Source organism: Labrus mixtus, chromosome 4 (genome assembly GCF_963584025.1).
Source record: "Labrus mixtus chromosome 4, fLabMix1.1, whole genome shotgun sequence".
Lineage (NCBI taxonomy): Eukaryota > Metazoa > Chordata > Actinopteri > Labriformes > Labridae > Labrus > Labrus mixtus.
In genome coordinates this window covers 3,868,454-3,977,309 of record NC_083615.1, presented here as the reverse complement: position 1 = coordinate 3,977,309, position 108,856 = coordinate 3,868,454, and the positions used below count along the sequence as shown (strand labels likewise).

Genomic DNA, 108,856 nt, shown 5'->3' with positions numbered 1-108,856 from the left:
TTACCTTTTCTCCTATACGTGCACGTTTTACTGGCAGCATTGTGTAATGACTTGTACAATTATAATCAAGGTTTATATTATTCAAGTAATACGCTATTTCATGAAAGGTAATGTTTCAACTTTTGAAGAAATTACTGACCTGCTTTTTATCTCGCTGAAAAATATTTTTTTGTTTATTATTTTTAAGGCTAGTTAGAGTTCCTATTGCTTCCACGTCCTCAAAGGATGATTTAACTGCAACTTAACCTCCACAGAGAGGCAAGAATAACAATTACTTTTTTTTTTTGTGCTTAGGAAAGTCCCCACAATCATAAAGATTTCTGTTGGAAAATTTGAGTTTCATTTGGCAGGATGTTTTAAAGTCACTGATCACCCTGTAGTTGTCGGGTTGCGGGTGCTTATTTATTTCCAACCCTGACGATTTTTGGCCTGCTCGACCCTGACTGGTGAGTGACCATGCCGGTCCTCACAGATATAGCAGTTTTTAACCAATGCCAGATCACCACACACAAGACATTTCATGGTGTGGGCACAGGGACACAAACACTAACGGATGGCCGCACATACAACAAGCTAACAACAACATGTAGATGTGTGTAGAGGTGAGGTGCCCATCAGCAGAGGAGAGAAAGGTTTGACATATTGGAGGATTAACAGACGGTTTCCCAGCACATGCTGCCTTAAAGTACCTCTCTCAGTCGCGGATCCACACGCCTGAGCTCCCTGGATGTCTCTCTGTCTTTTTTCCCCCCCCGTAGGCTGGGAGAGCGCAGAATATATATTAAAATATTATTTTAATTTCCTGTAATATTATTTTGTTACAGAGGGACACTTAAATGATAAAACCTCAGTGAGCAGGTTTTTAAAAAGATGGACTTTATTTGATTAGTATCACTTCTCAGGAAATATTAAATATTGATAATTAATGGATATAATTATGATGAAAAACCCTTGTCAACCACAAATAGCGTTCATAGAGGAAGTATAAAACAGAGGCAGACAGGCAAGAGTCTGTAACTGATCATTTCTTCAGCAGTCAGGGAGAATTCAGCTGAAGAAAAAGAAGCAGCAAACTCTTCCTTTAAAAACGTAAAGAGTAGTAAACATATCAAAGTGTTGTGAAGTTATGTTTTGGGGCTTTTATTGGATAGGACAGCTGTAGAGAGACAGGATACCAGGGGCAAGGAGCCAAGGTCGGATTCGAACCCACAGCTGCTCAATGAGTGCTATAGCCTCTGTACATGGTGCACACAATCATCGTGTTTTATTAATGCAGAGAATGCACTTCATGCATCATTTTAAAATATAATTAAACACGTTTTTTTGGCTTTATTTAAACATATATAAAGACATATATTCCACCATGAATTATGGCATTTAAATTAACAAGAATGCTAGTGATAAAGGGTTAGACACTCACATGTTTTATATCAGTTCTTAGTCAGAATAAGACGTGGTGCTTTACAAAAATAAAATCGTATCGCCAAAAAAAAAAAACATCATCGGCAGGTCAGACCCGGAATTGGCAAAGATCGGTGTATCTCTGTGCAGAAGTAGAATGCATTTCTTAAAACTTTGTCTGTACATTTGTGTTTAAATTGTTTATTAAACCTCGCAGACTTGTAATGAATCAGAATCAGAATCGGGTTTTTTTGCCAAGTACATTTACACATACAAGGAATTTGACTTGGTGTATTGGTGCTAAACAATTAACAAGGAAATAAAGCAGAACTAGCAACAACTTAAATAATACAGTATAAGAAGCTATTACAATATATAAAGTACAATTTAAAAATGTAAAATATAAAAATATGATAGATATAAAAGATGTACAGCTGTGTAGTGGACTATGAGAAGTCCAGTGGGCGTTAATGTAACGCATAAAGAACAGTTTCAGCATTCACATTGCTCTGATGTTTTTCTGACTGTGGGGGTGATGAGAGTCTGGGTTATGTGGGAAGAGGAGCGGGGAGGGCAGGGACATTGTTCATGAGGCTGACAGCAGAGGGGAAGAAGCTGTTCTTGGGGCGAGAGGTTTTGGTCTTGATGGACCGCAGAGGGGAGAGTCTCAAACAGTCCACGTGCGGGGGTGAGAGGGGGTCGGCCACAATCTCACCTGCACGCCTGCAGGGTCCTGAATTCCTACACGACTATAAAGACCTTACACTATGTACCATTTATGCCAAATCTTGATGCAGACATTTGTTTACATTTGGAAGTGATGATGGATGCAGTGGGAGTGTATCCCCTGTCTGTCTGTAGAGCTTGTTGGTTTCTGGGCTCTTATTTCTGTAAAAATACAGTCAGAGAATCCGGAGTCTGATGATGAAGATGTTAATGTTGATGATGAATCAACCTGCATACTAATCACAACAAGCTACATAAACTGAGGGATAGCTCTATTTTCAATATGATAAAGAAATGCTGACCACAGTTGGTCACAAGGAAATGAGTTTCTTCAGTAGCATCTACCAGTGTTAAGGGTCGTGTAATATGCTGAATATCTCCAGTTGTAATGAGAGCGATATGACTAGACCACAGCTCATAATGGCCCTGAGCCTCTGCTCTGAATGGAAATGTCTGTGTATGGCATCTCTGAACCCTGCCATTTTAAAGAAGTCAGAAAAGGACAAGAGCTGATCCATTTGTATTCAGAAATCATTCATTAACATTGTGTGAGCAGGAGGACGAGAAAATGAAGAGGTGGCGATTTAAAAGATCTCTGTTTAATGTGTTTATTCTCAATTTACAAGTATTATTATATATACTGCGAGACGAGACGTTGGGAAACAAATGCGGTAATCGTATTCATCAAATTAAAAACTTTATTAAATAAAGAAATGCAATCAATATGGTTAACAGAAAAGGAAAAGAAACGAGTGAGTCACCATCACTTTCAGACTTGTTTGCAGGGAAATTGTATTTAAAACCTTGCAGACTTATGAAATGCTTTTGCATTTGTTGCTCTTCTTTTCATACCACTCTACATTTGAATCATTTTGATAATCACCTCAAATGATGCTGTATAATATTTACTTCCTACATGCTAGATTAAATAAGATTGTAATCACTTCGGAACACTTCGGCTAAATATCTAAATACTAATTGCAAAACATATATATATATATATATATATATATATATATATACCAACAGTGCAAGAAATGTCTGGACAAAGTCTCGTCTAGTTTGAAATCTATCAAACAAACTTCAGAGTTGATTGGGTTGCAGATGGTTTATTGGAAGTAAAAGTTTTTAAACCGACGAGTGGGTCTTATAATGATATTAGATAACGATGCTATTTTCAGCTTGGCAATCCTGTGCTGGACATGATATCTTTTGAGTGTGCTAATTGGATCGCTAATTATGAACGCCATAACAACAGCATGAAATACAGCGTGTTGTCTTTTCTTGTCTTAACACTTCACTAACTGTCAAATACCCCAAGCTTTCAGCGCAATTATTCTGAGGGATCCACGAGATGAAATGTATTCATCATGGTGATTATCACCATCTACAGGAAAATAACTACACGACTGAACAGTTTCAGTTAATTTTATATGCACAAAAGAAAGAGCCCAATATGCCGCTACTCTTAATGAGTTGGAAATGTTTACATGTTAGTAATGCACCTACATTTCTCTCTAAGAAAGATCTATACCTTTTATTTCCATGAGAACATACTTGTAATGCTCCTGATAACTTTATCTCTTAGATGAATCATGACTGAACATCATCACAGCATGTTGGTCTTTAACCTTTAAACACTGCAAGAACATAAATAAAAACAAACTTAACTTTCAGAAATAACTTGAGCAGCACAAAGTAAAAACAAAGTCTTCTCATCTGAATTCCACCACTGTATTGCTTCCCATGTTTCACCCGGCAGCTGATGATTGCAATCACATAAAGATTGAAGTCTCACCATGCTGCTGGCTTTACTACAGCCACAGAACGGAAGAAGAGACTTGTGTTTTAAGGAAACAGAGCAGTCTGGAGATTAAGATTAAGTGAAGACTCAAAAGAGTCTTTGTTGATAAAGTCATGCACAAGGCAGCCACTTGTTTTCCCCCCTGTGGTTCACTAAAGAAGGTTCACTGTTGTTTGTACAGTAGGTTTCATTGTTAGAGGCAATGATGCATCACAAAGAATTCACCCTGAAGGATTATATAAAAAAAATGAAATAACTTTTCTTTACAGTAGATTAAAATCAGAGTCCAAGTGGTTCCTGAAGAATATCTATGTTTTACGACTTGTACTAAAGTAGTTGTATTTGTTGGAGGGATCAGAATGATAGGGGTTTGAAGGGCTTTAGCACAGTGAAGTATAATCCGCTATCTGTGTCGGGTCTATAACTCTATCCAGTCTATACAAACTGTATATGAAGCACTACTGACAAGAAGTACTCAATCTGTGTATAACAAGATAACTTCATCTTTTTCAAGCTCAAGTGTTTCTTCATTCCTCTCAGAGTTTTTTTTTGGCTCAGGGTTTTTTGTCTCTCTCTTGAAAAAAGAGATTTCCATAAAAATGACTCTACCCGATTAAATAGTTTGTAAAAAAAAAAGCGGTTACACCAGCGGAGGCTTCTGAGTGCTACAATAAAAAAGTGTGGTGGTGGCATTTTAAAAAAAATACTTTTGTGCACTTTTGTTATGCGCATAAGTATCTCCACACTTTGGCCTCACTGAGTAATCAGCTTCCATGAGACGAGTTACGATGAGCCTTTGAGTCTTTTGTTGGCGTCTGTGGACTCAGCTTATTTTAAAGGATGCTTTTGAGATGAGGTAAGAAAATTCATACAGTGTTAATTTGATCAGTTGAGCATGAATTTACACTAGATCATCTCAATAAATAAAAATAGATAAAAGCAATATTTTCAGCAAGAACAGCTCACAGTACAGATTATTTAAATATGCATTATATGATACAGTGTAGAACACAGTGTTGTGTTTCTCAGCTTTGAAGGACATCCAGAAAGTGATGACAATATTTTGTTATATTGTCTACATACTGTATGTCCTGTTTTGCTCTATTTTTATGTTTTCAATGTTTTTAAGTCATTTTCAATTGGGTAAATTTTATTTGTGATTGTAAATATTCTTACTTGTTTTTATATATTTTTAGTGTATTTTATTTTAACTTTGTTTAATCTCTTAAGGTGAGGTTTTGAGATAAGCCTTCATGGGTTTCTACCTCACCTGCACATGTGTTTTATTTTTTATTTGTTTTAATTTTCTGTTTGACTCTTCGTTCAAAAAATGTGCAAATAAACTAAAACCAAACTAACTATGATTAATGGCTGCTTACTTATGTAGAAAGAGTCCTTACTGTTGCTGTGCAGTGCACATTAAAACACTCACACAGTGGTACAAACACAGCCTTAAAAATCAGCAATAAAAAGTTGGACCAAGAAAAACTACAAGAGGAAAAAAAAAAAAATGGACAAAAAACTCCAGAGAATATAATCAAGAACATGCTCGCCTTCGCTGAAGTTTCTGCTCCATATCAACTTGAAGTCTCTCTTGCCTGAACATAATGCTTTGAGTGGTCTGGCTCCTGCTTACAATTCTAAACTCTAATACTCATACTAAATCCCCAGAACCCCCCCAGGTCCTCAAAATAGACCTCTTTTCTGAGCTAGAATTGTGGCTGAAGCTTGAGGGAGACTGAGTGTTTGAGGTTGTGACAACTGGATTATGGAACAGCCGCCCTCAATGTATCAATTCAGCTCCTATGATTGACACTTCAAAATATGGTCTCACATCACATCTTCCTCCCCTTTGGCCTTCAGCTGCACCTGACATGCCTATAAATACTGTGTTGTGTGTTTTTGTGTGTTCATATTTTGCAGTTGGGCTGGTCTTATCGATTATTTTTTATATCTCTCTGCAGCTATTCTTGCTTCTGCTCTTGCATATAATCTACTTATGGTGATACGTATGGTGTGTATCTCACATATAGTCTCTGACTCATATACGGACATATGTTAACAGCTATGAGTCAGTGCAAGCTGCTCTGCTGTTTTATGAAACGATTGCGAGTGCATTAAACACAACTCTGAAAATACCCTGAAAAGTGTGAATATAAACATGTGGCTACATGTCATGATTGAGCAAGAGGAAATGTTTGCTATATCATTTCAAAAAGAAACCATCATGAGTCAGTTGACTTTCATTGTTTGCACTATTACGGACTCAAACATTTCTCGCATTTGGACTCGGGAGACGGAGTGAAGGACTCTTACTTCTACTGATGAAGACTGTGTTTATGTTTTTTTTTTTTTAGAAAAATGGCCCCGAATGATTTCTTCAGTTTCAAGAAAAAGCTGGCATGTATATGCACCTTCACGTGCCATCTTGTTCAGCCACAGTTCATCCTACTGAGCATCGATTGGCTGATTGATAGAACTTAATTGTCAGCCAAAGTCTGAAATGTGTCTTGCATCACAGTTGCTCCATTTGAGTGATTTTTGGGTGGAAAGGTTCATAAAACAGGTTTCAGGTATTTATGAGTTTGTTAAGACACCTACGGGGATCCCACCGCCGCAGAATCGATCAGTGAGTCTCCCCTGGAGTAGCGCCGCGCACATTTTAATGCACGACGACGCACAGCGCTGTCACTTCATTCATTATTTATTCCTCCAGGCATGCCGACAGGATCGTTTGAAATCTTTATATCAACAAATAAATTGCATTTTCTATACACCAGTCAGCGGAGGGAAAACAGTGAAATAGTTCGGAGTGAATCAGTGCTCCTCCTTATAATCCTGACCTCCATCAGAGCTGTGTTCAACATATATTATTTTAGACTGCTGCAGTGACATTGAAACATTTCCAGTTGCTGTAAAAACCTTCAAAAGAGTTGAAGAGCTTCATACATCAATAAAACACAAAATCACCTGAAAGCTTGCACTGCTCAACTTAAGATATAATAATGTTATTGATAGTGTTTAAACAATATACTGCCCTCTTAAGACTTACTGTTCAGTACATGAAGACTGGAATTCACTGCCCACCACTATCAAAGATATACATAGATACTGCACCTATACAACACACCTTAAAACATGGCTGTCTGACAACTATAACTGCACACATTAATCCCTGTCAAATGGGATACGTGTGTTTGATGTGACATAGTCATTACTGCTGCCGCTGCTGTCAGCCTCCATGTTATGTCTTGTATGTGCTTTCAATGTGGCCTCTATGATTATTCTTTTCCCTTGTTGCTCCAGTATTGTCTTTATTGCATGAACTGCTTTGTTTGTGCCTGCTCCAATTGTGTGTGATATGTTGTATGTCTATTTTCCTTTTGCTTAGGCCTGTTGTAATTGCAAATGTAATGTATTTTAAATCTTAACAATTGCATTTTAGGTTGCCTACGGACAACTGGCCGGGGACTACAACTGGAAATTAGCCGTAAAAAGGCTAAAGCGGCTTCTTTTACTGTACAGTAAATTAAAGGGGACTGTCCACGAAACAATAAACAAACAAGACTGACAGATAAAAGAGATTTAAAGCTCAGCATGGAGCAGTTAAAAGGTGTTTTCTTCTGTAAATGACGGAGCGATATGAACACTGAGCAAGAAGATCAGCCCCCGCACCACTATAGCATTGACGTCCCCAGAGGAAAGCAAAACATTTTTCATATTTTAAACCAGACGTTTTATTCAGTATGCATGTTTTTTGTGGATTGCATGTGGATATTATGGATTCTACAGTAAGGAGGGTTTCAATAGGTCAACTATTCTTTCTTTTATTCTTTCTTTTTCCTGTGTTTTGTCACAGAGGTCAAACTAAGATTCAGTTATCTATTCTTCCGATCATCATACCCAGCATAGCAGTTTCAAATAATCAATTATTCCATTTATTTAAAAAAAAAAAACCCATAGATGAACACAAGTGGAGTGGGCTAAGTTTCCCACAGAGAAGTTGTTACAGTATGCCCCGGTGAAGGCCAGTGGGTCCCTTTCATATGCCAGACAGTTCATTCATCCATTCATTGGAGATTTCAATACGGCTGTACGACTGCATTTGTGTGATAAATGAGTCATTGATACTTTCTCTTGTTTTTTTGATTTTTTTGATCCAGCAGATGTCGCCCTTGAGCACCAGCACGAAACCAAAAACAACTCGCGGTGCATTGTTGTGTTAGCATGCTAATGCTAGCGATCTTTATTATGCTCGTATCTTCACACTGCATGTAAATTTACCTGAAATGAGCGTGATCTAGAAACACAGTTAAGCAGTGAGTACAGTATGTTATTCTTCTTTTCTCTAGTCCCTCAATTAAACAACTTTTATACACAAAGGGAGGAGTCAGCCGGCCGTCCTGGCGATGTAAACAAACTGAAGATAGGACTCGGAAAACTCGGAAAACATCACAGACAGTGGGACTCGGGTGTTACACCCATTGTAGACAGTCATGACTCACAGAGTTATTTTCAGACATACTTGATTTCTATTATATGAAAAATCGAATATAAAGCCTTTAAGTCACGTCTTACCTCAGGAGTAATAATTCGGGGTGATTTATTCATGCACACACTAAGGAGATAAATTAAAAGTACACGTTTTTTTCAGAACTGCATTTAAGGATTCATGAGTTTATTTTCATACCATGATAGGAAAATGGTCTAATGATTTGGAGAAAGCAATCAAACCCTTGTAAAATTAGATATTGAGCAAGCCCATATAAAGCTGGAATGACTCTCGTGTCTCTCGTGTTAGATTGGCAGTCAGCTGAGGCGCTTTAGTACGAATCGTCAAAGATTTTACCCTCACTGATAATTGTTATTTAGATTTTTCTAATTTTGCCCCTAGGATGTAATCCAGTGAACGCCCGTCTGAAAGGGATAGTCCCCCGCTGTGAGGTGCATATGTGAACAGCCAGGTCAGGAGAGTATCAGTCGCAGTCGTTCAGGAGTGCTTATGTGCAAACGGCTAAAGAAAGCCCTAAAACCAGTTGCCCTCAGTCAAGCTCCTCAACTCTGAACACATTTTTGACTCGACGTTCATTTTTGTGAAACTGTGGAAGTGGAAGTAAGAAAACTTGTGTGCCTCAAACGTTAGATGTCTGTTGGATGTAATGAACGGTGATTATCTTATCATTTGATTATCTGTAGTTTTCAATTCAAGTTTGTTCTTGCTTGATATTTTAATTCACATACTTCTTTTGCTTAATATTTTGATTCTATATTTCAAATCACATGCATTTTAATTACCTCCATTGTTAACGTCACTTTGTCACTTCCACACTTGAAGGCCCTTTCCTGAAATGATTCATGAGCATTTGTGTTGAGAATGATAAAAGATGAATGAAAGAAAATTTAAATATTTGAATAGGAGGCTATTTTCATCAAATCAATGATTTTGATGAAATTTACCTCAAAGCAATCAAATCACTTAATAATTTATCATTTAATTTTTCAATTCAGATGCATTTTAGCACTTTTTGAGTTTTCATCCTGTCTGCGTTTCTCTTTTAATTTTTGTTATTTTCACCCCTCGTTGGCTTCTGTTCGATACAAACAGAAAACACCAAGATGTTTTCCACAGTTCTCAAAGTTTTGTTGTGAGTAGAGTCTGAGTCAGACTCAGTTTCTCTCGGTGTCAGATTACACACACACACACGAGCGCTGTTCATTGGAAAGATGATAGTCTTTCGGCCATCACCAAAATCTGGACCCAAGAACCGTCCTATCCGGACCCGATCTTAATTTGATGAGTGCTTACATTTGAAACAGTGCACCCTCTGATGCTTTGACAGTAAATGAGGCAGCTTTTCTTGCCTTTAGAGTATCAGTTTCATCCGTATAATATCGGAGCCAGAAACGTCACAGACAAATGCATTCGTCCGGAATCGTCACACTTGAAGTGAATCAGCCAATCAAATCTTGAACTTGTACCAGGCATTGCGAGGGAACATGGCGAGTGTGAGAATACAGAAACCCACAGAGAACATTTCCATGGACTTGAGTATCCTGGTTATGAGTCTTATCCCGGTTCTTATATTCATTCATATTCAGGATACAGTGTTTACATGCACACTACCTATTTATATCCCTGTATACATGACACATACTAGAATCCTGGTTTCTGATTACTGGATGTGGAAAAAAAATCAGATTCTGAATCTATTCATAACGTCATTTATTTTTTTAAGACTGTCTTGCTGTCAAAAAATTTTTCACCAGCAGCCAGTTTGAGCACATCAAATTCACCGCTGACATTCTCTTCAGTGCACACCACTTACCAACTGGAGTTGAAATAAGTTCAACGACTCACTGCTGACCGATCCACATGACAATTCTTTACTGATCCGCACCCAATTCTAAACAGACAATTCAAATAACAACATCCAATCGTCTGTTTTAAATGACCTTCATCCCTACAGCGTAAACAACCATGTAAGATTAAGATTTATGATCTTTTCACATGTGTTGATTGTGTAAATGTTTTGGGTTTTCCTCTTGTGTATCTACATTATTACAAGCTAACACATGTCAAAAATATAAAAGCTTCATTATTTAGAAGACATTTTATTGATCTTTTAGATGTCCAATTATTATTTGACACTCAAATTGTAGAGTGCAAAGCAGACTGAAGTAGACTCTAAAATAAGAAGCACTTTGTAACGAATAGGGAATGAATTGTGGATCGGGAATCAGTTTGAATCAGAAATTGATTTTGAAACCTGACCACAATAATCTAAATCAAATCAAAGTGAGAAACTGAAAGATTACAACCTCTATCAGACACCCAAAAGAGGAGAAACTCTAGAAAAGTAGACATGGTGTGTTTTAAAATGAGAAGACTCTATATTCTCTCCATGGGCGGTTCAAACCCACTGCCTCGTATTTCTGAATACGCTCAGGATCATTAAAGACAGTTTTAACTATGAGACAAAGCACACATTTGTAACAGCAGTTGGACCAGCTCACATACTGTACGATCTGGAGACACTGAAGAAAGGAACTAAGAGCCCAAAATATGATCTACCCACCAGAATTCAAACACTGGCGGCCGTGACTTTCAAATCTGGCCTTTCCCCCTTACTCTCTACTCCTCACATTTCATGTTTCTCTTCAGAGAGAAATGAGCAAGTTAAAAAAGTAAGAAAACGGGAATCTCAAAGTACACATTTTAGTTAAGTTTTTCAAAAGCTGTCTGTATGTCTTTTGTTTTTAAATACAACCCTTTTACTCGAAGCAAGAAAACATTTATTCCATCGGGCACACACAAACTCTGAGTATAATTTTAAAAAAATGAAGGAAACACAACCTCAGTGGCTGGATTCATCAGAGGGCAGAGGAAGATGACTGGAGCTGCAGAGAAACAGGCAACCAAGAGCATGTTTGAATGAAGCGCATGACATAAAAATGTAGGCTACATAGTTTTCCGGTTCATAATGAGCATATTCATATAAAAAATAATATGTGTCCATCTCATTAACCTTGCCTTACCTAATTCAGATTCGGGCTTATCCTAGCAGAAACACGTCAGTCCTCTGTACCAGATAATCTTTTGATGACCCGGTGTATCCTTCTTGTTGCAGGGAAAGGTTTTCAGATTGTAGGAAACACTTTTTTTTGATTTCTTGTGCATCAGCGTGGTAGATAAGTACACTCTTAAGACTGTTGGAAACTTGTCATGAAACTGCATGGCGATTGCATTGTCATGTCCTCTTCAAAACACATTTTCAGCAGCCCTCTTCAGTGCCCCTTCCAATTCTATCTCGAGTGCCACTCCATGTGAAGTTGGAAAACAGTTACATGCTGCATTTAAACACCGATATCAGTGGAATGTGACAGAGAAGGAAGACATTTACTTGCCCGTTTTGGCACCTGAACCACTAAAGTATTTGCACTAGTTACATGCCGGTGTTATATCACAGTTGTCCTGCTCCGTGTGGTTTCCTCTTGTTTTGCATCTGAATGTGAAGAAAAGCTATTCTGCACCTCTACTCTGTGTGGAGATGAGCTCTCGTGCTGCCTGGGCCTAAAGATGATGAGCTTAGCAGGGGAGGGGGAAACTTATTCAGGGGTTTATTTTGATGCCAGACATGAAAAATGTAAAACGAGTTGCTGTTAAGAAAAAATGCTTCCCCTCTGAAAAGAGCAAGCAGGTCTCACGAAAAAAATAAATAAAACGACAGAAGTTATCATTAGCTAACATGCATGTACTGAACCTTCAATGTCTTATATTGATAAATACAATTCTAAATTTAAAATGCGTTGGGGCGTGGTCAGAAGTAGCAATAGAAGAGTATACAGCCGATTCCACATTAGAAAGCAGAACCCTATGTATGACATAATGATCAATGCGAAAGTAAACCTGGTGTACCTTTGAAAAGAAAGAGAATTATTTTGTGTCTTGTTGAATAAAGCATCACGGATCATTGCAACCTAATTGATCCGTAAGACATGACAACACCTTTGACATGGCAGAGGGTGTGAGTGTTTTTTGGACGGGAGTAGGTCGAGCTAAGGGTCAATTACCAAGTTTGGGCAACCCCCCCAAAAATATGAGATGATGAGTGTCCAGATTTGAATTACCTTCAGAAAGTGAGGTGATAAAATGAGGATTGTCCCAATTTGGGGGCATAGACACTAACCAATACAACTGGGGTCTGACACGGAATCCCACTAACTATGACACACCACCCTCCAGAGTCAGATTTAATCTCTGCAGGAGAAAATTGGAGGCACGTATTAATCAGAATGACGGTGCCTCTGGATTTGCTATTAAAAGCTGAATTAAATTTTTCTATCCAGGTTTATGCAACCTGTTCTCATAACTTATGTGCAGATGAGTCTCTTGAAGATAGGCAGTGTCTGTATCAATTCTACAATTCACTGAGCAGACGCTTTTATCCAAAGCGACGTACATCAGAGAGTAACAACAACACAAGCAAGGATCTAGAAAAAAAAGGGAACAATGTCAGTAAGAGCAAACGATCAGCTTTGAGTCTGATTGGACACACAGGTGCTGACAGGAAGTGACCAGAGGCAAAGCACAACATTGAGGGCAGTTCTTGAGAGCTCTAATCAGTATAGAAACCATCTTATAAGTCGTCGTTATCCAACAAAAACCATCGTCACAACCATCATCATCAATAATATGGAGACCATCATCATTAAGTTAGTAGGTATTCATGAAAGAGCTGGGTCTTTAGCTTTTTCTTAAAGATGTAGAGGGACTCTGAAGATCCAATTAAGACCTTTAAGATGTGAGAGAGGACACTATATCGCTTTGTAGGACCACCCAATCCAAGGACATTCCAACTAACTGGCCTCACTCATGGACCCAACTCTTCTCCTCTGGGATATAGTTGTACGATCCATTAACATAACAAAGGCATAGATATTCATGAAAAAATGTATGGAAGAAGCAAGAATCCTGATGGTGTTATAGCACAGAAAACATACTGGGCATGCATGATCCAAGCATGTCACAGAAATGCAAAAATAAAAATGACACAAACGCCGTCATTTACACTGAATTAACACAAAAACAAATAGGTTAAACGTCTCCTAAACTCGCCATAACAAACCGAGACGAGCTGTAGGAAGGAATTACATTCAACCGATTTACAGAGCACTTTGGACTCTACCTCCAAACGGAAGAAAATCTACGTCATACAAATGTTTACTATTTTATTAGAATCTTTTTGATAAAGTAATAGAAAATGTCATGTGACTTATTCTCATGAATATTACACAGGCATGTTTTGCGGTCAGAGGGTGGAGTAATGTTAAAGGGCCTTAGAGCACAAAAAGATGCTTTTCCCCCCCCGAGGTTTGTTTTTTGTTTAGAGATTAATATGATATTCCAAACTATTAGATCTTATGTAAAAGGCGATTTTTTGTTTTGTTTTTGGAACGCTCATCTACTAAAACAAGGTGAAAAAGAAGGGTCCTTTTAATTTAGGGATTTCTCAAGCCACTTCCACTAATCATTGTCTTAGTCACGGTGTGTTTTGAATTAATGACACATTTGTATGAATGCCTGCTGGTTTAATTTTTTTTTTTAATTGATCCCTCTATCTAGGCTGTTTCATTTCAGAAGACGTGATTTCTCTTAAGTCCCTTTTCTTACGTCTTGCCTGACCCTTTCACCTGCATGGGACTAACACCTTGCTCAAAGCCCTCAAGGAATGTTCTTTCTGATCTCTTGACCTCTTTGTTCTCCATGTTCTCCTTTTAGATCTCGTGTTTTTCTCTGTCATCTCTCCCTCTTGTTTTTTTGTTCCCATCCATAACCATTCTCTTCCTTTTTTGTCCTTCTGCCTTTCTGTAGGGCTGATTATTTATCTTCTCTTTCTCTAAAAATTCTTCACCTCTAATGACAGGCTGTGTTCAGCCATTTCTCCCTGAAACATTTTGAAGCAAAAAGCCTTCCCAGTCATTGATATGCATCCATTAAGCACTTCATTTCAGTAGCTTTATTGAAAATAAAGTACCAATTTCAAACACATTATTCAATTATCAAAGGGAATGAATTATGTTACCTCTGTCAGCGTGGATGTCAACTCTGTAAAATGGAATAACTTTTTACATTTTACAGCAATGGTTCTCAAATTGGGGGAGCGAGATGCCTTCAAGAAAAACTAATAAAAACCTAAAAAGAATTTAAATTGTATATCTTACCCATAATTGTAAAAATATATACCAAAGAGTTGTTCCATATCATTAAGTGAAATGAAAGTGTAAGTTTGCACATGACAGCAACAATGTGTCTGCTGCTCTTCACACATAGAGATGAACAGGCCTGTGTAGCTATTTATTAAGTTTTGTGTGCGTACACTGTGCTAACGTCTATACAATGAAATCACTTGTATTCTGATTCTGGCCTTTCTTACAATGAACAACTGTATATAATCATTTAAGGGTTTTTAGGCTGTTGTATTATTTTGTGTTAGCAGTTTTTTAACAGGCCTATTAGTGTGTGTGTCTGGCTGGATGTGTTCTACATATTATGCTTTAAACACCTCCATTAACGATGGGGGTAACCCCTGTCCCCCTTATTTTGTGGGGTGGCAAACTGAAAAGTTTGGGAACCTCCGTCAAAGCTGACTGTTGTGTTTTTGACTTAGTAATGGTGAGTAGCCCAAATGTTATCCATGTTGCTTAGTTTTCCAAAGCTAACCACAGCACAGATGTTTAAACTAGTAAACGTGTTTAGTTTTGATTAAAGGGTGACAGAGTCGACCTGTTATTGTTGAGACACCTTATAGCAATATTATTTATTGAATGTATCAAAAAATATCAAGCTTACCAGTCCATGAAGAGCTTTCCCTCCTTTTTTTGAAAACAGGAAGTGACACAGGGGTCCTTAGGATATATTTAACCCTTTTCATGCCTGATTAAAATAATGTATGTTTTTCTAGAAATCTGACGGAGTTGTCAAAAAAATGCGACTCAACTATTTAACTTACATTCTCTTGAATTAATAAAAAAAAAATGTAAACAAAGATGACTATTACAGTATTTTTTGTTTGAAGTTGTGACTTATTGTCTGGGACAAGGTGTTTTCTGACAGTGAGCAAGTTTTGAAAGTAAAAAATATATAAAGAAGTGCAACAATGTTACAAATCTTTTCAAAACACATTTTGAAATGAAAAATGTGTTGATAAGTGATGAGTCTGATTTTGTTGTTGGCAGGACATGATTTGTTCCAATTCTCAAGAATGGGTGTTAACATTTGGACCAAAATTGTGTTCAGGCCATATTTTAAATGTAGTTAAAATTGTGTTCAAAACACTTAACTTTGTCAGACATGAATCATACAGAAACTAAACGGCCATTTTCTCTGAAAGCACCATCACGTCTAAATATTATTTGCTTAAATTTCCGCTCCCCCCCCCCCCCCCCCCCCCCCCCCCCCATGTCTTGGTTACAGAAAGAAAGGCCCAACATGCGAACCAGTTATATTTTAAAGTATCTCAAATATGTTATTTCATTTTTTCTTTAAAAAATTGACACCAGCTAAATGTTTTAAGGACCCATAAAGAAGATATACCAGCATGTCTGAAGTCATGATTTAAAAATACAAACAGAAAGAAACTGGCCAACCTCAACGTCATGAAGCATGATTTAATGGAAACCAAGTAAAATAAATGTATTGATCAACAATCATCCAGAGACCTACTCTTAAGTTTGTTTCAGTTCAGTTATAAATGTTTTCTGTTCAAACTAAATGTGGATAGAAGATATTCTGCATATGAAAGATGTTTATTGAAAGTTGCCAGGCATATTGAATGCCCACAAGGTCATTGTTTCACCTCAGAGCAGCAATTCAATCACTTTATTCTTATGTTAATGTCTGCGGCTGATATTATAATACACATTGACCTTTTCCACAAAGAGCCCATGGGATTTGGAAACACAACCTTTGAGCCCAACTTTCAAACACATTCATAATACTGAAATCTACATCTGGGATAGTGGACAGATTTTTATAAGTGACAGGACAAATCATGTGTGCAGACATTTTTATTAGCGATCAATAATCTTATCATGATCAGGACAGACAGCTTTCCTGAAGTCATTCACAGACCCCCCCTCTCAGGGCGTGTTCCCCTTCACAGAGATTTGTTTCCCCCGGCTACAGCAGCTACATGACACATTTCAAGAGATCTGATAAAACTTCAAGATGACAGTTTTCCCCCAAAATTATTGTCAAAGCATCAAATGCTCAAAAACTTGGAGGAGAAACAAACTCATCTCACTCAGTTCCACTCGTCTGGAAATTTCCTTCACAGACATCCTTTTAATCTACTCCTGACCTTTGCCACCTTTCCTTCCCTACAAGTCACTCACTTCTTTTCCATGCATTTTAATATCACATCTCTTTTATTTTCCCTCCTTTATCATCTTCCCATTTTCTCCTTCCCTTACTTAATAGTGGCTGCCTCTCTCCGTCCTCTCTCTTCATTATATTCTTACTCCCCTCATTATCAATTCTCCCCTTTTCTGCCAACCTTTCATGCGCTCCACAGGTTTCCTCCCGTCCTTTCCTCTTAACCCTCAATCAGTCCTCCCCAACTTATTTTCAGACTTTTCTCATTAACATGTCTCTACATCTGGAATGTTCTAGCACACAGTAATCCGTCATGCGCTCAAGAGATAATGCAATCTTAATAAAGTTAGGATTACTCGGTTGTGAGACTGTTCTTTATGAAATGGGACTAGTTCAATTCAGTTTGACATTACGAGGCGTTAACAGCATGGACGTGTTTTAGTTGTGTTAGCATGCTTCCCTTTGTTTGCTGAGCAGACACAATTTGAACCCCATCACAACATTTAATTCTTTAGCCTGCTTCAGCATATTATCAACAAACAAAGTACAAGTAGCCAACTTGGCCATTACCATTTAAATTGAAGCTGATTTATGCTACTCTGCCATCTCATTACATGTCTGTGGTAAAATGAGCTCCTTGTTGGTAGAAATTGGTGTTGGGTATGTCAATGAAAAACTTAGTAGGGTGAGTCATTTGGCTTTTCTGCAGATGGTTTAATTTGAATGTTAGGTGAGTTTCTTTTTACAAGCCCTAGGGTTTCTTTTATCCTCCACATGAAGATTTTTTTATGTAGTCTACATTTCTAGTTCTCTTTCTTCCATCTTCTCACTTGCACATAAATAAATAACCAAAAGATGAGCTGGATCCTTCATTCAAATGCAACAGCTGGCTCATAAATTTCCATGTAATTTACTCCACCACTAATCTCTGTTGACTGATAGTATGCACCCGAGTGCATTTGATTTTTTCAAATGCACTATAAAGGGGGTGAGGGGGGCGTTAATCAAATGCATTAATTACAGTTATATTGAGATAACCAGAGACAATCTCGGATGTTTCAAATAGCCTATCTGTTTAGAGGATAGCCTATGACATTGTTAGGATTATGTCAAGAAGGCAAGGCGTGCAGCCTCATGTGAGACATGAAACCTTATAGTCCATGCATGAAACACCTTCATTAGTTTTAAAATAAGCCATTGGTTAGACTTTGTTTTCCTTGTCGGACCAGCTGTCTCGCTACTGCCCCCTAGCTGTCGTTTGAACGTGTATCACTATGGAGGACGAGATCTGACAGAAGTATAAATAAATAAATAAATAAATGTAGAAATAAATAAATATGGAAATAAATAAATGTAGAAATGAATAAATGTGGAAATAAATAAATATGGAAATAAATACATGTAGAAATGAATAAATGTGGAAATAAATAAATATGGAAATAAATAAATGTAGAAATGAATAAATGTGGAAATAAATACATGTAGAAATAAATAAATGTGGAAATAAATACATGTATAAATAAATAAATGTATAAATAAATAAATATGGAAATAAATAAATGTAGAAATGAATAAATGTGGAAATAAATACATGTATAAATAAATACATGTATAAATAAATAAATATGGAAATAAATAAATGTAGAAATAAATAAATGTAGAAATGAATAAATGTGGAAATAAATACATGTAGAAATAAATTGAAGACATTTAATTATTTATGTCCCATTTATTTACCAGTTTTTATTTATTTATTCACGCATTCATTTATTTATTCATTCTTTTATTTATTTATTCCAGTATTTATTTATACATTTATTTATTTATTTATACTTCTGTCAGATCTCGTCCTCCATACATCTCGGCTTTGTGTCAGTAAAAAACAAAAAACAAACATGAAGGCCTAAATGTCTTAAAACAATTAGGCTACTAACTTTTGTAGTGTTTATAAAGTGAGTTTACAGTAACAGTTGTTTGTCATTGTGTAAAGTGTGTCGTCATTTTCCCCCCTTTATCTGCACGGTGTGGTTGTGGGACTTTAGTTGCCCCGGTAACCAACAGTAACGCGGTGGTCCGTCACTGAAACTCGGTCGGCTTGCGGTCCGTTGGAAATGCTGTCCGTAGTGAAACAAGTAGAGTTTTCTCAGCTGCCATGCAAGAATTAACCCCACTAGAGAATTAGCTTGCTCCGACGGCTGAAGAAGTGAAAGACTTCCGATTATCTGCTTGACTTTGAATTGGCAACTTGAGGTGAAGCTACTTTTCTGACGATGAGGACAAGAAACTGGCTTTTTACGTCCACATAGGCTGTCTGCGGGTCGGGTGTTAAACACGGGTGAACTCTGCCTGAGTCGACTAGAACAACCTGTTCTTGTTCGATTCAACCATGGACGCAGTTGTACAATTCACAAGCCAAAGCCAGGGACGAGACCGTATATTCAGGTGAGTTTTAAAAAGTATCTGTAATCTAGTTTTAAGATATTGACGCTGAATTTAAAGTGCATAACTTTAACTTTCTCCCCTTTCCTCTTTCTGCTTTGTTTCTTTATTCCAGAGCAACCCAGTATGCATGTGTACTGTCGATATATCTACTTCGAAACAAAATCGAAAGAAAGGAGCTTTTGGCAAAACTGAAAAGTTTGGAAGCAGCAATGAGCGCAGGACGAAAATGTGAGTTTAACACACAGTTTAATATTGTGTGTGTGTGTGTGTGTGTGTGTGTGTGTGTGTGTGTGTGTGTGTGTGTGTGTGTGTGTGTGTGTGTGTGTGTGTGTGTGTGTGTGTGTGTGTGTGTGTGTGTGTGTGTGTGTGTGTGTGTGTGTGTGTGTGTGTGTGTGTGTGTGTGTGTGTGTGTGTGTGTGTGTGTGTGTGTGTGTGTGTGTGTGTGTGTGTGTGTGTGTGTGTGTACGTACCTGCACTGTTTATCACTTTTCTAAACTATTACATATTTATGGTTTTAGTAATTCACTTGGAATTAATGATTATTATCTATTATATGTTGTTATTTTGCTGCTGCATCAGAGCTCTGTGAAGTCCAAGACAAATTTCCCACTGGGCCAATAAAGTTAATCTTAATCTTAATGTTAACATTGAGGGCGGACACAGTCAGGGGCTGCAGCAGGCAGGGGGCTTGAGAGCTGGTTTCAGGACGTCTCCAACACATTGAACAACAGAAAAAACGTATTCTAACATTTGATTTGATCGTTGCTGTGGAGGCTGAGCACATGTCTTCTAATGCACAGTTTGTTCAGTTCTATCTTTAAGACGAGAAACGAGAACTCTCCCCACCGTTTGGCTGCGTATTTTGCAAGATAGTGTTACACCTTTAGCCTTTGCACCCGATGGTGACATCGCAGCACTCCTTTGTTTGTAACACATTAGCCTGTCTTCTCACTGCAAGTCCAGGTTTTCTTTCTTTATTGCTCTCAAAAGAACCTTTGGGTTTCAACAGATAGTTCATTTCAATATACATTCTTTGATTATTATTTTTAATAATGGTTTTTGTCCTAACTGCGCACAAAAAGTCCCCAAAACTTCCCTCAAATCCAAGGTCTCATTTTCAAATAGTATTTATTTTTATTAACAGTCCAAAGACTTTTACAATCATGGCAGTTCCAGCCCTCTCTGTGTTAACAGCGTTCAATCATAGCTTGCTCTTGTAACTTTCCTAGTTAATTTTCTTTCTGGGCCACAGTACTGCAATTCAATGAAGTCCATTTAGTTATCCTCCCACAGTTTAATGGCACACATGCACTAATGGATTGAAATAAAGCATACCTCCCTCTTCATTATTCCATCCCTTTTCCTTTTTTGAAGTAATAGCTCTCTCGTGTGCTGCATAATAATCTGAAATCAACTGAAGTGACTTGCATAAAAGTTATCCCGTTCTGTGCCCTTAAAGAACCCCGGTCATTTTCCTCTATAATACACAATGATGTCCCGTCGACCGTGTCAGAATGAGCTCTTGACTGCCAACTCTTTGAGGCCAAGAAGACTAGAGATGAGTCAACTGCAAATAACACCTTTGGTTGTTTCTTTCCCCGCCTTTTAGCAAAACCCAGAAAACGATCAATAATTCAATAATTTCCTTTTTTCTATGGAAACCTTTGTGATAGAATCTACAGTTCACTATTTAGAACAGATAAGAATATATTAAAATGGAGCTTGATTTGGGTCATTTCTGCCATGTGGCATTGATTATTTGCCACATAGTACAACCTATAAACCTTTACCTGATGTTTTAAAAAATGTGTAATAACAAACACGTCTTGTAAAATTCTGGCTTTCATGCTCATTTTTACAAGTGTAACATTTGCTGAGGGAATGATTTTGATATTTTATCATATCATGATAACATTGCATTTTAAATAACACTAAGGACGTACATGTATTTTGTAGCTAACTCAAAGAAAAATACCTTCCAATCTATTGCAGCCATAAAGGAGTTAACCTCAGGGAATGTTCAATAAAAGGTGTTAAAAAAAAGTCTCCACATTTAGTCTCGCGTTAGGTTTGACTTATTTTACGAGTAGATTAAAGTAAAACAGTTGCCACATTTCTGAAATAGATGGCATATTTCTCTGTGGAAGAACAATCTTCTCTTTCCCCCCTGAAGGTATACTTTGGTTTTTAATCTAAATTGTCTCGGCTTCAGGGGAGGAAGCCGTCCTCTGCTATCAAACACTGCAGGCAAACATTATGCTTCCGTCAAAATAAATCTGAGCAGTATTTAGACTAATCTAAATTGAAATGTTTAAAACGGCAACCATCTACATGCTGTCTTAGGGGAAAAGTACATGCACACCACACATACAACAAGTTTTATCAAAACAGAAGGTAGAGTCGATTAGATGCTCTATCTGAAAAAATGTAAGTCCTTCTCATCCGTTTGCCCCCCTAAGAGCACATCTAGTGTTGCTTCTTTTTGTGTTCCTCCCCCCCACTGTGAGCTGAGATGGACATTATGACGGTGACTGCACTTGGAGCTGACACACTTGTGATCTACCTGTGGCCGATGACCCCGATGACAGCTCAAACATATTTGTACTTTAGAACCAGGTAGTGGGTCAATCTTTGAACTTTTTGAAGTTTGACACTGGGGAATCCACATGAACATAACTGAAGTGCACAGCCGTGGACTGGGGGTCGGGGATTTAGACATTGTCCCTCCAGTGCTGTTGCAGTGGAGCTGTACTGGGGCCACAGCTTTTTTTACCATTTCATTATTTTGCTCCGCATCAGAAGTGCAGCATGTGCCATGTTGCTTCCCTCCTTTAAAGAACAGCTTGTAAGAGAGGAATTAACTTTTATTAGTGGCTTGTAAATGATGCAATTTTAACCCAAAAATGCAAGAAAGAGCCTCCGCTTGAATAGGTGCCTTCTCAGTATGTAAACACAGAGTACAAGAGACTATGACGTCTTCTTTTAGATTTAAAAGATAAAAAAAACTTAAGATTTAATGTAGCTTAACTGTCCATAGTGACTGCTACTATGAAAAGTTGACCTGACACTTCAAATCAAATGAATTTCAGCTCTAATCCTTCTTTTTTTTTTCTTCCCTCTTTGTCAGTGTTCAGGCTGGGAAACACAATAAATTCCATTGAGGCTGCTAAGCGAACCATGCAGCTCTCTGATCGAGTGCTGCGCCTGTGCCTCACCGCGGCCAACATGACCCGCGCCCTCTACTTTGTCTGTGACAATGCACTGTGGGCCAGAAATGTCGGCCTGATCCGCGATATCAACAAGGAACGCTGGAGCCTAAACGCCTCTCGCTGCTACTTCGCCTCGCTAGTGATGAGTCTGAGCCGAGATGTTTACGTGATCCTCCAGTTGATGTCGCAGAGAGCGAGGGACAGACACTTCAGAGAGAAAATGGACGCGCATCTCAACGAGAATCCCGAGGTAGCTGGTGTGGTCATCCCTCAGCTGGATGCGTTCCTCTTCCTGCTGCTGGAGATCATCAAATCCCAGCCGGCGGTTGCCTTGGACACGTTGAAGAACATATGTGATCTCTTCATTCCCTTAGACAGGCTGGGGATATACCGGTCCAATGCAGGAGTGGTTGGGTTCTGTGGACTGATATCCTCCCTGATTGGCATTGTAACCCTCGCACAGCCCAAGTTTAGACTCAAACCATGATAACCAGGATGAAGAGGACCAACTGCAGATAAAAAAAGGGCTTAGAGCTACAGCTTTTATAAAGGATTTGTAGCTTGACCTGTAAAGTTGAACCTAGGTCACCGTGGTCCACCGAGAGTCCCACATATGACCGACATATGATAGCAGAAAATCATGCTTTCTACAGATTGTAGGAGGCATAACAGAAAGTTACCAAAAGTACCAAAGTTTTCATGGTACAGATTTTTAATATGCTAATAAACTCATACACTTAAAAAAGAAACTACTTGACATTTAACAGTGACAAGTTTAAGTCTAAGGGCGCGATCACACTGGCAATCGGTACTTTTTCTAAGCTCATCCCTAAAGTCCAGTTCGCCCTGGCACGCTTCAGAGAGGTGTGCTGCCCCAAAGCACTGATTTTAAAAGGGAGCAGATCAACCTTTATATAATGGTTTTTTAAATATTTTTATTTAATGAGCCTTTTAGACTTCATCTTTGTGCATTCCAGTCTTCTCCAACACATCCCACACTACTGTAGTTTAAAAAAAAAAAAAGGATCCCTTACTGATGCTTTTGTACCCGTCTTTTCTGAAACATTCGACTTTAATCTGAGTCCTCTGTCTTTCTCTACTCTCTGTTTTATCAGATGCTGCTAAAGGATTTACCTCCTAGAATCTAGTGAAGAATAAGCTGCCTCTCAGCCTAAAAGGTTGCTTCCAGAGGGGAAAATCAGAGGTGAAATTTCAGGAGTTTACTATCTCACCTGCGATTCAGTTTTTTATTCTGCCATTCATAGGACGACCTGACTCTTTATGGTCAACAGATTGTATTTAATGTTAACTTAAAAGAACAAAATTGAGCCTGAAAAAACAAACAAATGAAGCTAAATGTTTTACTTCTTTGAAAATACACAAGAGATTTGTAATTATGTCGACAGTTAATATATGGGTTGGGAATTGTTTTTTTGTGTGTGGTTTTTTTTAATCTTTGTGACACAGACATTAAATATTTATTAGGATAAATCAGAAACATTAGACTTCCTCTAGTCCTCTAATAAATAAAGTCCTGAAAGCTGCAGGTGAACAGGTAATTAATAAGCACATGTAGTTAAAGTGAGAGATAAAATGACTAAATGTTTGAAATGTAATAAAACACTGTAAGGTGATTTGACACTGTTTGAAAGGTAAACCTCAAGTTTGTAAACACTGCTTCTAATCATTGACTGACTCTGAGTTGTAGTGTAAAAATGTAACACAGCCGTGGTTCATTCATAAACAGAGTAACATTGCTCTCCCAGGGAAACATGACACATTCATGAATTGAAAAGAGCTTTATTTGACCAATTATACTGAGACGACAATACACTTTAATTCTCTGAAAGCTTTTCTCAAGGGGATGTTGTTGTGATAAGCATCCACCAATAAAAATGGCAAAAATATGTTTCATTTCCCTTTCACCGAACGTTTGAGTTTTGCTGTGAAAAAAAAGTTCTCTTGACTATGTAAGGATGAATACCCAAAAAAAAAAAAAAGGACAAAGACATACAAAGCAATAAATAAAGAAATACGTTCTCCTGAATACATAAACTGCAGTGATTCATAATGGGTCAAATGTTAGATTTCACATTTCTATTTAGGCATCGTGTTCCCAGTACCAACAGACCAATTAAAACACACAGTCGGAAGTTCTGTTCAGAAGTTTCCTGGGCTGGAAACTGAAACTTAAAACAAAATTCCAGGTCATATTTTCATCATATAAACGTGAATGCAAAATGGCTTACGATAGGTGTAGTTTCATAACAGTCCATACAAACAAAGTATTTCTGGGAAAATGTATTTAAATATCATGCCATTGCCAAAACATATCATACATTTTCCCAGGCATCGATATCAACTCTGTTTGAGATAAAAATCCAATCAAAGCACTTTTAAAAAAAAAAAAAGTGGCAACAGTGTGAAACTACAGATTTAATACTGCTGGCCCAAGTTCTTCTCTCGTCCCTGTTACCAATGTTGATTACATGCAGAGTGGGCTCTGCTCTTGGAATGAAAAAGGCACCTTCAGTGGTTAGCTCCTTAAAAACATCACATTAAGCACTTGGGGGACCCTCTTTCTCCAATGGTCTGATGTGACAAATGAATGGTACACTTTTCTTCATTCATACCAAGTCTTATGTTTTGTTTGTCCAGGGAACGGCTCCTATGATATATTTTGTAGAACTACTCATGTTGTATTCATAAATGTCTCAGTACCTTTTATTTTTTCTTCTTCTGTGAAACAAAAATAAAACGATTGTAAATGTTGAACGGGCCCTGTACTATTGTCTTTCCATACAGTTGAACCCATGCCTCCATTCCAGATCCAGTACCAGAACAGGAAACACTGTTTTCATTGGTTCTGACTGAGATGTTTTCTCCTGTTGGTCGGAGCTATGAAGCACATTGACTAAGCTCATAAAAAGGCATTTTCACTAAAGAATCCAAAAATACTGTCAAAGTCCTGGTCCTGAGAAGAGATGAAAACAGACAGAATAATAGAAACATTTGTTTAAGTGGACCAGAACATTCTGAATCCACGGTTTTCAACTCTGAGATGAAATCCTCAAAATAATAATAAATCACAATCCTCCTAAATGTAGTGCTAATAAATATATAACTTTCTTGGAAACCTGCATATGTGCCAAGACAGACGACTATTCTTTGTCTCATCCTACAATACAAAAAAAAAGAACATGACTTTGTTGCATATGAGCTGCTGTGTATTTATGCTCACCTAGTGTTCATACACAGAAATAAGAAAAGCAGATTCCTGTAACCATTCTTTCTAGTGATATCGGTGCCTGACGGATCAGCACATTGGATGAAATATTTTTAGAGTTTATATTAATCTGACAGATTAAGAGACAACAACAAAGAAGCTAACACAAAAAAAAAAGTACTAAGACGTTCAGGAGGAAAAAAAACAACAACAACACAAAAACACAAATTAGACAACTGTCCAGTAACTAAGATTTCCTTCAAACTAAAAAAAAAAAAAACTTTACCAGAAGAAGAAACGCAACATCTGATTTGAATTGTGCAGTTTAAAAACCAAGAACATCATGTTGGAAATGTCTGATATACGTTAAGGCAAATATTAAGAACTTCATTCTCCCAGTTAAGGCCATCGTTAAGACAACAGTTGTGAGCACAGCTACATTGATGCAACTTTCTAGAGAACACTGAAATCTGAACACTAAAACGACTGAAGGCCACCGCTATTCAATGTGAAATCAAATTACAGGTCGAGGTTGTTGAGAGGAGTCTGCCTTTTTTTAGAGGATGAGTCTAAAAGACCTACTAGCACACTCTAGAGGTCAGCCTGTGAGTTACACACAACTGAACCAAACTGAAGGAGGCGACTGACCCACAATGCAACTCTCTCTGATTGACACATGTGGCTAACCTCTTCTTTTTTTTTTTTAAAGGCATTTCTTCCTCATCCAGCAGAATGATAACACAATATAATACTTGATTAATTAAGTGAATTATTGTTACTAAAGTCAATCCAGAATGAAACATGATTAAAGTCTTCAAGCAGAATACAGTCGATCAAACTGCTTGATTACCAATTACCCTGTAAGCTTTCAGAAGAGCATCTAGAGTGAGAAGTGTGAACTCGTGGTGGTTCACCTAAAGCGTGATAAAGCAGAACTGTTTACAGTAAACAGACATGTAACCACAAGGCTGGAGAGGGGGATGTTAGTTGTGATGAAAGGCAGTTCACGGCAGGCTACATGTGGGTGACACTGAAAACTAAACGTGCAATAAGCACCGTCTTGACAACAGCATTTTGGTACTGGGAGGAGGAGTGGTAATGTGGCATTCAGACATTTCCTAGAGTTGACACAGGACGTTGGCAGAAAAAAGCTACATGGTAAAATTCTTTATGATCCGGGCCTGAGAAAAGCCACAAATGATGTGTAAAAAATAGACTTTGCAACAACTCTGCATGTTGAATTTAAAATCTCCCATTGAGGTAAAAACTTTGTGGGGGTCTTAAACCTGCAACATTAAACGCTTGAATGGATGATAAGATACATTTTTGATGTTATTTGGTCTGAAGAGAGCTCATGGCACATTCATCTTATTGTACCCACGTTATCTTTCTTTCCCGTAACAATCAAATAAATGATGTGATTGAATGTGGCACGTCAACATTTGACTCGTCAGCCAGCAGTGATATACAGATTCCTCTGTATGTTCGATATAAAGACTGAAGTAGCATTTTTCTGTCCCCTAAGACTGATTGTACCATCAATTTAATACTTCATATAAATCAATGCTTTTTTTTTTTTTAAGATCGGACAACATGAAGGTAGATAAAAAAAAAAAACACACACAATTAGGCAGGAGAGATCACATCTGTTTTTGCATTTCCGAAGAAACGATTTGGCTTTCGATTGTGACCGTTTTACAGCAGAAGAAAAGTCCAGCCATTCCAGCGATAATCACCGTCCAAAAACCAAAAGTATTAAAGGGCAACATTTGATCACGAGTCGGTGGTCTCAGCCCCTAAAAACCTCGCTCCATGATTCCACACACTCGGAGGAGTAAAGTGAATAGTGTCTCACGCAACCCCCCCAGGACCCCCGCTGAGCAGTCTTTCGGGGTCCACAAGGAGTCCATTTGGTCCAGTCATAATCACACCCTGCTGAGGGATCAGGGCCGGGTACTAGGAGAGCTCCTGTGCCCGGTCGTAGTCTGTGATCAGGCCTTTGATATGTGACAGTTTCTGATGGAGGTACTGGCACCGCTTCTTCTCTTCCCGATACCCCGGAAACTTCTGAAAAAGAAAGACAATGAGCGCACGTCAGCTGTAAGTTACAGACGTCAACATTTGGTAAGATGGGACCCATGAAATGACTTTCTTTGTGTTTTTTGTAAATAGTAAACAGACTTTAGCTTGTATTGTGCTTCTCTAGTCTTCTGACTACACAAAGCACTTTTTACACCGCAGGTCACACCTACACATTCAGACACAGGTGGCAGAGGCTGCTCTGTAAAGTGACCATCAGAGTTACTAATCTGATTAATACACATCAGAAGTTCCCGTTGTGAGACGACCAACTCTACCACTGAGCCACAACCGCCCTAAAACAAATCCTTGTTTTTTTCTGAGCTTTACTTAAGTGCTTAAAGTCAACAAAAACTTAAAACTGTACAAACATGATGATAAATTGTTCATTTCATCCTGATAAATTACACTTGTTAGCTTTAGAGGAACCATTATTTGTTTGTTTTTTTAAAGGCAAATTTTTTAAGCTCCATTTGATTACAAATTGTGACGAGTGATCACATTTGTCGGCAGTAGCTCAGTCTGCAGGGACTTGGGTTGGGAACCGGAGGGTCGCCGGTTCAAGTCCCGGTGCGGACCAAATATGGAAGTTGGTCTGGTAGCTGAAGAGGTGCCAGATCACTTTCTGAGCACTGCCGAGGTGCCCTTGAGCAAGGCACCAAACCCCCACCCCACCATCGCAGCTCAGGAGCACCCGCAGTGGGCCGCTCCGTCACCCTGACATCTCTCCATTAGTGCATGTCCATAGGATCCTGTTTGTGCATGTGTGTGTATATTTCAGCCTGTGTTGCATGATTACAGAGTGTAAAAACAGAATTTCCCCTTGCAGGGATCAATAAAAGTAAATCTTAATCTTAAATCTAGATATGTCAGTAGGCATTTGATATCAGGATGGAACAAGTTGACATGAACTGTATTCTTTCATCGACTCACTATATGTTTAACTTCATGACTAAATTATGAGGTTGTCTGCGGGCACATGGCATGAAAGATAAGTTTAAACAGGTGATATTAAACTGTCAGCTGCTTTTAACAGGTTGTTCCTCTGAACTATTATATGCTTAAGACTGACGGACACTTTTCAAATATCAGAGGCACAACTATTTAAAATGATTGGAGATCCATGGTGCACATCACACTGATAAGGTCAACATTATGGTAAGGTTTTAATTAGGCTGGCTGTTGATTTCAGACACATCAGGGCCTTGATCACACATGAAACTAAATGATTGCAGGGAATCGGTAAATCTTTTTTTTGGGGCCATTTTTGCCTTTGTTGGATAGGACAGATGAAGAGAGACAGGAAATGGCGGGAGGAGAGAGTGGGGGAAGACATGAAGCAAAAGGGCAGAGGTCAGATTCAAACACACGGCTGCTGCTCTGTACACGGGTGCAGGACATAACCGCTTGGCTAACTGACACCCCTGGAATCAGCACATCTTCCTCTTGAATTCTTTAGATTTTAAGAGTTGAAATGTTTGCACGGCTCAGCTCGTGGTGCTTTGAGTCTTACATAACATACATTAACAATTTAAACAAATCTTACTTTCTTATACTTTCGGTACTTCTGTAGTATTTGGTACTCCATAAGCTGAAAAAAAAAAAAAAATAGAAGACACAAACAATTAGGGAGACATTCATGCATGTGCTGTTTAGTGTTTTATTATAAGTAGAGCTCGTCGTCCTCACAGTACCTTGTACTCTTGTGTCCCCGGGGAGAGAGTGTTGATCTTTGAGCCCAACTGAACAAACATCTCTGTGATAGCCCCGATCCGGTCATGAAGAGCTCTGTATTCGTCGTACTCGGCACAGAAGTCGTCCTTATACTGCTGACGCTGCTCCAGCCCTGTTATGCTGCTGTATTTTCTGAATGAAAAAAAAGAGGACAGATCGACACATTTAAATACCACAAAGCTGTTATTTCAAAAAAGCAGACGTAATCCCTTTTGAGCAAAGTCGTTCCTCTATAATTCCAGCAGGTGGCACTGGAGAGTGCTGGTAGAAATTGGTCTTGACACGTCACTGACTGAACATCATGATGTGTTGACCAGATGTATGAATGTGAGCCAGAAGATGATATGTTTGTGATGTCAGTCTCAGCGACAGCTTATTTAGACATTTGTTTTATTCCACCTTTATTTATGTGAACGTCAGGAAGCTCAACAAAACAGTTTCTCCTCTTAACAACAGTGAGTCAAGACTCTGAAACTCTCAACTCCTCAGTGACAGATGACATGGAACAGAATCTATCAATCACGTTTGATCTTGGAAATGTAACGTTTGTGTTTCTCTCACATTAGATAGTCGGGCAGTTCCTCTGCTGAGGTTCCATTGATGGTTGATTTCTTTCCCTCTTGGTCTGTAGTTAGGAAAGATAAACAAACAAAACGGTTAAAGTAATGCAAATGTGATCGTGTGCCCATCATATCAAGGCTAATGGATACATTTATCATCCATCTCAGATAAGAGATCTGATCCGAGGCAAGCGGTGACGTCCGCAGCGTGGAGCAGGAGGCGATGCCGCCCGCTGATTCGTTCGACCATAGGTCAGCCAGCTGTTTCTCAGTCAATCATCAACAGACCGGAGCGAGCGGGTGAGGACAGGAGGGCGAAGAAAGTGTAACAAGTCTCACAACACAACACATATGTGAGTTTCTCTTTGTGGACTTCCAGGTGCAGCAGCTATGAATTATTTTCTCTTTCAGCGAAATGAAAACTGACAATGTCACGGCCAGGTGGATTTTTATATAACATAGATCACTGAAGCACAATAGGATACATGCAAAACATGTGAGAGAAGACATTTACCTTTAAAATCTTCATGGTTCTGGTTCTTCAGGTCCGGACTGGTCTCAATCCAGACTGGTTTTAAGCGCTCTCGTTCCTTGTCTTTGTGCTTTTTGGACTTCTTCTTTTTATGGAGTCCATTGTTGATCTGTTGGTCGGTGCAGATGGTGTTGTTTGCGTGTGGGTGCTTGGTGGGGCTGGGCGCAGCGGGAGGCGGCTCTGGCCTCTCCAGTTTAGGAACAGTTAAAGGTGTGCTGATTTTGTGCGGCGAGTAAAGACGATTCGGGCTCCCCTGTAGGTGATTGTGGGTTTTGTCAAAATCCAGTTTGATGTGCGCACTAGAGTGTCCATGACCGGAAGAGCCACAGACCCCGTTGGTGCCGTAGTCTCCATGAGAAGGCGACTGCAGAGGCAAACTCTGGTCTAATATTCTTTGTTTTTTGGGGGTCTGGAAGTTGGATGGGTCTGAGAGCAACGGCCGTTTCTAGAGGGGATAAAAAAAAAAGAAGGAATAAAGTCATTGAGGCTTAAGTCGGGGATTTTAGAGAGAAAATGTATTTCTTCCTCTTTTGGATTGCACTTGTTCTTTGAAGTTTCATCATCTAAAGTCAGAAACCTTTTCCTGCATAGCTAATCAAAGTGTGAACACACAACTCAGCGGAGACTGACGACAGTACAGTACAGCTCCCACCTACTCCCTCTGGTGGACCAATCACCAGCAGCGTTTAAGAACAACAAAAGGCTGGGGCTAAGGTTTAAGGGTGATGATGCATTATTTATAAGATAGTAGTTAAAGGCTTTATATGCGATTTTTTGATCCAGCAGATGTCGCCCTTGAGCACCAGCATGAAACCAAAACAACTCGCGGTGCATTGTTGTGTTAGCATGCTAATGCTAGCTCGTATCTTCACACTGCATGTAAATTTACCTGAAATGAGCGTGATCTAGAAACACAGTTAAGCAGTGAGTACAGTATGTTATTCTTCTTTTCTCTAGCCCCTCAATTAAACAACTTTTATTTGCGACGGGATGATTCGGCCTGCCGTCCCGGCGATGTAAACAAAGTGAAGATAGGACTCTGAAAACTCTGAAAACATCACAGACAGTGGGACTCGGGTGTTACACCCATTGTAGACAGTCATGACTCACAGAGTTATTTTCAGAGGAGATACTTGATTTCTACATTTAAGTGTGAAAAATCACAGATAAAGCCTTTAAACAGAAATGTATGTATCTGAAAATTTTGAAAAAATACATTTAAAGAAACATGTCTATTACAAGAGTGTCTACATTTTCTTTGGAGGAGTTTTTTGATAAGACCAACACCCTTTGCATATATCTGCACATTTCATTCAAAACTACACAGGTCCTCAAAATGTCTTTCTTAATTATAAAGCTAGAAACTCCTCACAGGAGCTGAAAGTATAAAAAGATTTAGCAGGAAAAATACAAGTATTGTATTGTATTATAGTATTTGTATTGAGTAGCTGCAAAAAGAGAACATTTCCTATCTAGTTCAGTGTAAAAAAAATAAAAGAAGGGAAAAACTGGATTCATTGGAATTAAATAATTACCACAGAAAGACTCTTGGCAGGGCTGAGTTGTGAAGGAGAGTCCCCGGGAGTTTTGTGGATGGAATGATTGGACTGGGGACTTCTCAACTGGCTACTGTGGAGTGGCTGAAGTTTCCTAAAGAAGAAGGAAAAAAAAAAACACAGCACCTTCAGTTGGACAGTAATATCGAGGTAAATGGCCTGTAAAGCTAAACAGGAAGCGGCAGTATGTAGGTCATAAAGCTCGCCTTGGCAGATCTGTGAGCAATTATCATTTATCATGACACGCAGAGGGAAAAGACAGCAGTGGCAGCATAATCATTGACATTACAAATCTGTCAGTCTTTTTCAACCCCATCAAAGCTTCTTCTGGGGAAAGAAATGCATGCGGCGTGTTTGGTTTTTGTGTTTCTGGTGATACAATCGACAGGAGGCAACCACAAAGACCAAACACGGCCCGGTGAGTAAAACAATAGCAGCAGATTGAACCTCTGTTGGACCAAACCCTCTTCCCTGTTAATCTGCTTCCTACAGCTCCTTCCTCAAACAGACATTACAAGAAGTCACACCCCCAAGTTTATTCATGCATCCCCTTTTAATAATATGGTCCGTGTGCCTAATACAAAAGTAAGAAAGCCTGAAGAAGCACCCAATCCAACAAACAGATCTTGAGTTTACAGAACTTACAGGCGATCACAGTTTTGTATGATTTGGCAAACGAGGCCACGACTACCAATTGTGAGCTTCTTACACTTAGCAGGAGTGGTGAACAGAGGGGGGCAGTGCATTCAGCCAACAGGACTTGCACTTTTCTTTTCCAAAATGCTCGTGGAGCACATGGCCTGCATGTTTACTGGCAGGCAGAGGACACGTATGAGGGGAGGAAACTTACCCTGAAAAAGCACAGCCTTGCTCCTCTGAACTTTCAGAGCTAATGCCATTTGGCAACGCAGTGCAGGGGAATATTTTCCATCGCTTTGATGTGTCCATTTAGAGATTCATCAGAGCAAAGGGAGAAGTCATTTAGAAGCTCCCCCTTTTCAACATGATCACAGCAGACTGCTACGATAACTCTAAAGGTTCTTCTGTATTAACAACAGCGCTGTCAAAACGCATCCATCCTGGAGTCTTTTCTGTGTTATCTGCCCAAAAACAGCCACTTTAAGGTCTAAAAAGAACTGTGAAGCACACTTCTTTTCTTTCATGCTAAAAAGTTGGATGAACAATGGATACCACCACACTCAAATTTGCACAGTAATCATCATTATTTTTCAAAATGGAGTTCTGCTCTTTCAACCACGAAAAAAGCTGTTTGTGTCCATTTAAAACCAACAGTCAACATAATTAAAATACCAATACCCAAACATCTTTTTCTGAACCCAACCATGTAGTTTTTGTGTCTAGACCAAAGCCATTTGGTTTTTTCATTGTGATAGGTCAAGGTTTGTTTTTAGACACCAACACTAGTTTATGAAGGTTTAGGAAAAGATTGTGGTTTAGACGATGCTAAAAGTCAACATGAACCCTCAAAGCAGACACAAACTGCACCACCTTGAATACTTCGAGTGAAAACCTTCTTTGCAGGAGGCCCTAAAGTAAGACTTCTAGGCAAAAAGAACTAGCCAATAATAGCACAAAGAGTCAGATGAAGTGGAAATATATTGGGGTAAAACGACCTCCACAGTAGACCGCCTAATGAATATGTTACAATACAACATACAACAAGTAAACCTTGGCTGAATACTCTATGCCACAGTTAGTTTACTAGCTGCTGGTGATAGCTTTGGCACCTTTAAACGGCTTCTTGTTTAATTGGTTATCCACAATATTGTGAATTATGTATGACTCAATCCACTGATTAGTTAAACTTCTACAGTATCCGTTTAGCTAAATTCAAAACCCACCTGATTAGGAGCCTGTGGATGAGTTGCTTCTCCTCCTCCAGATATCCAGGCCAGTCTCTCTGGACGTGTTTGTAGAGCTCATCCTTCAGAGTGTAGCTGTGATCTTTTGGGTTCAGTTTAGCAACCTGCCAAAAAAACATTTTTAAAGAAATGATCAAAAAGAGGACAGAATGTAACAGGAAAAGAGGGCAGCTGAGGTCTTCAAATCACCAAACTGTGTTAACCTGGACTGCTTAACTCCACCTTATGCTTAAATAAAACACGACCTTTCTTCGGTGCGTCAGTATTGTATTTTTGGTAAACCCTTTAATCGTGCCCTTTCACAGTTTCATCCGTTTAAGCCAAATCTAGCCAAACCAACAACTTTCAGCTCTGACAGTAGTCAGATCCTAGCTGGAGAAATAAAAACCCCACCCCTCTCTTGTCAAAACACAATCTTCTCCTCCAAAGACAATTTAAACACAGCTCTAATTACAGCTAACAGCGGCGGCACATTCACCACTTGATGAATGCCTCGGGACACTCAAAAACTGTGAACGCAGGAAATACGCCTGAAGTAAACTTACTGACATCCCCTCTAAGAGTTAGATGGTGGAAGTCTTTTAGTATCATACAGTAAGAAAAAACAGATGATTATTTTAAAGTTTCAGTCCTTGAGATCAACTGATGCTAAAAATTAAATTTTTTTCATTTTTTTTTGCATCCGAGTATTTTTAATAATTAGCAACAATGTGTTTACACAGCACTATGCTAGGTCTCACCTCATCCAGCACTGAGGTCAGGTCGGACTTGTCCTTTTGACTTGCCCGCTCCCTCTCCAACCACAGTAGCAGCTCGGGTTTCTTGTAGGGCTTTAAGGCCAGGAGATGAATGATGCGATCCCTCAGGGGCCGGTGTGCCACAGGGCTGCTTACTAGGCTCCTCTTGTTGCTGGGGGAGTGCTTGTTGTTGCTATCCGAGCCTGATACCAGACCCTGCTTCCTCTGGACCTTCACATACTTACCTAAGATCAAAACAAAAAAGGCACACACAGCAGAGTTTTGAGAAAACATTTGTGTTAGATAAGAGCAGAGTCTCGGAGAAGTGAAAGTGAATCGGAAAGGTAGACTAGTAATAATCTAAAGCTGTATCTGAAGGGCCATGTGGTGACTTTCTTAAGCATATCGGACAAGTGCAGGGAGGTTATAACTGATCTGATAACAGGATTTACATGGGTTCAGAGTATCCTGTAATAGCACAGCCAACACATCATTCCTGATCCAGTCTTCAGGCCAGTGTTCCAATCATACCCTTATTTTAAAGAGAGGCAGTCTAAAACACTTTCTTTATTTTATCCCTGTACTGTCATGCAGTCTACACAACAGATACAGTGCATGTGCTGTGCACTTTTAGCCGAGTCAAAAAAAAGGCAATATATATACAAAGATACTCTGAGCACGTCAGTATTTGTTCTATTTTCATGTGCAGAGTCAGTGTTGTTGCAAGTGGAGAGCAGTGAAAGTGGCTGACAGAAGAGTTCGCTGACTGCTGAGTAAACAGAGGAGCATGGAAACTAAACCACCTAACATAGAGAGGCCCTTTCTTCCTGTCGCAGTACTAAATCTGTTGGGCCAGAGCAGGGAATGCTTATAGATATCTACCGTAATCTCATTACAACTTTAAGCCATACTTTGGAGGTTTCTATAGGACGAAGGCTAATGACACTTTCACAGGGACCTTACTGTAGAGGTGTCATATGTGTTTACAGGATGTGTTGCAACACAGCTTGACAGCTCATGTTTTAGATATTTAGACTTAAAACATGTTTTCGTGGGTTTCCAATGGATACAGTGTTCCTCTGAAGTTATAAATAGTCGTGTTGTATCACCTGTGCAAAAAAAAAATCATGCAAGTCTTGTTGGAGCTTGTTTCAACACCACAAAGATTTTCGGCAAATATCCCTCCTGCACTGAAACAACCTGTACTGCCACATTTCAGACAAGCAGCAACTAGAACCATTGTTTGACAGTGAAATAAAACAGCTTGAGGGAAGTTTTGAAGACTCTCAATGCAGTGTTTGTTGAAGATATTTCCTGAAGTGGCAGTGATGTCTCACTTACGAAAACTGTCATACTTTGAAGTTTTTCACAACATAAATTAGCAAAGATATGTGCAAAAACAAAGAAAACAAAACCCTTTAAGCTGTTATTTTACATCTTTAGCGGCATTTTATACAGGAAGATCATTTGATATTCATGAAAGGTGAAATGTTAATATTTTCAAAACCTAAAGAAATTATGTAGATGACCTTTTTCAAACTTGTCCAACACCTGGTTTAGACACGAATCAGTTGCCCATCTGTCATGCTTGTTTCCCCTGAACGCAGCATAACTGTAAAATCCCACATTATTATCTCAATTGTGAACATTTTTCTACTCTGCAACCTGCAATTCTAAGTCGGTCTATTTTTCCTGATGAGCATAGCATTACTGTACCATAAAAAGACAGTCAGTCACCACAAAACAACCGTGTGCACCACTGTGTATGGCACATACGACGATCCATAACTTGTTTAGTTCTCTTTCTAACGTACTTATACGCGAAAGGACGCTCATTTGCTTAAAAAGACATATTTAAGTATAATGGCTGTCCTCTAATAACATGTTTTTCACGAATAACATATGCCAGATATGTTTAATTTATTTTGAGAGTCTATTTCTGCAGAAAAGCATGCCATGTAATGTGTAGGAACAGCTTCCAACAGATGACTTCTACAGCAATTACCCCAAACCATCATATATCCATTCATAAAATATCATCTGCACTTAGCATTTAAATATCACACAGGACCTCCATATATCATGAAGCCTCACGGCAAGATCTGTCATAAAGTGGCAGCATGGTCAATTTAAGCATAGTTCAAGTACCTTAAAATCAAAGAGAATTAATTCCATAGACTGCATGTTTATTCAGATCGCTCCATGTTAATGTGGCCTTCTTCTAGATGATACACTTTGTTCAAATGAAAGTCAATTAAACTCCAGTCAGTGTAATTACATTTTACGCAGAACTTCATCTGCATGAGACCTGTTAGCACATACTTCTGGCAAACTCAATCTTATAATTGCTGCTGGCAGGCAAGCTGGCCCTGTGCCTGCGGAATCTGGTCCGAATGAAAGAGAAATTACAAGAAAGAGCAGCATCTCTCTTGCACGAATTACTGCGACGCAGCACTTTGATCAATTATGTGATAACTCCCACGCCATATGGCAATTACCAGCAGGATGAAATGGTGAGAAGCAATGGTTCAGAAGCTTTCTGGGAACATGACAAAAAACACTCTTGTTATCTGTCCTTGATCCCTACGTGCTTCAAGGCTAAGACTACTTCAGCGCGCATACAGTTATTAAGTAAAAAGCTTACTCGGCCCCGGTTTGATTTCAATCGCTGAGCGGCTCCAGATGTCCTTCTCCACCTGAGACATGCGCTCCCGGGTCGTTTGGTAGGAGTCGTCTGTAGCGCAGACTGTGATCTTGTCCTGAATGCTGCCCTGGCCCTCCAGGTGGTCCTTGCCCTCCCTGTAAGAATAGGAAGGAGCAGAAGGAGGAGGTCAGGTTTACAAATTCTCTGGGTTTGCTCTATTAAATTGCTGTTTTTTTGGGCTGTCATACAGTCATATTCAAGGCTGTGTCATAAGGCTTAAGACCAATAAAAAGTCCAATTCGACCATTTCACCCAACACTTTAAAAGTAGCAACGCCTCAGACACTATCCCTCTGTTCTCGATCATTACCGGTCACACCTTTGTGGTCAGTTTGTGGCACGTCAGCCCTGGGTGTGTTATTGTAGTCTTGTTTGAAAGTACCCGACAGCGGTCCTTTCTGTTGTAGTACTGAAGAGACACGCCACTGTTCAGTGAAGCCCCGCGGTCACAGCCGAGCCCGACACTAAATTTATTACAAATTCCATTTGTGGTCGACTGTGGAAAGAGTTATTTGTGCTACTCACCCCGAGACATACTGGTGAATGCAGTCGAAGCTGGACTGGGGCTTGTCTTTGCTGTCACTGGACAGGTAGAACGAGAAGACCCTGAAACCTTCGGGGGATTCTGGGGTCGGTGCTGGGATCTTCAGGTACTAAAAAGAGAAACAACAGAATGACATCAGTAGGTACAAGGTTTAAGAAGAGAAAAAATACATGTCAAAACATGAATCTAAGCCCAGGTTAGTAGCCTACTTTGTTTTTTTTTGTGGTATTTTTAACCATGCACAGTTTTACACCGTCCAGTAGCACTCCTAATGTGAGCACTGTGTTATGTAATAAGCATGTTTTTATCACTTCAAGATGATCTTAATCAGCATAATGTCAAAGTACAAAACATAGAATAGTAACAGTAAAGTAAATCATCAAGGCAGCTCAATCTTTTATTTTCTCACGCAATTGAATGTGCCCTAAATAATCTTCCATTTGAGCCAATCACAGAGGCTATGTGGGACTTCCCAGGTCAGTGAGGATGACCTGTAGCCCATCATGAGGGGGGGGGGGGGGGGGGGGGGGGGGGGGGGGGGGGGGGGAGTCTGACTGAAAGGCAAAAACACAACAATAGTATAGCGGATAACCTCCTCTCTGACAAACAAACCAGCAGGTTGAAGTCCTATCTCAGCCGGGGACATAACATGTTACATCAAACGACCCAAAAACCTACTTCCACTAAGAGGACAGGTTACTCGTCCCCTTTTTAACAGCAGCTACTCTTTTCTGCACCACCTGCAGCTGAAAAATAAACAGCTTACTACTTTTGTTGATAGTTTATCCGTCAGCAGTAGGCCAAACGTTATAGCCCCTCCTTTATCAACATATATGCATACGCTGTGTTAACACAGAGCTCTTTTACTTTAAGAATCAAATTAAAAACACATCGGTCAATCAGACCCGAAGCCGCCTCTTTACTTATCATTCGTGAGTGATTGATTATAAGCCGACCGGCTGAGAGCACAGTGTCCCTGGCAGATGTGGCAGGCAGGACTATAGCTGTCACAAATGCCCAGTCATGCAGCAAAGCCATAAGCAGTTTTTTTTTTTACACAGAGCCAATGAACGGCTCCTCTCCTCTCCTCTCCTCTGCTCTGCTCGACACCCCTCCTCCTCTTTTAAAACCCAAACGAATGCCATTCACCCAGCCCCCCATCAGCCTCCAGCTTTCCTTCATGTGCACAGGCCCACCCATGTCAACACAAAAAACTCAAAGCAGCCTGCACGGCCGTGGACACTTGAGACACACAGCTGACTATTAATTCTGACCTATTTATGTTATGAGTGTTCACATGAGAGTCCAGCGTATGTCTGTGCTTGGCTTTTATGCTAATTAAGGACCATCAACCCGAAAAAAAGCATCAAAGTGAGCTGGGACAAGACAGAACCCATGTCCTCAGGACTTATTACTTTAAGAGAGGGGAGCAGTGGCCGGCCCGCCTTGACCAAAATTAGAAGCAACAAGTCCTTAAAATGAGGTTACAACTAAGCGCTGCAGAAGAAGAACTGCCTTGTGGGTTTTTTTTTTTTGTTAAATGCAAGTGTTGCCAAACAAAAGCATCAACATGTTGTGCGATGAGAGCACATGTTCACACATTTTAGCATCGCAATAGTACCACTAGTCCCCTCTTTTCAGTCCATGGCAGCAGTATGATCCCCCCCTCCAGCCATGCATTAGATTTGCCTGTCAGCCCCGTCCATGCCACCGTGCACACTTCACATTCTAATTCTAATCAATGTCACTCAGGTCAGACTGTTCAGAGGTCGCCCCCGTTTTATTCACGGCTTCCTTCTCAAGCTTCATAACCATATGTCATTTAACCCATTAGTTTCCAGTTGCTGACTCCTGAAGGAGGCCTGTCTCACTAACACTGGAACATAAGCCTGGACATGTAAAGCACAGTTAAAGAATAAAACAAGAGTGTCAAAATATTAGTTTATTATTAGTTATTACTATTAGTTTGACACTCTTGGAAATTCAAGTATTAGTTATGCCCATTTGTTACCAGAAGAGCTAGTTAGTTATTCTATTAGCTTAGCATAGCAAAAAGCCTGGAAACAAGAACATACCTGCCTTGACACTGGATGTAACACAATCTGCCTAAAGCGTACTGATAACCATGTAATATCCCATTTTTAATCCATACAAAAACTAGAAAACATATTGTAATCTTTGCAATAGTGGATGTCAGTTCTGCCGATCATCAGCAACACATTTCAACATGCAGCAAAAGGGAAATTAACAAAGCCACCAGTGTCAGTTACACAGTAACATCTAGCTAACAGTAGCTGAAAAGGCTTGACCAAACATGTCAGCTACAGGCCCAGAGAGTGGCTAAAAGGAACTTACTCCAGATACTTTTGTAACAGTGTGTGTTTTGACAGACAGAGTGCTGACTAACTGCAAAAAAAAAGTCTCTTTAAGTTACAGATGAAGAAAGTATTTTTGGCCAGTGACAAATATTTCAAATGTAAATACTGACATTGGCAGAAAGAGACGGGGAGACTTCTTCCCTTTTCAGTTCAACTTTTCAATTGTTAAGGGAAAAAACATGTTTCCTTATTTGAGAACGGTAAATTGTTTGACTTAAATTGTCAGAGTCGATTTATTGGAAAAGCAAAAGCGGTGGTAACAAACAAAAATCTGGTTATTTAGCAGAGAAGGAGATGCCTCCCTTACTTTACACATCACAGAAGAATACCATATTAATAATCATGTTACCTGCTCAATTCATAATAATCTCTCTGCTAGCCAACACAATGTGGTCTGAACAGCCTGCGGTTTACAGCTTTAATTTAAACTACAAAATCCACTTGTGCTTATAGCCGTTTAAAGAATAATTGCATATTTGATGATTATGTCACCCGCTCAGATGAGATGACAGCTTATGTTCGGCTTCTTGTACCGACAGGTTTGTAAATCCTGTAGCTGCTGTCAGTCACGTAAAAGGTGTGGATATTAGACGCTGAGTCATAGACAACTCCATAGGGAGGTTTGGTTCTGATCATGACACTGTGTGTGTGTGTGTGTGTGTGTGTGTGTGTGTGTGTGTGTGTGTGTGTGTGTGTGTGTGTGTGTGTGTGTGTGTGGTGTCATTTTTTCTTTTCTTAGTCAGAGGAAGCCCCTTACTCCCTCAGGGGACATACAGGGAAGAGGGGTCAAATATCTAGCTGATGGTTTAACCCCAACAGAGACACAAGACTATAATCAGTTAATTTTCTGGAGACAACAAACAACAGACGTCAGTGAACAAACAAAAACAAACTCATGTTTCAATCCTAATCCTAAAAATAGTTAATGAGTGACATAAAGCACACACAAGAAGGGTTTATAAAAAGGGCCAGCAGAGCTCAGATATTAATAGCTTAATGACTTGTTGTTGACATGTAGTTGACAGAATGTCTGACACACGACTTCACCAAACTGTTGTTGAAAGATTTTTAGAATTCTCACACCTAATTGGTTTGAAGTGCATTTCTGAACTGTTAGATTTAAAGAGTGAAACAGACACCAAAAGTAGCATTTGACTCACATGTTGTTTATGTTCTGACGATAAGGGAATGGTGATATGAAATGAGCTAAATAACGCTCATGACTCTGCCCTTCAACCAAGAGGTTTTTGAAGTTCTTTCAATATTCAAGTGCATGCCAATGGAGGGTTTTCAAAAATGCACTTAAGATATTTATGTTTCCAGTATTTTTGATGCGTCTGTGGATTTCTCTACTCCTAGTGTGGTAGTAAATGAATAACTACTGACTTAACAGTGAAATCACCATCATTTGTCCGGTTTGGAATTAGGGAAAGCAGTCATTAAAATTGCGTGTGCGCTCAAATTATAATCACGTGCATCCTTTAATCTGATGATTAATCAATCACAGAGGAGCTTAATGGGGCATTAACATCGTCAGAGTGTTAGTATTGACATTAAAAGAGGCAGTACTGAGAGCTCTGTGCAGTAATGCCCTCCATTGTAGTGACTCGAATAAAAGTTTAGCCGTTGGACAGTTTACAGTCAGAGCCACCAAATGGCATCCGCGGGGCAATCCTTAGCACCTTGTCAGAGCCACCCCCCCCCCCCTGTGGAGAGCAGGACTGCTACAATAACTGCCTCTGTGGCCACATCTGCTACTCCAAGGCCTGTGTGTGTGTGTGTTAGGAGATGTCAAATACTTTCAAGCTGTTGTAAGGTGTGAACTGGACTGGAACAGAAAATCTTGGCGGGGGGGGGGGGGGGGGTTCAGCGGTTGAACAAGGACAAAAGACACAGTGGGTGATGTCCTTGTAAAAATGTCAACTTTAACTCCCAGAAGCATGTTTGAACTGCTCATCGTTTGATGGGGTTAAAACGAAGTTCTTAACCCTGCCATTTGGTGAAGGAAAATAGCTTCACTAAAAGGGATCTACTTTCTTTTCCAAGCCAAACATCTGCAGGCAGAGATGAGAGAGGATGGCTTCTCTCCCTGTCTTCTTTTTGCTCGAAAAAAAGGCAGGGTTCCCAGCTCTGGTATTTGGCGTGGCAACACTGAGAGAGAGAGACGGGAGCAGGGAGCATGGATATGTGATTTACTCTGAAGTCTCTGCCTCCTGCCCCTGTCTGTACTGACACTAGTTACCATTGTCTTCTCATCTGAGGCCAGCTCAGCCATAGCCGCTCTGTGTAGCCGCCTGTCTTTTGTTCTAGCGTCTTCCCCCCACGAAGCTGAGTGCAATGGGCTGTCGGCCCGCCTGGATTATTCATGAACAGCGGGGACGTGTGGCTGTGTGTTGTCGGAGGGTGAAGAGAGAGGGGGGGTTTGGGTGTGTGCGCATGGAGGGGAGGGGAGGGGAGGGGAGGGGGGGTGGGAGTGTTGGTGGCTCCCAGTAGAGCCAGTGCATGAGGGATGGCCCTAAATAAGTCTTTCTTTAGGAATGTGACGAGCAACTCAGCGGAGAAATGGGGGGATGGATCCAGGATGAAGCAAGTGTCTTTGTCGCTGGTTTCACATTTATTTTTGCATAAAGTTGAGATCATATTTCTTTTAAATCAACAAGTTGGCAATTTAAGCCATTTTTTTCTGTGTCACATGGAAAATGAGCAAGCGCAGTGATGTTGACAAATCTCTGTAAAACACAGGGGGGGGGGGGGGGGGGGGGGGGGGGGGGGTAATATTAATTACTCCTCTTCACCGTTCAAAAGCTTGAAACACGATGACTCATTTGTACCCAAACCTAACGCGTGACATCCCTTCTTACTGTCCAAATCACGCTTTTCAGTCACCGGGATGGATGTGATGGTTTCCTGTGCTTGAGGATCTATTCATTGAGGGGGGTTGGTAGGGACAGGAAAGCAAAAGAAAGAGGGGGTGGGGGGGTGGGGGGGGGGGGTGGGGACTGACGGGAGTTGGTGCGGGGATATGGGGATGGGCAACTGTCGAGCATCCCCCCAAGGTACTGCCTGTTATGCCAAGCAGAATCAGTATTTTTCCAAGAGGCTGGGGCTAATCTGTCAACCTCAACAAACACTCTCTGTCTCCCCCACTCCTGACAACCCCCACCCCCGTTCTCACTGTAGGTACCCTCCTCTTCATACACAAGAGGGATGGAGATTTTTTTTAAAAGCCTATTTTGAATGATAGGACACAGTTTCTTGCCTTGTATGCTAAGACAATCCGGTGCTATTCTTTTCTTCCTAATACTGATTCCAATAGTCATAGTTTTGATTCAGATATCTTAAAAACATTGACTGCACAAAGTATTCCTCAAATACCAGTCAATTAAAAAAATAACACATTGTTATCGTTGAAGAGCTTGAAGACAGATATCTAGACCTAGACGTAAGCTAAGCTAACACTAGCGTCAGCTGAGCACAAGACTTTAACGGTTTTCCTGTTTCCAAAAAACAGTTTTTACCAGTGTCAAAAACGACATCCTTAAGAGATGGTTTTGGAACACACTGATGGCTGACATTATGCTAGCTTTGCTAATGTAACATGTAAGCAGCGCACTGGTCTTCTTAGGCACTCTAAACCGTAGTCGCGTGTGTGTGCAGGCCATTGTTTTGGTAAGGAAGAAATTAGTCCTCTTTTGGGGTGCTAATAAATGTTGGTTTTAGACAAGCAGCAACTTCCTGTGTTGGAGAATGAAGCCAATGCATAGGTGCAAAACCTGCAGTTCCTTGAGTGTCCACTTGAGGTCGGCCGCAAAAGCATCAGAAGTCACATACGCACCCCATTCTAAAAATCACTGTTTTTACAGCAGATTTAAACATGTTTACAGGCTGGAACAAAAAAACAACTTAGGTCTGCTTATTTCTTTATCCGCACACACAATATGTGGGGGATGGGGGCTGAATACTTTTATAAGTCATACGGTTTGATTTTATGAAGGATTACAGCACGTTGTAGCTGTTTGTCAGACAACTTAAGGCCGACCTCAGCTGCAGCTCTTTGTCTATTATTAGGCTGACAGAAAGTTAGTGTGAGACGGCATTTCCATTTGCAATAAAATATTTGCTTTCTGCAATATATCTTGCAATATAAAAATTAAAAAAAACGATAAATGCAGTTTATTTTATGAACATCAATTGAAAACTCAATCACACTTTTTATTATTATGGTCTTAAAAGTCATTTTCAAATCTAAACCCCCTCCTACTTTCATCACACACCGAGTCCAGCCCTCTGACAGCGACTCTGACGCACACAAACGTGGAGAGAGAGAAAAGGAAGAGCGACACATTTCTTCATAAACTTAACAATAAAACTTGTGACTTTTTATTGTGTCACTGTCATCAACGACGTTCAAACTTATGTTTAGTGTGCATGACGAGCACAGTGATAGTCACCTCTGATTAAACCAAAGCTCACTGTCTTGGGTCGCCTGAGATTCACATTTGTCTTCATCATGTGCTTCAGGTGTAGCTAATAAAGTAAACAATGAGCGGCACATCCGCTCAGTTGACGGTGCTTATCGGTATGTAATCGTGTCCACAACAATAACAAGCAGATACCTGGTAGGCGGAATTATTTAATGTTAAATCCACCTTGTGTAAATGAGCATCGGCCTCAAGCATCAGGCCGGGGAAGCCACAGTATGGACACATGGACTCTACATGCACAATGGTCAGTATCACAGAGACTTTCATTGTAAATATGTCATGGAAAACAAGAAAACTGGTTGAATTTGTTTGCATCAAACAACAAAAAAAGTGGCAGCATGACGTGCCTCATTGACATCGCATGTCCTTCGATATGACTATTGCACATTGCTGTGTTGAAACGATATATTGTTCAGCCCTGATTTCCAATATGGCGACCATCATCAATGGCCTTTGAAGGTCAGCATCAGAAACCAACGGGTGATGTCATTGAGATTGCGTCCATGTTTTATAGGTCTTTGGTTTTAGATTGGAGTATTGATTTGCACACTTGCTGATAACCCAATATCATATATCAGGTTTTATCGGGAGAGTTTCTGATACATTCTGGTATTGGTAGCATTACAACTATAAACCTAATTTCTTGAACTCATTTAGAAAATGTAAGACTGTTTTTTTCCTGTAAACGGATCCACCACTCTAAATCCTTGCCTAATTGCCATTTAATGATGGCAAAGTCAGGAAATTCCCTTTAAAATGCTGGTTTTTATACCTCAGATGAACTAATTGCTATAGTGTGTCTCCCTTGTTAAACCCAGGCCGTTTCACTGGGGCAATCCAACAAAACTTGCCCGAGGAGTTGTTGCAGTATACTTCCATTACTGGTCTTTTCTCTCCACACAAACAGGCGGTCTGTAATCCTTTAACAATTCACAGATTGTGCATTGGAAAGTATGTCCAAACCTGATTCATTTGCGCGGAAACTTGAAGACTGACGAGAAAATCCAAAACATGCACTGGGATGTGAAAAAACCTGGGCTGCATGGATTGCAGGAGTACACCAAACAACACATTGAAAGTGCTTGAGCTGTCAAATCACAGGTGTAAAAAAAAAAAAAAGACAGGGATTTTTCAGTTGCTTTGTGAGTTTAGAAGTATCAGCATTTCTTGTGTACATATTATACCTGACTACATTTGAAACCAATTGTTTAAATTCCATGTTTTCAAACCAGATAAAGCAGTATATGTGGGACTTTTTATATTCTGAAGTTTACAGTAAGAAGCGACTATAAATAGTCTTTTAAAGAGGTGTGTTCCTTTCCAATACAAACCTCAGAGTGTTACATAAGACTGGTAAACCTCTCTGTCTTAAGTTAAACAATAACTCCTCGGTGTTCGTTTCAAACGCCTCAGGGTTGAGCCACAGCTGAGACTTAAACTCTGTACACAATAACAATGGCCATGCTTGCTTACAGTGTGAGTGTTGCTCATATCCTGTTGTTCTGCATTTTTTTGAAGTCCGAGAAAAAATGTTTGTGCTAAGAAATCTGTACACTGTACAGAATGTGTCCTCTTTCTAAACTTTGCTCTTTCTTTACAACAACTTATGACTTAATGGTTGATTAATAATAAACAGTGGGGCACAGTAAGACTGTAACATTGATTTCCATTTTTAAAGATAGCGTCCATTTAGTCAGCTCAGTATTTTAAGATAAGTATAAATCCTGGTTTGAACTCAGTTCGATAGCACAATGGTGAGCTACAAGATGTAAACAGCTCCCTTAGTGTAAGTAGCTGATCTTTCTGAGAACACAATAAATAGAGCAATACATTTTAAAGGTGATGGGAAACTTACTGTCAACGCCTGAATTTTAATACCAATCGAATACCAAAATGCATGGTAAGCTAACCGTCCTAAAATGTTTAATTACCAGTTATACTTCCTTTTCAGGTTCACTGCTTTTACACTAATATATAGTGGCTGTTCAAATAGAATTTTCAAATCTTTGTTTGCTGATATTCAGGATGTAAAGTCTATCACTTAAAGGCTTTATATGTGATTTTTTTGATCCAGCAGATGTCGCCCTTGAGCACCAGCATGAAACCAAAACAACTCGCGCTGCATTGTTGTGTTAGCATGCTAACGGTAGCGATCTTTATTGTGCTCGTATCTTCACACTGCATGTAAATTTACCTGAAATGAGCGTGATCTAGAAACACAGTTAAGCAGTGAGTACAGTATGTTATTCTTCTTTTCTCTAGTCCCTCAATTAAACAACTTTTATACACGAGGGGAGGAGTCAGCCGGCTGTCCGGGCGATGTAAACAAAGTGAAGATAGGACTCTGAAAACTCTGAAAACATCACAGACAGTGGGACTCGGGTGTTACACCCATTGTAGACAGTCATGACTCACAGAGTTATTTTCAGAGGATATACTTGATTTATATTATATTTAAGTGTGAAAAATCACATATAAAGCCTTTAAAGAATATCTAAATCAGCATATTCACTCTCTTATTCAAATCAGTCTGTGTTGTTGTTGAGAGTTTTTCTTCCTGTTATTTCCTGTTAGCCTGGGTGATTGTTACATCTTTAGTCGGAGTGGTTCTGGATTAGCGTGGAATGTAAATGAGAAACAAAACAAAGCAGCAACAAGAAACACTCCACTCTCTGTGAGTTTCTTATACCCTTATGGCCACCTTTGATCGCACTGCCCGCCCAGTTAGTGCCACAGATTTCTGATCTTTCACTGCACTCTTGTAACTATAAAATCCTCTTAAAACACTGCCACAGCCACCATGGGATCACTTAAAAAAAAAAAATTGTGTTTGAAGCTTGTCTGAAGCGTAAGACGACAATAATGACAGAGGAGCTAACTCGAGAAAAAAAGTCCTCTTCAGGATCTCATGAGGCTTGTTCCTAAAAATATATACTGTGTGATCTACAGATCCTAAGGCCGACTTGGCGGCGCATAAACAGTGGGCCTCAGACGAGCCGAGAACACAGAGACTTTTGCCTCGCTTAACACATCTGGATGAATAGAGCGGCGTGTGCCCTTTCAGAAACACGTGGGACAGCTCTCCCTCTCACTGCTGTGTGCCACTGGGAAAGGACGGCTCTCAGACCACATTCCTGTTATTGTTATTCTAATTAGCTTCCAGAAAGAAAAAAAAAAGGAGAGGAAAAATGCACACATACACACACACACACACACTCGCACACTGAAAAAAAAAAAAAAAAGCTTATTTGCAGTGAAGGCAGGAGGCGAGGCAAAGCTGCGTGATGGTGGGGGGTCGAGTCAGAGCAAGCCGTGTATGAGATAGAGGCCCTGATGTCTCCTAAGGATTCAGCCGAGGCACGGGGCGAAATGGCAAAAAATAATCAAGAGAGCTCAGGGGGGAGGGAGGGGGCTCAGGGGGGGGGGAGAGAGAGCTACCTCTTCACACACAGTCGTCATAAAGAATATCTCTAAAAAAGCGCCTCTGCATTCCCCTCATCCCCAACGCGGCTGCCTTCATGTGACAGCTGCGCACATAAATACAGACAGAGGCCATAAACAAAAAACAATTACTCTCGCATTCTGAAGTTCAACATTTATGACGTGGGGAGGAAATTAAACTGACGTCACACCTGATACAGCATTAACATACCATATTCAAACTTGTGTTTTTACTGCGACAACATTATACGCCGGTGAAACTTTCAACCCAGTGGTGCAACACAGACATCAAGAAAAAATCTATTTTCCTCGCACTACTTCCTAATCATCGTGCCGCCCGCAGGATGGCTCTCATAAGTAAGAAAGAAACACAAGCTTCATTTCTCACAAAGTGGATATGGATCATGCAAACACACACAGGCGCCGTTGTCGGCCCGAGAGGAAAACGAGCACTAGGATGTGAAATTCCAGGCCATGGGAAACGCAGACCGGCTCTGACTATATTCTTTAATCCCTGGTGATTATTTCAACGAAAATCAAGAATCTTTCGAGCTTCAATGAAATATGGGGGGGAAAAAAAACGTACTTAGCCCTCTAGTTCTCTTATTTCTTACTAGTTGCATCACAGTGTCCTTTTTTATTTTTTATTCACTGCTCCAGACGATGGTTATTGATCAAGCCCATACAGTTCACTTTCCTCCAATATTATCCAGGAGGAGCCTGTTCCCCTATAACCCCATCCAAAAAAAGGGAATGTTAACTAGATTTATTTGTGATTTGCACGTTTCACAGTTGCACTGAGCACCGGTTTTTAAGAGTCGAATAAGAGCTGGAGTCTTTCAACGCATGATTACGAAGCTTGGCAGACAGTTTACAACAGCAGGGGCTAAAATGCCACGGGGGTAAGAGAGAGCGGCATGTTGAAAAAACCTCAGCGTGCTATTTCTTGATAGAAGCCGTGGCCTCTGGTACCGCTGATTCCCCTGAGTTGACGCCAGGACAGTGATTTGAAGAATTCCTCTGGTTTCTGTGGCCCCTAGAAGTGCCCTTTTACAGGAAATGTGACAGAGGGGGAGCAGTCGTTGGCTCCAGCGATCGAGGCCCTACAGCTGGTAGCTGTCAGTGCACCACACGACCTCTTGACCCCAGTGATGCTTTTTGGTGGAAAGGGATGAGCTCCGGCAAATACTTAACCCAGGAGATAAAAAAAAAAAAATGGAGGACCTACACCTGTGACGCTATAAACCTCCAACCTGCTCGACATAGATACTTGTGATCTTCTCTGTCTGTAATATGCTACACAGCCATGTTCACCAACATCCTCCCCCCCTCTCTAACGGCTTAATCTGGCCTCCCCCCACCGCCGCCGATGTTTGCAGCTACCTCATTAATGCCCAGTCGTCCAGCTCGGGGGGGGGACTATTGTCGGAGGGGGGAGGGAGCCGGGTGCTCAAATTCCGCAAAGCAATTTGAATATGTAATGTGCCAGCCGTGATATAATCACCAAATCCCATTCAGTGATTAAAGAACACTTAAATTGCTCTCACTTAACATTTCTCCACAGACACACTCTTATAGGCTTGTTAATGTAGCTGCCGGTTTTTTTTTTTACAGATGTTCCAGCACATGTTTACAGAGATTATTTGTTCCTGACATATTTTTCATCATGTGCTGTCGGCAAAAAGAAAAAATTCCTGTGTTCATGTATCATTCCTGTATTTCCAATCTTTCAGAGACAACAGGCGTTGGGGGCTCCCCGGGGTTCGCACACTCGCCCTCCCCCCCCTCCCTTGAACAAAGCACTCCCCAGTTGCCGAGCCTGACCCAGTAACCTGGCTAGCAGCCTGGGGGTACAGCACGACCTGTCTTCAGGGCTGCCATGGGCCCGATGCGAGCGCACAATCCGGCATTTGTGTACAAAGCAAAGTCACTTTCGTCGATGCAATCGGCTCTTGCAGGGATTAGAACGGCTCCTTTTAGAGACGGCTGATTGTGTGTGGTAAATTGTGTAGTAGCCTAATAGCAGGCCGAGGCAGGGAGAGCGCTGTAAACTAGCCGGACACAGGCATCTTTATTTACCAACGTTTTACAGGAATGTGCGGAAGTGGAACACATTCACTGTAGAGTAAAAAAAAAACATTTTGTGTTTATCATGTTTTTTTGTTGATTAAACATGATGACTATCTCAAAATCCTGAAAAACAAGTTCTACAGTTTTGTTTTTTTCATTCTCTGAATGTTAGAGAAACACTAAAGTCCTGAAGTCACCTTTATGAAGAACATGTGCTATACTGCATGTTAGCTCAATGTGGCTAAGTGAAAAGTTAGCGCACGTTATTTGGCCCAAAACGTTTAACTGATTACTTATATATGCTTTTGAAATAACTCCAAAAAGTTTCTTGTTTTAAGCAATGTATATTTTCTGGTTAAAAAGCGTAGGAAGAGAGGGGGCAGGGTGTATGAGCTGGACCTTCATTCTTGCAGAAATGTAGCATGCACTGTACCAACCAATCAGCTGGCATTTGAGCGAGTGTGCGGGCCTATCTTCTTCCTCATTCTGCTGATTTTACAATGCCCTTCACCTACATAAAGTGCATATATAACTACCTCCTTATATATATATATATATATATATATACACATACATCACACACAAATACTATACAAAGATTTTATATGGCTCTGATGTTGAGTTGAGAGGGGATTAAACTGAGAAAAAGGACCCTGGTTCAGATCAAATCCAAACCTTTTTCTTTGTATTTATGGATTCACATTTTGAAGTGAATGCCTTACACTTTCATATCACTGCCCTTTTGCTTCCAGAGGTTTTAGATGATGTCGCTCTTCTCTAAATGACCACATGCAAGCGAGGATGACACGACACAGTACAAATGAATAAATCAATGGCAACTGTCACTCAGGCTAAAAAAAAAAAAAAAAACTCCAACAAGGTAACATAATCTACAGGCTGCACAAAAACCAAAAGTCCCGAGAGGCCGGCGTCTTTGTACAAACATCACTCTGCCTATTGAACGCTTAAGACCAAAACTGACGAGCAGAGTGACTGTCACAAGTGTGCTCCACAGCAAATCAGAACTAATTAGAGAATTCAATTAGGGAGGCATTTGGGAGAGTATATGCAAAACGTCTTACCCCCTGGCTCCCCTTGAAGCAAATGGCTGGCTGATTCGATAGGGATGCCTGAGAGAGAGAGAGAGAGAGAGAGGAAGGTGAAACTGGTTACTGATTCAGGAGTCACGTTCAGGTTTAATCTAATCAATAGCTCATATGTTATCAATAAACAGACAGCACTGCAAAGTGGATTTCTCTGGATGGCAGCAGTCTGGAGTAACGAGGAAGGCTTAATTTAACTTTCCTCAATCGAGTCGTCGCGTTTCCTATTTTAATAACTAGCTGTGCTGTTAAACTGCGGCTGTGGCTCAGTTGGTAGAGTCGTCGCCGGGTCGATCTCCAGCTGGGCAACATGTCCGATGTGTCCTTGGGCAAGACACTTAACTCCCGCTGCTTCGGTGGCGGTGTTTGAATGGGATTAGTTACTTCTGATGGATGATACTACACAGCGATCACTACCATCAGTGTGAGAATGTGTAGGTGTGACATACAGTGTAAAAGCACTATATAAGCTAAAGTCCATTTACCATTTAAAAATGACTACCACTTTTCTATAGATCAAGCATATCGATTTTTTTTGCCTTAATCGTCAGAGGAGAGTGTGTGATCAATTGATAATAATAATAATAATATAATAGACTTATATAGCACTTTTTGATAGAAGCAGAAAACTCCAGAAAACTTTGCTTATACCATTCAACGTGTGTTTATCATTTAATGATTGAAGGCAACAACAAACCCCAGAGGAGGGACATAGCTTCTTCTGAAACTTTTCTTTTAAAGAAGTATTTTTTTTTGCTAAGCCCTCCGTGCCTCGCTTTGGGACTGTGCTGCTCTCCCTAAACCCACGCTCTATACCTGCTTTGACGTGTTATTGTTTCTCTCCCTCCTGCTGATGAAGGAATATTCAAACCCTGGAGTATGTCTGCCTTTGAGGCAACATGATACATAGTTAATAGATGGGAGACTTTTATCTGTGAGGTACAGCTGTGCCTGTGATTGACAGCGCTCTTAATTCATTATTAATGGTTTGGGGGGGGAAATATCTTCTCCATGGAGGAGTATTGTTATGATATTCTTCATCATCATCCGCCCGCTTTTAATATTGAATAGAATAATAAATATTCAAGCATGTTTGTTACATATTACACACACAGCCGTGGGGGCCCAAACTCTGATTCACTTCATGATCAGATTGTTTTGATTGGTCTGCCATAATGCAACTTATAATGTAATAAAAATCTGTTGATCATAATAATCTGTCTGTGAATAATCATCTTCTGAAACAATTAGAGGATTAATCAGAACTACTTCCCGCTAATACTTCAGATGCGGGATTGCCAGGCATTTGTTGTTGTCTTCTATTTTGAGCAACTGGGGAACAAACTGTTTAATAACAACTTGTTTACAACTGACAGCTCATTCAGAAGTGTTTACAGATAGATTACCAACAGCTACAATCAAGGAGACTTTGTTTAAACCTGGCAAACCCAGAAGTTATTGTTTGTATTTTTTGATCAATGTCATTAATAAATCTTGATTCTCATAATTAGCTAAACTGTATCAAGGGGTATGATAAGGTTTGAGTTTATAAATGCTGCTTCTGAAGATGGAATATTTGCTGTTTTTAAAGCCTCACGTAGAAATAAAAATAATCAACATATACAGTTGTTATTGTGACATTTTCCAGTATTTTCTGACCCAAACAGTAAATCTGTTGCTGAAGCCGAAACAATAAAATAAGTTGGCACGCACTGATATCTCACCCACAATACAGACATTAAAAATCATAAATCATATTATCCACTAACAACAACTGTCAGAAGCAGAAGAGTAAATCTTTCAGGCCACATCGAGTGGGTCTGGTGGTGTTTTTGTTGGGGGTGGTCTTGGACTCTGAAAGCTGTAGTAGTAAAAAACTGTGCAGTCTGGTAGGAAGCTGTCAGGCTGAGAGAGAGCTCTGGAGTTCACTCTCTGCTTCACAGACCAATGAGCTCCGGAGCTGGGCGGGTTCTCATTCTCCAGCCGTGAAAAAAAAAAAAGGGGCATTAAAAACAATAATACACAAGAGCTCAGTTCAACTTGCCGAGCCCCTGGGATGACTGCACACACAGCTGAACATCCAAGAAGGAAAACACTCCTCCTCCAAATGATCCTCATATACTGAAGTCCTAACTGTCTTATCAAGAACTGCTCTGGGAAAGACCATTTGCATAGACTAAATTATCTCAGTCTAATCTAATGGACCATAAAAGCATTAAAAACAGTCTCCTGATTCAGAGCACTATAACTTGCTTGATAGCTTGTTCATTAATGTATTCCCGGGAGCGAAATGGGCATTTAAAAAAAAAAAAAAAAAAACTTTAAAAATACATTTAACGATCTGTGTTGGCTTCTAATCTCTATAATGAATTTGAAATGTTATGGTCGTGTAAGAGAAGCCAGCCTACAATCACTAACCTCTGTCATATGGGGAACTTTAAAAACCTTTTGGTATTCGGGAGATTTGGTAAACAAGCTGACAAACACAACACAAAGTAGCCCGAGCATTTCTCCATTTCTGCTACAAACTATATATTATTTTTTTTTACTCAGAGTTTATAACTAATTCAATGAAATTCCCACATTCATCAAAATGGGAGGAATTAAGTGTTAAAATCACAATAAATCAATCTTTTTGCCTTTCTTCAAAGCCTACTGTAGCCTATCACAGCCTCCTAAAAGCAACATTTTATCAGACACTAAAGGCTTTTGTCGACGACATCTCAGCTCAGCTTTAAACTTTTTCTCCTTTTGAACAAGCAAGAAGAGGAAGAAAGAAAGAAAGAAAGAAAAAGAGAGCTGCTTTTTCCAGTAAGGATTCTACATTTCCCGGAGTTGAGAGGCGATTGAGAAAAAAAAATGACAATATCGCTTTAAAAAAAACACACAGAAGCTCCAAAAGTTAAAGCGTGTAATTGTCTTACCTTCAGGTTCTGGAAGGCTTCGAGGGTCCGGATGGCAGTGTCAGTGAGTTTGACGTGATACAGGGTTTGGTTCGGGGTGTTTTTGTTGATTTTGCCACAGGAGAGCCCATACCGATGCTCCTGTCTCAGCGCTGCCATTTCTACAACTGAAGGGCTGCTGGCGACATTCAGACTGAAACGTCACGAGCATGTGGGAGGGGCTAACACACATACACACACACACACACACACACACACACACACACACACACCCACACACCCACACACACACACACATACATACACACACACACCCACACACCCACACACACACACACATACATACACACACAGGAAGTAGGAAGACAAGCCAACTATTTTACTTTCGCTTTTTAAGGTCAAATTCGTGCATTAGCCATTAGTACCCCTAGTTTCAGATTGTATTTATTTGTCTTTGATATATTTCTTCACAGGGTTAGGTAAAGCTGAAAGCTGCATTCCTATTGGTTCATGAATTTTGAAGGAATTTCTGTAAGAATTGGTTAATTCTTGAAAAACCACAGAGGCAATTGCAGCCTCTTTCAGTGTCGTTCAGGCTGTAAATTGTTTTTTTAATCCGTCTTTATTGACAAATTTAAAACATACAAATAATGTTTATACAAATTCTTATAGAGGATGAACATACGACAGCAAAATACACAGGAACAAGTTAATTCAAACATAAATCAAGACTAGGCGAGATTATATATAAAAATAAATAAATAAAAATCAAACTTTTCCAAAAGTATACATCGGGCAAATGTAAGCAGACAACAATCTGGAGCAAGGACAAAAACATTCAACAATGGCCAGAAATCAAAACAACAAAAATTCAGCACCAATCTTTCTAGCAATCCTGCTAGATTTGCAACCCGGACACATCGTCAGTGATGTGCCTCCACCGGGTGTTTTGGGTCTTATCATCAGACACCCTCACCCAGGCAGCCCAGCCTTGTGTCCAGGTATGATGCGCTGCCATGTGTCACCCCTCTTGAACAACAGCGGTTCTGGCTATAGTCATTTATCAATACATTTTTCTTTATTGATTATTGGATTTTGACCATAAAATTGTCCATTGATTCGTGTAAGCCGAAAGTCACATAAGTCGATAGCGTTTCCCCCAACCAAAAGTCCAAAACCCAAAGAAATCAAATTTGAAAATAAGTTAAAAAACAAAAAAAGACTTTCTCTTGTGCATCAATAAAGTAAAAACATCTCACAATGTATTAAATCTCAGTACTTTTGTTCAAACAAATGGCAAAAGGGAAGACACCTTAACTGTCCATGTGTCTGTTGGAGAATGAAACAAATATGGATGTGGATTAAATGAATCCCCCTTGGACAACAATTTTTTTGCTGTGGATTATTGTGGACTCAGCATCACAGTCGCCAGTTTGTTTTTCCTGTCTAACTTCTAGACTATATAAACATTGGAAAGAGCCATTGGTGTGTGAACTGTCTTTGTGAAGCCTCAAGTTTGCATTCTTATCATGGCCATGGTATTGGGAGCCACAAGTTACCATATTTTGATGAAGAGGTTGGCGGTGCAGAGAAGCGAGGGGTTTGTAAACATCAATTTATCATAGCTAACCGGTCAAAGTCCATCGGCAAGTCATACGCGTCATAAGCTTCCCATCACTTTTCCCGCAGAAGCAGAGGTTGAATCTGTGGTGTATGCTGAATAGAGCTGTTTATGAGACTAGTGAAGAACTTGAAAGAAGTAGCTGACACGCTGTTTGCGACTATCTGATGGGGAAAGTAAGTGGTGGCTGAACGACACTTACTGGGTCTTCTCATCACAACAGCCTGCCATCTTCTCTGGGAAAAGCAAACAACAATCAGGACTTCCATTCACACACCCCATTGCATAACTTAATGTTTGAGAAACGCTGAAAAAGCTGGCAAGCCAGGTATGGGGAACTCAGACACTGAAACCTGCACTTGCTTACTAGGGCTGGGACAATTTGGACCAATTCATTTCTATCACGATTCTTGCCGCCCATTTGATTTGTATTGCGATTATGAAGTAAGCTATTGCAAAACAAAACTATTGCAATATGACAGTAAACAGCGTTGTGATTTTCATTTCCAATTTAAACAAAACAAAAATCGAATTATACAAACATGAGAGAGTACATCATAAACAATATTTACAAAAACATTGCATCACATGTCAGTCAGTCATTCTTTGCTTTTTTATTATCCATTTATTTTTCCTGCTATCTATCAAAACTGCAACATCCTGGCAATTGGTTCCCACAAATTCACTTTCTTTGTAATGATCATCTGACCAGCATCTGTTTTCTTTGTTTCCTTTGCGACGAGTCCCGCCCCATCTCGTATATAAATGCTTGACCAGTGCCGAGCATCTTGCTTTCTTAACAATCTGGTCTGAGAAGTTTCAGTAGTAGCACCCATAGCGGCCAAATAAACGATAAACAAACAATCTGAATGCTCTGAATAGCGAGCTTACCGCCGCTAACCATAGCTGGCAAATATAAATCAATGACCACCTCACCGGCTCCATGCTACAAGCGCATTCACTATTTATACATTAATTCAAAGGAAAATTTAAATACATTTAAAAACAGACAACAGTAAAAATTAACAAAGATATACAAGCCTTACAAAAAAGAACGTTTTAAGAAAAAGTTCAAAAGCAGAGACAGAGTTAGCAGACCGGATTTGATCAGGTAGGTCATTCCAGAGCCTGAACAGCAAAAGCTAGATAGCCCTTTGTCATTAAACAATCACTAGGCACAACCAGTAAACCCTGATCAGTTAATCTGAGAGGATTCCCAGGCACATAGTTAGTAAGTCAATGATATACAGTATATAGGGGCCTGGTCATGTAGAGCTTTAAAAGTTAATAATAACATTTTAAAATCAACTCCCAATTCCCCGGAAGACAATGCAATGAGCGTAATGCATTGGGAAACATCTGTGTGTCATCGGCAAAGCAGTGGTATTGTACATTATGTTTACTGATGATTTGACAAAGGGGAAACATGTAAATGGAGAACAGTAAAGGACCTAAAATTGACCCCTGTGGAACACCTGGACTGAAACAAAACACAGATGATGTCAGGAGTTGCCTATGACGACCGCACATGTTCTATTTGACAGGTAGGAATGTAGTAAGTTTAGAGCAGACCCTTTGAGATCAACCCAAGACTCGGGACGCTGAAGCAGGATGGTTTGAGCCACAATGTCAAATGCTGCACTCAAACTTAGAAGGTTTCAAATAGAAATGTCTCCTTTTTATCAGCTGCAAGGAGTCAAGTCATTTGTCATTTTGACTTAAGACTGTGCATAGTCATAAAACGAGACTAATAGTTATCTCATATCTCATTTGCACACGTCACAAATCAATTTAGAGGCAGTAACTTTTTAGAAATTTAGAAATCCATAAAAGCCCTTTATAGGAACAAGTGTTGCAAATTAGCCCCCGCTATAAACACTGATACATGCATTGGATTGCTGTTTTCAGTTTGTCTATATATTGTATCTGTCCCTATCAAATAAACCATAAATAAATAAATTGGACAATAATTACTGAGAGGGGTCAAGTTAAGGTTTCTTTAGATTTGGCTGCGCAGGTTTAAGTAATGCTTGGTACAGAGTGAAAAATTATCAATTGTGGCCCTTTGTGTGGTTGTGGCTCCAAAGCAGTTGACCCAAGTCATACTGTGAGAGAGGATCAAAGATGACCAATCTCACGGTCTTCAATCAATCAAATAATCATTATTTTTATAGCGTCATTTTATAACAAATGTTATCTCGAGACGCTTTACAAAAAGCAGGTAAAAGACCTAACTCTTTGTTATTTGATATTACAAAAATATCAGGAGCTCCCAGGAAAATCGTGTGTCCAAAGATAGCCGTGACAAATATCTAGCAGTGTCAGGAATTTAGGACGATCATCTCACAATGTGAATGCCTCTATGATCTACATCAACTGCCTATCAGTAGAATTGAACATGAAACGACGCACTAATCAGCGCGACCACACAGGCCCCAGAGCTGTCGAAAGCGTTTGCTTACAATAACATGACTTATGTCAAGTTCTCTTTGCAACACTGGCATCTCAATGAGATTGGCTGAAAATGTGTTTGAACAGCAGCAGGGTTTGGAGGCAGAACGGAAATGATGTGCAGGCCTTTGACTATTAGTGATCTAATAGTCTCCATCTGTTTCCACAAAATGTTTCAATAAAATCTGATAATTCAGGGAAAAGGTACAGTATGAGTGTTGCCCAAACCATTCACTACAGAATTTATGACCTTAAAAAAGACTTTAGAATTGTGTGAATAACTGAAAATCAAACCAGGACTTTTTAGGATATCAAGGGAGACCTGCAATCTATTCCCGTTGCATATGCAATTTGCTTTTTTGCATTGTCGTATCAGTGTGTTGACTGAGCCAGGGAGAAGACTTGTGCTTTTTTGTTCCAACTTTAAGAGAAGCAATATTGTCCAAGATAGAGGGACAGATATTATTAAACAAGTGTACCAAAGATTAAGTCAATCTCTTTCTCCCTTTTTGGTCTAGTTTGCTTATGTAGGTCATATTGAGGCATTATCATTATACTGAGACTGTTTTAGAGCAGGTAATCACTCCTCATTTTACGTTTAACTTGCCTTTATACTTGTCTCCCGACAATTTATTCATTACCATTATATCACCCTGTTTACACTGTTGGATGTTTTTAGGATACTGAAAGCTATCTTTTGAATGAATGAATCATGTAGGGGAAATTTTGGTCTAAATTTTAAGGAAATATAGACCAATATATTAACTTCAAATTTCATAAAAATTACAATTTCACTCATCAAAGTCCATCAATATTTTCAATTTCTGGTCTTTGTATTCTGAAAATACTTGGCCTGGTTGCAAAATAGTATATGCACCAATGGGAATGTATCTATTGAACTTCTGCGTTGTGTTGGTTAGGATGAATGATGCTGTGATACCAGGATTCACTTTATGTTTGACAACCAGTTATTCAGATAGATAAATATGGTGTTTTCACATGCGCACAAAACCACTGAAAACTTCCTGGAATTTCCAGGGTGGGCGGCATGTGGAAATGCAAATAGCCATATTTTTCACTGACTTTTCCTGCCAGCCCACTAGTAAAATGTCCTTCATTATGTTTTATGTTCACTATAGTCTAATGTGCTCTTTCATTGATACCATAAATATGTTGAAGTACACATAACATTGATATAAAGGCAAAAATTGTCAGTGTTGGAATCTATTGCTTTGTCAGCCATTCCTGCATATTTCTTCTTATGTCATGTCCTTCCTCCTTCCTGCTTTAAGCTAGCAGCAATCACTCATGAAACAACTGATTTCCTGCAACAGTTAGGTGAGATCAATATTTAAAGAGGTGTGACAGACATAACATTTTGAGAAACAAAAGAATATGGCTGGATTAGGATAGTTTAACAGAAAAATTGAGACCCCTCTCTTCCACAGGGGGAATCCTAAAAGACAGGAAAGACGAGACGGGGGCAAAATGACTTGAAGAAAAACAAAAGGAATGGCTCTGAGCTTCAACATGAGTACATTATGGAGAACCTTACATTCACACATCAATATCTCCAGGTCGATTTTGATTAATGATTAAAAATAAGACAGTGAATTATAAAGCTTAATATATGACCCTTACGTATGAATATCACACTCTTATTGGTGAAACACTGAACTTTGTATTTAAGGCAAAGAGGAAACAAAAGTATGCAAGTGGTTTCCATGATGAATGTGACGAGATGTGAAGAGTTCATAGTTTAAAAAACAGCAATCATTTCAGTATTCAAGAATATTAAGAGAATACACTGGACTAAAAAACATGATGTATTTATTCTCAAGCAGTTTACACCATTACTAAAGAAAATCTAATCAGTAGTCTAGCATCTTGCAAATTGTTTCTGTTACAATAAAGTATCAGCCAATCTAATAAAGCAAATGAACTAGTTTCTTCTGAGATCTTATTGGTCGATTGCATTCATGGAAACAGCACTATGGGGCACAACGGTGAAGTCATTAAGAAGCTTACAGACGTTCTGGCAGATTAGGTTTTTCTCTTCTAATCCAGCAGATTACCACTGCACAAGCCTGCTGGCTGGGAGTGCTTCGATGTGCCGCACAGTTTCTTTAAATTGATCATTTTTTTTGTCGCTGCGACATTACTTGACCGCAGAGACTTGAGACAGAGGAAGAACAAGCAGGAGTGAGCAGAGGTCAAAGTGTGTCGATGCACAGTTGCAAGCGGATGGAACCTCTTAAAAAATTGTGGATAAAGCCGGGATTTCAGGGATGACGTCCGATTTGAAGCGCAACATGGAGTTTTGCAAATTTTAAGCGCTAGATAAATCATTTTATTTTGAGAGAGCTTTGATAGCAGAAGTAGGTTCACAACATAAATAATAGTCTACACCTTTGTAGAAACTGGACAAGGAGGATCATCTCTGCAGATGGTGTCCATCGCTCTCTGAGAGGAAATGGAAACAGATCGGTGTCGTCAAGAGCATAAAAACCCTGCAGGAAAGCCAACAGAGCCCGAGGTAAGAGATGTCATTTCTGAGTCTGCTGACAAGGACAGTCACACCAAGCCTCTCTGTCGGCCTGCAGAGGAAAGCAAGGGTTTGTGTGTGAAAGATCCATCTGAGACCAAAAGCCCTTCTCATCCTGAGAGAGTACGTGGAATTGCAGAATGCAAGAAACACAATCTGAAAAAAACCAATAGCTGGAAGATGGTTCGATTCCAGGACCCGTCAATGGATGATGTCGTGTCGGAGAGGGACAGCTCGGCGGAGAGTCTCTTTCCAGAATATGTGATTGAGGAGTGGACCTCCTCCACTTTTGATAAGCTGTTCATGGCAGAAGACTGGCAGGACATCACAGGTGAGCGTAAACTCTTGTAGCTTTCCTTATCCCTCATTTAAAACCTAACATCTGTTTTTGCATAGAACCACAAAAAGAGAAAGGGATCAAAATGCGATTTAGATCAGGCCTTTGTGTGTTTGTGGGTGTTTGTCTGAACGTGTTTAGCAAACAGCTAACAGATTATCCATTGCACCCCACTGCTGACATGCCCTTCTTTCCTCATGCAGAGGATCGTCTGTTGAGAAAGAAGGTGTTGGAGTCCAGGGGCCATCATGCACTGCAGCCTACCTGGGGTCAGGAGGTCACTGTGAAGATGCAATGTGTCCTGGAGGACCGGACTGTAGTGGAGAAGGACTGCAAGCTCGTCTTTGTTATCGGAGAGGGAGATGTAAACCAGGTAAAAAGCTTTTAAAAACCCACAACCCTCATTTTTTTCTAGTTTTCTCCAGTATAAGGTGCTTGTATTTCATCACAGCTTGTCAGTGACCAATAGAGACAATGAAAACAATTAGACAAGTTATAAAAGTTGCAAGCAAATTAGATTTGTTTTTTCAAGACAGACCATTGAGGAGGACTGTCTTTACGGTTCGTTTCCAAAGAATCAGATCTTATTTGAGTGGACAGATGTCACCTGTAGTATCTACAGTACATGTGGCGGTAGTAAAAGCATACGCTGATGATGCTGCTCTTTATTACGGAGGCCTGAGAAATAGATTTTTTATCTTTGTGTGTTGTTTTGTCAGTTGCACAAAAGGAAACATTTAAATCAGATTTGAGGGTCTTGACAGGACCAATCGAGTCTACAACAATGCTAACATTTAACTCTTATCTAACATGGACATAATAGCATGCTAATATGCTCTAGTTAGCAATAGCGATATGTCGGAAGCTAAACATGCTAACATCATATTTATAATACTTTCATGTTGATGTTTTCTGTTTTTGAGGTTTGCAATCTTACTGTTGCCTGGTACAATGTGCTAGCATGTGCTTATTAACACTAGCAATAAAGTCAATGTAGTGATGCAGGGCTAATGGTAACCGTGTTAGTTATATATACTATACTTGAAATAATGAGAGGTTTTATGTCAATTATGACAAAGATTTTTTTTAAACACAAAGGCATTCCAATGTGTTTTGTGTGATTATTATGTAAACCAGAGATTTCAATATTCAGCGAGTTGTTCTGTGACACCTGTAGGCCCTGGAGGAGTGTGTGATGTCCATGCAGAAGGACGAGATCACGTTACTGTTGGCGGATTCCCAGTATGCCTATGGACTTTTGGGAAGGTAAGAACATCCGTATATTATCATGTAATCGTACACTGTTGGATTGGGTAGCCCATTGAAGCGGAAACAAAAACTTGTCGATTTTAGATTTTTAAAAAAGTATAAACTCAACAAGAAGCCCAGAGCTCCTGTACCTGTTGCTGTGGGGGGTTGGCCTGGTTATCCAGGGGCAGCAGGGTTAATGAGCCATAAACAGGAGCAGATGGCCTCCTCCTGACACCATTCAGAGGGCCGCCTAACCAGGGTGTGTTTGTAACCTCCAGACCTGTGGGAGGACACCACTCATATTACCTCCAATGGCTTCGGTTTCTAACCTTTACACCATTTAAGTGCCAGAATAAACACAGAGGAAATTGGTGTTACACTGAAAGCCTTTATTTATGGTTCTTATGTTTACTATAAATAACTTGAGACACATGAGAACTGGACGTTGATACCACCGTGATTTGATGAGGTTTTTTTTATATGAAAGCTTTTAGATTAATTATAGGGAGTATTTTTGTGCTAGAGCGAGAGGTAAAAAGTACTGGGGAAATGTCCTTAATGTGATTTAATTTGTTTTTGTGTTTGAGCCGTTATTACTGACACAAAAATATTAAATATGAGCATTCATTTAATTCTGAAAGCAACAGTTGCAACCCAATGCCAGTGTTTAAGCAAGTTTTCTCTTTATAGAAAAATTAAACATTTTTAGCCGGTTTCAAGGACTCTACTTACAAACAGTCAGTTCATTCATCTGAAACAAAAATTGTTTTTCATATAAAGCTTGATTATAGCATAAGGCCTTGTTTACACAACAACAAATTCATCCAAAAACAGCACTAGGGTATCCGTCATTTCTGGATGTATGAACCTCACCGCTCAGTGAAAGGAACAGTATCTGTGCATGCAGGGTTTTTTTTACATTACAATGTCACACCGCCAACTACTGGTCTGGCATATATACTACAACGTCGTCGGTCGTTTTGGCGGAGCCATGTGCACGATGGTTGTTGTCAAAATTAAATTTTTTGAAAAGAAAAAACGACTCGATTTTCAAGGATCATCTCGTACAAACATGACCATTCACTGGCAGTATAGTCATTTAAGATGTGTTGTACTACTAAACAGCATTGCTGTACAGAGGATTACTCCAAAACAACAAAACATGTTTGTTCACTCAAAATGATCATGCAGGGATAAAAAGCCCTGAAAAGGTGCAGGATTTTGAGAAAAACCTTTGTGTCAAATCCATTATTACAGGCAGCGATTGAAGCAGAACATTGTTTACAACATAATGTTCTGAACACTATGCAGCAAAAGCATTATTATTTTTTTGTGTGTCTGTATTTGCTGAGCGTGTCTGTGTGAGGTCCTGTTTTTTAAATTCCGAGCTGGCTGTGTGAAGGGGATGATGGGACATGAAGGGGGTGTGTGGGTCTCCGAGGTGTTATCTAGGATTTCACTGTCTGGCTGTGTGGAGAGGGAAGCAGAGAAAAAAAAAAAGGGAGGCAAAGAGAGTTAGCTAATGATTGTTTTGATTCAACTGATTAGGACTGTGTGCTGTGGAGTCTAATTTAGCCCTGAAAGACAGAAGAGAATCAGAGTTTCATGCCAGCTCTGTCAACACAAAGTAAACGATGAGGTCGCTTGTTGCTCACATTGTGATTTTCCGAACTCGTTGAGTGGTTGCAGTTCTTGCATCATTTGGAATGACGAGGAGACTCAGAAATATGCATGTTAAAATGCATGTTATTTTTAATGGTAAATATTAAAAAGGATAAAAAGTAATGAAAAATGCCCCCTACTTACTGACACATTTATTTTTTATTTTGCTTCCCTGCCAAGATTTGGATGAAAAGATTGTCACAACAATCCTGTCTCTGTCCTTAGTTTGGTCTCGCAACATCGACCGAGCATTAAAAAAAAATGGTGAAACATGGTGAGGCAACTACAAGCAAATGTTGTCTCTAGCTTGTTTGATCCATACCATAACTGAAATTCCCGACTTAAAAATTTGCCACTCTATCATGCATTATGCCAAATTCACAAAATGTCGGTTTTACAAAGAAGAACTTTTCCAATCCATGTGCTAACTGACAGCTACTTAAAGGCTTTATATGCGATTTTTTCACACTTAAATATAATATAAATCAAGTATATCCTCTGAAAATAACTCTGTGAGTCATGACTGTCTACAATGGGTGTAACACCCGAGTCCCACTGTCTGTGATGTTTTCAGAGTTTTCAGAGTCCTATCTTCAGTTTGTTTACATCGTCGGGACAGCCGGCTGACTCCTCCCCTCACGAATAAAAGTTGTTTAATTGAGGGACTAGAGAAAAGAAGAATAACATACTGTACTCACTGCTTAACTGTGTTTCTAGATCACGCTCATTTCAGGTAAATTTACATGCAGTGTGAAGATACGAGCATAATAAAGATCGCTAGCATTAGCATGCTAACACAACAATGCACCGCTAGTTGTTTTGGTTTCATGCTGGTACTCAAGGGCGACATCTGCTGGATCAAAAAAATAATATAATAGTATATAAAGCCAAAAAGTGTCATACTAACCGTACAGACATGATAGTGCACATTATTTCTTTTTAGATCTAACTCCCAAAAATGTGAATTTCTTTCTTAAGCATCTCTCAACAAAACAAAGAATCTCAAGCCGTGATGTTTCCGAGTGTGTTTGACAGGCTCAGCGTGTCCGTGCTGTAAATGACTGAGGCAGAATGAGGGAAAATCTCATTAGCCTCTCTCTGTTGTCTGCCAGATGCATTGATTGAACTCTGTCAGTCGCCTGTTGCAAACAGTGCTGCTGTAAGGGCACTTCACAGTTATCAGACAATGTACAAAGCCGGGGCAGGCAGACACTGTGATTCAACTCAAGCACAGTGGAGAGGTCTGTGGCTCAGTGTGTGGGTGATGGGCATGCTGCAGAGCCCGATGTGATCAGGGCTGAAAAATGAAGAGAGCGAGTGTAATGAAACCCCCTGGAAAAAGTCTGGAGCATTTTACCTAACAGATTACAACAGACAAGCTAAATCGGGACTAAATCCCTTAAAATATACATGTTTCCTGATGTGTCATTTAATCCCTGAGCCTCTGAGAGTGGAGCTGTGATGAAAAACTCCATCATAGTTCCCTTGTCAATGAACAGCAGCGTGCGTCAAAACCATTCCCTGCTGAGACATATACTTTAGTCAGAGACACAGATTGCATCCTCCCAGTTAGTGGGCCATTAACAGAAAAGAACAAGATGCTAACATCTGTTGGTCTGCGGACAGGAGGAACTCTAACACTCATTTAACCTCCTGGGGCCAGAGAGACTCTTCCTTATCAGTCCTTTATGGACACAAAGTCAAGAACATTTATCGTCACTGGCAGCTGCTTGATTTTTTGTTTGTTTGGATAAAACAATATCTGCCAAACGAGACAGCACAGTAAAAAAAAGCCTGTGCTACTTTCATTTCACATTATCCAGTACATGCATATGTTAGCTCTGTATTGAAGTTAGTACAAACGTGGACGCCCTTTGTGAAGGGATGTAGGCTGACTGTCAACAAAAAGGAGGCTTGAATTCCGTTCCTGGCAGCAGAGGTGTCGCTGCACTTTTACTCTTGGCACAGTTGCAAACTACACCATTGGCACTGAAGAAGAGTCTCTTCATAGTAAATAAAGACGTTTATTTTGTTAAGTTCAGGAGGATTTAAGGTTAAGCTTTGACAAACAAAATGATTCTTCGACACAGTAACAACATTTACTGTTTTTGTTTTTTTTTTGGAGCAGGAAACAGGAAGAATGAACTTTTTGCAACTTCAAAATAAAAGCTCTGAGTTGAGTTGATTAGACCATGGAGATGTGTCATACTTAAATCAATACTTTGATCAAAGCCCAGGTGGACAGAGTCAGCCAGTAAAAGCATTTTACCGTTCCCTTTACGTGTCACGAGGGGTGTGCTATTTATGATCGGTAAACTGTGCGACAACATTTTTCATGTGCTGATGTGCAAACAAAAAAAAGCAAGGAAAAACAACAGAAACAGATTTTTGTTCATGCACATAGAAGCCAAATATCTGGAATACACTTGCAACACGAGGACAATCAGCAGCATCAAGCATAATGTGGTTAAATTCAATGTAAATAAACCATCAGTTACTTATTGGCAAATTGAAAGTCATCATTAGTCACAAGGGAATATGATGGATTCATGTTCCTCCACACTATGCATTAGGGCCCAAATTAAATAGTTTTCTACCCTTTTAAATAATTTAACTACATCAATGCATGTTAATGTTAATGAGTGCAGACCTTCTTTTTTTAAAGAAAGGTTGCATTTTACTTTTTTTTTTATGTATGATGTATTTTTCTGTAGGCTATTAGTCTTACTAGTTTTCTGAAACAATGTAGAATTCCAAACAATTTTTTTTGTTTCATCATGAATAAATTGCAAAAGGACACAAGGTCAGGTTAATATGAACTATTTTCCCCACGCTGTAGTCTAGCAGCACTCTGTATCAACTGGGCACGACTGTGCCAGTGGTTAATTCGAGGAAAGTTTAACAACTTGAGTTGAACAACTTCATTCCAGGTTGAATGAACGCGGGCGTGCCCAGTTGTGGTGATGAGTTAGAAAATACTAGATTTAAACCCTCACCTTATTTTGTCTGACATACTTTTAACTTTGGGATCAGAGTTTTAAGAATCAAAATTACTTAATAACTGATGTTGAAATAGTATATCGTTAATTTAGAATAAAGAATTGTCATTTAAGGTCTGAAATATTTGAGCACTGTTACCAGCTCAGGTTCTGGGTTAAAGAGTGACACATACTTGAACGTTGCCTGTGAAGCATGGAAACTGATTTTATATTGTCAAATGTTTTTTATTTACATTAGACGCATTCACAAAAAGAACTATGAGGGACCAAGAATACGTTAAGTGAATAACCTATAAATAATGACATGAAGAGACAGTGAACCAAAACATGCAAGTGTTGTATCAAATACTCATAAGTACCTCATAATGCAACAAAAGAGACACTGTGGATACAGCAGATGGCTATCATTGTCAGTTTCTAGGAAAACAAACAAGTCGTACTGATGATGGGGGGGGGGGGGGGGGGCATCTCTCTCTCTTTCTGAGCCTAGGGGAGGTAGGCTTGGTGGCTGTTGGAGTCTTATATAAACACCAGATTTACTGATCTGTCACTTCAGCTCCAGGGTGGAGTAGGATGAGTGAGGCTTTGGCTCAAAGTACTTCAACACCTACTTTGATGAATGAGGGTTATTGAGCAATATTCATCATGAGTTAGCACGTAGTCAGAGTTTGTCACAGTCATTAAATTGTGGAAAGAGTCTGATAAATAACTACTCTAAATGACCTCATATATAAAAATAGCTGAATAAAATCTTTGTTTTCCATTGTTGTTCACCTGTCCACATAACTTTATCAAGATTATGACAATATAATGATTACAGTATGAACTCAGGAAATAGAGTGTTATTTTACTCATACTATTTTGTCTAAAGTGCATGACACCAGGACGAGTCAAACCCCACTTTCAATAGTTAAAGTGCACAAAATGATTTATTCAATCTAGTATGTTTTAAGCATAGAACATAATATCACATTAGAATTTTACTATCTACCTCATATTTCAAAAATACATACAAACGACACCTTCTCCACACTTACACCTGCACTCATTAATTGTTCAAGTATTGTGTGCAGTATCTGTACTGTTTGTTTCTATTTGTCTGTATCTGCCTAGCCCATGCTAATGTCCTGTAAATGTGATTGTCTTGATGTGTCATGACTGTAGATTAGGTTTCATGTTCCGCAAAACAGGAACCTGCTGGAAACCAGTTTTTTTAAACTGAGTCATCCCCGTTAAACTGTAACTTAATGTTACTTTTAAACTTTCCTGTATAATAAATGAAATACAGTATAATGTAAGACGATGAAGACCAAGCAGGTTATACGAGTGTTGTTAAACCGCCTATGTAGTCACATTATACAATTTGAATAATGTACGCTGTGATAAAAAGGGAAACCCTGCGGCTAGACAACCAGAGACTGATTATTTTTACATCCCGCCATAAAGTCTCATAGTGTTTGTTTCTCCTGTGCAGGCAGCCACCTCTTTCAAAAGTCTCAATAATGCAACGCATGACTTTGATCTTTAACATGAGTACCGCTCTGTAAGACAGCTAGAGGAAAGTGTAAAGGGCAAGTGTTCTTGTATTGGGCATTCACAAGAATATTTTGTAGTTAAACAATGAAGGAGTGTGGTTCTTCATTCCCTTGTCTGTCTAGGGTTAGGGTTGGCTAATCAGATTTTATCCTGGGCCAAGGAGGTTTACAACCCGACTCAACCCAAACACAATATTCAAGATAAGTGAAACCAGTTAGTCATACAATAAGTAATGTGCATGCAGAAAGACGATAAGGTAGAATGTTACACTAAAATTAACCTTGTCCAAGAAGTCAAAAAGAGAATTACAGCTCTCAAACTAATATGGACCAGCTCACGCTTTTGACCTGTGGGATATCCAACATGTTTCAAAGGAAAGTATTAAATTAAATCTGTGATTCAAGCGTTTTGTGCGTCATACAATATTCAATATTTACCCGGAGCTCAATGAAATGTAAGAAAGTGAAAAGGTCTTCCAGGGAATGTGCCCACGGGAGCCTTTTGTTGACACTTTTGAGTGCTTCGGCTTGAGTTGAAACCTTTTCCCCTCTGAGCCTCTGAGACACACCCAAACCCAGCAGGGATTGCAGATACAGAGAGGTAACGGTAATGGCATTACTCAAGAAAAGGCATGGCTGACTGAGCAAGATGAGACATTCACAAAGCAAAGTGGAAACATGAGAAAGAGGTCACAGGTGAATGATACTTGTAAGGTGCAGCTGAAGTGACCTCTGTTTGATAGAAGTATAAAGTGTGTGAGCGTGTGCTAGCTAGCTTTGCATGAATTTAAAAGCTGTGTTTGGGTCCATCGGTTGCTCTTTTGGTAATCTGCAACTCTGAACGTGCACTTGTGCTTTTCATTGCATCAGTGCTCTCACCAGTAGATCAGACGCAGTGACTCACCAACGACAGAGCTGCTCTGGTGTCTGTCACTTAGAGGCTTCCTCCCCCTTTGGCTTCAGATACAGAAGCATGTTGTCCACTCAGAAAAGCTGTGAGGTGGAGTTCCTCTCTGTGTTGAAGGTGGTGTGACTCACTCTGCAGAACCACCTGTGTGAAATGAATAATGTGACCTCCTTTGTAGGAAAAACTGTGATGAAACAAAACCCATTTTTGGTTGACTTTGGCCGAAATATCTGCTTTTTGGAGTAACTGACACCAGTGTGAGTAACATGTTTCTTTGGTTTTACTGCGTGTTATCAGCTCGCCAGCTGCATTGTCACGTGATTTGAACACGTTTGCGGCAGCTTTTGTGCTCTGTGCGTGTGTTTTCCCAGCACAGACCCAGCAGGCCGCACCCAGACCTCACGCTCCAGGGGGAGGCCGGCAAGCTCTGACAGCAAGTAGCACGCTCTAAAGATAAGATCGAGCTCAGCCCTCAATCAGCAGACTGTCCTCTGTTTGCAACCACCATGGCCACATTAGTCTGAAGCTTCAGTGTAGATCTAAAGCTGAACAGATACCTTGTGAGTGATTTCAATCTGAAACAGATTACACGTTTTTTTTAAAACTACGGGAGTTGTTTTGGTGATGCAGTAGCAGATTTATACCACTTAGGCCAATGTTTGAAATGTGCACATACCTCATCTTATCTCTCTGGATGTTGAACCTTTTCCCCCCTACTGCTGGCAGGTCTTATCGCTCTCATCGACACAGCTGTGGTTGTAATTTTGTTATATCTCCTGTACTTCTACTTTTCTTTGTCAGGTGGTATTTTAGTGGGACAGTAAATCTCCTTAACTATGTACATTTATTGTGTTGAGATTCAAAAGGAGAGCAAACAAGAATGTAGTCGACAAAATACAAACCGCTTGTCATTTGGATGGATTGACAAAACAAAAACCAAACCAAAGATTTAACCAAAACCACCAAAAGAAGATCTTAACTTTGCTCTGTACATCCTTTTGTCAAAGGGTGATGTGTATTAAAATGTGAAACATAATATGCCTATTTTTTTCTTGGATTTTTTTTTTATGAAGGGGCAAACCTGTTGAGTTTTTTAGGACTGGCCCTGTTAGCTCCATCCTGAACTCGGTCAGTCTTGATAGATGTCAGCCAATTTTTTTTCCCCAAGTTTCATGTGCAATACTAGAAAGGTCACGGGGATAAGGTAACGCTACCTTCACACGAGACATTTTTTTTAGAGGTAATCAGAGCCTAAAACCTTTATTTTGAAACAAAAAAAAAAAATCCCACATAATCTCACTATGTATCCTTTTTCCGTTCCTTTTCAGGGGAGATTTTTTTAAAATTGTGTAAATCTTGCATTTTATATTGACTAGCTAGCCTTCTTGTTCATCACTGCTTTTGAAGGTGCATAATTGTTTCATTTGTATGGTACCACCTGTGTCGAGGAGAGGTGGACCCAAGTGCAGAATAACAAAAAACTATTTAATTACAACAAAAAGGCAACCAAAACTTACAATGAAAAAATGTCCAAACTGAAAAATCCCAAAAAGGGTCAAAAGAGGAAGACACGAGGAACCAATAAGGAGCACGAGGAAAACTAACATCTGACACTAACATACACATACGACAAACGACACTAACATACGACAATGAACTGACACAGAGGGCAAGAAACACAGAGACTAAATAGACATGGGGTAATCAGACACAGGTGAGACTAACGACACAGGTGAAGACAATGCAGGAATACAATACAAGAAACACTGAGGACAACTACAAACTAAATCATGAAACACTGAAGACACACAGAAGTCAAGATACTAACAGAACACACTAGAACACAGAGACACACGAGGATAAGAAATGACAAAATAAAAACAGAAAACACTGAAGACGAAACTAGGAAACCATCAACACTAGGAAACATTAACACACGAGGGGAAACAAGCAACACTGGGACACAACGCGGAAACTCAAATACAAAATACAAAACCAAATCATGACAACCTGCCAACGGTTGACCAGCATAACAGCGTGAAAACAACAGCAGGATTATTTGTACCTGATGCTCATATCGTGTGTTATGAACACATTTTGGAACTACTGGGGACGCACAAAATATTTTTGAGAGCTCTGAAGTTACATCCCACCCCAGAAAACACCCTTTGTTAATGTATCAAAACCAGAGGGTAATAATATTTCCTTTAAAGTTTAAGACTCATATTTTGACTTTGGTAAATGGTAAAATGGACTCGAGCTTCTGACTACTCAAAGCACTTTCACACTACTGGTCACACCTACCCACTCTCACACCTAACACTGATGGTAGAGGTTGATCCGTTAAGTGTCCATCAGTATTAATAATCCCATTCATACACAAGCAGCAGTTGCAACATGGGGTTAAGTGTCTTGCCCAAGGACACATCAAACATGTCATGTTGTGACTTGTCATGCAGGAGCTGGGGATCCAACCTCAGACCTTCCGTTGAGAGGCTACCAACTCTACCACTGAGCCACAGCAGCCCTTGGTAAAGGTCTAGATGTTAGCAGCAGAATGTACTAAAACAACTAAAATCACAAATTGCGATTACATAAATAAATTACTGGCCTGATTCCACCACTGCTTTAAAATATAATTAACATGATTCCTCCCGAAAGTTTTCACGCTGTAAAAAAAAAAGAAGAAGAAATTATTATCTTGTTATGTACCTTAATATAAACTGTGACATCTGTAGCTGCTGTTCTGCCCTCACCTCAGATCTGTTACTCTCATGTGTTGATGTCCCACATGTTGTATGTGCTGGAACACTGACAGCGCTGTCGTGCTTCACTTCACATCACCTCCTCCTGTTCACTAGCCGTGCTTTTGTTGTATAACCACGATGTTGCGACAGGGTTGTTTTCCAGAGCGTGGCGAGCCATGAGGGATACAGGACAAGCACACGTGAGGCGGCACTTCGGCACCACCAGCACCTTCATACCCGGCGCTCACTTCAAAACATCCTGCTGTGTACAATACACACAGTGGATGACAAAAATAGATGGCTGCCCAGAACTGCTTTTAAAAGTATCCCATAATGTGTTCTTGATAACAGGGAGGCAGTGCTGTCCTGTCTTTAGTAAATACATACAAATTAGAATGTTAAAACACCCCATGATAAAAAAAAAGTTCTAGTTTTAATACATGCAACTGGTAAAGAGAGTTTATTGGGGAAAGAGCAGGAAAAATAATTACTTTATTGATCACAAACTGGGAAATTGTGGCGTTACAGCAGCAGGTTATCAAACACACAATATAACCAAAAAACACAATATTAGCAAATTTAAACACAATATGATATTAAATACAAAGTAAATAAGCACTAAAAATATCAAAACTAAGAATGGGAATATATACAACCAGGATTTAACTAAGCATTAATAGTCTTAAAAATGAAAGATTAAATGTAATTGTGCAAGGTAGGTGTCACTGTTGCTCCCTTTTTATCGCCTGGGTTCAGGTAACTTTGTAACCAATCTGCCAATCGGACTGAGTTGACTGATCATTTGGCAACTTGGACATGAAAAAGGAGTATCTGCAGATAAAGTTCAACCATTTCTAGAGAGAGCAGCAGAGGGGGTGTACAACAAATCAGCACCGATGTTGGGACACGCTCCATTGTCTAAGTTTATGTTCAGTGTGGCCGAGTTGTGTGCTGGAACCAAGAATTAGCAATGATGCCAGCCGTCATCAGTGCTGACTTTAAATGACATCAGGTTCCGGCAGCCCGTCCCCACAGGAGCAGTTTCAGGTGGAGGTAATGTCCAGCTGAAGATGGAAAAGGAGCATTACTAGATTACATTTTTCTCTGATACAGTGTAAGCAGCATGGCTCTAACTTGGCAGAATACCATTTTTTTTATCCCTTGTTACGCCTCACCATAAGGCGGCCCTATGGGGCTAACAACAAACCACACATTGACCCATTAAAATACAGTAAACACCTTAAAAAAAAGTAAAAACAAAGGGATTTATTACAATTACTTAAACTTAATGATAACAAAGAACAAATTAGAAAGTAATTTGACAAAACACAACAGACACTCCCTGACTGCGAGGCACCGCAGTCCCAACTCCAAATGCCTCTCTCTGCAGCCCTGCACTTTTAAACACTGAGGCCAGGTGTGCCTCGTTGTTAAATTAGTGGCTTCACCTGGGCTGGAGACAAACAGGAAGTGGAGAAGGAACACACAGCACAGGGAAACATACAGCCGTAACACCCTATAAACATTATGGGTACCACCAGCATGTTAGTAATGAATAGAGATTGTATCAAAATACAGATGTTAGCACTGCTGACAAGGCCAACGGTGTACTGTGTGGACAGACTTCTGTATTCTTAAACGTCTTTTCTTTAAATTAACATGGATGAAGATTTGAGCAATTACCTGCATATTACCTTTTGTTGTCACAAAAACACACACATACAAGTTTCACCATTCAGAGCGTCTGTGTTTGTTACATCAGGTTGTACAAACTCTGCTGTATTATGCAACCATGGCTCATTATTCATGGCTGCTTTCTGTCAGTGTCAGGGCTCAAAGTCAGACGCTGTTTCTGGATTTCTTTGACTTCTAGGACCACCCAGTCCCACTCCTTATTTTTTTTGGCTTTGACGCGTCAATTCTAATTATGATTCAGCAAATTCAGAAACACGATCACAACTACCAAACAACGCAGACGTCAGTGTGTTAGAGCAACAAAACTCCTGTGTTGAGGGAAATGAGGTGTCGTATATATTGTCTGTTAGCCTGGAGAAAAGAGAACTGTAGCAGAGTGATAAGTGGCCCTGGTGTGTGTGTGTGTGTGTGTGGATGAAAAGTCTCGTCAGTGGGGATGTGGAGTGTGACTCATCTCGTGGAGAGACGTCATTGCTCCGTCATCAGTCGTCAATAGCAGCCTTTCACACACACACACACACACACACACACACACACACACACACACTAACACACACACCCGGCAGACTTTTCAAAAATATTCCTCTCAAAGTTAATCACTGGCAGACTCCCGCCGACAACCTCCTGAACAATCACAATCAGATGTTGCTGTGATTAAGCTTCAGGGATTAACAAAGTCGATCTCATTATAAATAAAACAATGAGATGATTTAGAGCCCCTGATGGGATTAGCTGCACGACAGCGATGTCTCATATTGTCATTCCAGATGGTGAAGGACAACGCAAGTGAGCTCATGTGTGGCAAAACACTGCATTATCTGCGCTTGAAAAAGACGTCATATGATTGTCAATATGGCGAGAGAGAACAAACAGACTGGAATTCCTGGTAAATCGGCTGCAGGGATGAGTTTGACCTCTGCCATACAGCCACCAGCTCCGGTCAAGCCCTTTCCTCTTTAGAAATGTGACTCTTTGACTCATGATTGATGCATCAGGTCTTCTAGCAGAGCCTACCAGAGAGAGAGAGAGAGAGAGAGAGAGAGAGAGAGAGAGAGAGAGAGAGAGAGAGAGAGAGACTGAAGGATTGTGCTAATGGACCCTGCAACGTTTTGCTTTACAGAGGCTGCTCCACCTCGACAACATGACTAATAAATCAGGAGTTCAGTTTGCTGCTATTGATTCACCGGCTGCACAGGGGAGGCAGAGAGGTTGCTGCTCGAAGGGACGCTGGGTCTTTATTGGTTAGATAACAGACACACACACTCACTATAGGAGCCATATTTCTCAGGACAGAAGGTGAATGCTAATGGTGGGGGTTTTTGTTTGATGTGCCTACTAGGGCTGGGCGATATGGACCAAAACTCATATCTTTAAATTGATTAGCTGAATGGCGATACTCGATATATGTATTTTATTAACAGTGGAAACACATGGAAAAATAAACTACCTGTTTGTGAATTTAAAAAGTCATATTATAAAATAAAAATGTTCCTTAAATGCAATAAAAGAGAGAGAGAGGAGGAGCAGGGTTAAGAGGGAGAGACAGTCAGTCATCATCAGTGAGATGAGATAAAGGTGACCTGGCACTTCTGTGACGTTATTTAAATGCAACATAAACTATATCGATATTAACGATATTGTCTTACCCTATATCTTGTTTGAAAATATATCGATATATCTTAAAAACTCGATATATTTCCCAACCCTACCTTACAGAACTTCAAAAAAATAGTAAGCATGTAAACATAATGCATCCAACAGCATGGAAGACGTGAAGGCCAGGTTCAGCTTCACAGGTGCAAACAAGCAACTTACTGCTTTAAAGTCATGTCTCATTTAATAACCAGTCAGGGAGTGCGATAACTTTCTGTCTGTTTGTTGTTTCGTTCAATTTGCAAAATGATATTCAAGTAAAAGGTTACATCTTCTCATCGGGAGTTATCTTGGTTTCAGCACACGCGCGTGTGACAGCACGGATTCCGAGGAGAAAATTAATTTCCGATGAATATCTCTTTATGACATTTATTCGTCTAACCTAAATGTCACACATGAAGCGGTGATCTGTTTGTAGTCACAAATGTTAATGTTCATGGTTTTTTGTAAACCACAGACGGGAAACAAACAGCATCCCCGGTGAATGCTGATGATGAATCGATCGACTGTGTAGATGAAGCCAAATCCCACATTCTGAAAATCAGTGTTTGATCTTTGATCTAAAAGTGGATTGTTCATCTTGACAGAAAGCACATTAGAAACAATCGCCCAACATTTGTGGATTCATCTGAGAGGCAGACTTTAGTGTGAAGTGCAGCAGTAATGGAGGCCGGAGACTTTCATCTTTCAAAGAGATGGATTTTTTTTTTTTTTTGGCTCGTCGCTGAGGAATTTGTCGTAGCTGAGAAAGCTTTGAAGTTCAGAAGTGAAATCCAAAACTGGCTGAGATTTGGTTTTTTTTATAATCTGTAGACATAACGTCTGTACGACAAAAGATCCCGAGCTCTTTTGCTTTTAACCACAGAACCACAGTTACTGAGAATCCACTGAAGGTTGACCTCACACCTCAGAGATGTCTGCTTGTTTATGCTGATCGATAATGACGAGTCAATATCAGGATAAGAGCTCTCCTGCAGATGGCATGTGTTGTGACCTAGAAATATTTGTATGCAATTCAATTTGACAGAAGAAAGCACACTACACTATAAATTAGAAAGTACTGTATATAATATTATTTCACATTTGTTTAATTTGTTAATTAAAATAAACATACAGTTATTGCAATGTCATGTTAGTTTACACAGAAATGAAAAAGTTGTTATTAACTCTTTTAATTTTAGGTTTTAATATATATGACGTCATCGACCTGCGTGCAGAGGTGACGTGAATGGTCGGGGTCGTGGTCAAGAAATGAATGCGCATGTATGCCTTTTTTCTTGTGAGGACCGGATGCTTCTTAAGAAAGATAATCATAAAAAAAATACAGCATGAATAAAGTTGCCAAACGGAAGACAGAGTCCTGGTCTTTTCATGGGTGCACAACACATGCAGCCTGATAATAATCCGAGATAATGACCTCTGTCATGGCGTTATATTTCTGTCATCCATCTGAGCGCCGACCCAAAAGCTTTGAACTTCTTTTGAGGAGTTATTCACCTCGACGCTGCCACCTATTCCAGACCAAACCTGTGAGGGATTTCAGATCGTTGCATAAGGTGAAATCTGAAAACCTGTTTCTGCTGTGAGTCACAGTTTGTTGTTTGTTTTTAAGAAACTTTTCGACCTCCCTCATTCGATCACTCACGCAGAGCAATGAGGTGGAGCGCACATCTGACATCAGTCTAATTAAGTTAATGAATAATTTGACAGGAGAATTAAAAAACTCTCATAAAACGAGCCTGATGTGATGGATAGTCATCTTTACTTTTCAACACACTTTGTGTTTCTTTGACTACGAGTTGTTAGCAGCAGTGAGAGGATTTGTCAGCAGTTGTACACTGACTGTATGGATGAGTCTTGCAGCTCTCATTCAGTCTTATTCTGTCATTATTCAGGGAGCCCTTCTCCCTCGCTCCATTATTTTTGCAACTTAAAAACTAGTTTCCTGCTTTTTTTTTTTACACATTGTTCATAATTGACGAGCACAAGTAGAAATGAAATCGTGTGCAAGCCTGTTGCGCCAAACTTTGTTTCCTTCTCCTGAGATGCCTGCCTACTCTGCCTCTGATTGGTTGATACTTTCGATTTGTTAGTTAGATTTAGGCGTGAGGGCTGATGATTGGTTATAGGGTTAATATCTGGATGGGCCAATCTAAGGCAGAGTAAGACTCCCAAGTACGGCAAGCAGCAAGTGAGGAAATATATTAGAGGTGGCAAAATTAACAATTTATGATTCTCACCATGTGAAATAGGAGGTTTAGCGTCTGACCCTGTGAAGAAGCTCAATCGGGTGACTTTCACTGTCAGCGTGTGAGAATTGTCATCTGTGCATTAGACAGTGTCTGCAAAAGTCTGCAGCTCGAGTGTGAACCGGCATTAGTAAACATTAGCATCCAGGTGACAAGAGGTTGGTGAAGTATTTCAACGATAAAACTGAAAGCTAGGGATGCAGATTGTGGAGGTCAACACTGAATCATTGCATCACGCTAACTAGTTCCTAGCGTAAAATAGAGGAAAAGCATTAATTAAAGTACACTCAAAATGTGAGCCTCCTAGGTCTTTCGTGCTTAGCAACAAAACAACAAGCATGGTGCTGTGGCAAAATGCAGCCAGTGCAGGAAGATCCTCCTGGTAATCTTTCTAATGTCAACTGTATTTCTTCTCTTTACCTGACGATTGGTCATGATGAAGGATGAAGTCGTTGCCTCCGTGATAACATTCATGAACTAGTGTTTTGGCATCTTTAAAATAAAATAGAATAGAATAGATGTTTATTGCCATTTGCACAGGTACAGGACAGCACAGGTACATTGGAATTTTTGTGCGTTTCTCCCTGAGTCAGCTTCTACAAAAAAAGTTAAAATTATATATAAAATAGAATAGCATTATAAGAAAGAAAAGAGTAGAAAAGTACAAATAAAATAATAAGTAAGTTGTAGTAACAGCTAAGTAAATTAAAATAAACTGTACAGAAGTTATACGCTGTATTAAAGCAAATATATAATACAAAAAAAATAACAAAGGGGAACACTGTACAATGAAAAGAAAATATAAATAAGTTTTCTTGTCTCTAACTTTCTACATCTCTTATTGCACCTGAGGTTATTGCACACATATTTTTCACATTATATAACTGCACTGTTTTTTGTTTTTAAGGTTAATATTGTACACTTGTGTTGCACTGTGAGGTGGTCAGCTGTCCATTTAGTCTGTGTGAAGTCTCACAGCAGAAGATCCGACTGTTTTGATCAAACCTTTCATACATCTATCAAAACAAGTTATTATGTTTTTTAAGACGCACTCGTTGCAGAGAAAACAAAGGTTGGTAGCATAAATATCCTCAAATCATGATATCTACATTTTTTTAAAATAATATTGAACTTAAAGGCACCATGTGAGGTTGTTTTTTCCACAGTTATCTCATTAACTCTATTATTCTGAGAAACAAGCCAGCATGTGTTGTACAGCACAGGGGTCATGCAGTTCACATGAAAGCTACTTTAGATCAGGAAGAGACAGCTTTACAACTTTGATTAACTTTTTGTAACCAATTCTTTCAATCTGCCTGGACTCCACACCTCAATGCTATTAAACATCCCCTCTGTACCCTGCAGGTAGTCCAGGACTGAGACTGGATTCACTTTAACAGGCTAAAGAAATCTGCCTGATTAGACAGAGACTTGAGGAGCTCAACAGCCAGGATGTACGCAGAAGCAGCTTCTCTTGATCCCTTAAGGAGCACAAGCTCATTGCTGCGAGGGGGGAAATAAAAAACAAAAAGGAGAGGAAAAGCAACATGCCGCGGCGGCAGCTCAAAGGTGTCGTGTGAGTCACCGGTGATTAGAACCACACGAGCTCAGCCAATGAGTTTGTTTTCTAGATCTCTGACTGGTAATGGGAGGATGTTAATGCGTCAAATGAACTGGTTCAGGCAGCAGGCGAGGAAAAAAACAGCTGTGACGTCTCAACCAATGCCGGGATTAAAGCTAAGCTCCTTTGCACGACTGTATTTTTGTGCTGTGTGTCCATCCAAGAGTCAAAACAGACAACAGCAATGAACGGCAGCAGCAGCAGCAGCAGCAGCAAACCTATTTCCACCGCCGTGAAAGAAAACAAACAACCTCATAAATCCTCTGGATTTTGTATTATCACACAAGCTGCTCACCAGATTTATTACGCCTATATTAGTTCACTATCTGAGGTTGTAACCATAGAAACCAGCTCGAGGTACACGGCTGGCCTTTACATCTTTTGAAACGGAGAAGCGTGACGTCAAAGTGACCACTGTTTTCCCCTCTGAGGGAGATTTTCCTTTCATTCAGAGCAGTGAGGGGCCTGCTGGACAGATAACAGGGTGAGTCAGCGGCTCTATTATGCACCTTAATGAGGAAGTTTGGGAAGCCAAAACACGTATCAAGTTCAGCCTTTAGCGTGTGCATAACTGCCCCCTGACACACAAGGGGGAAAGACCTGCAGGTCCTTATCACATCACTGAAATGAACACATGGGAGAGTGGAGGCAATCCTCTTTTTAATCGCATCTGTTTCCAGTCACAGTATGACAATTACAACCATGTTACACACACACACACACACACACACACACACACACACATCAGACTATAAAAACACTGCTGCATGACTGAAGTGTCGTCATACACATAGGAAATTAATTCTGTTGAAAGGTCACAGTACATTTTAGTAGGAATATACGTTTGATGATACCATTTTTAAAACGTCCCCTCTTACTCAGACAGATAATAAAAGATAACCTTTTTGTTTTATGTCTCACCTGGTTTCACATCTCTCAGCCTTGAAACTTGTCTCAGCTAAAAAAAAAGTTGTCAGGCACCGAACATCACATAAATCCTCAACCTGCTGTTTAAACAATTTGTTTTATGAACTTAATAAGCAGACAAGCTATAAAGTTTTATTATGTGATTTATTTAGGGAGGGGCAGGGCATATTTGTTTTTCCTTTGAGCCAACTCAGGTTCACTTGTTTCCCGGTTTCCAGTTTTTTATGCTAAACTAAGATATCCATCTACAAGCTGAAGCGTTCCATTACATCAGAATCAGAAATACTTTATGTATAAAAGGTATATAGAATATATAATAAAATAAGCAATAAGTAATAAAGCTCAGAGGATCTAGAGAAATATTAAGATACATAAGCACAGGGCCGACTGTATGAGCAATATTTACAAATATAAACGTGTTGAACAGTGTAGACGACATGGTTATCAAGCTTGTATCAGTATTGCACACATCATGGGTGACTGAGAAAATGTTTTTGACCGCTTCACAGGCAGATTACAAAGTCTAAAAATGTCAATTCTGGTTGGCGTTTTTTGTTTTGGATTTTGAAAATTAAAAAAAAAATCTGAGAATCGAAAAAAAAAGACCAAGTACTTTGAGTTTTTCTGTTGTATCTTTCATCACAAGAAGTCTCACACTTCGACATGTAATGATAAAAAAAACTCTTTGTAGAATAACAGAAGAAAATACACATCCTACAAAAAGGGGATTTCAACGGTTTACATCTTCATCCTCATCCTCTTCTTCATCGAGCCGAGTGATCCCCCCGCTAAGAGCTGGAGAAGTTTCCAGTTTTCAATGTGGGTAAGTCCAGAGCTCGACTGAAGTGTCTGACTCTGTTATAGAGTTTGATGGCCACGGGCAGGAATAACCTCCTGTGGCGTTCTGCGGTGCATCGTTGGGGGAGATGAGTCAAGCACTGAATGTGCTCCTGTGTTTGTGCCAGCATGTCGGGGGAGCGGGTGTGAGACATTGTCCAGGATGACACACAACCTTGACAGCATCCTCCTCTCTGACACTGCCCACCACCACCATGTCTCTGGCCCTGCAAATCAGTTTGTTGGGCAGCAAACAGGATGGCGCCGGCCACCCGAAGACTCATCAGAACATCCTCGAACATCCTCAGCATCATCCTGCAGATATTAAAGGACATCAGGAAGTAGAGGCGGCTCAGGTCCTTCTTGTAAACGGCATCAGTGTTCTTTGACACTAACTGACAGTTATGAGTGTCTTATCAATTTTCTCATCCAACTCATTACAAAAAGACGGAATATTATTATATTATAGACAGAAAATACTAAACTAAAGCCACTCAATCCCTGTGCAGCCTCAGTGTAACAATAACAACATTATGTGTTATGTTAGTAATGCTATCCTGCAGCAGTCTGCAGCTGTAAACTAACTCTATTAAACAAACTCTGTTCGGTCTAAAAACTGAATATATGGCCCCTGAACTTACTTATTGTTCTGTCTGACTCATAAATCCATTGTGAAAGCTCGGTACAGCCGCCAGCCGGCCACCTGAACTCGCTTCTCTCTTTGTCTCAAAGTGCTGCCTTAGCTGCTGACTCAGCGAATGTGTCGTATCTTAGGCTCAGCTCAGCTCCTGATCTCTTCTTGTCCTCGGGCTCTGTCCGGCTGTTTATTTATTTAGCATCACCACCTCATGACTCAAATCAATAATGCTACACACTGTGTGAAACTATTTCCACAAGTGGAAGTGTACATACCTTGTATTATTCTATTATTGTATTTTTTTCTCCCTTTATTTAACTGATGTACATATGTTTCATTTTTAACTTCTTGTTAGTTTTAAGAATTATATTCCTGTTTCCTGTTTTCTTGAGCTGTTGTAACGAAAACATTTCCCCCATGGGGGATCAATAAAGTTTATCTTTGACCTTTTTTCTCTCCTTTTGGGTCAGGTGGAAACTTGCCGGGTCATTTCTCTGCGAGATGTTTTTTAACCTGGGAGAGGAAAATGTTCTGTTTTGTCCATTTTCAACTACATGTAAAACCGGCATCGTCAAATCTGAACAAAACAATATGATAAAGGAAAACATTTGATAACTTAAATGGCGTTATTACTGCACGGCTGTTTAGTGTTTTCTACTTATTAAGCAACACCATTTTTTTAAACTAGGGATTGCGCTGTCGATTATTCTTTCAACCGTGACCTAACCTGTTTGGCCGTGCTGCACGCATCATAATGGCAGCGTCGCTCTGCATCATGGTGACTGTGGACTCTCGTTAAATGTGATTAGTCAGTGCTGCTGTGACGTTTTAACGAGAATGCCGGTCTTGCTATATGCTGGGGTTTTTTTCAAGCTCGCAGAGGAAAAGGTAAACAAGAGATTTTAAACCATGTGACGATTTTAAAACGAGAAATGTCGCATCATGACAACATACCAGTCTCAGGGACAACTCCTAATATAGACCCACACCCAAATAAGCAGTGAATATGGAAACTCCATGACTATTTTAACTCCTGTTATCTGACAATACTCTCAATAGACTCCCTTTAAATAACAATCATCGCACTAAAGTCACTTTTAAAAAAACAGAAGCATCACGTTTGTTTGATTTCTCTACTGCTGACAGGACCTGGTCCAGGGCTGCAGTGGCGGGTTTAGGTTTCACCAGGATCTTACTGGGATCACCCCCGTTGACCGGCTTCCTGTTTGCACTAATCAGACCCTGGGGGCTCACTGGCTGAGCTAATCACCATGACCCACATGACACAGTAAACCATATAGATCTGTCAACGCACAGTTCCACTGCAGGATTACCCTCGACAACTCAGTCGGTCATGACGACTTTCTTTAAGTCTCATGACGGCAACAACAAAGGAGGCTCAACTCAAATGTATTCACTTTTTTCCCGTGTGTTTTTACAACATCATAACATTTACACATCTCCACTTGTCTTTTAGCGTCTCACTTGTTCACACTAGCTGCTCAGCCTAATGACATCACGAGCCAAAGGTCACCTGTTGAGTCCAGCATGTAAAGAATTTCAGTGAGTGAGACCAACCAGTGTGTGTGTGTGTGTGTGTGTGTGTGTGTGTGTGTGTGTGTGTGTGTGTGTGTGTGTGTGTGTGTGTGTGTGTGTGAGAGAGAGAGATTTCTGTTTAGGATAACACCGCAGTTAAGATTCATTAGCTTTGATGTGGCACATTTAGTTTTAGCACCAAGCAGCTGTACCTGCATCGATTAATAAGAAATGACTCATCTCTTCTCATTTTCAATGCGTCTGATCTGTGTGTGAGTGTGTGTGTGTGTGTGTGTGTGTGTGTGTGTGTGTGTGTGTGTGTGTGTGTGTGTGTGTGTGTGTGTGTGTGTGTGTGTGTGTGTGTGTGTGTGTGTGTGTGTTTTCTCTAGAGAAAACAACATTAGATCAATATCTAATGACACCATGAGTAAAACAGTTTTTCAAAAAGTCTAAACACAATACTTCTGTGATTTTTTAAAGGCCAGGTGGAAATTATAGTACAATATAATAATATGTTTCTTTCTTTTCTTCTGACAAGATTAAACCTGTTCCTCTTTCAGAGTCAACATGATTGGCCGTTGTGCAATTATACACCGACTGCTCTGCTCCTGTTGATTTACGACTTATAACTCTATTGTCTCACAGATATTTGTAGTGTTGTTTGGATAAGTGTGTTAAACCTTTAACATTAACCTTTAAGACATTACAGGAATAAGTCATGTGTTAAATAACACTTTACTTGCTTTATATTTCTTTATGTTTACCTTTAGAGCTTTTGAATCCAGGATGTATAATTGATGGACTATATAGCGCTCTTAAACGGTAGTGACTGTGGTATGCGCACCATACCCAAGTCTGATCATAGAACTGTTCAACGTTTCCCCACCTAATATCTCATGGCATCGTATTTGCTGTGTAAGAGAATATAGCAGTTTTAACTCCACTATATTTACATGACAGATCCAGTAATCCATTCAATCCATTACAAATTAAGACTTTTCAATCAAAACACATGATTATCTTTAAATTCTAATGTAATTCATCAATAAAAGGTTGTAAATTAGAAGTGATAATGGATATATTTTATCACAAAATTACCACAAGGGGAATTTTCTACAGAAAGCCCTGATTGGACATGAATCCATACATTTGATTTCCTGTGATCACAAGTCATTTACAGTTGTTCATCTCATAATTCAGAGTTTTAAAATCACAATACAAACATAGAAAACATGCTTAACTTAAATCATTAGTGTGGGCAATGGCAACATGACATGTCTTGGTCTTAGCCATAACAGTGACTGACCAGCCTTTTGATTTGTTTTTATTATATATAATATTTTATATTAATAGACTGCCAGTAAGTGATCAATATTCATGAGAAATAAACATTGTCAACTTAAAGTCTTTATATGTGATTTTTCACACTTAAATATAATATAAATCAAGTATATCCTCTGAAAATAACTATGTGAGTCATGACTGTCTACAATGGGTGTAACACCCGAGTCCCACTGTCTGTGATGTTTTCAGAGTTTTCAGAGTCCTATCTTCAGTTTGTTTACATCGCCCGGACGGCCGGCTGACTCCTCCCCTCGCGTATAAAAGTTGTTTAATTGAGGGACTAGAGAAAAGAAGAATAACATACTGTACTCACTGCTTAACTGTGTTTCTAGATCACGCTCATTTCAGGTAAATTTACATGCAGTGTGACGATACGAGCATAATAAAGATCGCTAGCATTAGCATGCTAACACAACAATGCACCGCTAGTTGTTTTGGTTTCATGCTGGTGCTCAAGGGCGACATCTGCTGGATCAAAAAAATAAAATATAAAGCATATAAAGCCTTTAAGATAATGAGATGAATGTATCAGTTATAATGGGAAAACCAGCTTTGTAAAAGAATGTGAAAAAAAAGGTCTAGGTCTCGAGGAAAAACAAAAATGACTCATTATCACTGAAAAACAAAGTGAATGCAACATATCAAACTAATCCTCCTTCAGCAAACGAGTAAACCACAGAGTAATTTCAGACACACCTTGAGTGTTTTGGATCTCATCGATGAACAAATACAGAAAGTCTCCTCCGTGTGTCTCACTTCACTGCACCCGCTCTGACAAACAAACAGTGTGCGTCTTAAATGACAACACTAAGCCTTCACCGGGTATTAAGTGTATCATTTATTAATTGACTTAAAAAGCATCCGGCTTCTGACGCTGAGGGTTCAGAGATGAATTCACAGAAGTCCAATAATCTGGAGCTGGGCACAGTTAGGCAGGACACGATGTGAGTTATTGTTACACTGAGCGTACTCTTACATAATACGCGGCCTGCAGAATATTGTGTAATGCTTTCAGAAAAAAAAGAAGGTATACCAGAGTATATAAGGACAAGAATCAGCTAGAGAATTCACCCGCTGTGCAAACTACAGCAACATGCATGACATTAGCAGGAATGAGGGATCCATCTGTTTTGATCAGAAGTACAAGAACTGTTTTTTGTTTTTTTTAAAAAGACTGTTACCCTGTCTAACCCCCGGCCCTGTTCTGCATTGCATCTTCTTCTCTGCTGCTGCTGTGTTACACAACTCACCCCCCGTAAACATGTAGCTGTCAAAACACAGCAGGACTGGTTAAAAAAAAAAAAAAAAGCATCTCCTTCGTCTACCCTATTATAATCTCTGTGAGTGTCACTTCCTGCAGTATTGAGTGATCACAGGGGTCTGGATCAGGTTTTTTGGAGGCCTTGTCTCAGCTGCAGGTTTCACACTTCTGTGTGTGTCCTCCTGTGACCTGGCAGACATCAAACGTGTCACTGATACAACAGGTTTAAATAATTCAGGGCCTGACACAACTCTAATACTATACTTCAGCAGTAAACACTCAGTGGGAGGGGCCTTTAGGATGCTGTCTCTCTGTCTGACTTGATCTTTGTTTAGGACACTTAAACTGACATGATCTTCTGTTAAAGGCTTTATATGTGATTTTTTGATCCAGCAGATGTCGCCCTTGAGCACCAGCATGAAACCAAAACAACTCGCGGTGCATTGTTGTGTTAGCATGCTAATGCTAGCGATCTTTATTATGCTCGTATCTTCACACTGCATGTAAATTTACCTGAAATGAGCGTGATCTAGAAACACAGTTAAGCAGTGAGTACAGTATGTTATTCTTCTTTTCTCTAGTCCCTCAATTAAACAACTTTTATACACGAGGGGAGGAGTCAGCCGGCCGTCCCGGCGATGTAAACAAACTGAAGATAGGACTCTGAAAACTCTGAAAACATCACAGACAGTGGGACTCGGGTGTTACACCCATTGTAGACAGTCATGACTCACAGAGTTATTTTCAGAGGAGATACTTGATTTATATTATATTTAAGTGTGAAAAATCACATATAAAGCCTTTAATTTTATAAGATTCTTTTATTTTATTTTTATTAAAAATATCCTTATCGTGTTTGAATTTTGAACTTGAATCAATCATATTATTTTTGTAATTTTTTTGTCTTGACTAGTAACAACAAATGATGCAGACAACTTTCAAATCAGCTGTTCCATATTTACTTTGTCATAGCATTCATTTTCTTTACCCCCCCTCTCTCTCTCTCTTTCTCTCTCTCTCTCTCTCTCTCTCTCTCTCTTTCTCCCTCTCTCTCTCTCTTTCTCTCGCTCTCTCTCTCTCTCTTTCTCTCTCTCTCTCTCTCTCTCTCTTTCTCTCTCTCTCTCTCTCTCTCTCTCACACACACAATTACACACACACAAACACACACCTTTGGAGTCCGAGCCTCTAGTAACTGATAATGGTCCATTATGTGTCAAGTGGTCTCGGGAGTCAGAGGATTAAAAACCAAATGAACTTTCCTTCTGAGTGACTCTTGAGTACGATGAAGCTGTCCATCGCTCATTGGTTCAGGTTCATACCAGTGCATTACTGATTCATTCACTCGTCTTTAATGAGAGTGTGAGCTGTTGGATTCAGTGGACATTAATCTATAAGAAGAGCAGCCATCAAAGATTGTACAATAAAAAAAAAAACTTTGTCATGAAAGAAACCCTGACTTTATATCTTAAATTCACCCTCTGTGTTTTCCTGCTGGTATGCAGCTTCATGTTTGTCCACGTTTATTTGAAACACTCAAGAGGAGGCCGTCTCACAAACCGCAAGTATTCAGCGGAGCTGTGGGATCAAAATGTTTGTATTGGTCTTTGAAGATGTCCTGATGGGAGACTTCATGATTTCTGATTCAACTGGAAAATGTTCGGCTCAATCGAGTCATTGCTCTGAGGAATGTTCCTCCTGAGGGCAGATGAAAAACCACAGCAGATGTATCTAAATGTCCACGAGTCACGTCTGAGCGTGAGAAAAAAATGCTGCTGCTGTTTTACATTACATTTCAAAATGTAAACATTTCAAACCTCCAGCTCAGAAAATAAAAACAAGCTTTCTTTTGGATGACCTGTAATGCTGCAAATGTTAGATTATAATCACTTATGTATAGCATTACTTTATTTTAACTTAAGATTCAAAATGTTTTCAACCACTTGTGTGTATAAAACAGCTCTGCAGCTTTTAAGGTTCAAATATAGAGGTAAATAAAACACTGTTCTGTGATTAATGGTCCATGATTGTCTTTTCTGTTTCACTTCAGAAGAATGCATCTAAAATCCAGCTCGACTAGATGTTGCACTGCATGTGTAGAAGTCACTATTCTACACATGCTGTTAACATATGCATACAGATTCATTCAGACAAGGACACATCAGTACAAAAACACAACATTACATGTGCACATCAGAAGGCTTTTGTGATTGAAGTTGGTTTGAAATGGGGGAAAAGACCAACTTTTAAACATCTGAGTCAACATCTGAGTCAGGATAGATCTGTGGATGTCATTTATAAAATTCAAGATTATTTGTTTTCATTTGGAGATGGATGAGATTTGAAAGCAAAAAAAAAAAAAAGTGCAGATGTAATGTAATTCAGGTTTGTAGAGCAGCAGACATGTGGGTTTGTGGCTGATGGAGAGTTTACAGGAAGTGTTTGAAACCAGCTGCGCGTCGACTAAAGCAGTTAGCTGTCTATAGTGTGGGTCCATGATACGACAACCTTTGAATTATTTGTGTTGTTAAACGATCATGGCTTAGTCACCAACGATTTTTTTTGTGTACATTTAGATTTTGGACCAAAACTAAAAAATTATGTTGTCCTCCACAACCACCGCTGCTTGAGGAGAAGATGATTATTATATACTTTTTTAATAAACAAAAAAATAGAATGGTTTTAAACCTTTCGCACAAAACTTTCTTCATTACAGTATTAATGGATTAAACACTTCTATATTTCAAATTTTTCACATTTCATCCCATTGCATGCGTGAAGCTGTAAAGCTCGTTTCTGATTTCTTGATCGATTTGATGATGACCTTTCAAAGAGCCGACCCCAAGTTAACTCTGAGCTTCTCCTTTGCTCCTCAGCTCCTTTACTCTGCGATCAAATAGATCATGCACCTGTGTGTTTTTTTTTGTCTTTGTTTCCATGCAGGGAGCCTGATATTCCAGCTTGGGCTCCTTTACTCTACCAGCTGCAGCTGCTGGACATCAGAGAGAAACCAGACCCCTTCACTCTGCCTGTCGCCGACCGCATTCGCATCGGCAACCAGAAACGAGAGCGAGGGAACTTTCATTTCCAGAGGGAGGAATACAGCATGGCTGCCAGAGCCTATTGCATGGCTTTAGATGTGCTGACCACACAGAGCAGAGGTATCCCAGCATCGCAACCTGAATTTATTCCACCTGGTTGCATTTATCAGAAATCTGTTGTAAGAGTTGTGTGCATGGAAAAGGAGAAAAATGGAAACAGTGGTCAAACATGCACACACATATGCATCTTAGGTTAAAAAGAGAGAATGTATAGAGAGTCAGAAACACATTTCAACACCAATCTGAGCCCGTAATGACATAACAGATCAGTGCTCCCTTCAGTCTGTCACCACACTAATCACTCTGTCACCATGCGGCGACACATCTCTCGGAGCAGAGTGCCTCCAGTAATGTTTGTGCTTAATTCTTTTGCATAATCGGAGCTTATCAACTTTGATGTGATTTCCACGTCCTTAATCACTCCAATCATTGACAAGGCAGGGCGGGCCTGTGAGGGAAATGTGCCTGAACAAGTGAGTGAGGAGAGAAACATGAACTGCTTCATAATGTGTCAATGCACGGTGGACCATGTGAGCCGGCTCATGTTGGATCGGAGAAGAGGAGTTCATCAGGGCATCAAGATGGTGCAATTAGAGTTTGAGAAGACAACAAATAAACATTAAAGCATATAGGCACCAACATCTTCTGTCTTTAGGGGGTCATTTTGGTACTTATTTTAGAAATGTGATTCATGACATTAGGAGGTTATTAAACCCCTGGAGTTGATTCATAATTTATAATGTGCCACTAAACAAGCTCTCTTGAATCACTAGAAATTAAATCTTTTAATTGTCTCATGATTTCACCAATTACCGAACCTTATGTACGTACAGTGAAGTAGAAAACATCTAATTGAAGTATTTATTCTGCTTATCTTTAAATACATTTGAAAAAAAATAAAGAAAGAGAGAGAGAGAGAGAGAGGGAGGGAGATTAAAAAAAACAGTCAGAGAGAGAAAGAGAAAAATTTGGTCTGAGCATTTCACAGATTCAAGTTATTTCACAAGAAAAATAACATAATATTAAATAATCATATAATAATCGCAAATGTAGAATTCAACATTCAGAGAAAAGGAATTTGGAGCTTAAACCTGAACTTTTTGAAACTTAAAAATGGTTTTAAGTTATGTCGAAGAACTTGCTCCTTCTGAAGAAATCTAGACCCAGAATGTTCACCTCACTCTGCATTCTCCCTTAAAGCTTACCCTGGCTTTTACTATTTAAGCTGTGGTCTTTGTTTTTTTTTTCCTCTGTTCTCATTAACTTGTTTTCAGCCTCAGTAAGCAGCTGTCCTCAGTGAAAACAACACTGTATATTATCAGCTGAGTACCAATAGTCAGGTATAGGCAGAGTAAACTATCAGCTGACTGTAATGTCTTTCATTCAGGAATTAGTATAGACCGAAAAACTCAGCTGAAAAGAGGCTCAAGATTGGACTTGTATTCATGATAAGACAAAAAGAATGAACCTGATTTACTTGAATCTTGCCCTGTAGTTGCTGAAAGGGTGAATAGGCATCTGAATTCATTTTCTAAATTGATGTGCACACACACAGATGTAGTCCTTGGCTGCTAATATAGGTCACCTATCATGCTCTGGGTCTGGTTTAAAAATTCCTTTTCACTAACATGTGCTCATTACCTGGGTCACTGCTGCATTCAGCTGGACATATTTGTGTCTAATGATGAAACCATACTGTTGTTACAGCCGCGACCGACACACAAAATCCAACTGAACGGAAAAACAGAACATGAACTGTCATTAGAATTAATTTCAATGAGAGTTTTTCTGGAAAAGTTGTAATATTTTTTTATATTCTGCACTCTTCATGGTCAGTCCCTTCTACTTTTCTTTTTTTGTGTGTGTGCGTGTCCACTACTTTTTGTAATCTTATTAAAGTAGTTAAGTAAACATCAGAGGCTGTGTGTTTGTGTCTCTGCACAGATGGCAGTGATGTCGGTGTGAAGGCAGAAGAGGAGGAGGTGAAGGACTACAGAGTGAAGTGTTTAAACAATCTGGCCGCCGCTCAACTCAAACTGGAGCAGTTTGACGACGCTCTGCGCACCAGCCAAGATGTCCTGACCCTGGAGCCCAACAACGTCAAGGCCCTTTTCAGGGCTGGGAAGGTGAAGACCCAATCCTTTTCCCCCAAATGAATACATCATGATTTGAACATTTAGAATAATACATAATATGGATTGAGATTGACAACAAATTGTTGCTTCATTCTTCTTATCTAGACTCTTGCCTGTTTTTGAGTAACATGTTCCTGCTGCACTTGCTCACACTTTTGGTTTTCCTCCTTCAGCTCCTGTCAGACAAAGGTGAATACAAAGAGGCCATGGAGGTGCTCAAAAGGGCCTTGAAACTGGAGCCAACCACCAAGGTGAGATTATGTGGGAGAGCTGGTCCGTCCTCTCTCCGTGTCACACACATAGGGCCATATGTCTGTTATTTGTTAAACAAAAAAAACCTCCAAAAGGTAGCTACAGAGAAGTGCACTGACTCAGCTGAGTTCATAGTAGACATATAGCTTTACCCACCTTTCACTTTTAATGCACAGCTTTAAAGGTGCACTCTGTAGATTTAGTAGTGACATTTCAAAGTTGGAGAAGGGAAACATTTCTATGCTGTTTCTGAACTAAATACACAAACTTCATTCAAATGAGAAAATGTTTGGAGCTTTAAAGCTACCAGGAGAGTTACAGTTTCACTCACCTGTGGGCCATAACTTCTCGCATAGCATTTTATCTTCAAACAGCGTTCCAGGGACCAAATTTTCCTCTGAGGACAGTTTGTGTATAGAGTTATGAACATATCGTACAGAATCTGTACACTTCTCCAACTTTCACATTTCTCTACCAAAACTCCACAGTGCACCTTTAAGCCTTAAAGGTATGGTTGATCATTTTATCCAGCATAAACTATTTTTTATATTTGTTTAAAACCGTCTTTACACCCGGACACTAATAAGTAAATCAAGTGCTGTGAAATCCAATAGAAAAAGAGTCGTCCTCCGTAGCTGCTGCCATCTTGAAAATAAAACAGACCTATCACTGCTGTGAGGTCCGGAGGGGAAGAACCAATCAAATGAACTGGTTTCAAGTCTTCTACGATCCAGCATGATTCTTTAATCAACGCAAGCAATCACGGCAGACCGTCCAAAAGACTCTGATCAAATTTAGTTCGGACCAAAGTCAAGCACTAACAGAGCAGTGAAGATATTAAATTCATAAATCAACGAGGCTTTTATAAACCAACACAGGCCAAACAAAATAAAAACAAATGTTACCACAAATTTCAGTTAATAGTCTCAGTCTGTATAAATATATTCCGAGAGTAATACCTGTTGAAAACAGTATTACATTAAATCTCCATCCAGTCAAAACAAAATCTTGAAGTCTAATGTTATGAGTTTGAATACAATGAATTTGATTTACGGCCTCATTAGGAACACATTACTCACAGTTTCCTTTCATCTACAGCTTGTTTTTTCATTGCATCTTTTCAGTTACCAGAAAACATTTTTAGTGAACTGTGAGCAGCACCTCCTTCAAGAAGAAAAACTCCCCCTTCATGTGCAATATGAAAGGGTCCAGAACAACTCATTTGTTTACACATTAAGAAAGGACAAGAGACGCCTCGCTTGTTATCCCACTGAGCTGCTCCTGTTCTGGGGGGGGGGGGGGGGGGGGCTGTTCTGTCTTGTTTGTGTGGTTCTTCTAATGCTGCCAAATACTCTGAGCAAACTGCACATCTGTCAGTCTGCAGATGTGACCACACTGCTCTCTGAGATGTCCGGCAACGACAGTAAAAATAACATGTGTGTGAGCTGAGTTTGCGCCAAATGCTCGGCGCTCCAAAAGTAATAAAGTGAAGGTGAGAGCGAGAGAGAGAGCCAGAGTCGACCCCCGAGAGCAACAGTTTAAAGACCACACTCTGTAAACGTTTTCTGTTTTCAGAAATGAAGACATTTTTTTAATTATATTTGAGGCTCTCTGGTTTCACTCGCTGCAGGCTGAGTTTGAGGCGAGCATCTCCATCAGCTGTTTACGACACACTGTTCCCAGTTACTCCAGTGGCCTCTGACCCACAGGGCACACTGCCACCAACACCACTACGTCTGCTCTTGTCTAGACAAAAACCAAAATATCTTCTTTGGTAATGACACCCTCGTCTCAAGGCTGGATTAAATAACGTTGGAGAAAACTGATTTTAGCTTCTGTGGGAAACGTTTTTTGTACTGCAATCGTAGACGATCACAAAAGACGATGAAGTGATGAAGTGAGTGGAAAAGAACCGCTCACAAGAACAATTTACACCCTCTCATGAGACGTTATTCACAGATATAACATCAAACACTGTGTTTGGACATTAGGTCAAAAGATAAAATGTTGATTCAAATGATTCTGTGGCTTCAACTCATCAGTGCTTTTTTGTTTCAGACCTCTGCTGCCCCCTGCTGGACATTTTTCAGAACTGCAACACATCATTTGTTAATCAAAGGTTTCAGATGAAGCAAGCAGCTTTTTTTTAACAGGACATATAAACTCTTTTTTTTTTTTGTTCTCCCTACTTTTCTTCAGGCGATCCACGCAGAATTGTCTAAACTGGTCAAAAGGCAGTCCGGAGGGAAAGACATTCAGGGGTGGAAACCGAAACCAGCCGAGACGCTCGGGGACAACATCGCACCTTTTCTGATTCCTTCTAGGAAAAGAGAACGATCTGTAAGCAACAAACAGAAACGTCTTAGGTGTGTTTTGTTCTGATAACAACGTGCTGGAGTTTCACTTTTCTCTGTTGTTGTTGTTGTTTTAGGGACTCTCCTGGAAGTTTATACTGGGAGCTCTGGTTGTGGCCTTGGGCAGCTTAGTGACGTCAATGGTTCTGACTGCAAGAAACTGAAAACCACTGCAGGGAGCTCTCAATCCTCAACGTCAGCATCATCCTCTTCATCGTGTGCAGGTTGCAGGGTTTGGTCTCCTGTCCTCTTAGGTCAGTTAATCTCGTAAGAGTTTTTTGACTGAAGGATTCTCACACTGTAGAAAAAATGGATCTCTGAAAGAGGTTCAGTATTTAGTATAACTGTGAATGTACAACATCAATTCTTCTATAACAGGAGAGATTTCTGATTAAGTTTTTATAATTTATATATCCAATTGTGTGTCTGTATTTGAAGGGAAAAGTTATCACAGGGAAAAAAAAAAAAGTCATTTTGTTTGATAAATTACCAACTGAAGTTGAAACTGCAAAGTTGTATTTCTCACGATGATGCTTAATAAAAAAAATGTTTGAAAAAAAAATACATGTTGTTTTTGTCACCCCAGAAAAAACGATAAAAATATCACAATTTCCTTTATTTATTTACATTTATTTAACTTCCAAATAAATTAAAAACCTACGAACAGTATTATAATATCATTATATTTATATTTGTGCAATCTTCACTTTGATCATGGAAATAACATTTAAGAAATACGTTGAACGCTTGAGTACGATGGAGGATTAGGGCCACGTTAAAAAAAATAAATTAAATTAAATTTTGAGATTAAAGTCGTGAATTTAGGATTTTAATCTGGAAATTAAATAAAATATATATTTTTTTTAACATGGCCCTAATCCTCCGTCGTACTTGAGAGTTAAAAATTCAAAAGGTTAAAAATGTTCTTTGCAAAAAAAACAAAAAAACAGTCTTCATCTCAGTACAAAAACACTTGGTCCTTCAGTGGCTCCTTAGATTTCTGTCGTCCGTCCTGTACCGTCAACAGCAGCCGGTCGGACTCTTCTTCTGGTTGAACGGACTCAGTCGGAGCTCGGAGTGGGACTGCCGCCTCTGGATGAAACTTTTCTTTACCTCTCTGTGAGCAGATAAAAAAAACAGGTCAAAGTAAAAGGACAAACACTTCAAACTGCGTCTCTGTCTTTGGCCCTCCTACCTGGCCAGATGAAGCACGGCCTCCACGACGTTGGTTCCCTCTTTGGCACTCGTTTCACAGAACAAGGCGCCGTACGTCTGCAAGCAAAAGCATCGACATGGCTGAGTGCGCTCGGTTTATTTACACACCTGGGAGGCTTTAGTGTCAGCATAAGCACGTCTTCATCAGTGGGGAATGAAAAAGTCGCACACCTTTGCCAACTTCTCTCCGTGCATGCTGCTCACACACTTGTTTTCTGGGAGCTGCTCCCGGAGGTCCACCTTGTTTCCAATAACACACATGGGGATTTTTTCATCTGTTGAATCCTGAATGAAAACAAAAAAAGGGAACTATGAAATACACCTCCTGCTTTTTTTTTTTTGGGGGGGGGGGGGGGGCTGGGTCATTCTATGTCATTGATTTTAACATTCAACACTTACATGGATCTGATCCATCCACGCTCTGACGTTAAGAAAGCTGCTCTCTGAAGTCACATCGTAGAGGAGCAGGACTCCATGAGCTTTACGGAAATAGGACCTGGCGATGCTACGAAACCTACAGTAACAGTTTAAAAAAAAAGTTCAGTGTTGCACCATTCATTTGTTCCAAAAGGAGCAGCATGATGACACAGTGGCCGTTACCTCTCCTGCCCAGCCGTGTCCCATATCTGCAGATTTGTCGTCGCTCCGTCCACCAGCAACTTCTTCATCTGGAAGTCAACTCCTGAGAAACAACGAGCACATTTAACATCCCTGACACTAAGATGATTTTGTGTTTGATTAAAATGTGACGATGTGTCTGCACTCACCCAGTGTTGTCTGAATGTCTCCTCTGAACTCGTTGAGCGTCAGTCTCAGCAGGAAGCTGGACTTCCCCGATCCCGCGTCTCCAGCTAAAACCAGACGGTACATCGGAGCGGGCTCCCCGGTCTCTTCTATGTCCGCTTCTAAAGGCTCCAGGATGGAACAAAAGATGACAAAGGTTAGCCTAAATATGTGGAGATGACGGTGTATTGTACCTTTTACTATAAAGACAAGACAACAGTAAGCAAGGATTTTACTAGGAAGGAACTTTTATTCTTGAATTTTGTTAAAAACTCACAACAAAAAAAAACCTCACTAGTGGAAATTGAATTGCTTGTAATCTAACAGACAACTTAATCTGGAGGAATTTAGTTTAAAATGATACATTTCATTGGTTGGAATTTAATATAATTCTTATTTTCGACATGATTTCAACAAACTGTTATAATAAGATCATGTAAACATTATAATTAAAGCATCTTAATGCTGTTCAAACTTAAAAAAATCAGTTTGGTGAGATGAATGGAGTGATACTGCTATCATTGATAAATATGTTTGCCCAGTTAAATGTTAAACATGTTGTTCTTCTTAGCTTAGTTTATAAGAATGCTCGTTTTCACAAAATAAAAATAAGGCTGTTTAGAATGTCAACTCAAATACTGGATGAATTACAGTTTGGCCCTGATGCTGTTGTTACATTTTTCCTTCCTAACCTGAGGTCTGGAATCTCCATTAAAGGCTTTATATGCGATTTTTTCATCCAGCAGATGAGCACCAGCATGAAACCAAAACAACTCGTGCTGCATTGTTGTGTTAGCATGCTAATGCTAGCGATCTTTATTATGCTCGTATCTTCACACTGCATGTAAATTTACCTGAAATGAGCGTGATCTAGAAACACAGTTAAGCAGTGAGTACAGTATGTTATTCTTCTTTTCTCTAGTCCCTCAATTAAACAACTTTTATACACGAGGGGAGGAGTCAGCCGGCCGTCCCGGCGATGTAAACAAAGTGAAGATAGGACTCGGAAAACTCTGAAAACATCACAGACAGTGGGACTCGGGTGTTACACCCATTGTAGACAGTCATGACTCACAGAGTTATTTTCAGAGGAGATACTTGATTTATATTACATTTAAGTGAGTTTCAGTGTCAGTGTGAGAGATACATATTTCTGCGACTTACTTAGTCTTCTAAAATGACTAAAGACCTGAAATGTTTTATTTAAAGGTGTCACAAAACAAAAAGGGTTTAGAGCCTCTGACAGTCTTCAAAAGAACAAAAAAATGATCAATAAAATGTTTTCTATTTTTAACTGAGACTTAAAGAGGTTCTCATAAAATCACTGCTTCCTGCAGAGGCCGCGTTACCTTTGAGGAAAATGCAGACAGACGTCTTCGCAGTGATGATGCAATGGAGCTCGCCCGACTCGGAGTCACAGAGAGAGCAGCTTCAGATTTCACTTCTGATATCTGTGAAGAAAAGAAAACACTCATTTAAAGTTACAACTCAACAGCAGGTTTTGAGTTTTCTGTCAGGACCCTTTGAATCCGATTGTGCATTCTGACCTCCACATCCGAAGGGGCACACGAGTAACTGTGGTGAACAGTTTCTGGCAGGCTCCCGTTGTCTTCGCTGTCGTAATCGCTGCCTGCGCTGTCGGTCGTTTCCATCGGCAGGGCCACGCCGCTGTCCAGGTACTTATCAGCCCAGGAGGCCACGTGAGAGTAGGTGGCTTTGCTTGAATCCAGCTCTGAGCTGCACACAGATCAGAAAACAACACTGGCTTCAGCAGTGACAATTTAACTCGCTGAGATCGATCTGCAGATCCCCAGAGGTGTGTACAAAACTTTGTGTACCTGCCGTGGTTGAGTGTGCTCTGTCGGAGCGGTTTCATCCTCCGGGCGGGGATTTCATTTCGGGGCGACAGCTGCTGAGAAGATTAGGAATGTCAGGCAGGAAACTTTACACTTGGAACTAGTGGAAAACAATTTACTGTCAGCTTTTATCTGATGTTCTGTAAAACCGGAGGGGGGTGAGGAAAGAGTGACTTACCCTCCTTTTAGCTGCAACGACTTCAGTGGCTAAAGCGGAGCGCAGCCCGTCGTTACTGTCATACAGGTTTTTGTTCATTTCCCTAATTACGGGTTCAAGGAAGAACAAGAAGACAGGGTCAGATAAGTGCAGTGACATTTACATAATACAGCTGGATGGACTCCAGACTGCAGAGTGAGCAAACATTTACAATAAAGACACCACTAAGTATTCAAGAGTCGAATAAGTTTACCTCATGATCGTCCTCTGAATACTGAAACCTTGTGAACTAAAGGAGTAGTTCACACAAACAGCAAAAATACATTTCAAATGTGTGTAAAACCTCCCATTATTTTACTTTAATAAGCTAATACAAGCACTTATACATGTTTTTAACTCACAAGATAATTAGAATATCTAGAAATATAATGAACATGTAAAGGTTTTCAATGGAACATAAATACAAATGTTCATTATTTTTATTGCAAAGCCTCCAGGTATGGTTACATTTGTAAAAGAGGGTGTTATTGAAGGGTTTTAAATTTGACTTGAAGTGACCTTTTCTTCATCAAACCCCCTCCCTAAACGTCCACAGCAGATAAAAAAGACGTCGTGAAAAACAGACGTACTGGAGAATCTGAATCTGGCTGGAGTAGGACTGGTATTCCTCAATCATCCTCCTCAGCTCTTCTGATTCTCTGCCAAGAAATACAAGTGACACGTTGTGCTGCTGATCTTACTCCTGGATTATGTTTTGGCGTCATACCCGACATCGTGATCTTTGAGATGCTGCCTCACCTGTCATGCTGAGCTTTCTGGTCTGCATACATGTTCTTCAGCTTGTCCAGGTCAGAGTGCAGGATGGCGATGTTTGTCTGGGCCTGCAGCAGAGACCCTCGCAGCTGCTCATTTTCCTTTGGAGGAGAAAGTTTGATTTACAGAAACAATGCTATACAAAAACATATACACGTGTTTGAATAAAACCAGAACCTTATTACCTCGCTCAGATTGCTGATTTGTCTGTTCAGTCGGGTCATCTCCTCCTTTGATTCCTTGAAATCAGAGTCCTCTTGGCTCTGGAGGACAAACAGTAATCATAAACAGACCGGTTCATACGGGATTTATTTTCATTATGCTGTTCTATCTATTGCTTAAAGAAATAAGGGCAGGCTCAGTTAGAAATGCACGTGTGTAAATTGTAGCAGAACTAATAGAAAAATAAAGAACAAACACATACTTGAATAAGGATTTTCCTTTTTGTTACTTTTTTAAACTTTCATGTTAGTTTCAGCGTTCTTACTGCTGAATACTAAAAATGTATCCTAAGTTATGTCTATTGCTGCATATTAACCAAAAAAGTGCTATTAAATATTCTATTAATTTAAAAATGACAACGTGTGCCCTCATGCAGAAGCAGAAGCCTCGTGTCAGTAACAACCTACAATCTAAAGTTAGATTATAAACTGACAAATACCCAACAGACATTTAAACGTTTCTGCTGACTTGTCTTTTGTTTCATGTTATTTAAAGCTGTTGAAAAGAACACATATACATTCACAGTGTTTCCCCTACTATTCATTTGAATTGGTGTGCCCCCCCCCCCCCCCCCCCCGACTCCCCAACACAAAATCACACCCAAAAAAAAAACTATCTATTTATGGAATTGTTGTAATTTGTGTGTGTTCATTTCAGCAGAGAATGAGAACGAGAGTATTTCATGTGTTTCACTGTCCTGACTGTAATGAAGCCGATGAGAGGCTGAAGGTCGGCCTGATATCTTCTCTGATGCGCTTTCCAAAAGAAAATTGTGATAAGAATTAAGTTTGACTTTTTATGAACGAAAAAATCAACTTATGATAACGAGCATCAACTCAGAATCAAAGTAATCACAGTGAGACAGAAGCGATAGCGGGTAACGAAACATACGGCGACCCAGCTCCCCCCCCTCTCTCTTCCTCTGAGAACAAACAGGTGAACAGGTAAACCGGTGAACAGGTGAGTTAAACCAACACCACATCTCCTCCCATACCCCTGTGACCCGCTATCCCCCTACTCAATATAGATCCATCCACGGCTCCAACACTGACGGACACATCTCCTTTATGATTCACTTTCAGGCGCAGCAGCAGGATATCCGTTCTGACCGGGCCTCTAACCTGAAGAAGTGACTCTTTTCTTTTCTTTTATCATCTTCTATCACCTGCAAACTTTTGATATTTTAATTGACACCTCAGTGAAGCATGCTGCTCTTTTAGTGAAAACACACTAAAGATGGTATAGACCAAGACAATCCTCTTGCTTTGATGATCTGGATGGATTGTTTTTATTGATAGCTGGGAGGGAGAGAGAGAGAGAGAGAGAGAGATCGTCGATGGGTGATCTACAAAGACTTTTAATGACAGCGATAAAGTGACGCACTGCGCAGTCTGTTGATGAGCGTGCCAAAACAGAAACAGTCTGTTTGGTGCTTTAAAGATAATTAAGAGACACCAGACCAGGCAGCAGCTTCCAGCACTAACTCCTGCCTGTCCCTCTCCCCTGGCTGCAAGAAAGACACTTTTTCACTAGAATTACTGTGAGGGGAAACTTGAGATAAGCTTCAGACCCCCTTCTGTTGTCTGTTTTGCTCAAATAGATCCTGACATGTTTATTAACGTTGAATATGCTCTACCAGAAGAGCAAGATGTGAGGTCTTTTAAAAATCCAGTATGAAAGGTGACTTCCAAAGAATGTGAGGAATTTGAAAGCCCTCCTGCCTTCCTGGTGCAGCAAAGTTTACCACAGATATTTAGTCAGAGCTGCATACGTCAGAGCTCATGTATTGTGTTTCAGATAGAGCTGCTTTCTTCACTCTTACAAACGATACAGAGGAAAAAAACACACAAGGCCATCTTCATTCAAACTGTTCAACATGGAGGCACAAAGTAATGCATCTCTCCAGATATGTTCAAAGACAGGACGGAAACAGGGAAACAAGAAGCACTGTGAGTGGAAACTGAAGCATACAACATGGTAGATCTACGTTTGGTCAATCAGCCTTCTCCATTAAAGGCTGCAAACTCTAGAACACATTAAACACCTGAAATAAAATGAATCTCAGACTTAAAATCTTTTACAAAACAGGTGAAATGCTCAAAGCAAGCCAGAGTCGTACCTTCAAACTTTATTTTAAACTGGTTTATAGCATTTGTATTGTATATGTATTTGAATGTATCCTCATATCGTGTTATTGGGTTTTATGTAACTGAATGTTGTACATTTTAATCTGGTTGTTTACACAAAGGCCCAACCGGGGACATGAGTTGGAAATTAGCAATAGCTATATACTCTTTATGCAGCACATCAGTTTCATGCTTTGTATTGAAATTATGTTAAATTGCATCGTCCCTATTAAAGTTCAAATTCAAAATTCATGACGTGTGGGGGAAACCCACCTTCAACAGTCGGTCCACAGCTGCGTGCAAGTCTGTGACCTGGTTCTGGTGCTTCCTCTGCATGGTGGCCAAAATTGCCTCCATTTTCTTGCGCTCCTGCAACACATGAAACCAAAGCAGTGAGAGGGGTGCGGCGGACTGGCTGCGAGCCTTAAGAGAGAGGCTTTTCATCTGACTGTACAGAGGCTCTTTGTGCACAGAGAGAGATGTGTAATCTGCTGCACAACAAAGACACAGGTAGACCCACAGGAACCAAACGCAGAACGTGTAGAAAGTTGAACTTTATATGTACAGTCTTTTTAGTCTCTTTGCTTTTGTCTACTGTCTATTGAGGAAACTTGGCTTCATCCACTTGAAACACTCACCTCGCCTCTCACCCTCTCCTCTGTCCTGGCAAGCTGCTGCTGTATATCCTCCTCCAGCTCTGTCAGCTGACTGTTGTTCATCTCCTCGGCTCTGTTTCAACAAAAAAAAAAACACAAAGAAATGCCTCCTGTTCATATGCCAAGTCTAACAGACTAGATTTCACTACAGTTGTGACTGTCCTGCTCTCTCGTCAGGCAACATGTGACCCAACCGGAGTGGAGGGAGTTGAAAGAAACAGCATTAGAAAAGCAGACTCCGCATGTGGAATCACTGAGTCAGGTTTTTTCTCTAAAGTGCCCCACATGTTATTAAGTTTTATGTCAAGATAAGAATTGAATTCAATCACCAGGGGGTGAAAATATAAACACAATAGATCGATGGAGAGATGGCCAGTTTGTTAAAGGGTTAAAACAAAAACAAGACAGGGCAGTTTTTTTTTTAAGTTTTCCTACTTCCTCATACAAGGAATGTCACCTTTCTCATTCTGAGCCGTAACTGAACCAGAGAAGGAAACAAAGAAAGACAAAAAAAAAACAGCTTAGATACAACGTTCTCTCCCACGTGAAATACTGAAAATCAACAGTTAAGTAAAGGTTCTATGTGACGGATAATAATATAGATTTATTATTATAGAGTGAAATCACACGTTCTTTAAGTCTTTGACACACGAGCTGCAGTTTATATTACAGTGTTGTAAGTTACCACTCTGATCAATCTTTAATTATTTTTTTTAAGTCATGCATCTTATATGTGCTGCAAACCAAACATTCAGGATCTCAAGACGTGTCCTGAGAGGAATAATGTTTCTACTTTTTCTGTATCTTGTTAATACTCACTCGTCTCTGTAATCACTAGTTATGATTCTTTTTCTTTTATTTTTAAATGGCAGCTTGACTCTTGACTTTTTTCAGTAACTGGCCAAATGAAAATGTGCTAAACACTTTTTTAGAGCGTCTCCTTCACTGTCCTGCCTTCAATTTAAAATGGAATTATGCCTCTAACAACTCCTTAAGTTTCCGTCTACAACCCGATAAGTCCTCCTGTAGGGTTTGTGATGTAGACTTTAGGGGAGTTTACCAAAATGTATAAAAATGCACTTTCTTGTCAAACTGGAGTCATCACTATGTTAAAATGTATCTTTCCACTGAATACTTTCCACACATACAGTCTTCACTTGTGTACATGGGAGTGATAGAGCGCTGCCTGCGTCACATGCTGGTATGATTATCACCTGAAGCTCAATCTTTATCAGAGCCATTGGTGGAGATGAACAGCAGGCTCCCTGTCCTGCTTTTCATCCAGCGAGAGGAAATGAGATTAGAGGATTCACATATTACTTTATGGTTCAAATCCATAAACAACAGGATCGGACTCAAAACACTGAGGACTCCTCAGGAAGGAATAGAGCAAACAGATCTTCCTGAGGATATTCAGTGCACATCATTTGAATTTGTTAATATTTGTTGTTCTTGTTCTGCAGTATGTCAAAGAGTGTGTTAGTTCGATTGGAGAAACAGAAAGAAATGACACATTTCAGTCACTAAAAGCTTCTTAAAAATATAAATTCTAGCCATGTCAGTAGACAAAGTTGTTCAGCCTTGTGCTCCACAAACAACCTCACACTGCACACAATCTGTACAATTACCACAAACTCAAAGGTTGGCCCCCGTTAGTGTCACCCATACACGATTTGACCAAAAGTGGAATATGCTCAGCAGGATTTCCTTTCATGTTCCTGAGTTAATATTAAGTTGAATAAGTGCCGGAAAAGTGTTTAAAGAAATTATGTCACAGTGGAGTTGACCTTCTGTTTATAATATATCAACAATTCACCAATTGCTGCCTGACGTGTGTTCGAGCATTTTGCCCCTAATAGCTTATGAATTCTTCAGCTATGGGCCAAAAGGGTTTGGAAAGGTATTCAAATCAGTTCATCATGGAGTCAAAGTGGATATTTATTTAAAAATCTGAAGACGTTTCCTTCAGGCATCCCTGAAATATAATGAGAATGAGATGGACTAAGGTTGATCTGATACCAGATATTTAAACTTGATAGGATAATAGTAAAAGTCAAATGATGTTGACACCGGTTTTGATACCGCAGCAACAAAATTACAAGTCCTACACCCAATACTGGCTCATTTATTTTCTTTAATTACCAAAAAAAACGAACATAAATTCCAGCAGCACACTCTTTGAAAATAGACCAAAGAAAGAAACGTGGCCACTGGCTAACTTATTTGTGCATTTGAGACAGTGATCATTCTCTTCTGCTCGCAGCAGCATTTGGTTAAAAATACGACTTAATATCTGAAGGTTTTTGTTTTTTTTACGTTTCAATACATTTCCATACCATCATTAAAATAACAGAGTGTTCCATTTTAAGAAAAAATAATGAATCCTCGAAAATGTTGACAACTTCAGAAAACTTAATGCCATTGGCTGCAGTTAAGGTAATCAATCCCAGAAACACTTTCATTTCTTTCCACATTAATCTCAGTTCAGTTATTAGTAAAGTCAGTTTACAGCATCGTCTAAACGGCCATAACTGCTTATATATTAAATGTTTCTAATATTAAATCTAAATCAAATACTCATGGGATTGCTCTTTACACAAAATCAAAAATAAATGTCAAGCAGTCAGTGGATACACTGGAGTCAGTGGCAGGGTTTATTTATTGTCTATATGGTTTACAGCCACAAGAGGGCAGCAGTCGATCACTGCAGTGTAGTCAAAACAAGCCTTCACACCTTCTGGATTTAGAAAGGACTACTCTGAGAGGTGAACCCCAACAACTGATGTTCTCACAACTTGCACGTTATTTGATTACAATGTCCTTATACTTAGTGTACAATTATTTTTAATAAGCATTTTAAACAAGCTGAAAAAGCTGAGGTTTGCATTTACCGCTTTAAGCTGGTCTCCAGCTGTTCACACTCCAGCTTGCTGTCCAGACTTTGACTGAGCAGAGCGTGGATGATTTCCTCGTACTGCTGCAGCACAGTCATGTTTGCAGAGGTGTGAATGGACTGGTAAAGCTCGGCCAGCTGCTCCTTGAGACTGAAGGAGGAGAACAAATATAGTTACTACCAGCAGTGAACGGGTCAGTGATCACACAGCACCCAAAAGTGTATCTTTCTTGTGTCACAGACTCACCCCTCATGGGCTTGAAGGCCAATGTAGGAAGTAGTTAAACAGTGAGTCACAACACTATTTATTGTACAACTCTCTAACCAGTTCATAACGTCAAACAAAAGTTTTTATTTAGATTAATAAGGTCTACTTTGTCTTAACCCGGCATTAAATACTGAGAAAGGGACAACCTTTTATTAAACAAATAATGTGATTGTGTGTTTAAGGATCATCATTAGACAATCACATGTTTGGCTCAGCCACAGGTAGACGTGCAAACAGTTCATTTATCAACTGATACGGATATGACCTGAAGATATATTAAACATGTTTGTATGTTTTAAGGTCTGCAAAAACACTTGGGAGAAAATATACCCCCCCCCCCCCCCCCAAAAAAAAAAGTGACTGATTTATTGTATAGCCTATCTATCTATATTTCATCTTACAACTTGTTCACTTTTTAGTTTCATTGTAAATAATTAACTTTCTGATCTATTAACTTACATAGAAATATAAAACTCTTGTTAATGATTATGAGCTCTCTCTCTCTCTCTCTCTTTTAGTTTTAATATTGCTTCAAGAGTTGCTTTCTCTGTTCGTCGCCTACCATCTAGCCTTGGTCACTTCTAAGTGAATTTAAAAAGGCCCACTTAACAATAAAGCACTTAGTTTACAGCCATTTGGTAGGCCTACTCCAGGCTACAATAAAGCCTCCTTTCATGAAGGTCATAAAAACAAAACTTGATTCAACTACATACTTATTTACGAAGAGGCAATACTAGACCTAAGTTAGTTAAACGCCTTTAAGAGGCCTACATGAGAGGTGTATTTACTTTTTTTTTTTTTTAAATACTTTATTGCAGGCTGTTTTACTTCATTACAAGTTGTCATATTTCATCACAAATTTTGTTCATCCTGGCACATTTTTATATATCATTTTTTAAACATACAAGAATACATACAACATGAAATAAAATAAAAATAGATAAAAATCCAAAGAAAAGGTACGAAGAGAGAAAAGATAATTAAATTAAGATTTAGACAAAAAAAAATAATAATAATAAAAAAAAAATAATAATAAATAAAACCGTTAATAGAATGGGGGGGAGGGGGTTGTTCTTTCACTACTCTCTTAATTTAATATAATTCAATTTACATACCTGTTATTATTCCACTTTATCTGTTTCCTTTATCCATTTACTCCAGTAACACATGAATTCATCTTATCTGTTTCTTAGCCTATACGTAATTCTTTCCATTTCTTTTATATCTTCCACAGAGGTGTATTTACTTTGACTAAAAGACTATTTCATTAAGTTAAAGTTAGCTTAATCAAGGTATTAACATGAGTTTGACAACAACAACAACAACAAAAAAGCTAATATTTTTTAAGCCTACTCAAAGGAATTTTCTTATTTTTCATGACAACAGCAATAGTAATGACAGCAGCACATATTGTAACCGTAGACTGTACATATTCTAACGTTGGAGATAAGGTAGGGCTGGCAGTTTTTAAGATATATCGATATATTTTCAATCGAGATAAAGGATAAGACAATATCGTTAATATCGATATAGTTCATGTTGCATTAAAATAATGTTATATACGTCTTCGGTAGAGCTGCCAGTTCACCTATTTCTCATCTCCCTCTTCACTCTGCTCCTCTCTCTCTGAGCCAAACTCAACAAACTAAATGGTTAACAAAAGACACAACTGTGTTTACTTTGTTATACGGAAAAAATAATTAACTTCACAAACAGGAAGTTTATTGTCATGTACATGTTGAACTTGTGCAACTGACTCTTAATAAAATACATATCGATATATATCGAGTATCGGCATTCAGTGAAAAAATATCAAGATATTAGTTTTGATCCATATCGCCCAGCCCTAAGATAAGGGCACAAGCATAAAAGCAAAAGGGGCCAACACAACTATCTCCATGACAACAGAGCCTAGACCAAGCAAAAAGTGAACCTTGAAAAATTTTGTTTCACCTTGTCTAGGAACCTTTGTGGTAAACTGTTAGTGAAATATAAGTGTACTTTATCAAGTATGTCAACGTTAAATTAATTAAAAAATAATAATAATAATAAAATAAAATAAAATAAATAAATAAATTACTGCTGAAATATCTAACCTTAAACAACATTTTATTTCATTTGTGATCTATAGGTCACATCATATTATAGCCAACAATGTGTAGCTTTTCTGTACGGCGTATCAAAAAACGCTAATAAATAATGTTCAAATGGACCGCAGCTATTGACGTAAGGTGTTGGTTATTGACGTAAACAAACGTCCCAGTAGCCGCTGGCTGGCTGCTGAATCCTGCTCAACATGGAGTGAGCGCCCGGATGTTACTCTACCTTTCAGAGACGACGGACTCCTCTGCATCTATCCTGCACAAGAACTCTCCCCACGGACTGTTCGGGTAATTGGTCGACCCGGTGGTGTCCAAAGACGCCAAGTTAAGAGTCTCCGAAACCTCCCGAAACCTGGACGAAAACTTGCTGTAGGTGATGGAGCCGTCTCGGTCCTCGTCGAATTTGTCGAACAGAGTTTGTATTTCACTTTTGGGGACGTTTAGCTCCTGGCAGACAACGGTGAAGTCCTCGTACTCTATCTTACCGGACTTGTTCACATCACACGCAGAAAACAGTCTGCGAAGGCTTGGTCTGTCCATAGTTAAATGTTTAAAAAAAAAAACATGCAAAGGTGATCAAATGTGACGGTAAAATCCAATAACCAAACTTCGGCTGCGTGACGACTTAAATAAAATCCTGTGCTCAACTTTCAATGAAGGTTTTTTTTTTTTTTACATAGGTGCTAAAGAGGCGCTGATTGGTCCATGTCTCCACGTAGGCGGGTATCGTCCTGAACAGGTGGACCCAATGTCCCACTTCCTGCCTGCTGCCATAGCAACCGTCGTTTATTTGGATGAATCCAGAAGAGATGTCATCATTATGAGCTCTGGAACTTAAATACAACACAAGTACAACAGATACGCAAGTGGCTCTATTTGCCTTCAAGGTGTGTGCATGTGACAGTTTTATCAGACACTCCTCTTAGTTCCCCTTTGCAGACTCCACCCTAAAAGATTAAATAGTGAAATAGGTTGCCTGCTAATAAAACCTAAAAAAAACAAAAAACTCAACATCTTACCCAAGCATTGCATGTTAGAATTTTCCACGTATTTAAAATCACGAGCCATTCAAATAGAAAATTATCCATTTGATCTTTATTTGAAAAATTAAAATAAAGTGCTTTTTATATACAATACAAAAAAAAGAGGAAAAAACAGTAGTGATGTATGATACAAAAAAATACAATTCACAATATTTTGGCAGCTGAATTTACAAAACATTTTTTTTTTTTTTTACATAAAAACTATTTTTTTTTTTTTACTTACAATACATGTTGATAAGAAGTCTGAGCAACTTGTACTGTCACAAATAGAAGGCCAGACTACAGTGGTTTTTATTAAGAGAGAGCAGACGACAATACTTTCATGGTGGGCGTTATAATTTTTTTAGGCTTGTAATTCAAATAAAAGCATGTTCAATACCTGCGCGTATTTCACTCAAAAATCAATGCCACTAAATATTTTGTTCTGCGTGTCAGTTGAGTAATTGTTCCGATGAGCGCCACTTCACAAAAAGCTGCCATTTGTTTTTTTTTAATAACAGTCAGAGCATGAGTGTTTCTTAACCTGGCATTGATTATAAGTAACCAGTCTTTGAAATTCACACAGAAGTCATTTTTGCAGTGCCATTAAAAGAAATGTAATGTAATACATATGCTTATCTGTAATCCAATATTTAAAAAAAACATCCACCAGTGGTTATTTATGTGCTACAGTTTTTAA

At 39.6% G+C, this 108,856-nt stretch overlaps 4 protein-coding genes and 1 long non-coding RNA gene across 5 annotated transcripts; 3 read left to right on the top strand and 2 right to left on the bottom strand.

Annotated features, from left to right (window-relative positions):
* The first annotated feature begins 18,933 nt into the window (after positions 1 to 18,933).
* On the top strand, positions 18,934 to 24,361 carry pex11a (peroxisomal biogenesis factor 11 alpha). The gene is made up of 3 exons (XM_061035233.1): positions 18,934 to 19,247; positions 19,360 to 19,475; positions 22,375 to 24,361. The coding sequence occupies exons 1-3, from the start codon at positions 19,192 to 19,194 to the stop codon at positions 22,941 to 22,943; spliced, it is 741 nt and encodes a 246-aa protein (XP_060891216.1). The 5' UTR covers positions 18,934 to 19,191; the 3' UTR covers positions 22,944 to 24,361.
* Positions 24,241 to 54,567, bottom strand: LOC132972422 (RNA polymerase II elongation factor ELL). The gene is made up of 12 exons (XM_061035231.1): positions 54,411 to 54,567; positions 51,466 to 51,513; positions 37,992 to 38,119; positions 37,408 to 37,562; positions 34,767 to 35,008; positions 34,006 to 34,130; positions 32,123 to 32,237; positions 30,570 to 31,032; positions 30,057 to 30,120; positions 29,456 to 29,627; positions 29,308 to 29,352; positions 24,241 to 27,749 (listed from the first exon to the last, which is right to left on the bottom strand). The coding sequence occupies exons 1-12, from the start codon at positions 54,546 to 54,548 to the stop codon at positions 27,639 to 27,641; spliced, it is 1,806 nt and encodes a 601-aa protein (XP_060891214.1). The 5' UTR covers positions 54,549 to 54,567; the 3' UTR covers positions 24,241 to 27,638.
* Positions 54,568 to 60,919: 6,352 nt separating this feature from the next.
* Positions 60,920 to 94,605, top strand: fkbp16 (FKBP prolyl isomerase 16). The gene is made up of 8 exons (XM_061035220.1): positions 60,920 to 61,337; positions 61,547 to 61,716; positions 62,521 to 62,609; positions 89,145 to 89,362; positions 91,247 to 91,428; positions 91,611 to 91,688; positions 93,889 to 94,029; positions 94,121 to 94,605. Exons 1-8 carry the CDS (start codon positions 60,935 to 60,937, stop codon positions 94,205 to 94,207), a joined length of 1,368 nt encoding a protein of 455 aa, XP_060891203.1. The 5' UTR covers positions 60,920 to 60,934; the 3' UTR covers positions 94,208 to 94,605.
* rasef2 (RAS and EF-hand domain containing 2) lies at positions 94,538 to 107,817 on the bottom strand. The gene is made up of 17 exons (XM_061035217.1): positions 107,358 to 107,817; positions 104,763 to 104,915; positions 101,854 to 101,944; positions 101,489 to 101,584; positions 99,053 to 99,130; positions 98,853 to 98,968; positions 98,684 to 98,752; positions 98,076 to 98,157; positions 97,880 to 97,950; positions 97,589 to 97,778; positions 97,391 to 97,492; positions 96,026 to 96,170; positions 95,859 to 95,940; positions 95,658 to 95,772; positions 95,430 to 95,543; positions 95,239 to 95,315; positions 94,538 to 95,160 (listed from the first exon to the last, which is right to left on the bottom strand). Exons 1-17 carry the CDS (start codon positions 107,672 to 107,674, stop codon positions 95,064 to 95,066), a joined length of 1,995 nt encoding a protein of 664 aa, XP_060891200.1. The 5' UTR covers positions 107,675 to 107,817; the 3' UTR covers positions 94,538 to 95,063.
* Positions 107,411 to 108,378, top strand: LOC132972414 (uncharacterized). The gene is made up of 2 exons (XR_009672910.1): positions 107,411 to 107,549; positions 107,815 to 108,378. It is a non-coding gene; the product is annotated as an uncharacterized LOC132972414 (long non-coding RNA).
* Positions 108,379 to 108,856: the final 478 nt, after the last annotated feature.

Coding starts and splice junctions, on each gene's coding strand:
- pex11a (XM_061035233.1), top strand. CDS start 19,192: ATGGACGCAGTTGTACAATTCACAAGCCAAAGCCAGGGACGAGACCGT. Junction 19,248..19,359: donor GGACGAGACCGTATATTCAG/GTGAGTTTTAAA, acceptor TCTTTATTCCAG/AGCAACCCAGTATGCATGTG. Junction 19,476..22,374: donor AATGAGCGCAGGACGAAAAT/GTGAGTTTAACA, acceptor CCTCTTTGTCAG/TGTTCAGGCTGGGAAACACA.
- LOC132972422 (XM_061035231.1), bottom strand. CDS start 54,548: ATGGCAGCGCTGAGACAGGAGCATCGGTATGGGCTCTCCTGTGGCAAA. Junction 51,514..54,410: donor AAGCCTTCCAGAACCTGAAG/GTAAGACAATTA, acceptor TCTCTCTCTCAG/GCATCCCTATCGAATCAGCC. Junction 35,009..37,407: donor TGAAATCAAACCGGGGCCGA/GTAAGCTTTTTA, acceptor TTTTGATCTTAG/GTAAGTATGTGAAGGTCCAG.
- rasef2 (XM_061035217.1), bottom strand. CDS start 107,674: ATGGACAGACCAAGCCTTCGCAGACTGTTTTCTGCGTGTGATGTGAAC. Junction 101,585..101,853: donor AGGAGAGGGTGAGAGGCGAG/GTGAGTGTTTCA, acceptor CATGTGTTGCAG/GAGCGCAAGAAAATGGAGGC. Junction 99,131..101,488: donor CTGTGGACCGACTGTTGAAG/GTGGGTTTCCCC, acceptor TTTGTCCTCCAG/AGCCAAGAGGACTCTGATTT.
- fkbp16 (XM_061035220.1), top strand. CDS start 60,935: ATGGAAACAGATCGGTGTCGTCAAGAGCATAAAAACCCTGCAGGAAAG. Junction 61,338..61,546: donor AGACTGGCAGGACATCACAG/GTGAGCGTAAAC, acceptor TTCCTCATGCAG/AGGATCGTCTGTTGAGAAAG. Junction 91,689..93,888: donor AACTGGAGCCAACCACCAAG/GTGAGATTATGT, acceptor ACTTTTCTTCAG/GCGATCCACGCAGAATTGTC.